This window comes from Mercurialis annua, linkage group LG4 (genome assembly GCF_937616625.2).
Source record: "Mercurialis annua linkage group LG4, ddMerAnnu1.2, whole genome shotgun sequence".
Lineage (NCBI taxonomy): Eukaryota > Viridiplantae > Streptophyta > Magnoliopsida > Malpighiales > Euphorbiaceae > Mercurialis > Mercurialis annua.
The window spans coordinates 27,478,341-27,611,470 of record NC_065573.1 but is presented as its reverse complement, the minus strand read 5'-3'; the positions used below and the strand labels follow the sequence as shown (position 1 = coordinate 27,611,470).

General features: G+C 32.6%; 10 protein-coding genes, 1 long non-coding RNA gene and 1 other non-coding gene across 14 annotated transcripts; 8 read left to right on the top strand and 4 right to left on the bottom strand.

Annotated features, from left to right (window-relative positions):
• The first annotated feature begins 1,991 nt into the window (after positions 1 to 1,991).
• On the top strand, positions 1,992 to 2,187 carry LOC126679632 (U2 spliceosomal RNA). Its single transcript, XR_007640921.1, has one exon. It is a non-coding gene; the product is annotated as a U2 spliceosomal RNA (small nuclear RNA).
• Positions 2,188 to 3,085: 898 nt separating this feature from the next.
• LOC126676220 (zinc finger AN1 and C2H2 domain-containing stress-associated protein 16) lies at positions 3,086 to 5,425 on the top strand. Its single transcript, XM_050370379.2, has 2 exons — positions 3,086 to 3,448; positions 4,444 to 5,425. Exons 1-2 carry the CDS (start codon positions 3,350 to 3,352, stop codon positions 5,215 to 5,217), a joined length of 873 nt encoding a protein of 290 aa, XP_050226336.1. The 5' UTR covers positions 3,086 to 3,349; the 3' UTR covers positions 5,218 to 5,425.
• An 11,144-nt stretch (positions 5,426 to 16,569) lies between these two features.
• Positions 16,570 to 29,396, top strand: LOC126677169 (protein SEMI-ROLLED LEAF 2). The gene is made up of 20 exons (XM_050371658.2): positions 16,570 to 16,782; positions 16,972 to 17,302; positions 18,062 to 18,136; positions 19,302 to 19,417; positions 19,996 to 20,110; positions 20,230 to 20,358; positions 20,922 to 20,969; positions 21,601 to 21,809; positions 21,895 to 22,091; positions 22,238 to 22,530; positions 22,695 to 22,844; positions 22,941 to 23,360; positions 24,082 to 24,231; positions 24,839 to 24,914; positions 26,828 to 26,955; positions 27,143 to 27,340; positions 27,440 to 27,544; positions 27,653 to 27,778; positions 28,320 to 28,514; positions 28,670 to 29,396. Exons 2-20 carry the CDS (start codon positions 17,156 to 17,158, stop codon positions 28,832 to 28,834), a joined length of 3,042 nt encoding a protein of 1,013 aa, XP_050227615.1. The 5' UTR covers positions 16,570 to 16,782; positions 16,972 to 17,155; the 3' UTR covers positions 28,835 to 29,396.
• Positions 29,397 to 30,094: 698 nt separating this feature from the next.
• Positions 30,095 to 31,834, top strand: LOC126679344 (uncharacterized). Its single transcript, XM_050374359.2, has 3 exons — positions 30,095 to 30,241; positions 31,121 to 31,221; positions 31,458 to 31,834. The coding sequence occupies exons 2-3, from the start codon at positions 31,128 to 31,130 to the stop codon at positions 31,601 to 31,603; spliced, it is 240 nt and encodes a 79-aa protein (XP_050230316.1). The 5' UTR covers positions 30,095 to 30,241; positions 31,121 to 31,127; the 3' UTR covers positions 31,604 to 31,834.
• A 1,237-nt stretch (positions 31,835 to 33,071) lies between these two features.
• Positions 33,072 to 34,909, top strand: LOC126678523 (uncharacterized). Its single transcript, XM_050373417.1, has 4 exons — positions 33,072 to 33,190; positions 33,296 to 33,350; positions 33,434 to 33,535; positions 34,568 to 34,909. Exons 1-4 carry the CDS (start codon positions 33,072 to 33,074, stop codon positions 34,907 to 34,909), a joined length of 618 nt encoding a protein of 205 aa, XP_050229374.1.
• Positions 34,910 to 35,615: 706 nt separating this feature from the next.
• LOC126679057 (remorin 4.2) lies at positions 35,616 to 37,674 on the bottom strand. Its single transcript, XM_050373994.1, has 2 exons — positions 36,797 to 37,674; positions 35,616 to 36,141 (listed from the first exon to the last, which is right to left on the bottom strand). The coding sequence occupies exons 1-2, from the start codon at positions 37,448 to 37,450 to the stop codon at positions 35,950 to 35,952; spliced, it is 846 nt and encodes a 281-aa protein (XP_050229951.1). The 5' UTR covers positions 37,451 to 37,674; the 3' UTR covers positions 35,616 to 35,949.
• A 4,034-nt stretch (positions 37,675 to 41,708) lies between these two features.
• Positions 41,709 to 43,757, bottom strand: LOC126676337 (pentatricopeptide repeat-containing protein At1g33350). The gene has a single exon (XM_050370518.2). The coding sequence runs from the start codon at positions 43,587 to 43,589 to the stop codon at positions 42,039 to 42,041; it is 1,551 nt and encodes a 516-aa protein (XP_050226475.1). The 5' UTR covers positions 43,590 to 43,757; the 3' UTR covers positions 41,709 to 42,038.
• A 324-nt stretch (positions 43,758 to 44,081) lies between these two features.
• On the top strand, positions 44,082 to 45,703 carry LOC126676338 (tRNA (guanine-N(7)-)-methyltransferase). 2 transcript variants are annotated; one of them, XM_056105563.1, is made up of 2 exons: positions 44,082 to 44,214; positions 44,683 to 45,703. In XM_056105563.1, the coding sequence occupies exon 2, from the start codon at positions 44,691 to 44,693 to the stop codon at positions 45,447 to 45,449; it is 759 nt and encodes a 252-aa protein (XP_055961538.1). In that variant the 5' UTR covers positions 44,082 to 44,214; positions 44,683 to 44,690; the 3' UTR covers positions 45,450 to 45,703. The 2 variants fall into 2 exon arrangements, with proteins under 2 accessions (XP_055961538.1, XP_050226476.1); XM_050370519.2 differs by lacking the exon at positions 44,082 to 44,214 and adding an exon at positions 44,281 to 44,445.
• Positions 45,445 to 49,530, top strand: LOC126676336 (putative disease resistance protein RGA3). 2 transcript variants are annotated; one of them, XM_050370516.2, is made up of 3 exons: positions 45,445 to 45,535; positions 45,786 to 48,963; positions 49,230 to 49,530. In XM_050370516.2, exons 2-3 carry the CDS (start codon positions 46,406 to 46,408, stop codon positions 49,252 to 49,254), a joined length of 2,583 nt encoding a protein of 860 aa, XP_050226473.1. In that variant the 5' UTR covers positions 45,445 to 45,535; positions 45,786 to 46,405; the 3' UTR covers positions 49,255 to 49,530. The 2 variants fall into 2 exon arrangements, with proteins under 2 accessions (XP_050226473.1, XP_050226474.1); XM_050370517.2 differs by lacking the exon at positions 45,445 to 45,535 and having other exon boundaries at positions 46,463 to 46,574; positions 46,745 to 48,963.
• An 11,482-nt stretch (positions 49,531 to 61,012) lies between these two features.
• Positions 61,013 to 64,497, top strand: LOC126678133 (guanylate kinase 2-like). Its single transcript, XM_050373014.2, has 11 exons — positions 61,013 to 61,297; positions 61,660 to 61,695; positions 61,851 to 61,958; positions 62,048 to 62,124; positions 62,225 to 62,354; positions 62,564 to 62,926; positions 63,342 to 63,463; positions 63,544 to 63,679; positions 63,759 to 63,804; positions 63,901 to 64,003; positions 64,087 to 64,497. The coding sequence occupies exons 2-11, from the start codon at positions 61,693 to 61,695 to the stop codon at positions 64,202 to 64,204; spliced, it is 1,206 nt and encodes a 401-aa protein (XP_050228971.1). The 5' UTR covers positions 61,013 to 61,297; positions 61,660 to 61,692; the 3' UTR covers positions 64,205 to 64,497.
• Positions 64,498 to 72,685: 8,188 nt separating this feature from the next.
• Positions 72,686 to 73,813, bottom strand: LOC130015389 (uncharacterized). Its single transcript, XR_008790554.1, has 3 exons — positions 73,738 to 73,813; positions 72,997 to 73,088; positions 72,686 to 72,911 (listed from the first exon to the last, which is right to left on the bottom strand). It is a non-coding gene; the product is annotated as an uncharacterized LOC130015389 (long non-coding RNA).
• A 42,519-nt stretch (positions 73,814 to 116,332) lies between these two features.
• On the bottom strand, positions 116,333 to 119,511 carry LOC126678076 (G-type lectin S-receptor-like serine/threonine-protein kinase SD3-1). Its single transcript, XM_050372946.2, has one exon. It carries the CDS (start codon positions 118,793 to 118,795, stop codon positions 116,525 to 116,527), a length of 2,271 nt encoding a protein of 756 aa, XP_050228903.1. The 5' UTR covers positions 118,796 to 119,511; the 3' UTR covers positions 116,333 to 116,524.
• Between the last annotated feature and the right edge of the window lie 13,619 nt (positions 119,512 to 133,130).

Sequence of the window (133,130 nt, the reverse complement as noted above, 5' to 3'; positions counted from 1 at the left end):
ATGGAAATGTGAGAATTTTAGGTTTTTTGTGTGTTGCACTTTACGACCAGTCGGCTCTTTTGTCAACTTGTGAAAGCCATTGTTGATGGGTGTGGCAAAATTAACTGGTTCGCCTAGTTCGACGGGTTCACCCATGAGATTAATTCGATTCGATCTTTTAAAAAGTTTAAAATGCGGTTTTAATGGTTTAAATTTAAATTTAAAAAAAATTATTGTACGAACGAGTGGATTATATTGAACGCACGAGCCAGTTAGAATAAAAATGATTGAACCGTAAACTAATGACTACATTAACTCGGCCATCGGTTTGAATTTTAAAGCACAAGTAAAAAGTCACTTAACTCGAATGTCCTTCCACTGTTAGTGACCATTCAAACTGACCTGCCTGCACACACACCATGTGGTAGAATACAGGCTGATGAAAATAGATGTGCCTCTTTGATTTTCAGGTTCTATTAACAGAAATTTAAGCTATATATGACGGCGATTTTTTATTTTTTGAGAAATATATGACCGCGATTTAAAATTATTTAATTCTATCTTTTTAAGTTGCTTTTCAGTTAAATATGATGTATCAAAGTTTGGTAAAGATAGTACTAGTTTGTTCCACTTCAATTCACTTTTTGAATGTTGAAAGCAACTCATTTAAGTAACTTGGTATTTTTATGTTTGCTTTATAGAATTAGGTTGGGACTTACCAAGTTACCAGATAAAGAATTTTGCTAGTTTAGAATTGAACAAAAGATCAATTCAGCCCCTCAACTTGGCACAAAAGATCATAATATGTAGATACATTTTTCTATTTTATGATTTATAAATATTATTCAATAGCATGGTTGTCAAATCCGATCCGATCATTGAATCAATGAGGTTAGAAGGTGAAGGGATAGAGATTCGACCGGAATTTATCCGATTTAAAAATATACATCAATAGTTGTATATGTAATTCTACGAGAAAGAAAAACTTTATATGATAAAACATATCTAAATATATAATTATGTATTACATAAATTATAACAAGTTATTATAATATCAAATAAAAAGTATATTTTAGCAGAAGAGTTCAGATTATTTTGTTTGGCTTGATTTTCAGCCAAAAAATTACGAGTAACATTATTTATATATACAATTTTGTTTTTGTATTTTTTCAATAATTCAAAATGTTTTACAAATTTTTATAGGATTTAGATATCATGTTGTCTCTTATTATGTTATATAATGAGCAGTTAATATCAATTTTTTTTAACATTTTTATGATATTTTTGATAAATATTGATACAATTTTATCTTATTATTTGATTGATCAAAATATCCAATCGGACTAGAGAATATTTTGGTTCAGTTATAATATAGTTCGTATATATTTCATATAGTTCGACTACAAAACTTAAAAAAGTAATTTCAGTCAATTTAATTCAGTTCAGTTTTATTCTATATACATCCTACATGCAACATATATATTTTTAGGTTGGCAGATCAAATGAGTTCCAGAATTCAAATTCTATACAGCTAAAATGACTACTAAAGTATAAAATTTAATACGTGAGCTACGGAGGCATATTATCTCAAAAGTGAAAAAATTTATATTATACAAATAACCTATAGCTTAAATGATAGTAGTTGCGTTAGATAGCAATCTATTAAGGTTAAGGTAGTGAGATCAATCCTCCCACAAACGCTATATGTATTAACTATTAAGAATTTTATGTCAAAAAAAACTATTAAGAATTTCTAAACAAAAAAATTAATTTAATTTATTTTGGAATTTTTTTATTTTTTTTCCCTTGATACTAAAATTGATCAGGATGTATATGATGGGCAAGTTTGAACCGGTTAAGCCCAAGTAATTTAAGGCCCGCCCACTCGATGCGCAAGAGAAAAAGAACAGATGAATGTGTTGGTTGGTTCCATATTATCCCACATCGGCTAATTACAAACGTAACAGAGTAGAGTAGGTGTATAAGAAAGGATTTGAAAGTTAGGAGAAGGCATACCTTTCTCGGCCTTTTGGCTAAGATCAAGTGTAGTATCTGTTCTTATCAGTTTAATATCTGATATGTGAGTCAATGACTCACACGATATTAAATTTATTTTTTAAGGGGGAGGACTCGCTACAATAGCTTGCTATTGGAGTTCTCAGGCGTTGCCCATGCGTTGCACTATTGCACGGGCCAGGCGCACCCCTCCAATAATAGTTTCAATTATTGATTGATTTCCTGTCATATGTGTTTCTTAGAGTCTGAAGCATTATAAATTTATAATTGATATATTTTTGCAACTAAAAGATTACATTTAGAAAATTGAAATTGTTTTCGCTTCAATTCGTCATATAGTTAATTAGCAAATTGAAACGAAATAATTTTAATTTTATGTTCACTTAGGAATTTGATAAAATGATGGAGCAACCCATTTTCAGTCCCTAAATTATTGTTTATTTGGTTTTTAAACTATTTTTTTATCCTTATCTAGTCCTTCAAATAAACGAAAAATCCTAAATAATAGGACGTTGTTTCTTTATTTTTAAAAATGCAAATTGATATTCTAAACAGCGTCGTTTTTGGCAATTAGAGACTAGAAAATGTTTTTTTTTAAGTTGAAGGACTATATAAGAACAAAAAAATAGTTTAAGTACCAAGTAAATAAAACAGGTATAGTTTAAAGACCTGAAAATAAATTTTTCCTAAAATAATTGATTTGACTGAAAACCAAGCTTCCATGTGACCATACTTAAATATTATTATAAAATTAAAATTTAGTGTAAAAAAAAATATATTGATTAAACTATATGTAATTATAAAAATTTAAATTTTATTGATCACGAGGTTGACCTATGCCGGAATTATCGTATGAGAATACGAAATAAAGGTCGGAGGATAAATTTGTTTAAAATTTGAGAGATGCAATCGTAGACAAAAAATAAAAGTAGAAGACGAAATCGTTTTTCAATTTCTTTTTTTTGATTTAGTATGAGATGAGTTATAATTATTTTTTGCCTACAATAATATTGGCAAAATAAATAAAAATAAAGTAGTTCTAGAATAAGCCTCCAAATTAAAGAAGTAAAATGGAGACTTGTAGAAAGACTGATTTTCGTAGAAGTTTCAATTTGTCATATTCCTATATACGCGGACTTCTTCAAACAAATAAAAACCTTTCGCCTTTCGGACATTCAAATCCAGATTCCCGCAGCAAAATTCGGGAACTCAAAAATTCATTTTTTATTCCTTGTGCCCAAAACATTAGAGAATTGTTAATTTTTATCCAAATTTTAATTCTGCATAGTTTGTTAATCTCCCATATTTGACCGCTATCTTGAAGTAAAATCATTTTGGGATTTATCTTATCAAAATGGGAACACCCCAATTTCCAGATCTTGGTAAGCATTGTACAAAAGAAGATTGCAAACAGATCGATTTCTTGCCTTTTACTTGCGATCGTTGCAGCCAGGTATGGGTATCTTGTTTTATTATTTTTTTGGAAGAATTTTTTATTAGAAGCTTGATAAGTTTTTAGATCATTAGTTGACAATTCTACTAGACCCAACTCAGGATTTTAGATTTTGATAATTTCAGCTCAGATGATGATCAATTTAGTATAATCAAAACCTGATTTTGATTGGGCCATTGAATTTGGTATTCTTATTGTTTTAGTTTTTGGTTTCAATTATTTTGCTTACATCTAGCATTGTTTAGCTTAGCAGAATTCGACTAATGGAGTAATTCTCTAAGCATGATAGTATCAGAATGTACAAGAAAATTAAAAGTTTTGCTATTATATGTTTGTGCTTGCCTCGTTCTTTTGTTTTTTTTTTTTTCAATGCTGCACGAGGTTCTGGTCTTTTTAGCTCAATTTATGCTTTAGAGTTGTTATGCATACAGTGAATGGTGATAGACCTTTTTAAGAGAACCCTTTAGTACGATTTTCTCGTATGTCAAAACTTTTGTCTATTTGGAAGTTGTAGGGTAGTTTAAGAATGGGTTATTGTCATAAAAATTCACGCCGTTTGGCATTGTACTTTCATGGCATCAAAGATTGTTCTCTATTGGAGTCCATTAGAAGCTGAAACATGGAAATTTGGTGCATAGGGAAATTGCATCACAATCCAAAACTGAAGGAATGACTTTAGTTTGGAAAAAAATAATCGTGGTAATGTTGTGTAAGGCCTCAATTTTTCCACCTCCCCTGGGATCAGTTTATTCTTTATAAATCCTAACCACCAAGACTTTACCGAGTTCTTTAGTATGAAAACTGGTGGCATGCGGCACCATTGCTCATAAGTCAGAACTCATAAGGTCATTGAAATTATGATGATAATGCTATTGCCACTGCAAATAAATGAGAAGCGAAATTGGTCATGTTTTTCTTCTGCCATTTGCCATGTTACACTTTTGTTTAAATCATTGATTTGCGTTAACCATCGTTTCCCTTGGACGTGTTTCTAGGTGTTCTGTTTGGAGCACCGAAGTTATGGTAAACACAACTGCCCAAAAGCTGACAGAAAGGATGTTACTGTTGTGATATGTCCATTATGTGCAAAAGGGGTTCGTCTAAATCCCGATGAAGACCCAAATATCTCTTGGGAATCTCATGTTGATATCGATTGTGACCCTTCAAATTATGAAAAAGTCACAAAGAAGAGAAAATGCCCTGTCCGTGGCTGTAGGGAGGTTCTTACATTCTCAAATACAATCAAGTGCAGGGATTGCACGATTGACCATTGCTTGAAGCATCGATTTGGAACTGATCATGAATGCCTTGGGCCAAAGAAACCCGAGTCGGGTTTTCAATTTTTGAGTCTTTTAAATAGGAGTAAGAAGGAAGAATCAAAGCCAAATCAAACTGCAGCTGCATCTTCAACTAACTGGGCATCAGCCTTCCGGAATGCAGCTTCAACTGTTCGAGCCTCAGCTGAAGCAGGCATGACAAAACTGAGTAGTGAGATGACCCAAGTTTGGCAGACTGCAACTAATGTTGCCGGTCCAAGCAGCAGCAGCAGCAACGGGCTAAAGGAGGAGTGTCCACAATGTAGCGCAAGGTTTTCGTCAGTTACAACTCTAGTGGAGCATGTGCAGAAGGTGCATGAAAAGAGCAGGAATCAGTCGCGTGTCATGAACTTGCCTGTAGAAGTATGCCCTAAGTGTAGCAAAGGCTTTCGTGATCCTGTGGCACTGGTGGAGCATGTCGAGAGGGATCATCGGGGTACCTCGAAAGCTTAGATAGTTTTGACGATCGTAGTGACAGCTCATTTTCAGATTGAAATTTTTTCATTTTCCCTTATGGATTGCTCTAATTTATTTGAGGCTGCAGTAACCTTGAGCATTAAATCAGCTTTACTGGTTCAACCTATAACTTCCAATTCATAATGTCGATCTAAAAAGTGTAAATTGGTTACAGTAAAATTAAAATTGCATTTTATTGGATGAATAGATGTGTATTTATTTTCATTTGATTATTGAGAAACATAGGCAGTTGTGGCATTGCTGCAATATTAGGCTTTCCAAACTGGAGATCATAATAATATATTACAATTTTCTTTCCTTGTATTGTCTCTAATCTGCAACTGTCATAGATAATAAAACGATAGTTGGAATCTCACTTAATAGATCTTATTTTGGGTTAATTGATTATTCAAAATGGTATTCGAGTAAGTCTGGTTTCATTTTTTAATTTCTCGGTTTCCTGCTTGGATGTTCGGTCCTAATGACATAGTCGATGTTATCGTTGCAGCGCTGCCTATTAGTATTAAATTTCAGTTTGATGGAAATTGTTAAGAATATTTGACATTGATAAAATTAAGGGAACATAACATAATGAGTTTACGATGGTGATGGATTAATCATACAAATGGCTGATTTTAGTCGTTTTGGATATAGTTGGATCAAATTTTATTCATTTAAATGTGTGCAAGTTTTTGAGTTTAATCCCACATGGATGAAGTTGATCATATGCTTTTTTATTAATTAATGAAGGCTTAGTTATGAAGGGACACTTGAGTACTTACATTTATCAAAAGTCCCTACAAAAGCTCTTCTTCTTTTATTCATTGCTTTAATGCCTTAATGGCCTATTTATGGAGTTTGCTTTAAGGTATGGGAATGTAATATTAAATTATTAATACTGTCACTCATCCCTTCGTTTCCCATTTCTTTAATCTTTGTGGCATGCATTACTTATCTTTATTTAATCTTTAAGTTTATTCTTCAACTTTTATTTATCCAAAATGGCCCCTATCTAGCTATTTTTTTTAATTATAAAAGGAATAGAAGATGAATTTAAAATCAAATAACATATGCCGATTACTAGATTGTACATGCGTAAAATTATTTTATAGCTACTTTTAATTGATAGGGGTGTGGAGACCAAACCAAACCAATCTCTAACTTTTCTTAACTAAACTATAACCAAAATATATACAAACCGAATCGTGATTGAATTAAAATAAATGTTTAGTTTGGATGATTAATTCGATTAACCAAATAACCAAATTTCATAAACATTAATTACTAAAAATTAAAATTTAACAAATTAATTTAATGTTAATTACCCATTTTATACATAATTAAGAGACAAATTAATATTTAAGTCCTACAGAAAATTACAAAAATTACATTGTATATATAATTTGCTTAATTTGTCGAGAAATTTCAGATTAAAAACCAAACTAACCAAAAATAATTCAAAAAATTTAATCATAACCAAACCAAAATATTTTATATCAAACCAAATCCGAACACTGCACACTCCGACTAAGGAGGCAAATAGGCCGCCTCCGACAACCAATTATCAATACTTTTCATTTGTTAATCTCTATTCATATTATTTAATTTTCTAATCGTTTTATTTGATTTCTCCTTTTCAGCAATCAATCATTTTTTTTTCTTTTATCCCTCATTTTCTGGTGGCATTATAATATGTAGGAAACTTATGGTTACCCTCTAAGGTTGTTGAGTTGAGTTGCAGGAGATCTACTCTCAGGTGACACCGGACTCCCCCTGAAGACCGAAAAGGTATGAAGGAGATGCCGAATCTCTAAGATTCGGTAACACGCTAATAAAGACCGAATCCCACATGATCCGCCAAGAGCGCGTCAGGCCCGGGATTCGGGTAAACGACTAAATATGGAAATCTTGTCCTATTTGGACACAAACACTACATATGGAAGGATAAACTCTACTTTAGGAAGATAAGACTATTTAGGAAGACGTTCCTAAATAGGACTCTTATCAGATTAAGGTAGATCCCGACAAATCAGGAGAATCTCTACGATACGGCCGAATCCCTACAAAGTAGGATTCACCTGCCTAATACAACTCTGCTAGGTATATTCGACTACTATAAAAAGAGCACGAGGTATGCCTAGAATCACAATTACATTCATATACTCAAAACGCTGCTAAAAGTTCTAGACTGACTTTAGCATCGGAGAGTTAATCGGACAACCACCGTCCGGTTAGCTTCTACCCTGTTTTGCAGGTTCACTCACCGGTTCAGAAGGCAGACTCCATCAATTGGCGCCGTCTGTGGGAAAAGCTTAACTAAACTTCAAAAGAAGGAGCTTTTCTGAACTCAAAAACAAATCTCATTGAAGAAGATGACTTCTGAAAGAGTAAACCTGAAGGATCAAACGTCACAGAGAAAACGAAAAGCAACAGAACTCTCAACTCCTCCTCCAGTAACTTTTGACGGGAAGGACTTCGGGAGAATAGCTGAAGAGCACAACAAAGCTCTGGTAGTGGCCATGATCATCGAACACTGGAACGTTGAGAGAATCCTGATCGATGAAGGAAGCGCAATAAACCTAATAACAAGAAAGGCCTACGAAAGCCTAGGAGGAGACCTAGCGGAACTAAAAAGAAATGCCACGCCTGTGGTAGGATTTGGGGGCTTGCCAATTAAGCCCAACGGAACAATTACCCTCGACGTCAAGCTAGGAAGGACAAGGAAAAGCGAGGAATTACCTACACGGTTTAGCGTCGTAGAAATCGACCTGCCATACAACGCAATACTGGGGAGACCATTCCTCCACGACTCAGCTGCCGTGACAAGCATAAAGGCACTAACCATGAAGATACCGACGAAACAAGTAATTATCACGATACAAGGAAACCGAGCCGAGGCGAAAAAGTGCTACGAGCAAGCAATAAAAGAATCAGGCGAAGCAATGGCAATAGAAGAAATCCTTAATCACGACATCGAAGAAAAAGAAACAGCACCAGAAGGCGAAACAAAGAAACTCCAACTCGACGAGGAGAAAAGAGTAAATCTCGGCGCAAACATGAACCCGAAGACCGAAAGCGAAATCACGGCCATGCTGAAAAACAACGTCAAAACCTTCGCTGCTAACGCATCAGAAATAGTCGGAATAGACCCCCAAGTCATTACTCATGATCTAAATGTAGCAGAAGCGGCGAACCCAGTGAAGCAAAAGAAAAGGAAGTTCTCGGAAGAAAAACAGAAAATAATCGCTGAAGAAGTAGAAAAACTGGAGAAAGCAGGATTCATACGAGAAGTCCACTACCCCGAATGGGTAGCTAACGTAGTGATCGTAAAGAAAGCCAACGGAAAAAATAGAATGTGTGTGGATTACACCGATCTAAACAAAGCGTGTCCTAAAGATAGCTACCCTCTCCCGGATATCGATCAACTCGTGGACTCTACTGCTGGACACGCGATGTATACCCTAGCCGACGCAGCTCAAGGCTACCACCAAATTCAGATGAAGGAGCAAGACCAAGAAAAGACTTCATTCATCACAGAGGGAGGAACTTACTGCTACACGGCAATGCCTTTCGGCCTGAAAAATGCTGGAGCAACATACCAAAGACTTATGAATTTCATGTTCAAAGACGAGATAGGAAAACGAGTCCAGGTGTATGTAGACGACCTAATCATCAAGAGCGAGAAGGAAGAAACCCATGCAAAAGATCTTGAAGAAACATTCAACATACTAAATAAGTTCGGAATGAAGCTGAACCCTGACAAATGCACGTTCGGCGTACAAGGCGGGAAATTCCTGGGATTTATGATATCTCAAAGAGGAATAGAGGCGAACCCCGAAAAGATCAAGGCAATTATGGATATGAAGGCACCAAGAAGCATAAATGAAGTTCAAAAACTCAACGGGCGAATCACAGCACTCGGTAGATTCATGTCTTGCTCAGCAAAAAGATGCTTGCCTTTCTTCAAAGCCCTCAAAGGAACACAAAAATTTGAATGGAATGAAGACTGCGAGAACGCTTTTGAAGAAATAAAGAAGTTCCTCGTCACCCCTCCATTGCTAAGCAGACCGCTGAAAGGGGAGACACTATACCTATACATCAGCACCACGCACGAGACCATCGGGACAGTGCTGGTAAGGGAGGAAGATAACGAGATGAAGCCAATCTACTACATTAGTCGAGTCCTGAAGGGTGCGGAGACACGATACCCCGAGATCGAAAAAATGGCACTTGCCGTATCGACCACAGCTAAAAAGCTGAGATACTACTTCCAAAGTCACAACGTTGTGGTAAGAACAAATCAACCATTGCGAAAGGCGATCCAACGACCAGAAACCTCCGGAAGATTAGTCCACTGGTCCATCCAACTCAGCGAACACGACATAAGATACGAACCTCGCCCGACTCTGAAAGCACAAGCTTTGGCGGACTTCGTAGCAGAAATAACTCCAACCGAGACTGGCCAACCCAAACCAGCCTTGGTATGGGAACTCCACGTAGATGGAGCGTCGAATGAAAAAGGAGCTGGAGCAGGAGCCATCCTCAAAGGACCCGAAAAAATCAGGATCGAATATGGAGTAAACATCCAATTCGCCGCCAGCAACAATGTAGCTGAGTATGAAGCCCTAATCGCAGGCCTCGGCCTCGCATTAGAAATAAGAACGGAAATCCTAAAGATCTATAGCGACTCCCAGCTGGTGGTAAATCAGGTCAAGGGAGAATATCAAGCCAAAGAAACAGGGATGATCGAATACCTGAGTCAAGTCAAAACACAGCTCCAACAGCTGGAAGCACAAGGAGGACAATGGGAAATCATTCAAATCCCGAGAGAGGAAAACACCGAAGCCGACGCCATCGCCAAATCAGCGTCAGAACTTGGAGATCTATTCACTAAAATGCAGCTAAAGGAAATTCTCGAATCACCAAGCACCAGAAAAACAGAAGTCATGGCAATCGAGGAGGCCGACTCCTGGATGACTCCACTGATCAAATATCTAGACCGCGGCGAGTTACCAACAGACAAAGTCGAAGCCATTCGCACCATCAGAAAATCTGCCAACTACTCTTTTCACAATGGAGTTCTTTACCGAACCTCATTAACTCATCCATGGTCTAGGTGTGTCTCGCCTCAGACAGGAGAATCCATCTTAAAGGAAATCCACGAAGGAATATGCGGCGCGCACGAAGGAGCAGTCACCATAGCAAGAAAAACAATACTCCAGGGATACTACTGGCCGACCATCAAAGAAGACGCAAAAGCATTAGTCAAGAAATGTGATAAATGCCAAAGACACGACAACATCAGTCGTGTACCGGCAGTGCCTCAAGGATCAATGGAAAGCCCATGGCCGTTCGCCACTTGGGGGATTGGCATAGTTGGACCGTTCGAAACGGGAAAACATCAAGTGAAATTCCTAATCGTCGCAATAGAGCACTTCACAAAATGGGTAGAGGTAGCACCTGTCGCAACCATCACCGCAGCCAAAGTAGAGGAATTCTTCAAGAACGAAGTAATATGCCGATTCGGCATACCCCACACTGTAATAGCAGACAACGGCAAACAATTCAATTGCAAGCGGTTCAAGGCATTTTGCAAAGGACTAATGATCAATTTGAAATTTACTTCGGTGGCGCACCCTCAGACAAACGGAATGACAGAAGTCACCAACCGAACCATAGCACAAGGAATAAAAAAGAGACTTTCTCAGTATAAGGAGAACTGGGCAGAAGAATTATACAGCGTTCTATGGGCATACAGAACAACTCCTAGAAAAGGAACCGGCGAAACACCTTTCAGGCTCGCCTACGGCACTGAAGCAGTAATTCCAGTAGAAATCGGTATACCCAGTATCAGAGTAAACTATCTAGAAGAAGAAACCAATGAGGCTAGAACAAGACTATGTCTAGACCTACTAGAGGAGAGAAGGGATGAAGCGGCAGCCCGAGCCGCTACATACAAGAAGCAAGCCGCAAAATACCATAACAAAAGAATGAATTTTAGAGAATTTCAAAGAGGCGATCTGGTCTTACGAAACGCGGAAGTTGGCAGAGGAAACGCAGGAGTAAAGAAAATGCAAGCTAATTGGGAAGGCCCCTTCATCATAGAAGAAGCTACTGGCAAAGGCGCATATAGACTAAAGACAATAACTGGGTCCATGGTACCCAGATATTGGAATGTAGAACACCTGAGAAAGTATTATCAATAAATTCATGGCTGGTACTTATTTCCATTTTTGAAATAAAAGGCGATTTGGCGAAACAAATCTTATAGGCTCGCTCGAGACCTAATACATACAATTTAACAAGAGTCGTTTGAATCTTAGTTAAAAAAAATAATTTAGACTCGTCCGAGTCAAATAAATAAAAGGATCCATTCGGACCTACAAATAAATTACACCAGCAGAAGTTTAGATTAACTTCTCAAAATAACAAACGAGTTTAGATTAACTCTACAACTAAAGAAAAGCAATGGTCAAAAGATCATTATATTAACAGAAGCAAAATTACAAAGGATCCGCCTACGATCCAATACAAAAATAAGGCAAAAGCAAAAAAATACAAAAAAGAAGAAAACAAAAATTAAGCCTTCTTCAGAGCATCTTGCTTCTGCTTATCAAGCTTCGCCTTCACCTCCTTCGCCAAAGAAGCAGGATCCAACTGATTGACTCCAGAAAGATCGACGCCTGGATTCTGCTCCCGCAGCTTTGCCCCGATCGCCAACCGGTACTGAGTCATGACTTGGGAATAAAAGCTCCCAGAGTCACCCAATCGCCGGCGGAGACGCTCCTCTTCTTTCTTCAGATCATCCCTCTCCTTAGTGAGAGCACCTGAAGAAGACTGTAGAGACTCGACTTCCTCGGACAAAGTTCGAACCCGAGCCTCTAAAGCGGAAATCTCCCGAGTCTTGGCAGATACGGAAGACCTCAGCTGCTGGATCAGACCAGTCGCCTCGCCAGCCTCCTCCTCCATCTTCTGTCTCTCGGAGAGCCAGGATTCGGAATCCTTCTGAAGCTTCTTCAGTTGATCCACCGCATCCCTTCGGCGGCGCTCCAAAACAGCGATGGACTGGACCACCTGAGAAAGAAAGCAACAAATAAGAAAAAAAAAAGAGAAGCAAATCATAATATAAAACAAAAAAAAAAGCATACCGAAAAACCGCCGAGACAGGCGAACTCAGCCAAATTATCGCCATGTTCGCGATCAATGGACTCAATGTCCTCTTTTATCATAACATTCTCCATGCAAGCATGAAGAATGGCGACGTTTGAAAGTCGAGGCGGATCCTGCGCGTCCGCCCAAGCCACAAACCGAGGTGCCTCCTCGAAAGACACCCCAGAAGATTTCTTCTTCTTGGGACGCTTGGCAGAAGCTCCAGCCTGGTCCTCAGCAGGACGCTTCTGACCGCCGGTAGGCAACCCCTTCAGAGAAGGAGCTGATTCCTTCGAAGGAAGCAAAGGCGACTCAGAAGTCGCAGCAGGAACTTGATCGCCGAAAGCAAGACCAAGATCCACCGGATTAGGCGTTGGATCCGGTACGGCGACCGAAGACGGATTAGGAACGCCACTGGTGACCTCGCCCATATCTACAGTCATATCGACATGAAAATTGTCAAGCAAATGTTCAAGAGAAGTCGACATCCTACAAAACAAAAACATAACAACAAAAGATTAGAAAAATACCTTCTAAAGGAAGACCCGCCAAAAGTATTTCACGGCGACTCAAATACTGTTCTAAAAGAACGCTGTACTTGGGCTTGTCAAAACGACAATCCGACAGCAAAGACAGGGCGAAGTCCTTCTCCCCATCATCCAGATCAGGTACATTAGTAAGTGAAACCTTACTAGAAGTAAAACTCCACGAAAAAGAGGAGAAAGAAGAGTGCTGAACCAAGAAAAACTTAGGGGTCCAACCCTTCAAAGAAGAAGGAAGACTAAAAAGAGATCGATTCGGTCGACCACCAGCAAAAATAAATTCCTCACCCTTTCGGCGGGAGAAAACATAAAAATAATTAAAAAGAGCAAGCGAAGGCTCCTGCATCCGAACCCTACACGATTCCATAAAAGAACAAAGAAGGCGAATCGCGTTCGGATGCAGTTGACCCAAAGGAACACCTAAATTATGACAGACCTCTACGATTAAAGACTCTAAGGGAAACCTAAGACCCGCTAAAAGTTGCTCATGAAAAATTACTATCTTGGAAGGCGAATCGGTGCTATGATTCGCCCGACACGATTTTGCTGGTCTCAGAATAACATACGACTCAGGAAAGTCAAATTCCTCGGCATACCCAAGTATCTGTTCTCTTGACAAGGAGCTCCGGGTATATTCTAGCTCGTCACGAGCACCCTTCGCCCCCTCAGTTACTTCTGACATTTTAAAATTTTTAAAATGGGGGGAAACACGGAATGATGATGAAATTAAAACTCTAAAAGATCAAAAGAAAGGAAAAGACGAAGAACAAGACGAAGAACAAGAAGAACAGAAGGAATAAAATCAAAATTGAAGAACTACCAGGAAATTAAATTAGAGAAAAGGTAAAATACCTCGCAAGCAAATACGCAGGATCAAAAGAAAGGTAAGGAGCAACTTGAAAACGAGGAATCTTGACAGCAGAAGAAGGAAACCCACAAAAAACTTGAAGAAATCGAAGGTTAGCAGTTGCAGAGAAAGCAAAGGTTGAAAAAAGAAAGAAAATGAAAGAAAATGAGCAATTATATAGCCTGAATCAAAGAAACTGAAAAGACGAGATCCCATAATTACAAATACTAATAGCGCACGAAGACACTTGTCATTCATCCAGTCATAACCCTCTACTGACAGACGACACGTGGCAACACAGAATCTTACTAAAGAAGAAACGTCACCCACAAACATATGAAACGACTCGCCCGGAATACAAAACGACTCGCCCTTATAAGAGAACTCAGCTCCAAAAGAGCCAAAATCCACTAAGGCATAAATGCCAAACTACTTCAGCTCACTTGCGGGGGGGGGGGGGGCTAATGATGGATACCGAATCCTACTGTAAGTATAATGGAGCCGAGTTGCAGGAGATCTACTCTCAGGTGACACCGGACTCCCCCTGAAGACCGAAAAGGTATGAAGGAGATGCCGAATCTCTAAGATTCGGTAACACGCTAATAAAGACCGAATCCCACATGATCCGCCAAGAGCGCGTCAGGCCCGGGATTCGGGTAAACGACTAAATATGGAAATCTTGTCCTATTTGGACACAAACACTACATATGGAAGGATAAACTCTACTTTAGGAAGATAAGACTATTTAGGAAGACGTTCCTAAATAGGACTCTTATCAGATTAAGGTAGATCCCGACAAATCAGGAGAATCTCTACGATACGGCCGAATCCCTACAAAGTAGGATTCACCTGCCTAATACAACTCTGCTAGGTATATTCGACTACTATAAAAAGAGCACGAGGTATGCCTAGAATCACAATTACATTCATATACTCAAAACGCTGCTAAAAGCTCTAGACTGACTTTAGCATCGGAGAGTTAATCGGACAACCACCGTCCGGTTAGCTTCTACCCTGTTTTGCAGGTTCACTCACCGGTTCAGAAGGCAGACTCCATCAGTTACCCTCTAAGGTTGTTGAGTTGAGTTAGTAGCTTATCCGATTTATATAGAGATTATTAATTTAAATATAGAAGCTCGTGATTTAGGAATTTTAACTATATTCATCTCCACTTGTGATTTTTTGTTAAAAAAAATACATAATAAATATCGAATATGTTTAGTTGAAAAGTTATATCCTTTTAATATTTATAAATTATTCCATTAACATCGATATAGTATCTAAATTAATTCTATTTTTAATTTATTTCAATTCTAACTAAATTCTAAAAAGATGAAATCTTTTAAATTAATTCTACCAAACTTAAATCATTTAAGAAATTGATAATAGTTTACAAAAGACAAAACTATCATTCAAAATCTAGACCAAACTAGAATAAAAGATGATCACTATATTTCCTGATTTTCGACAAATTATATTAGTAAATCCCTTACATTAAAGTACATACATTAAAAAATTAATAAAATTATATGTAAATTATAAAATAGTCTGACATAAATACACTAAAAGTCAATATATTAATAAATATATTTTTATTCCACTAATAAAAATAAAGGGCAAGAATTTTTATAAAAATTTATCATTGAAATTTGAAATGGGCTACTATTTTAATAAAAAAAACTAAAGAAATATACATACGAAAAAGAACAAAGGGAATACACTAAAAGGTAAAAAATTTGTTAAATGATTTTTGTTTTTATGATTTTATAGTAAAATAACTACAGTATATTCCTTAAAGTTTAATTTGGAAACTTAAACGAATCAATTCTCACTTGACCTATTATTCTGACTGCTCTATACTAATTGATTCAAAAATATATTTTAATAAAATATTGTGTATAAAATATTTATATCCACGATAAATAATTTTTGTCTACATTCTCTTTTATTAATATATATTTTAGTTTTTCCTATATTTATCAAAATTTAAACTCTTCTTTTCCTATTTTATATATTTTTTTCTATTTATATATTTTTTTATAAAAAAATGTAAATAAACTAATATTATTAAGGTTTAATTGATTTAAAAATTACGAATTGTAGCGTATTTTGCATTTTTCATACAAATTTTCAATTTTGGCAATTTAAACTATTACTACTATATTTTTACAATTCGAAACACCAAATAATTTTACGTTAAAAAAAAACTAATATGACCAACATAATATACATTGTTATGACGTTCATATTAGCAATTTTTAACGAAAAATTGCACGATGTTTCAAATTGCAAAAAATTTAATAGTTGGTGTCCGACATTGTAAAATTAAAAATTCATGTTAAATTTGAAAAAGACACTAAAATTTAATTTTTAAAACGATTAAGCCTATTATTAATGTACAGTCATCATATTCATATTTATTTTATATATTTAATAAACTATAACATAACATATTAACTAGTATTGAAATTTAAAAGTAAATGAGAAAAAAAAGAAGAGAAAATATCTTTTATCTACAATTCATTTTGTTATACCATATATGTATACAGATAATAAAATATGTAATATAATAAAACAAAACTATGGATTAGTAAAATATATTAAATTATAAAAAATAATATTGTACAAAACCATCGTTAGGAACGTGAAATCTCAATTAGAAAGCACGTCCATGGAGCAATACAAAGCACGTTATCAATTTTTATAAAATAAAAATGTTTGTAATTTAATTTAATTATATGTGGGGCCCCACTTGCCGTTATGTAACGATTTGGAAACTGTCTCCTGCATTTTAACTATACAATAAATTCTGGTATGGCGCCGGCACTTCCATTTGCAATTTTTAGACAGAAACACCAAAATTTAGATTTATATTGTTAATTTTATTTTTCTCTTGAAATTGTTAAAAAAAACCGCATTATATTTAGCGGTGCTAAATTTGCTTGAAATTCGGTGGGTTTCTTGCATGGGATAGAGCAATTTCCAGCCTCTGGTCAGCTAGCTCTTCTTGATTCTGATCAAGAGGTATTTTTCAATTTTTTTCTTTCATTTCCTTCTATTTTTTTTTAATTTCAATTCTCAATTTTAGCATTTTAAATTCATGTTAATTTTGTTCTGGTTTTGATTTTATGATTTGTTTATTTGATAAAAAAAATGATGAATTAACATTGTTTAGCGATTGATTATTGCTGATGTTGACGTTGATTATGACAGGCTTGTAGTTGAAATTTGAAGGCTGCTGCGGAGGTTTTGAGATTGAAATCTTTCTTTCCCTTCTTAATGCTAGAACCTGACTTTTTGTTAGGTTTTTTCAGAAGGGAAAGAAAGAAATTTTGTTCTTAAAGGAAATTATCTCTTTCAATTCACCTAGGTTTTCAAGAATAATCATATTCTGGAAATGAGTGTAGTTTCCGGCGTAATTTCGAGGCAATTATTGCCTGCATGTGGCAGCCTTTGTATTTTTTGCCCTGCTATGCGGGCGAGGTCTAGGCAGCCAATTAAACGATACAAGAAGCTCATTGCGAACATTTTTCCTCGGAATTTGGTTAGCATTCTGTCTTCTACTGGCTCCTTATTACATCTCATAATGCTATCTTGAGCAATTTGCATGTGACCACTTGCTAAGTATGCTCTTATACTATACAGAGAAGATTCGAATGTCTTTGGTTCTAGTATGCAGTATTAGCGTGTGTAGTGATAGAATTTAATGATTGTTTGTTCTTATGCGGGTTAACTAACTGTTGGCCGTCCAATTTGAAATGTATTATATGTATAGTTTCCATAATATGTTATTTGAAATATGTCACTTGTACAAGAAATTGTGGTATGTGAGTGAAGGACTACTACTGCAACTTTGGGATATAGATTGGTTATGTGTTAGATTGGAGATAGCTGAGCATTCAGAAAGCAAATTAATGATGAATTTGGTTTAGTCCATTTGGCAGTAGAGAGAGCCAGGAAAATATTGTGATTGAGAAGATAATAAATTCCTCCTTATGGTCCGAGTCTCATTTGAAAATGTTTATTTTTTCCTAAAAAGAAAATATCCTTTTTGAGAGCATTGCTCCTTTTGATGAATGTTGGCCTGCTTGTTACTTGCAACTTAATTATTGGCTGGACCACCTCTATTACAATGTGAATCCTGAAATCTATTCGTATGCAATACTAAGCCTTTCCAGTTCTACCTGAGACAGCATGAAAAGCAAAAATTCATCTGGAACTTTCATTTTGTTCAGCAGTGATGTGAGTCCATTTTAAACTTCTCGTCTTATGAATTCTTTGTTTCTTGGTCATTGAATGGCAGGATGACGGGCCAAATGATCGGATGATTGCCAAACTATGTGAATATGCTGCTAAAAATCCTTTGCGCATCCCGAAGGTATTATTATTGTCATTACTATTTTGTTTAAAGCTCAAAATATTCCTTCTTGTAAGACAATATTAATTGAGAAATTCACTTCCAATCATAAGATAAACTCTCTTCTGTACTCATGTATGTACGTGAGTAATTTTTTGTTTGTTTGAATATGTTGTGGTTGATGCAGTTGGCCTTAATGTTAAACATGCTAGCAGCTAAATTGTTATCTTATACTATAGCTTTCATAGGTCAATGTCATGAAGTCATATCATTTTTATTGAACTTTTTAATCTTTTACTTATGATAGTAATGCTTTTTACATATTATGCCTGCTTGATAAAGGCTTCCCAATTTTGCATGACAAAAAGATTCTGAAGCACAAAGCAGTGAGCATTATTTGTGAAGTCAAGAGACAGCAACTTACAAAGCTGAGTTGATCACAGCTAAAAATCACTGGGAGCATAATTCCCTCGGAAAATTAGTTTATGTTTTATTAATCTACATCCCGTGTGTAATAATTCAAACTTTAAATGAGTTACTGCCACGTGGATAGGAAATATGGAAATTACTGGTTTCTTTACACTTTTTTATATTTTAGCTACAGGGTAGATCGTAATTGAACAAACTAAAAAGTGGAGTGTTTTTTTTTGTGTGTAACAGAAAGTCAAAAGATGCTGATAAGTTGAACGACAATGTTGTAAATTCTAGTTTGCTTTATTAACTAATATTACTTATTTAGAGACATTGTTGCCACAACAAGCAATCACTGATTGGAGAGAGTTTCTTACTCTTATATTGTTCCAAACCTTTATTCTTTCTTTCTTTCTGGTGTGTTCTCTGCAAAATTTGTGTTGTCTGCTATATTTTGTTATTTGTTTTGTCTTAGATTTTCTAATCAGCTATGTTCTTGACCCCCTTATCGGATATAAGTCTCTCCTGCATCAGGAATGATGTTTAAAGCTAAATTTAGAAGAAATACAGTGCTCTAGTTTGCTGTTTTAAATTTGCTGTTTATATTTTGCTGTTACTAATATCTACAAAACTATCTCACATTTTCCTTTGATGTTTTACATAGAACACTACACACAAGAATAAATGATTAAGAAGTTATTATAAATAGAACATTACCCAAACATAAGTAAATGATTAAGCAGCTGTTCTGAATGATGTGGATTTTGGTTATCAGATCACAAATACTCTTGAACAAAGGTGTTACAAGGAGCTGAGAAATGAAAATTTTAGAGCTGCAAAAATTGTGATGTGCATTTATGGGAAATTGCTGATCTCTTGTAAGGAGCAAATGTGAGTTTTTCCCCCATCTTTTCGTATAATTTAGACATTTTAATTTGTAACATGCCATTTATCCAGTTGTTCAGAGACTAATTACTTATGAGTTCATTTGTATTTGTATCGTTTCTATGTTGTTAGCTACTTATGGTGTCCAAATTCGTTAGATTATCCTCTCACAGTATATTGAGAGTATGGAGTTCATTGTTAAGCACACTATTTTCTGCTTAGCTACTTATGGTGTGTTGAAATTTGTTAGGTTATCTTCCTGCTGTCGCATGTTGAGTATGTGGGTTTCCATAGTTAGGCACATTACTTTCTGCTTGAGTCTGGGTAGATTTGATGTAGTGAACGTCCATGGAATTTACTAGTGTTGGGACAATACTAGCTAAGATTGACTCAATGCATGCAAAAAAGTTGAGTGTGGGGCTTATTGTTAGGAAAATTTTAAAAACTATAGGCTCGACAAATTTGGATTTTTAAACACGCATCAGTTAATTGTGAAGGATCCATCATTGTTGTTCTTTGCACCTCCCTCCTCGAGTCCTTTTTTCCATATGTGGCAGATTTTAATACTGGGGACTATTTCATAGGCCGCTTTTTGCAAGTAGCTTATTGAGTATTATGCATACTCTGCTGGATCAATCACGACAGGATGAACTACAAATTGCAGGATGTGAGACTCTGTTTGATTTTGTCAATAATCAGGTTAGTGCTATTAGTGCTAATTCTAAACTTTTACTAGCTTCAGGTTTATTTTTGATTTACTTTTCTAGTTTTTCCTTATAATAAACCTCAAGCTTATCTCATCTAAATCGATTCTGCAGAAGGACGGATGTTACATGTTTAATCTAGAAGGTTTTATTCCTAAACTCTGTCAGTTAGCTCAAGAAGTGGGAAATGATGAAAGGGCAAAAAATCTGCGTGCAGCAGGACTGCGGTCTCTTTCTTCAATGGTATCTTATTTTTCTTACTTAACTGCTTTTCTGAAGCTGTAACAGAGATCATTTTAAAATTTGTGATTCTTACATGACCCCATACTTGATAGCAATCAAATGACCTTTTTAATAAGGTAAACTTTTGTTTTCTGCTTCTGGGAGCACCTTATCCATCTCGTGACTTGTAGTTTATCAAAAGAATTTGCCAAGTGCTATGTTTGGTTCTACCAAAAGGTTTTGCTTTCTTCTTTTTTCTTTTGTGGTCTGGCACATTTAAACTCAGCTCTATCTATTTCTTCATTGTCATTCATTTACAGAATGTCTACAATCATATAAAAGTCAGATTGCTTTCTTTTGAGAAGTTCCTAGTAAATACAATGAGATAGTAATTCATATATGTCGCTTATGGTGCATGGACAATCATAAGTGGAAAGCATCATAAGATTTAATTGTGTTTGGTTTTTGAGTCGGAATAGTTATAGCAACATCTTGTTTTCTGCTTACACAAGACATTACATTGGGTTGTCATTGTTACATTGGGTTGTCATTCTTATACTGATAGGGTAATTTTGCTGTCGCAGATATGGTTAATGGGTGAACATTCTCATATATCAGTGGAGTTTGACAATGTAAGCAACTATGACTTTGCTGAATGAAATTTGCTTATTGTTGCGTCAATTTCATTTGCCTCTAAGCTTTACAAATTTCTGCCAAAGTCTTGACCTGAAATATGTCGCAAATATATTTCACTTATTGTCTTTTTCACAATATTTCAAGTATTGCGATTTTAGCATATAGAACAGGGTTTTCCATTTAAGAACAGAAAATTTGGATTAATGCTGTATTTGTTCAATATGATCCCAAACCCTTACAAAGGATAGAAGTGTTAATAACTTGGTAAATAAAGGCTGATAAAAGGTAAAAGCCTTTGCTGTACTTTTGGAGAAGAAAAAGAAATTTGCTGGTTCGGGTGGGACAGGGGGAAGGAAACAACAACTGGAGATGGAGACAAAAAAAAGTAGGCCGGCTTTAGTTGTTTTAACAGTTTGTACAAGTGCATCTTAATGAAAATTGAATTTTTTATTTCTTCAAGACATGCATAAAAAGAAGTGGATAAAAAATAAATAAAATAATTCTTTTTTTTTCTTCTTAGTTACAGACATGATATTTAATATATATTGTTGCCAATAAAATATGTGCGAAAAGAAGAAAAATCATTGTCAAATGTATAGCTGATATACGTTTTATACCACTGAACAGATTGTCTCTACTGTCTTGGAAAACTATGGAGGCTGTAAGAAAAATTCAGGAAACCTTGATACTGACAAGCAAGGTCCTCAGAATAGGTGGGTAGAAGAAGTGCTCAAAAATGAGGGTCATGTGATTCATGTCAGTCCACCAGAGTTCATTACAAGAGTTCCTTCTTGGAGGACAATTGTAAATGAAAAAGGAGAAGTAAATGTGACAGCGTAATTTCTTGCCACAATATTCTCCAGATGAATATATGATGTCAGTAATTTTGCTTGAAGATCTGATCATTCTTTTATTTGGCAGCGAGAATGCTCGGAATCCCTGCTTTTGGTCCAGGCTTTGCTTGCATAATATGGCCCAGCTAGGGAAAGAGGCTACAAACATTCGCCGTGTCCTGGAATCATTCTTCCGTTACTTTGATAATTCAAATTTATGGTCGCTTCAATATGGTCTGGCCTTCACCGTGTTAAAGGATATGCAGCGTTTAATGGATGAATCTGGTAATTCTGGAATCTATTTCTTTTCTACTTCACGTTTTATGCTCTCCTTCTCAAATATAAAGCATTTAAATTTTTGTCTTTTTTGTCTCGATAATTGACTAATCTTGTCTTCCTATTTCTTTTTCTTTTCTTTTTATGCTTTTAAGGGCAAAATACACATGTTCTGCTGTCTACTTTGATTAAGCATCTTGATCACAAAAATGTCCTCAAACAACCCAACATGCAGCTTGACATTGTTGAGGTTACCACCTGTCTTGCTCAACATGCAGAGGCTGCTTCTTCGGTGGCAATAATTGCTGCTGTGAGCGATGTCATGAGACATTGGCGGAAATGCATACATAACTCAGTTAATGATGCAAAATTAGGAGCTGACGTAAAAAATTGGAACAAAAACTTTAGAGAAGCATTAGACAAATGCCTTGTGGAATTATCATACAAGGTAGCACTTATCACCAATAGTATAAAGCACTAAAAAAATTTATTTGCTTTAAGAATAGGCTCTGAGAGTGTTTTAGATTGTTTTCCTATTTTAATTCTCTTGCGCGTTCTTGCAATTTTTCCGGTGGAACTATTCATGACTAACTGGTTGTTTTTGGCGAGCAGGTTGGGGATGCAGGCCCAATTCTTGATGTTATGGCAGTGATGTTGGAGAACATCTCTAATACTTCAGGTATAGGCGGCACAACAATTTCTTCTGTCTATCGTACTGCTCAAATTGCAGCTTCCGTACCAAATTTGTCATATCAAAACAAGGTAAACTTGGAAAACCTGGTTTATGTTATTATTGAAAAGTACATTGCTTACATTTTTATGTAGCTTATTAAAAAACACGCTCTTTGATTGTTAAAGGCATTCCCCGAGGCCTTATTTCATCAGTTACTCCCAGCTATGATGCATCCTGACCATGAAATTCGACTTGGAGCTCATCGCATCTTTTCTGTTGTTCTAGTGCCATCATCTGTTTCCCCATGTCCATCCTCGGCTTATATTGGGCCAAAAAGAGGTTTAGATCTTCGAACGCTGTCTAGAACTGTCTCTGTCTTTTCTTCATCTGCTGCTTTATTTGAGAAGCTAAGGAAGGAGAAACCTTCCATTATGGAAAATTCTTCTCAAGACAAGAATGAAAATGTTGTTCTCGAGGGTGAGCAAATAAGGAACGGGATGCATGACAATCTAAAGCTCTCAAATAGTCAAGGCTACAACGCGAAGAATTCTCTTGCATCTCTAGCAGCAGATGGAAATTCTCGGAGCCTTTCAGATAAGGGAATAGTAAGTTATGGAAATTTTCGTTGAAATTAAGTTTCTTAATCTGTCTCACACTTTTACATTATGATGTGTAACGCAGGTTACATCACACTGTGAACCGCAACCCAAAAGAAAATACCTACAAAGGCTAAAACTTAATATAGAGATTTAAAAAAAAAATGGCCGAATGTAATATGAAAATATTCAATTTCCTAATAGAATTATTTATTTAAGTTTCCTCCAATTGAAAGAAGAAAAATATTTGTCAAAAGCTCTTTAAAAAATTAGGCACAGGTCTGGGTTAGGATTAATCAGAAAATCCAACCCTTGATTTAGGATTGGTTTAATAAATAGCTACAATAGAACTTATTATCTTTTTATTAGAAGAAAGATTATATTGAGATAAACATTGAAGTACATCATAAATCAACTCTTATAAAATATTAAAGAAACAAAATAACCAAACAATTGATAATCAACTTCTTTAGCAAATAAGCTAAGTAGTATGTTAAATTTTAATTTATATCAGTGTAGCTTGAACGTACCAAAAGTTGGATTGACTCTACCGAGTTGCGGCCTTTTGGGCTTCAATTGCAAGAAACAAATTGGGCCATAGTGGGTCCCATCTTCATAATTTATGCTATCTGGATGCCAGAGATAGTTTTTCCTGCTGCACTTTATTATAAGTCATAAATGGTTCTAGCTTTCTCAGTCATAGATTTATTACTTGAATTTTGGATTTCAGGAGATTGGTTCTTTAAGGCTGAGCAGCCATCAGATTAGTCTTTTGCTGTCATCAATCTGGGCAGAGTCTATTTCTTCTGCCAATACACCTGAAAACTATGAAGCAATTGCTCATACATATAGCCTGGTTTTGCTGTTCTCTCGAGCCAAGGTAACAATATAATTGATATCACATGATAGTCATCTTTTGACACTAAGTCGGCGGTTATTGCCTTCAAAAGAATTGCTTATGATGAAGTTCACTGTTTTTTTTTTATCTATAAACAAGACATCTCTCTAGTATGTATAGAAAAAATTGTGGAAAATGGATTATCACTATTTGGCTACTTTCTGCAATATAACCTGTACTTATTACAATGCATCATTCGGTTAAATTGTAGTTTAGTTTAAAAGAATTAATTACCAATCTCAAACTGTTAAATCTTGGATAACTCTAGTTTGAAATGTTGTAAATTCAAGTTTTTAAAGTTGACCATATATGCTAATAATTCCAAAATGGTTTCCATGAAGTTTCAGTTGGCTGATTAAGTAGTATCTTCTGCTGCTAGGTTATAGCATAATGTAGTTTAAAAGATTCAAATACCGACTTCAAACTATACTTACTTTTAGTTAGAAATGCTACAAAAATTCAGGTTCTTTAATTGACACAATATGCCATTTTCCTGAAATGATTTCTCATAAAATTTCAAATGGTGGAATGAGCATTCTCTCTTTTTTGGGTTGCTTTTTGACTTTGTTATATCTATGTTTTGTCACAGAATTCCAGCCATGAGTCCTTAGTTCGAAGTTTTCAGCTTGCATTTTCTTTGAGAAACATCGCTCTTTATCAAATAAGTAAGTTCCCATAGTTTGTTTCCAGCAATCTTTTGGATTATTATGTACACATTTTGGAACAAAAATGTAGTATGACTTTTACGGGCCATGATTTGTTTGCATGATTGAAAATTTATCTGCACTGTATCTAATGTGGTGCTAAAAAAACAACAACAAGGTTATGCGTCCCTATGAAAGGAGAGAATAATATACCATAGTTTTTTATCTTAATAAAATTGGCAAGTTAGGTGATGTTGTGGTAGATGCTATCTTTGTAGTTAATTACTAATATATTTGAATTTTGAAATTATTACCAAAAAATCTTGAGGTTGGACTTAACTAACTGGTTGTTCCCTAACTTTAATAGTGAATTGTTTTCCTTCTGATTTTAATTTCATTAATTCTTTCCGCCTTTGCTAAATTGTGGTGTTAATCAATATATGTCAAAGTACTCGATTGATAGAAATAAACTTAATTTTAGTAAAAGTTCGTCCAAAATAATATAAAAACTTACAAAATTATACTAACTAATTATATTAATTACTTCAATAATAAAACGAATAAAAAATATAAAATTTAGTATAATGTCTTTAAAACAGTCAATTTCATTTTCATTGATTATCAGCCAAATATGTTAATTGAATAAATGTAAAAACTAATAAATGACTTAAAAATTCATCAACCATGTTATCTTGCGGTATGAAAAAATCATAAATATTAATTTAGAATATTTTACAACCAAATTATTTATAAACATTTAAAATGAATTAAGTAATTAATTTGAAGACGTAATATCAAAATTTCGTAGAAACATTATCAGAGTATCTTATTGATATAGATCTAGAGAACTTTTTTGAATCAAATAACTTTCTTATTGCTGATAAATGTGGCATGCTGCCAAATTATAGAATATTTTGGAATTGGAAGCTCATGTGAACCACACGCCGGCACTGATGAAGGGGCATGACAACCATTTGTGTAGGAGCATTAGCCCCTCCAAATATTCGTAGCTTTTTCCTTCTTAAGAAATTTTTTCTTTTAGCTTGTTTGACCCTTCAATTTTTTTAACTTTTATACTCCTCCAACTATAAAAGTTAAAAGGCAAAATGATTTTTATATCTTTAACTTTGACAATTTTGTCAAATATATCCCTAAAAGATAATTTGGACATTTTGGCCCGTCAATTTTTACAAATATAATTTGGACATTTTGGTTCGTCAATTTTGCGAATCGGGAAAATTATATCAAGCTCCAAAATTGACAGGCCAGAATGTCCAAATAATTTTTAGGGATAAATTTGATAAAATGATGTTGTGGATATAAAAATCATTTTGCCTTTAAAATATTGTATATGTATTTTTGAAAAACTCTCTTAAATTAAGTCAATACGGTGTTTTGATATAAAAAATTATGAATTTTTAAAATCAAGTTTTTAAATTAACTAAATTATTCGTTATATAATTTTTAATTAATATATAAATTAGTATTTTCATTTTGTTAGGTTGTCAATAATTTAGTAATTGATTTTTAAAATTTTAAATCTATTTAGCTATTATTCAATAAATATATTTAGTTGATAATCAATGAAAATTTTACAGTTCATTATGTCCATTCCCTATAGCTTTTGAAAAACGGCATGCTGCTTATTCAACTCATCCTTTAGTTCAAACATGAGTCCTGAAGACTTCGATGCCTTCATAATGTTGGGTCTTTAAAAGTCTAATGTTGTAACCAACGTTTTTATTTGACTGAAAGATAATGATGGTAGCTGCAACAGTCTAGGGAAATATATGTATAAAATACATGCATGAGTTAGTCTGGGTCCTTTGAAGTTATTTTCCATATCCTTTGCATCATAATGAGGAGATGACAAATAATTTTTTGTAATCTGGTGGATGCCAGTTCTGAATTTCACAACATTACCCTTTTCGCAGAGACACTCCCACCGTCACGTCGTAGATCTCTATTTACCTTGGCAACTTCAATGATTCTGTTTTCATCAAAAGCCTATGATATTGTTTCACTTGCTCATTGTGCGGAGGTGGTACTTAAAGAAAAATTGGTATGTAAATCTTTGCTGATAAAATTGCAGCCACATGAGTTTACATTGTAAGCATACGCTAGACAGATGCTTTGAGGTTACGTCTAGGACTTTATATTCTTAGCAAGCTAAGGGCTAAATCTTGCTTCCATTTATCTTGGGTTAGATGTATCTTACTCACTTGAATTGGATTTTCTCTTTGAATCAGGTTGATCCTTTTCTGCAATTGGTAGAGGACAGGAAGTTAAAGGCCGTTGATACAAGACCTGACCACCCTACAACTATTTATGGATCCAAGGAGGATGATGTCTCGGCACTGAAATTTCTTTCAAAAATAGATGTTACAGGGAAACAAAGCCAGGAATTTTTTGTTGCCGAGATTGTGAAGAGCTTTGAGTTGCCAGATGTAAAGCCTTTATTTGAGTTTTTGTATTATGTGATTTTCTTTATTAATTTTACTCATCGAAGCATGTATAGTTGGTAATGATTAATGACTCCTTTGCAGTCTGAATTATCTTCTGTGCAAGAGCAGCTTCTCTGCGAATTTGTACCTGATGAAGTTTGTCCATTAGGAGGCCATTTTATGGATGCTATTCATCAAGCAGATCAGGTTGGTTGAAAATTTAATTATATTGCAGAGCTCGCTGCCCTCCTTTATATCTCCTTTTCTATTTCGATCAATGCTTGGACTAAAATGGTTCTGTTGATCACTGTGCAGGGTGCTCCAATTGTAACAACCGAGGAAGATGCTTTTCTAGATTCCTTTGAAGGTCAAGCCAAAATTAACAAAGAGTTGGTTGTTCAAAGGCACGAACTACTGAGCGTCAGTCAGCTTATGGAATCAGTATGTTGTCCGTCCATATCATGTAACTATTTAGTTTTAGTTATCCAAAGCGTCTCTGTGAGTCGTGCCAGGAACATTCATATTTAGAATTGGTTTCTCACTATGAAGTAGATGATAGCATAAACCTGCTAGATAATAAAATTATAGTTAAGAGTCTCACTTAATAGATTGAGTTTTTGAGTTGATTGATTATTGAAATGGTATCATAGCCTCAATGATTGAAAGTTCTACTGTTTAGATCTTTGACAACCTCCATTTGATTAATTAAATATTTGAGCACAATGTTAGATGGGTATGTGTTTATTCACGCTTCAAGCCCAATGAGCATTTGGGCGCCCTGTGCGTATTCACGCTTGAAGCCCAGTAGGACTTTGTATGTTGGGTGTGCATTAGAGGCAATAAAATAACCTAACAGATTGAGCTTTTGGTTGATTGGTTATTTGACAGTATCTACTGTGTTTCTTTTATTCTAGGGCTGTTAAAGCTCGCCTTTAAATAAAACTGAGAAAATCTGATTTCTGATAGCATTATATTTATTCAGGTCTTGGACGCTGCGCATCAAGTTGACAGAATGTCAATAACTGCACCTGATGCGTCTTACAAGGAAATGGCCCTTCACTGTGAGAAGCTTCTAAAGGGAAAGCAAAGTAAGATGTCTAATGTGATAAGCTCACAAACGAAGCAGGATATCTTGTTTAGTATCTCTCAACAGAATCATAGCGAAGAGGAGAAGAAGGTGAAATTCCTTGTTCTCATGTTGTTTTTCAAATGTGTTATTTTTTTGTATTCAACCAAATTTCAAGATATGCTACTTGCACACATCGTGTATATATATAGCTTTGAATGTGTAGTCGACTTCTCATTACGAAATGCCTTTTAACTGTATTGCAGGCTGGACATCCTTTCATTGACCAGAACTTCATGGCAAGCCAGCAAAAACTATCGGTTGGGAGTTTCCCAATGCAATGTGCAACAGAATATCAACACCATCCCACCTTCTTCAGGCTACCAGCGTCGAGTCCGTATGATCACTTTCTAAAAGCTGCTGGTTGCTGATCCTAATGAGAAATGGAAACTCTAGTCGTCTTCTTTAGAGCGGAAAAGAAACTTTCCTTACTCAAGTCAAAAGCAGCTCAATCGCATACAGGCCTCACAGCTAGAAGTATCTGCTGTTTCCCAGAAACAGTTTCAGTGTATTTAAGAAGTGAAAAATGCGAACAAGGTTGGTTGAGTTTGATTTCCCGTTAGATTCTTGAACCTTTCTTGTCTGGCTGTGGAAGTTTCTTTTTGCAGTTTTTGGCGGATTGCTACTTTGGCAGCGATCCTCAGTCCTTTTTGATGTGTATAGAACAATAATATGCTTATATGTTATTCATTTCAGTCCGTGATTGTGATGGGATGGATAGATTGTGTAAATTTCCAAAATGTGATCATCATAATACAGGATTTGGGACAATTGAAGAGATTAAACTCTATTCTTTTACATGCTATAGAGATTTTTCTTTTTCTTTTTCTTTTTTATTTCAGAAAATAGATCAGAATGTAGTAGAGAAAACGTTGTTGTCAACTATGAAAAACGCCTATGTATGGTTACGTAAGATAAAGATTTGTGTTTTCAGTTTTGGCTTTCGTTTAGTCAATTTTGGCTTTCAAAAGGCAATCAAATATGTTGAAAAAAAGATAGCACTCGAGGTAAATTTATGTCCGAACATATGTTATAATTTACGTTTTGATTTTTCTTATTTGAAAGTCAAACAATATGCTCCTCCACTTTTGTTTTTATCATCAGTTTAATTTTTTTGTTTATTTTTGATGTTAGTCAACCGAATTAAAAGTTTTAATAAAAAAATTAATTTAATTTAGTTCTTAAACTTATCTTTTGATAAAATATAGATAAAAATTATAAATTTATGAAATTCAATGGTTTAATAAATTTAATTTATTTAATTTTTCTTTCTCACTTTTTTTTAGTTTTTAAAGTAAAAAAATTTAAAAATAAAAAAAATTGTTTTTTAGAAAAGTTAAAATATTAAAAATTAAATTGAAGCCGTTAACACACTAATTTTATAATAATATAATTTTTATTTAAACATATCAAAAGAACTAAAGTAAAATTTAGTTTTTTTTTTGAATTTGATTATTTGTTTCAGTTAATTAATACTAAAAATGGATGGAGGAATTAAATCGTTAATAGAAATAAAAATAAGGGATCATATTGTTTAATTTTTTCAAATAAAAAAAATCAAAATCATGATAGATATGGAGTAGTTTCAGAGTAATTTGTTTTAAAAATCTAATCGAATATTAAAAATTGAACAAAAAAAGGACTAAAAATCCTTGGCAAAGATAAAAGACAGAAGAATACGACGTCGGGTAGAGTGATTTATAAGATTGAAAGAACAGAAGAAGCAAACGGTAAACAATCTTCGCCTCCGTTCAGATCCATTACTCTCTCTTATATCGGTCAGTACTTTCTCTTCATCATTTTAAGTTTTCATATCTTATTACATCATTATTTTATTTCATTTCACTCACCGGCTAGCACGGCTTATCATTTTTTTAGGGTTTGTGTTGGTCATCTAATTTTTGTATGTTTCTGTCAAAATTTAATCTGATAACGAGAAAATATTGAAATTATTTCTATTGTTTCAGTGGTTTGTTAGTGGATTGAGTTTTAGGGTTATTGTTAAAGAAATTTAATAATTCATCTTTAGATTTGATTATTTAGGAATCGGCAAGGGTTTTATAGGGAACGTGTGATTTAGGTTTGAAATTTGATGGTTTGTATTCTTTTAACAAGTTGAATTGTATTTAGCTGTGTGCTTGAAAAGCTTATGGCTGGGATGTTTATTTTTAATGTTTCTTGATGGAATTGTTATAAAGGGAAAACTTGTAATTTGGTATTGGTTGGTTAAAGTTATGAGAGGCTTATCTTTCCCATTAATAGTATGAAGTAATTTTGTTCTTTTAATGCTTCAAGTGCCGGCTACTGCCGGGTGGTGTATCTTCTCTTCTTAATTGAACTTAAGGATATGTTAACTAGAATATGCATTCATGCTTGTTGTACTTCATCTAATAATATGATCTTATTGCTTGCTTATTTCGTTTCCATGCTGCTCTCGTAGCAAACTCTTTATTAGGTCATAAATTAGAATTTTCTTGAACCTATAGACAAGTATAGATAAGTTTGAACTTTTGGATTCTTGGTGAAGGTCCACACCATGTAGATTACTTTATTCTGGGTTATCCTGTTGATAGATATGAATCTTATAGTTGAGTCAATGAGTCGGAGCGTTTTAAGAAATTGGACGTACAATCACATTTTGGTTTTTTTGTGTGCAGTTTGAGCATGGCAGGTAAATATATAACCGGTGCTTTAGCTGGGTCCTTTGTCATCGCATATGTATGTGACCAAATCATTTCAGACAAGAAGATATTTGGAGGTATTTTTTATTTCTGGTCTATTGGTAATAAGAAACTTATGGAGTTTAGGAAATTTTTGACTAATTTTGTCCAATAAGTTCAATTTCTTTTAACTTGAAGTTTAAACTGCAAAGAATTCGAAGAATCTTTAAAGTTTTATAGGTTTTTTTTTGTTAACCAATTGCTATTCTTGGATTATTTCACGCTTGTTTCAGCTCATAGAGTTCGACTTGCTGTATTTTCTTTTGTTATCCAGGCACTACCCCTCATACGGTTGCAAACAAGGAATGGTGGGAGGAAACTGAGAAGAAATTCCAAGCATGGCCTCGTACTGCAGGACCACCTGTGGTGATGAATCCAATCAGTCGTCAGAACTTTATTGTGAAGGCGCGTGAATCTTAATCGTGTAATTAACGATTTGCTGGTTTATGTTTTTGTCTGGTTTTGGTTGTTGGGACATGGCTGCAATTAGCTGATTTGGGGCCTTTGTTTTTTTTTTTTTATATTTGTTTACTCTTCCTAGATATATGCCATTGGCATGCAAATACAGTTCTTTGCTCAAGAAAAATAAATAGCAGTAAAGAGTTCAGTATGGTGTCTTTTGCATTCATATTTGGTCTCTGGTTTCTGGAATTGATTGGATTTACTTGTGCTGGTTTATAAATTTAATAGCTTTATGTTACATTTTCTGATATTGTTGGCAGTGACAACCAGGCTGCATCATTTTGTTGCTCCAACTATTTGGGGTGTGCATTCGGTTCAAATGGAATTGTAATTGTATTTTCTAAAAACTGGATTAAGCTGATTTTATAACGATTTGAAAAGATTCAAATCAAATTGAACCAGTTTGGATCGGCTGATTTTTTATATGGTTTAAGTTTTTTGGTAATTTTTATTAAATTTTATTGGATTTTGGTTCGGTTTTTTTCACCCCTACTCCCTGTGGATGTTGGCTTTTAGCAAGCAGTCTTAATGCAGTTAAAATTTTGCTGATGCAATTGCTCCTGAACTTTTCATGTTGTGATTCTGATAGTTTTACGAGGCATTGCAGTTCTTGTGTAAGTGTTACCAAGTTGTACCTATTTATAAAGCAAGTTTTTGTTTAATGTAAAATAAGAGAAAATACATGATAAATAGTAAAATGCAGTAAAATGTTACAAGATTTAGCTGGCGTACGAACCATTGCACCTTTTGGTTTGTCAGACGTCATTAGCCAATTGTTCACCCAGATGTTATATTTGCCAAGATTTCAATTTTTGCGGTACTTGGATTTGAGATGTTTTGAAATTGAGACACTGCCGGAAGGTATTGGTATGCTAAAGCATTTGAGATTTCTCAATTTATTTTATTCCAAAATAAAAAGACTGCCTAATTCTGTTTGCAAGTTACAGAGCTTACAAACTCTATGGCTTTTTGGCTGTTTTGGAATTGAAGAGTTACCCAGTGACATGAGGTTGTTCATAAGCCTTAGATCTTTGACAATAACCACAAAACAGAAGTGCTTGCCAAATAATGGAATAGGCTGTTTAAAATCTCTTCGATATTTGGGAATTTTTTCATGTGAAAAAATAGAATTCTTGTTTGAAGACATGCAGGGTCTCATCAGCCTATGAAAACTGGTTATCGGGAAGTGTTCAAGCTTAAAAAGTTTGCCGCCGAGTATAAGGTACCTGACTTCATTAGAGTTTCTCTATATCGTAAATTGCGAGAACCTTGATTTGGCAGTGGAGGAGAAAGAGAGCGATAATCAAAGATTCTGCCGCCTTGAAACATTCTTAATGGTCTGCCGAAATTGGTGGAATTGCCACGGTGGCTTCTCAATAGTTCGACCAGCAGTCTTCAATTCGTAGGTCTTGGACGCTTACCCAACATGAAAGAGTTGGCTGCTTGCCTCACTGGTATTCAAGGAATACGTATTTTGACCCTTATAGATTTGTCCAAGATTCCTCATGATGTCCCGCAAATTCTTATTGATGAAAAGGAGTTCAGGTATTTTGACCCTTTTCTTCATCTAACCTTGTTTGTTTAAATTGTATTATCTTTTAATCTAATTGTTCTGATAATCTTTGCTTCTAACTTCAATGCACCTTGAAGTATCATTGGCCTTGATCATAAAATATTGGCATTTTTGAAAACTACAAATTTAGAGGTTTGTTTCCATGGGGATTTTAATTCATTCCCTGTTCTGTGGATCAACATTTTAGTTGTACGGTTTCTATTCTGTCTAATTAGAGAGATGCTGGACAATTTGGTAATCATGCCTGTCTTTATTATGTAAAATTACATCATCAGCTTTTCATTGTTTTGCAAATATTTCTCTGCAAATTGCATAATGTATCCATCAATAAAGGACTTCTATTCAAGCTCGCATAAAAGAGCTGCATAGCCAATAATCTCTAACTTCTGTGCATTATTAATCACTGGTAATAAGATTTCAATTTGGTTAATGTTGATTATAGAAAATCTTAGATGGCCCTTTTCTTTCGTATTGGATACAAATCGAGCTCATTAGTTCCTCATTACATGTCTTGCATTATTTATATCTTTATGGGTTTTTATTCTTTAAGACTTGAAGGTGACAAATGTATGTAGACTTGGAAAGTGCTTTCAGATTTGTAAAGTGTTTTCAGGTAGGGCCAGGCATTCTGTTCAAACCGAACCATCAAATTGAACGGATTTGAAAGAATTTTAAATATATCAGATTATTTTATCTCGGTTTGATTCAAAAGTAAACTGGAATGTTTTTACTTTTAAAATCGAGTTGACTTTCAGTTCGGTAATTCGGTTTGATTCATTTTCTCTTTTTCAATTTTAGGTGTATTGTTTATGCAGATATCCAACTCTTTAACTATTCCTATACTCTTGCCAAGGACCAAGAGGCTCATTTAAGAGAACATGTGTAAGACTCTTGCTCGTGGAGATGGATGAAGCACTGTATTTTTCCTTGGGATTTTTAGACAAATACCTACCAAACACATACTTATTCTCAAAAATACCTTTTGACCACAACTAGTTGAAATATACAGTTTGACCAATTTTTTTTATAAAAATATTTTTTTTATTTGCAATAATACGATTTCGGTTTCTAACAGTTTACTAACGGTTCACTAAATATTGTTTTAACTAGCAGTTTACTAACCGTTTACTAATAGTTTACTAAAGGGTAAGTTAATTTACTAATTGTTTACTAACAGTTTCCTAACGTTTTACTAAAAAATAAATCAGACTCCTAAATTTATAAATAGAAAATAATGTAAAAAATTAAGTACATAATAAACAGAAAGTCATTTTGTCTTAAGATTTCAAATTGAAACATACACAAAGTTTTGGTACAACTCAAATTTTTAATTAACAATTCTGTTCCAGCTAGCTTTAATCATAATCTCAGCCGGATCCAACCTCATTATTGTGGTTGTCGCTCCTCTTGTTGCCAGATTTCTCACCGCTCTCAGCACCTCCACCAGAAAATCCAACAATCGGCAACCCATTGCCGGCCCAGCAATCGACAACCCATCGCTGCCGTCGTTGAACCCATCGCCACCACCGTCGAACCCATCAATCGACAACCCATCGCCGCCGCCGTCGAACCCATCAATCGACAACCCATCGCCGCCGCCGTCGAACCCATCAATCGACAACCCATCGTTGCCGCTGTCGAACCCATCAATCGACAACCCATCGTCGCCGCCATCGCCAGCAAACCCATAGATCCACAACTCGTCACCGTTTTAGCGGCAGCTTTACGATATAAAATACCTTTGTTATTGTTGGTTATGAGATTTCTGTACTTTTCAATATTTTGAGCGTAAAAAAATCAAGAAAAAACGTAAAGAAGAAGGGAGGAAGAAGACTGGTGTATTTTGGCAAGAGGATAAGCGCGTCTGTATTACTGAGATTAAATATGGATTTGGTCGTGGCTGATCTAATTTCCTCTTTCTCCTTCTGTTTTTTCATATTAAATGTGATCTTACATAATACTACATATTAATTTAACTGACCTGTCATTTCCAAATGATAATTTAATATTAAATAGATTGAAATTATTTTATATGGATTACTTTTATGCTAAGTGCTGATATTTAAGTTAAATATCTTTGTGGTTATCCAACTATGCTACTTTTTAAGAAACAGACTGCCAATGTGTTACTTAACCGACAAATTGTCACATAAATAAAATTTGGCTTGAATTGATTTGGTAACTTATCGATTTTAAATGCCGGTAAGCATTGTATAAAAACTAGTTAGTCTATTATTTAAGTTCGGTTTGCATCAAACTTCAACGATTTCTTTTTGTCCAAAAATGAAACCGAATTAAATTTTTTAATTCGATTTGATTGTTCGATTTAGTTCGGTATCCCTACTCTCGAGTGGTAAAAGCACCAAAATAATCGTTTAACTCATCTTTGAACATGTATAATAAGCAATAAGCTCAAATATCCTATTAATAAAAAAGAGTATGACTGTACAAAAACAAAAAAGTTTGTTCCACCACCAACAAGCAACAAGCACTTACCAAATTACACACTTGAAATGTTCAAAACACCCAAACTTGACACTCCATGTAGTTTCTGAGTGCAACTCCTCACTACCCCTCATTTCATGCATGTAAGGTACCCTATAGTTCAAAAGATGTAGGGAACCCTAATAGTTTGGGGAAATTATTATTTTGTCCCATCACAATATTTCTTTCTTTTGAGAGACATGTATATAGGGTATACTACTACTACTACAACTAATATAATTAAGGGTTAAAAGAAAGAACGTTTGGCAGGAGGTCTGCCAAGAGCTCTCATAAGATTAGCAATTTCAAGAACTCTAGCCACTTTAGTTCCTCTTTTAGCTTCAGCTGATGCTCTTCTTTCCTCTGTTTTTCTATGTGCTTTTGCCACTTCATTTTGCATCTTCTCAACTGCTCTTGCTCTTTTTTCCTCCAACTTCCTCTGCACAAACATGTTAGTACCAAAAATAGTTACACCAACTTTATCAAATTTAGACGTGGTCGACAGAGTTTATATAAAAATTTCTTGCTAGTTAAATCCAAGTTTAATTGGAAAATTATCATATATAAGCTAGCTAGTAGTGAGAATATCATATTAAAACTAGTTGAGAGTCTAAAATTTGGATCATTACCTACTTATTATAATTAAAAATAAATGCTTCTCATATAAGCTAATGTGAAAATAAATGTATCTATCCTAAAGTGGTTGAAGCTTCAATATTAGTACATTTTTACTGTCGGAAAGTTAGTTATTGTTGTTTGATGGAATCAATAATTACAAAATTTAGAAAAATTTAAACCAGATATATATCCTCATCAATTACCTCAGAACTAGTTAAAATTCAACTTCAATGATAACCCACTTACTTATTTACTTATATTTGACCCATCCATATTGAAAACAAGTATAGTATTAATCATGAAAATTTTGGCAAAGTGAAAAAAGGCACTTCAATAACAAGATCATCATCACCATACTAAACTAATTTAATCATAACTTTCTAATTTAAGAATTCACTAACATATATAAAATATTTAGTGAAATAATTACTTGATCACCATGCAAAATCAGATGAGAAATAAAAATACATACATACCTCAACTTTCTTCATATAAGAAGTAGCTTTTTGAACTTGTTCACTTTCCCAGCCATTGAGAATAGCATCTTCTCTCTTAAACCTATTATTAATCTTCGCTATCTTTGCATTTTGCCATGCACATATCTTACTCTCTACCTCTTCTTTCTTCACTCTCTGCACTGACACCTCACCGCCACCGCCTCCGCCGCCGCCCCCCAACCCAACAACCCTTCTCGAACTCGAACTCGAACTCGGGTCTAGTTGGTTATAATCAGCTACAATAGCTAGAGGATTGGTCTCTTCAGGCACATCATCACGATCACGATCACGATCATGATCATCTTCTCTGATCCTAGCCAATAAGGTGTTTCCATTAATTACGTCATCGTTAACATGATGGTGATGATGATCGGAGGTGATATTATTGTTATTACCGGTTTCTATAGTAGAACCGGCAATAACCAAAGCGTTGAACTCTCTGCTCATGGTGGTGAAGTTTTCACTTGAACCTCCCTCACTATTCATGGATATAGAAGATGACCGGTTATGATTTGCTTCCCATCGCCGCCTCGGCGGTGGCTGCGGTGGCGTTAGAGCATGGATGTCACGGATATGTTCACTGTCATGGTCATGATCGGTTTCTTCATTGGTAAGTCGTTGAACAGTTAACATAGAGAGAGAGAGAGATTAAGAGGTATTTTTGTGTAGTAATTAGTGAGTGTTTAGTGTTTTAGTTAGAAGATAATGATGATGGATTATGAAGTAGCAGTAGTAGTGGAGTGGGATAAATTATAGTAAAATCAAAAGAGTTTTTGTAGTTTGTGCTTTTTTTTGTTTTAGTTTTATGTTAATTAAGAATTTTTTTGGAAAGGTTTGTGTAGTGCTCCAAAATTTGGGCGGGTGCAAAAGCTTATAGGATTGGATTTTTTTCTCTTTTGAACTTAATGGCTTTTCACAATTTACATTCGTTTTAGTCCTCATAGTTTTGGTTTATTGTCGTTCGGCCCCTATTGCACCTCAACCTTATTTAAGGATGAAAAAGTGGAATTCAAATGATATTTTTGGGGCAGTTTTAGGGCAAAAGTGTCATTATTAAGAGAAATTTAGAGGATTTAGCGGGCCAAAATTTAATTCATGAGTTTTAATTAGCGGAGTGTCTAAGTTGGAGTGTCATATATAGATGATTATAAACCCTTTATTTTACATAATCCACGAAAGTATATGAGTTAAGATTATCATAAATTTACGTGGTTTTTCCACATTTTGAAAAAAAAAAGCATAATTGCTAAAATTTTGGTTGAGCTATTAATCTAACACAAACTGATTCCTTAAAAAATTTGTATGTGGAGGGGGAAAAGGCGAAAATTAGATTGTTTTTGGGTCAAAGGTGAAAATAAATAAACTTATAAGGAGTGGCATGCAAAAGAGGATATTTAAATGTACCCCTTTTCCAATTTTTAGTGTCGGCAAAAAAGATAACCTACAGATAGACCCCACAGAAATTAGGTAGGGTGGAGAACCAGTCCCACAATGTACACGCGTCATACTGTTGATGAAGGCCACGTGGCAATATGACACTTCGATAATGCTCCATCACCTACGTATGTTACTTCCATGCAGATGCTGACATAACACCACCAGATTGTTGCCACGTGTATATCACCATTCTTTGGATTTTTTCTTGTTTGCAAGATGCCCACGTCTCACGTGATAATTAGATGTTATTTCTTGGAAGATGTCACTAATCAAACTTATTATCACGGGATTAGTTATTGCTTATTAAGATTAGTACAAGTAATCAAGTTATGCAAATTAAACTAGCACAAATAATCAAGTTTTGTGTAGCCAATTAAGATTAGTCCATCAAATTCAAACATGATGGGTAGAAAAGGCCAAATAAAAGAAATGTTAAATTCTTACTAAAGAATACGTTTCAAAATTTGATATCTGGCACATACTAAAATTTCGATATTTTTTTATTGTGTTTTAAATTTATGTGAAAGTGTTGCTTATCCAATGAGAAATATGCAGATGAGGACTTGGCCTAATGGTCAGATCCTTAGACTTACATGAGGTCGGGGCTCTATTTTCCGATCGTTTCCCAGGCTGTAGTTTGTCTGCCTAAAAAATGATAATGATACTATTTAATTTTTACTAATTTCCGCTGACAATTGATATAAAATAGTTTTATTTTTTTAAAAAAGAAAAATATAAAATGTAGAATATTATTGAAATAGTGGAAGAACATCAAATGATGTAATTGGAGTGTGGAATAGAATAGTGGAATGTAACATGTGTCCATTATTAAGCATAGGTGTTATTAAGACTTAGGTGTATTGAGAAGGACCTAATGATTTAAAATGGCAATGGCTTCACAAAAAAGGTTTCATGATAATTGAATAAAAATATAAGATTTGATGGTAACATCTCAATCTGAAACCCTAATAGATAGGGTTTTAAACTAACCACATAAGCTTCACCAATGATTTTAATTTCTGTTGGAACAGTTGCTGGAAATTCGACGACGCTGAGTCGCGGATTAGGTCGTTCTCTTTTAGACATTTCGCGGCAATACCTTGAAGGTGCAAAGCTGACAAGCAACCACCCCGCCCCTAAAATAAAACAGTCGATATACTATTGGCACTGCACTGCAATCAATAGCTCTGATAACACTTTTCTGTTTTGTATATTGCTCTATTTTCTTGTGTTTTTCAAATGAAAATGGAATCGGTATTTATAAAAAAATATAGATAGATGTTAGACATAACTTAATGATAAAAAACGTTCAAAACTTAAATATAAAATGTTTTGCAATTTTAAATCAGTCAAAAACATTTTAAACAAAAGGAGAAGATCATGTGATGTGTTTAAATTCAAAAACAAAAAATAAAGTGTTCGAACCGAACAACTCAGACCGGACGGACAGCGTGCATACTAAATCGAGAAGGATACAACTCTGTTTTAAAACTAAATATTTTTTGGGGTCCAAACATATATGAGAAAGTCCAACTATATAAACTCAAGTGGAAAAATTTTCTTAAACAATTTGGGAATCCACAATTGCTCTCTATCTCCCCATCTCTTAAATGCATTTTTTTTAGGCTTATCTCCTTAAAAACCCCTCACCTTTTACCCCCAATTCGTTTGCACCCTCACGTTGCAAAACCACCAAATATACCCAAATTACGACCTTTCACTTTCAATTGCACCCTCAAGCATTAAATTGATATCTTTTCACTTCAAAAAATAGGTTTATTTTTATTTTAAATAAAATATTAAGTCCTATTTTAAAATATATGTTAAAATTTAAAGTATTGATTTGAACATTTTTCAAGTGAAAAGAGGTCAATTTAATGCTTGAGGGTACAATTGAAAGTGAAAGGTCGTAATTTGGGTATATTTGGTGGTTTTACAACGTGAGGGTGCAAACGAATTGGGGGTAAAAGGTGGGGGGATTTTAAAGGGATAAGCCTTTTTTTTATTTTATAAATTCAATATATATTTCAACAATTTCATAGGATGGTAGGTGGTTTTAACTTTTAACATTGTGAATCTTGGGCAACTTATACCTCAACCACATACAAATTTGCCAAAATTAAGCAAACAACATGCTAATATTGAAAAACAATTATAAAAGATGCTCTATTTCTAACTTTATTTAGAAATATTATTCTAAATTTTAGATTTTTTACGTTCTTATTTTAATTTTTGCTTACTCAAAATTAATAAAAACATTATGTTTAAATTTATTTTTAGACACCATTTGAAACTGTTATAAACTTTTTCTAAAAACTTTTTAAATACCGTTTTCTTTAGAAAAATTGTTTATTAAAAATGGTTTCTAGCTCTGTTTATATAGGCCATTTTTCGATACGCTGAAACGAGAATTAGAGCAGAAAAGAAAAATACAAGAGCTAAAAAGTAAAATCTAATGTGTGTTGGTATAGAATTTTCAAATTTTGGGATTGAATTTATAAGTATTTTCCATTTATATTGATAGTATATTTATGTGAGTTTCCAGAACAATAGTGGAGGTGTAATTCCAACAATGAGACACAATCAATGTAAATCATATTAAGAACGAGTGTGTTTTATTTTGAGAACGGCATGTTTGATTGTTGTCTTACACCTCTGTATAAAGCCGTGAAACGTGAAACGTTTTAAAGAGAGCAACCTACTGCGACTCACCTAAATTATCATTCGGTCATTCGTTTTAATTTTTTCATAAACAGTTTCGACAAATAAACTAATTATTATTCTAACATCATTTGCTGGCTCATCAGGTCATTATTTAAGGTCTCAAAAGTTTCATTGTGTCTGAGTCAGGACAAACCCGTCTTAGGTAATACTTCGCAGAATCAAGTAGAGAACAAATTAATTAACTTTAGTTCTTTTTATTTTATTAGCATAATGAATTTAAAATTGTAACATTAATGGTTTTACAAAGTAAAATACCTAATTAATAAGTCTATTTATTTTTCAATTGTTCTTTAAAATACAAAAAAATTATATATCCTTTATTTTCTCAATTGAGAAAATAATTTATAAATATATCCTTAAAAAAATTGAGAAAATATAATCCTTCAATTTTATAATTTTTGACAATTATGTCTAACCTCAATATATTTTGATTTTTAGAATTGATGATTTATTTTTAATTCAATGAATAATAATTTTATATAATTGATCTTATTTCAATTTACAAAAGGTTATGTGAATTTAAAATGAGATTTTTATGTCAAGAAGTAAATTAAAATTGAAAGTTTGATGTATTTATCATAAATCACAAAATGGAAATTACAAGAGAATAAATTGATTGTAGGTGGATATGCAAATTAGATAACGATTATCTTTGCGTAAAATGTTTGTCTACATCAAGTTATCGAATTTAGTTTTAGATTTTTTACAAGTATAATTGTTCCAGATTCGATTTAATGAAAGTTGATAAATTTAAAAAATAATGCAACTGTTCTACGACAATTAGACTCCATATCACCTCTTAAATTTCATTTAATGAAGTGACTTCCGATCAACCAATGCCAACCTTCCATTGAAGTATTTCTAGCACCAAAACAAGGAAAGAAGAAGATGGCTCAGTTTGTTTGCATCTACATTGTGCATAATTTGGGATTAACATTGTTTTGCTACCATCTTGCTGCAACCAAATGGTGTGCCGAGTCTTTCAAGTTGAGGGTAGTGAAGCAACAAGCAAGAGTTGAGTTTCTGATGAATAATTCACAATTTGGAGTTAATCAAATCCTTAAATCACTACGAGCATTAAATTTTCCAGCATTTTGTATATCTCTTCTGATTTCGGATGTGTTTTGTCAACAGAATAGAATTGACAAACTTCACTGTCAACCTCTATCCAACTACAACCTGGTGTCTTATAAGCATTATCGTCTTTCAACATTTTTCTCACCTTCCCAGCCTCATCCCACTTCCCTAATCCGCCGTATAAATTTGCCAACATTATTCCATACCCTCCATTTCTGGGGTCAATTTCGATTAGCTTTTTTATCACATATTCTGCCAAATCCGCATTGCCATATACTTTACATCCATTAAGTAAAGAACCCCATACAACTTCATCTGGCTCAATCTTCATTTCCCTCACTACCTCCATCGCTTCTTTGAACTTTCCAGCACGACCAAGAGTGTCTATCAAGCATCCGTAATGCTCAATCTGAGGTTCAATCCCGTAAACCCGAGTCATCATATCAAAATAGAAACGACCTTTTTCAACGAGTCCTCCATGAGTGCAAGCATTTAATAAGCCCACAAAGGTAACCTCATCCGGCCTTACCGCATCTCCATGTTTAGTCATCTCCTCAAAAATGTATATGGCTCTCTCGCTATGTCCATGGAGGGCGAAACAATTTATCATAGAATTCCAAGACGTCAAACTTTTCGTGGAAGTCATATCGAAAACCATTTGAGCCTCTCTTAAACTCCCACATTTCCCATACATATCCACCAAAGAGTTAGACAAAAATGAATCATAACCAAGATAGTTTCTATACATATAACCATGTATCCATTTACCAAGCTGAAGCATGCCAGTATGACCACAAGCAGTTAAAGCACACACTACAGTAACCTGATTAGGCTTAGTTTGAGCAACAAGTACCATATGTCTAAATAGTGAAATAGCTTCTTTAAACAACCCATTTTGTGTACAACCAGCAATAACAGCATTCCAGGAAGGAACATCTCTCTCAGGCATTTTATCAAACAGGGCAATCGCATTACCAACCTCGCCAACTTTCGCATACCCATTGATCATAGCAGTCCAAGACACGACATTTCTCTCAGACATTTCATCAAACACCTGTCTGGCACAACTGATATCCGATAAACACCGCGAGTAAGAGTCAACAAGAGCAGTTTGAACAACTGGGTAGTGACTAAAACCCGATTTAACTATCTGGGTATGGACTAATTTAGTATTGTGACAGTTCTTGAGCACATGGGGAAAGATAAAATGGTTAGGTTTAGGGCATTCTTGACGAACCATGTGGCGATATAGTTCAAAAGCGGAAAAATGGTGACCGGGGTCATAGGAATAGGCGGAAACCATGGCGGTGAAAAGGTAGATATTGCGATGGTGGAGATGGTTGAAAATGTAACGAGCATAGCTGAGATTGAAGAGGTTAAGGATGCAAAAACGGACAAGTTTGAAAGCGTAGAATTGGGTCTGGGAGTGGCCGATAACTGTGAGAAAAGATTGGAGTTGTTTGAGATTGTTTAGATTATTGCATTTTGAAAGTGTTGTTAAGACAAGTTGGTTTAGATGTGTAAAATTGTTCATTGCTTAGGTTCGGTTCCATTGCATGGCTTTCATGTCCAAGAAATTTTCATTCTTTCAGCAGTCAGTCAATGTAATTTTGTTGAGAGAGAAAATAGAGAGAGAAAGTACGAAAAGACAATTATGCCCTTTAATTTGTGTTAAATTTGCAAGAATATTGATGGGTAATTTTAAATTGAACAAAAGGTCAACGCACCCCTGAAACTGTCACACGGGATCATCTAACCCATTTTATATTTTTTTGACCAATTAATTTTAAAAAATTTCATTTTTGAATTAAATAACCCCATTAATTATATTTTTATTTTAAAAAATAAATTTAAAATTATTATATCACATTAATTAGGGAAGTATCTAATTACGTTTTTGCATCTCTCATCTCCGATTTATATTTTACGCGTTTTAAAAATACAATTATGAGATTCTTTTACCTAAAAATGAAGAATTATGGGGTCAGTTGCTCAAAAAAGTATAAATTGGATTAGATGATCCCGTATCACAAATTTAAGGGGCGTGTTAATCCTTTGTTGATTTTAAATTAGTCTCGGCCGCTCTAGGGCAAAACCTAAACCCCTAATTCTTCAAAAAAAAATTGTCCCAATTCAGTTCATCAGTTCTGGAGTTTAAGGTATGGTTTAAATTATTCCGTTGATTATATATATGTTTCGAATTTGGTTTCTTTTTCTTTTGAGTTATGGTGGCGTGTCAATGAAGGAAAATTAGCTTATTATTTATGTTGTAAATGATAGTTTTGCAGCCAGTGAAGTTATTCTATGCCATTTATTTGTTTCAATTTAGTAGAGGATAGAATTGAAATCTGTTTGAAGATAGTTCATATGCCATTAGCTGAGTGAACTCAGTAAGAATTCTGTGTTCGTTTATAGATCGCTAAATATTGAAATTTTGTTTCAGATTTTTCTTGAAATTATGGATTCATGCCAATTTGTTTAGATTATCAGATGGGTTGTATTCCTATTGATTTGCTCAGATTCTTAATTTTCTATTTCTATTTCTTTTGTTCATCTTTGTATACTAACTTCATTGGCCATTACAGATGCTCATTGTTATTTGTTACTTGTTTTAACATGTATTACAGAGAAGAAGATGTTAGAAAGTGAGACAAACCCGACTTTCAATAAGTCAACTGGGCTACCTCGGAAACGTTTCTACCGAGCACGGGCGCATAGCAACCCGCTAAGTGACTCGCACTTTCCGATTCCGATATCTCCTTATCAGGTTGACTATTCCCTTCATTACCCTCAAATCTTTACTTCATCTGATAATGTGGATAGTTCCAAAAAGATCCAGTTTGCAGATATCGGTTGTGGTTTTGGAGGGCTGCTCATTAGTCTTGCAACCCTTTTTCCTGAAACCCTAATGATTGGGATGGAACTCAGGGATAAGGTGACAGAGTATGTCAAGGAACGGATATTAGCACTAAGGGTGACCAATCCGGGTCGATACCAAAATATCTCTGTAGTTCGGACCAATTCTATGAAATACATCCCAAATTACTTCGAGAAAGGGCAACTTTCGAAGATGTTTTTTCTATTTCCGGATCCCCATTTTAAGGAGAAGAATCATCGTAGACGGGTTATTAGTCCGCATTTGCTAGATGAGTATGCTTATGTTCTTGAAGTGGGTGGGATTATTTACACAATTACAGATGTGGAGGAACTTGGTGAGTGGATGAAGGCTTGTTTAGCGGGTCACCCAATGTTTGAACCCCTCACAAAGGAGGAGCTCGGAGCAGATCCTGTCGTAAAGCTTCTAACCGCAGCAACTGAAGAAGGGCAAAAGGTGGCTAGGAATGGCGGACAGACATTTCAAGCAATCTATAGACGTATTGCTCCATCTGTTTGATAGATAGGAAATTCAGCCTGCTTAAGTAGCTTCGCTAAGACGATCGATGGATAAACTCTGACACTTCGTGCTGCACTACTTAGTTAGTGAGTTTCTTTTTTCTTATCTTTTGCTTTTCTTGAAAGATGCACTCGTTGTCTATTTCCTAGCTTGCATCTTTGCGTTTATGTAATGGATGTCGGATGTCGGATGTCGAATCATATTCTGTTCTGCCTAACAGATTTGATATGATAATACAGTATTCTTTTATCTAAGCCATTTTCTGTTCTGCCTAGCAGATTTGATACGATAATAGAATGTTCTTTCATCCAAATCATTTTTTGTTCTGCCTAGCAGGTTACGTAAGCAGGATCAAGAGAATTAGAAGGAGAGAAGTGAGACGATTAAAGAGAACAAATTACATTGAAAAGGATAAAAGACAATTAAAAATAATCGATAACTGGCGATCAACGAGATAGTTGTCCATCTCGTCACCTTAGTTCCTCCTCTCTAGAAAATATCCAATGGGAGGCTCATATGAAATTGGAATCAAAAATAAATTTGCTCTATAAATTTACAATTTATAATCAATTAGCTCTAAATTAACTTTCTTAAACATAACTGAATTTGTTAATTTTGATCAATTACTCAAGCCTCTTAAATTTATTTTTAAATTGATAAATTTGAACTGATCGATCTAAATTGATAATTTGAAGGATTGATTTACACTAAAGTCAAATTATTAAACTAATTCACATATTCTAACAGTTTAGGGGACAAATGATAATTCTATAAAATTTGGTCAAGTTGGGGCTTGTCTCTAGGTAGGTTCCAATTTATCTTAGTGGCTGCAAACTTGTTCGACGCTTTGCAAGTCAATAGTCAATGCTCGAGCAAATTATTGTCTGAAGACTGTTCAAAACACACTCACCTCATCGTCTCTAAATCTTGAGTTCTTGCTCCAGGAAACCAAAAAAATGGCAGAATCTTTTGTGTTTAACATAGCACAATCTGTTCTTGAAAAACTAACATCTATAACTCTCCAAGAACTTAATTTAGCATGGAATGTCAAAGAAGATCTCGAAAAGCTTCAAGACACATTATCAACAATCAAAGCTGTGCTATTAGATGCAGAGGAGAAGCAAGGTAAGAACGTTGAACTAACTCTTTGGTTATCCAAACTTAAAGAATCATTTTACGATGCAGAGGATATTATTGATGAGTTTGGATGCGAAATTTTGCATAAACAGTCTACTAATAGCAGGGTACGTAGATTCTTTTCCAAGTCCGATAACCCGCTTGTTTTTCGTTTCAAGATGGGGAATAAATTGAAGGAAATTAGTGAGAGATTTGATGAGATTGCGGGCCAGAAGAGTAAGTTTCATCTTACTGAGAGATGGGTGGATGAGAGAGTTGTGTTTAGGAGAAGAGAGATGACTCACTCTTTTGTTCAGGCTTCTGATGTTATTGGTAGAGATGATGATAGAGATAAGATTATTGATTATTTGTTGAATTATGGTGAGGAGGAAAATGTGTCGGTTGTTCCTATTGTTGGAATTGGTGGCTTGGGGAAGACTACATTGGCTAAGATGGTGTATAATGATGAAAGGGTGGATAGAAATTTTCAGTTGAAAATGTGGATTTGCGTTTCGGAGGATTTCGATGTTACTAGGTTGGCTAAGGAGATAACTAGTTCTGCTACTGGGAGAAATTATGGTGACTTGAGTATTGATCAATTGCAGGCACGTTTACGTCGGAGTTTAGGTGGTAGGAGATTTTTGTTAGTTTTGGATGATATTTGGAATGAGAATCGTGTGAAATGGGTTGAGTTACGAGGTTTATTGGAGGGTGGTGCACTTGGAAGTAAAATTATTGTTACGACGAGGAGTTCGAAAGTTACTACTATAGTAGGCAGTGAACTTGCTTACAATCTGCCCGGTCTTTCTCATAATGATTGTTTGTCTTTGTTTCTAAAATGGGCGTTTAGTGCAGGTCAAGAGAAGCAATATCCGAACCTTGTACACCTTGCTAATGAGATTGTGAGGAAATGTGGAGGGGTTCCGTTGGCTGTGAGGACGTTAGGGAGTCTACTTTACGCGTCCACTGACGAAAAACAGTGGTTGTCTATAAGAGATAATGAGATATGGAAGTTGCAGCATAAGGAAAATGATATCTTACCCGTGCTAAAGTTGAGCTTTGATCACATGCCATCTTACTTGAAACGATGTTTTGCTTATTGTTCTCTATTTCCAAAAGATTATGTGTTTTATAGTTTTGAATTGGTTCAATTTTGGATGGCGCATGGGCTTCTTGATTCGTCGGGTGAAGATCAAGAGTTGGAAGGTTGTGGGTTGCAGTATATGAAAGAATTATGGTCTAGATCTTTTTTTCAAGATGTTGAAGATCATGGTTTCTTTTTTACCTGCAAAATGCACGATCTTGTACACGACCTAGCTATATCAGTTGCGCAGAGTGAGTGCTCGACTGTAAACTTTCTCACTGAAAGTGTCGATGAAAAAATCCGCCATTTGTCATTTTCAGGCACTGATTTTCCAGGCCAAGAAGTTCCCAAATTCTTGAACAAGCTAGACAGGGTAAGAACAATATGCTTTCCGGTTAGAGGAATGGGACCGACTAATGAAACTTTTATGGAAACCTCCATGTTGAGATTCAAACACTTGCGACTGCTGAATCTAAGTGATTCATGCTTTGAGGTTTTGCCCAACTCAATTGGTACTTTGAAGCATTTGAGATATCTTGACCTGTATAGAAATCGTAAGCTTAGAAAACTCCCCCGAACTATTTGCAAGCTGCAGAACTTGCAGACTTTACGGCTCGAAGAATGCGAGAAGCTTGAAGAAATTCCAAGAGATATCAAGAACATGTTCAGCCTTAGGTTTCTAGAAATTACTACGAAACAAGCAGTTTTTCCAGTAAACGGGATTGGGTCTCTCGGTTCTCTCCGATACTTGTCCTTTTTCGAGTGCAGCAATTTAGAACATTTGTTTGAAGATATGCGATCTCTCACTTGTCTTCGGACATTGGTGGTAGCATCTTGTGGAAGCTTAACTAGTTTGCCTCGCAATTTAAAGTATCTAACTGCCTTAGAGACATTGGTGATAGGTGACTGTGGAAAGCTTAATTTGATGGAAATGGAAAACGGTCAAGATTTCAATCTGAGTCTTACTTCCTTGGTCCTTGGAGAACTGCCACAACTTGTGACTTTGCCTCAATGGCTTCAAGGATGCGCAAGCAGCTTGCAGTACTTGTACATTGACGATTGTCCAAATCTTACTGCATTACCAGACTGGTTTCAGAATTTGACATCGCTTCAAAGACTAGAAATTATAAGATGCCCCGAATTATTTTCTCTTCCGGAGGAGATGCTTTGCCTTACTTCATTAAGAGAATTGAAGATCGGATTTTGTCCTGAATTGCGCGAAAGATGTGATCCAGAGACAGGAGAGGATTGGTTTAAAATAGCTCATGTTCCTGATATTTATCTCAATGGTATCAAGGTCAAAGTCAATGCTAGGTATGTAGTTTGCTAACTTTTATCCAATGTTAGTTTTCATTTTCAGTAGGTCATTGTGCCTAAGCAAAACTAAGTCAAACATTCTAGTTCGTTTAAAATGCTTCAAAAAACATTAGTTTGGATGTGCAAGCTGTAATCTGAAGCATGGTCATCAGATTGTTAAAAACTGAACTTTTAAAACGTTTTGGCTAATACGGACTTATATGTAAACATATGCAGAAATTGTTTTCTTATTTAGCTCATCTATTCCCTGTCATGTATGGCAGCTACTATGGAGATGCAACGAGTTGAGTTGAGTTGGTGACAATATCTGTCATGTTTATGTTTCTTGTACTGAGTTTGAAGTTGTGTTACAAGCTGGAATCTGAAGCATGGTCATCAGCAAGTTGCATCTGCAGGAATCAACTAGGTCATTAGAAAATGTTCCTATCGCTGAAATTGTTGGACACTGAAATAGCAGTGAATTTAGCAAAAGGGTGTTTGATTTTTATTTCTAGCAGAAATGCTTTTGAAACTTCGAACTCTAAATTTAGATCATACACCAGTAAAAAATATATTGTTTTACTACTTGTCGTTTGGATTTATCTGTTGTTTGCCAAGTATAGCTTGGAGTATACTTGCCAAGTTGCTAGAAAACTTCACCGTCCATCTTAGAATTTCATATGCAGCAGCCATCAGTACAAGCATTTTTCTAGCAGCTTCATAGTAAAGATATAAAAACAATGCCCATTGGTTCTTGATTTTATTAATTTATTAGGTTATTTGTTTAGCAAATCAACTTAATAATGATATTCTCAACAAGACTTAATAAAGATGATTACTTAAAAAAAACTTAATGAAGATGATTACTTAAAAAAAAAAACTTAATAAAGACTATCACATTAAAATAGCATAGTCAAATGAATTTGGCACAAATAGAAGGTATTGGCAGCATAATTAATGGCTTTCCTTGATCAAGAAACATAGTAGAGCATCAAAGTTGTCAATTTCCAATTTTCACAATTTAGTATGTACTAAGCAAGTTGGCATAGCTAGCTAGACTGTCTTGATTCTACCAAGTTATACTCATAAATGATGCTCCCTCTATCTCAGCCTAGGGGTGAACACGGTTGGTTCGGTTTGCTTTGGCGTGCAAACTTTCATAACCAAACCAAATCAATCTTAATATCTTAGAAACCAAATTCTACTAGTTTGGTTTATGGAAATTTCGGTTAAATTTGGCTGGTTCGGTCGGTTCATAAATTAAAATATTATTATAAAATAAATTGAATTTAAATATTTCACTTGCATTAATGGCCAAGTATATCAAAAAAAAAAATTAGGTCAACTTTACCAAGTTTTTTTAACCCAACCCCCCCCCCCCCCCATTACAGTCTATGTTCTGTATTTATATACCAATACAACAATTTAATATTATAAATTTGAATAGGCTATACAAAAAAGCAACATTAAATTTATGTTGCACAATTAATGGTTAAGATTTTTTAGACTTCAAATGGTATAAATTTCATCATTGTCTCAACTCAAACATAATGATAGATAGCATAAGACAGAAATCAGAAACATAACAGTGCTTGGTAGGCCAACAGCCAGTGAACCGGGCGGGGCACTCGATGAAAGGGGGTACACAGAGCAAGTACAAGAAACTGGCCTCGATCCACTTTATTAAAAGCAGGGATCACTACGGGAGGTCAAACCAAGGACCTATAGAAGTCGGGTCTACCACGTCCCCTGTCGATATTGAATCAAACTATAGGGGGCCGCATGTTTTCCATCTCTTCTCGAAAAAGAAGTGGGCTATTTTTTTTGTAAAATTCAATTTCATATGTGGCAATTCCGCCAAGAAAACAAATATTTTTGATCCAATATTGTCATAAAAAATCCATGGAAATATTATTATTTTCAACATTGTCAAAAGCAATAGGAAAAAATATTTTTTATCCCCTACTTTTGCAGACAATTTTTTCAAAGACTTAGATAAATACTAATTCTTATGTCTAAAACAAAGACAATAGAGAGAATCTTTTTATGCAGCTTTCAATCTTTATCAATAAAATGGGCAGTAATATATATATAGTTCAATCTTTGATTAAATGCTTAAGAATCACTTGTAAAACTAACTTTTTAAGTGTTTGTTTTAAAGAATTGTTTCAATTTTAACCTCCCCTCAACAAATATGCTGTAACAATTTCTATTCATAGTCCATTTAGAAGAAATTTTAAATATAGGACAAAAAAACTTATTAATCTTCTAAACTCTTGTTTCTCAATAAACTTAAATGACAAATCATCAATAATTATCATGCATGTTACTGTTTGGGTGGACACACAGACCACCCACAAGTGGCTCCACCGGTGAATACAGCCCAGGTGGCAAGTCCGGCGAGTAAACAAGTGTAAAAAGGTGGTGCCCATGAAAGAAAGCCACATTATTTTGACTAGAATTTGAATGTATTTGAGGTAGTTTAGTTCCCCTAATTGACCAACTTCTTTTGATCTTGTTTGTTATTGTTATCCTTTCAGTTTCAAATTTGTCAAGGAAGAAAGTGATGCTTCATTTTTATCCTTTATTCAGTCTTCATTTTGACCAACTGCCCCACACAGTCTAAGTTCATTGTATTATTAATCAAATTTAAGATTGAGTTAATACAAATATGTGTGATATGTTTATAATTTTACCGACTTCGTTTTCATAAATAATCTGAGATTTGGTGGATTATGAAGATTGGTATCTATCTTAAAAGAGTAAGAAATACGTCACAAGGAAACTCCAAAAAGATTTCCTTCAATAAATTGCTTCTTCGAAATTTATTTATTTTTGGGGAAAAGGTTCAATTTTTCCCTTAATATTTATTTAGGGTGGACACAAAAAAATCCGATCAAACCGATTATTTACATATTAAAATCAAAAGACCAAATCGAAAAATATAATTGATCGGTCGAAAAGCATGGGTTTAAGTTTTTTTTCCGACCTAATAGCAAAATAAATCCAAACATTTGTTAGTTGTTGCAATTTTATCCAAAAAAATTAATTTTTGTAATAATATCCGATTTCATAATTTTGTTGTAATTATAGCCAACTTTTTTAATTGATTGAATTATTCAAATCTTTAATTGAATTTATAGATTAATTATATAATTAGAAAAATTCATTTTTTGGAATTTTAAAATTTAACTTTTAATAGTTAAAAAATAATATTGAAATTTAATTCTAAATTCTCTAATATTTTCGATGGCTAAAAAAACGAGTTTGAAGCTAAAAATAAAGAAAATCTAATAGATATTATATTGATGTAAAAAAATTAAATTGATTAAAAAATTTAATGATATTAGTAGCTGGATTTAGAGAGGAATTCTCAATGTTAAACCTGAGCTTAAAGAGATTATGGAGTACATCTATACTATATATAAAAACACGGATGGAGAGGGGGGACAAACACATTTACCGAATAGCCCTTTCTAATTTATTATTAAATAAAGATTTTATGGTATTCAATTAATTAATTGTTTAGTTAATTATTAGATATATACTATAAATAGAGTTCTAAATAGAATATAATTGTATTGTATGTAATTTATCTATTCAGTTTTTCCTAATTCGTAGAGATTTAGGATGAAAGAGAGAGTAATTGATACCGTGGATATTACTCCATAGAGCATTTAATAAATATAATGTTACAGTGACTAATCTATTCAATTCTTCCTAATTCTCACCTTCTGACACATGAAGCAAAAAAAAGCCCTTGTTAAATTTGACGAAGATTATTAAGTTTTTTTTTTTTGAAATATTAGCTTTAGGCAGATTTTATTAGCCACTTATTGATATATTAGTTCAAAATATATGAACCTGTCATGCATCACGGAAGGAGTTAATGGCAATACATATTCAAAAGAACTATTCGGAGAAAAAAACGCAGAATATTTCACTTATTAATCTATCCAATTCTTCCTAATTTGTAGAAGATGTAGGATAAAAAAAGAGTAATTAATACCATTATCATTACTCCACTAAATTATAAATTGTTATTTTATAAGAATAATTAGACATATGTAAATTATGTAAAAATTTAATAAATATAATATTACACTATTACTATTTTAATTATCATTATATTTAGTCAATTTTATTAATAGACTTGATCCAACTTATAAAAATAATTACTAATCCAACAATAACTCTAAATAATTTTTTTAGATAAAATCTCACTAAATTTAACATTGATTAAAATTTTAAATTGTATTAATATCGTTATAACAAATTTAATTAATAATATTATATTGCACTTGCTACTATTCAATTATTAGTATAAACAAACCAATTAACTAATTTATTATTTATTATATATATAATATATTGATATAGTTATAATAAATTATAAATAAATGTTACCGTTGTCAATTAATTTTAAAAATTAATGAAGTGAAGTGTTATATTTATTTTAAATAAAAATTATAATTAATTAATATTAATTATAAATAAAATAAATTAATATAATTATAATAAATTTAATTAATATATACGAGTCACGTTACTAGGCACGTAATGTAAAACTAGTAATGACAAATGGTACTAACGCTAGTTTCTGGAATAACCCGTAGCTGCAGGACTGTTCTATGTTTGAGAAATTTCCTAGGGTGAAAATGAGAGAGTCTGACATTTCTAGAAACACCATTGTTGCATATTTACGGAAGAATGGGTGGACTGTTCTTTTTTTTGTTTGCCCTTACTGTGCTTAGTTGTTTGCCATCTTGTTTTTTATGTTGTAATGGCTTTTGTCTAAGTACTATTCTTTATTTCTGCAAGAAAATAAACAATATAAATCTACTTTCAAGTGTTGAACTTCTAATTTTGTTTAGTTATAATATATAGTCTCTATTATATAAAGGTAGATAGCAATAAAAATATAATAACATTTTTTTATTAAAATTAATTTGCTTTAATTATAAATAGTAATTTATAACAGAAAATAATGTGAAATAAATTAAAATTAAAATTACTTAAGTAGTAATTTGCTCCTTCAAGTTTAATTTATAAATAATAGACAATTATCATAATTAATTTTGAGAGTAAATTAGTTATGAAATTGATGGTTATAGTCAATTAGCTCTATTTTGATAAAATAGTTTATAAGTTGAGGGGGTTAATTGCCAATTGAAAGAACAATTAGATTATAAGTTGAGAAGAAAAATTGTAAAATTAAAATCAGTTTTATACTTAATTTATCCAAAATTAATTTATTTACTGATTGTCTATTGTTTATAAATTGAAAGGCAAAATAATATTTAGGTGGCATGTATTATGTTGCTTAAAGAAGTGAACGGCATGGTACAGTATATTAATTAACCATGTGCTCTGTATTGCTTTTCTCCGTTTCAAGCAAAACTAATTTGTTTTTAATGCCTTAAAATGAGAGTCATTTAATTTCTAAGCAATTTTAAAGTAAAGTGCCGTTAAATTAATCATCTTTGGAGCTAATTACATCTTTGAAGTAAACTGTCATTTTTCTTCTCAATCATGAGTTTTAGGGGGTGTTTGGTTCAGTTTTTCGGTGGAATTTTTAATTTTTGCTTTTCAAAAAATTCCACGGAAGTGTTTGGTGAGATTTTTTTTAAATGTTTTTTTGAGTTTTTTGAACCTCCAACAGTTGCTGTTGGAAAAGCTCTATTTTGGAGCCTTTTGCCAACAGTTAATAGCTGTTTCAATATTTTTAATTATTTAGACAAAATTACCCCTGTTAGAATATATTGTTTTTTAATATATAAAATTATTTAAATTATTTTTAAATACTCTTATCATTTTTAAATTATATAAAATTATTTTATTTATATTAGAACAACCATAGTAAAATAATTTTTTTTAAAATAAATCATAAATTTATTAGAAAAATATTTAAATAAGTTTTAGCTAAATATTGCTTCTTATAAAAAAATAGTTATTAATATATTTATTAAATACTATATTATATAATATACTTATAATTTAATACATAAAAATACAAATTAGGTGCAACAGGTAATCAAATCTCACCAAACACGTATGGTCTATCAGCTAACAGCTACCGGCCAACAACTAACAACTATCAGCAACAGTTAACAGCTACCAGCTACGAAAAACAGCTGAACCAAACAGATTATCAAAATATTTCATTAATAGGTAAATAAAAGTACAACTTGATCTAAATTTAAGCTAAATAATGCATTCAATAAGTATATAGAGAGTAGGACATCAGTAGAATAACAGAAATTTATATCTAAATTCTTCAAACGCGTTGACGGAGCTCTTTGGATGTGCAACTCGGCGATCCGCTCGCTCCACTCGGTGATTATTAAATTTTATACCACAAATCGATTTTTTGGTCTTTGTATGAGTCCGATTGATAGAATACTAGAAATAAAAATTTTCTTGATAATACTTTAGATCTACACCTCAAGATAATTTCCATAAAGGAAATAAAAAAAATTCACAAAGGATAAAAACAACTCTACAAAGAGAGTCAAAAACTCCATAAAAGAAGAGAAGGCACAAAATAAAACTAAGATCTAAAATTATTGAAAGCAAATACTATAATAGAAGAGATTCGAGAATTAGGGAGGTGATTTTAGATCAAAAAATGGCCAAAACCACCTCCCTTGAAGAAATACGGTTAGGGTTTTTAAGTTGAGAGAGTTTGAGAGACGAGAGAAAATTTTTTATTTATCACTAATACCCTCAATCACGAGTCTCATATGACTGAATTTGAAGCTAAATGGTTGTATTTCCTTAAAATTAAAAAAACAATTAGAATGAAGATGATATTCAAATCAAGCTTTAAAGCAATACATAAATGATAATAATCAGTTTCAAAAAAAAAAAAAAGAATCGGCTGCTCTTGCTAATCGATGTGTAACAATATTTGTTGATCTCCTTGTATTAGAAATATAAATTTTTCATTTAAAAATAAAAAAATCAATACAATGTATTCTAGAATAAAAACAGCCAGAAAAATAAAATTCCTTCATATTAGATTTAGATATGCTAGTTATTCGATGAGTAACATTTATTTTGTGAGGAATTCAGAAAAGTGACAGAATCATTTTTGATAACCTGAAATGTAACTGCTTTGGATTATTAATATAAGCCCGTTTTGATTGTAAAAAAACACTTATTTTGTATATTTTATTTACTTAATGAAAATTAAATATATATCCATCACCTTTTCTCAAAGGTTTATATTTCAATATTAACATACATATATTAAGAGAAGCCAATTTTGAGGACGTAAATGTAAAATAAATGCAAATTTAGTACCTTTAACTAGTGTAAGACTAAAATTTATATCACGAGTTCATATCGTGGAAGTAATATATTGGAAGAAATTTTAAAAACACTAAATATTTTGACAGATATTTCAATCTTAAGATATGAAATGATTTTAAAATTAACCATTAAATAATATGAATGAAATCTCTTTTAAAATGAACCGAATATCTTATGGCTATAACTGCTTCGCCTATTTTTTTAATGAAATTTCCGATTATCAAAAGGAAAACCATTGTCTCAGTGCTAATAATTTTAAGGGTTAATTACATATAAAATCACCACCTTTACACGAAATTGCAAAAATAACACGACCTTTAAAACGTGGCAATTCAGGGCACCACCTTTCATTTCTTTTCAAAAATAACACGGGCACATTTTTAGTGGGATTTTTGCTGATGTGGCGTGACACGTGGCACTTTCATCGGGTGTCCAAGTCAGCAAAATTTTATTAAAAAACGTGCTCATGTTGTTTTTGAAAAGAAATGAAAGGTGATGCCCTGAATTGACACGTTTTAAAGGTCGTGTTATTTTTGAAAATTCATGTAAAGGTGGTGATTTTATATGTAATTAACCCTAATTTTAATATTTGTGAATTTCAAATAAATTTAAATACAAGAGAATTATCTGTATATATTTTTTAAAATTATCCTAACAAGTATTAACTCCTACCACTTTACAAAATTTGAAATCCTTATAAACAGCCGATTGTAATTTAGTTTTAAAAAATTATAAGGAGACAGTTCAAATTTTGGGCAAATCACATATACATTAGATCACAAAAAGTACTACATTATTTAAATAATTAACATTAACATTGGATCATAAAAAGTACTACATTGCATTTAAATAATTAACATTAACATTGGATCATAAAAAGTACTACATTGCATTTAAATAAAAAAATTACTTATTTATATTTTATTGCAAACAAATATATATTGTAATTCTCTAAAAAAATAGAAAAAAAATAAAAAACAAAAAATGCAAATATATACATATTTTTTAAAATGAAAATATGTACTACTCCACGTGTTAATTTGTCATTAATTGTCTACTTTCACTATAACACACAGTTAAGGGTAGGCATGGACCGGTTAACCGGTCCGCGAGAGTAATATGTAAACTAGTACATAGTAGTTCAGTTTTTAAAATTAAAAACCTAAATCTAAAATTTTAAACGGTTAACCATTAAATCGGTTAACCATTTAAAACGGTTCGGTTTTTTGATTTTGCGGTTTTTAACCATGTAATCATTAAAAAAAGTAAATATAAAAAGCTAAAGTTTGAAATATAGTCTAATAATTAAAATTTTATTTTCATTCTATTTAATTATTAAAATATAAATTTTATTTATTCCTATTTCAAATAAAGTTCTTTCAATATCAATATATATATATATATATACTCCTAAAATAAAAATATATTGATAAATAAAATATTTTTTTAAATATTTTTTTGTTTAGAATTTTTATATGCGTAGATTATAAAATATATTTTATTTGAATAATTATATATATATATATATATATATATATATATATATATATATATATATATATATATAAAAATATAAATATATTATTTATAATTCGGTTAACCAGTTAACCGCGGTTTTAAAATTACAAAACCTAAACCTAAACCATTAATCATAAAAATAAAAAATCTAAATCTAAACCTAAACTCTTAGATCAGTTAACTATATTTTTCGGTTCGATTTTACGGTTTTGATTTTTTTGCCCACCCCTACACACAGTGGCCCTCTTGTAGTGGAGGATCCATAGGTTAGAGAGGGGAAGTTCTTACCTAGATCCGGTGTATAAAAAATTCATGGACCCATTCAATAAGGTGTTAGAGAAATAAGAAAAAAGAGAAAATAATAAGAAAAGAGAGAAAATTGTATTTAATTTTCTAACATCTCATTGGATAGGTGCATGGAAAATTTATGGACCGGGTCTAGGTAAGAATTTTCCGATTAGAGAGTGGGGTCCATAGATACTAATACCTATATAAATTACACTTATTATTTTTAGGCTTAATGCCTTAAAAAATCTCTGACCTTTCGTCCCTTTTTCAATCCTACCCTGACGTTGTAAATTTGTCAATTTTACCATAATTTGCATTTTTTCATTTCAATTGTATCCTAAAGCATAAAATTGTCTTTTCTTTATTTAACAAAAGTACAAAAACATTCTTTAAAAATGATCAATTTAATATAAAAAGTTAATCTAATGAAAAAAATGTCAATTTAGAATTTTTTTATGAACTTTTGTCAAATAAAAAAAGTCAAATTTTATGCTTCGGGGTACAATTAGAATGAAAAAATACAAAATAGGGTAAAATTGACTGATTTGCAACGTCAGGGTAGGATTGAAAAGGGGGTGAAAGGTCGGATTTTTTTAAGACATTGGGCCTTTTTTTATAACAATAATAAAACTTGAATTGCAAATGTTACAACAAAAATGAATTGGTTAGTAGTCAAATTCAAAATTAGTGTTTTATATAATCAGTATTTGCTTATAAATACAGTACATATTTTTTATATCAATAACGAATATTTAATTTAAATTTATCTTTATTTTACTTTTATTTGATAATGTACAATTTAATATATATATATATATTATATATTATATATATATATATTATATATATTATATATATATATATAATTAATTAATTAATTTATTCAGCGAATTATATTGAAATATTATAAAAAAACGATAAAAATTATGTAATTTTATTTTTATTAAATAATTTATAATTCTCTCTCTCTTTCTCTCTCTCTCTCCTTATATATATAAACAAAATCATATGCATATGAATTTAAAAATTTATCGGTTTTTCAATTATTTGACTTTATACAAATATAACAAAATGGATAGTAATTGATTAAATAATTGTTTAATAATATATATTAAAATTAATAAATTTAATAGTGCGACTAATGATGTAATTATTAAATACTAAGATATGAAAATTTGTTGACAATAATTATAAAATAATTATTTTAATATTATTTGATTAAAAAAATTATGAACTCCACTATATATGTTTTCTACTACCCCCTATGAATTAAAAAGACCACCTTAATTTTTTTTATCAAATGTTTAATTTTTATATTTTTTTTATGGACATAGTTTCATGTCAATATTTTTTTGTAACAAAAAATTATTGCCTTTAACATAGAAAAAGATTTAGTTAATTTGCAACAATTTATTATTCATATATATAATTAAAAATTATTTAGTAATTGATAAGTTATAAGTTTAATTTCTTCCATAAGCGCTTTCCCCTCCTTAATTATATATATAAAAAATATTATTTAGTAATTAAAATTGTATGATAAATTAAAATAAATAAATATTTTCAAAGAAAATATAAATATTTTGAAGAAAATGAATAATTGTTTTTGAAAAGAATATAAATAAATTTTTAAAACAAAAAAATATTTAATCATAATAAATTTTAATTTGATAAAATAAAAGAAAATTAATAAAAAGAAAACTATTCAAAAAAAGTAAATGATAATTGTATTTTAAAACCAAAATTGGGTAATGTATTGATTAGATGTGTGTTTTTGTAAATATATTTTTCAATGATAAATATATATAATTTATTAATTTTTATTTTCTAAAATTAATTTTATTTATGCCAATTTATTTTTATAAATAAAATGAAAGCTAAATTATAACTTAAGTAAATATAGAAGAATTTTTGTTTCAATTGATTACAGTAATTGACCTACAGCTCAAATATATTTAAAAATATATTATTAAAAATCAATAAATATATAAAATAAAAAAATAATACCAGTTATTTTGAGACAAAATGAGAATTATCTAATAAAATTAATGAGGTTTTGATCTATTTCTCTATTTTGTTTTTATTAAATTTTACATTCTTTCCATTGTATAAAAATAAAAAAATGCTTTAATAATAATTAAAATAATTGTTAATTATTGATGGATACCGAATCGTGAGTCATAGGAGCTCCGCTCTCGAGTGATACCGGACTCCCCACGAAGGCCTGAAGGAGATACTGAATCCCCTGATATTCGGTAATACGCCAACAAAGACCGAATCCCATAGGATCCGCCTAAAGCGCGTTAAGTCCGGGATTCGGGTACACTGCCAAGAATGGAAGTATTCTCCTATTCGGACGCAAACACCGAATATGAAAGGATAAACTCTACCTTAAGATAAGACTATTTAGGAAGACGTTCCTAAATAGGGCTCTTATCAGATCTCGACAAATCAGGAGAATCCTTACTATATTACCGAATCCCTACAAAGTAGGATTCACTTACCTATTATGACTCTACAAGGTATATTCGACTACTATAAAAGGAGTATGAGGTATGCCTAGAATCACAATTACATTCATATACACAAAATACTGCCCAAAACTCTAAATTGACTTTAGCATCGGACAACCACCGTCCGGTTAGCTTCTACTCTGTTTTGCAGGTCTTACTCACCGGCTCGGAAGGCAGACTCCATCAATTATAATTGATATATTAAAATATTTTTATAATATCCTTTAAAGAAAAATTTAGTTAGATCCTCTTAATAAAGTTTAAAGCATTACTTGATATTCAAAAAAAAAAATTGTTAGTTAAAGCTCAACTGAATATTCAATGAAAATTTAATATAAGTCAATTTAATTAAGAAAAAAAGAAAAAGAAATGAAAAAGAATGTAGAAAATTGAGCGCCGGTCTTGGTGTTTGATGAAGTAAATGCAACCTAGCCAGCCAGCCAGCCAGACTCCATCGTCACCCTCCCACACTTTTTCTCTCTCTAAATCCCCATTTTTTTCTTTCTCTCTCTAAAAAATACTACCCTCCTCCTCCTCCGCCTACATATACCTGAGACAAACCTTCACATATCATTCTTCTCACACAAGTTTCCATTTTACCCTTTACTTTCAAATAAAGATATTCAATTTTTGATTCTTCTCTCCCTATAAATACCGATCACCGCCTCAAATCTTTCTCACAAACCAATTCCTCGTTAATTTTCTGCCTCTTCACACAGGTATACACACGGGTCTTGATTTCTACATTCTTAAGCTTGCTTTTTTGCTGCCCATTCTTTCACCACTAAGCTCTCTGTAATTCTTTGGTGGGTGTTTTTTTTATTTGATCTAGATTCAAGGTTTTGAATTATTTTTAGTTCAATTTCTTGGTAAGCCCAAATTGGGCATGTGGGTTTTGTTGGAGTTTATTTAGCAATGTTATTCTTACATTTTGCTGATTTTTCTGTTTTTATAATGGTGTATATTTATGTGGGGTCTTTTTTTTATTTTCTTTTTCAAGCTTCATAGTGTTTTAACCTTTAATGGTAGATCAACAACAAAATATGGATCTTTTAATTTGATTTGTCTCTGTTTCCATCAGGCTTGACTCTTGTATTGGAGGCATAGTTTCTCCATGGTGAGCTTCTTAGTTTTTTGTTTCTTTTTTCTTTGTTCTTTATTAGTTTCAAATCTGTCAAAATAATTGTTTCATTGTAAGTTTTAGCATGGGAATGTGGATGAGTAAGATAGTTCCATTATAATTTTATTAATTACGTTTAATATGTTCATTAGGGAGAGGCTCCAGCTTTTGTGGTTGATGAGTTGCAGAATGGAAATGAGAATGGATTTAGTTTAAAGGTTAAAGATTGCGAAACTGCTATCACTGTTCGAGATAAAACCGTAAGATATACGATGGACTTGATTCACTAATGTTGTTAGCTTGTAATTGCCTTTGCTTATTGGGAAATTGTAATTTTTGGTTTTGTTAGTATGTGATTGGTGGTAGTGATGAAGAATCCACATTATCTATCCGAGTTCGCATATTTGATGAAGCTACTGAGCATTGGTGAGCTAATGAAATCTTCCTGTGCAATTGTTGTTTTACTTTGTTCAAGTGTGTTTAGTGCTGGGATTCCTAATTTGTGTCGAGATATAATTTTTTTCAGGGTAATTCCAACTGTGCTGGGAACAAAGCCCAAGGTATGTAAAGGTTACTCAGCTGTATTATTGGACGATGATCGGATTTTGATAATTAATAAGGGATCTGCACCTGACGACTGCATCTGGTTTCTCGAGGTTTGTATTCCATGCCTTGTACTTCTTTAGATTTAATTAGGGAGATTGAGGGTTCAAGTTCCTTTCCACGGTCGATTCTGTTATCAAAATTGTGAAACAAAGTTGTGCCCAACGATATGGAGAACAAGACAATAGATTTGATCTGTATTTTATGCGAACTAGAGCAGAATAGTCATTAGCTTAAAGCATCTAGATTTTCATATTTGCAGGTGGACACTAATTTTGTTAGGGAGAACAGAAAAAAATTGGGTACGGAGGTTGTTGCCTGGAGTAAGGGTGTGACAGGAAATGCTGAGAAGCCAATTGTGATTAGTGGTCCTTCTGGAGTAGGAAAGGGGACATTAATTGCAATGCTCATGAAGGAGTTCCCATCCATGTTTGGGTTCTCAGTAAGCCACACAACCCGTGCTCCAAGGGCCATGGAGAAAGATGGGGTGCACTACCATTTTACTGAGAGAAGTGTTATGGAGGAAGAGATAAAAGACGTGAAGTTCCTCGAGTTTGCTTCTGTTCATGGAAACCTTTATGGGACCAGCATTGAAGCTGTTGAGGTGGTGGCAGATGCAGGGAAGGTAAAAACACTTTCCTTTCATTTTAACATGTATTTACATAACAATACTATGTTTTGAGTATCTTAAAATCGTGTCTTAATTGTTTTTAAGACCACGTATTGTATTAACCGTTTTAAAGTTTACATCTTTTATTTTATGTTAGAAATTTATCCTAAACACTTTAGCAACATAAACAAAATGTTAGTTTCTTAAAAAAGTATTTGTGCTTAATTTGTAGTTGAGCAGCAATTAGTAGACATGACCAAGAAGTAATATTGAGTTTGAATTTGATGTTCGCCTGCAGGATCTGTAAAAGGGCCTTTCTTTCATTAGAAAGGCCTCCTGAACTTAAATTAATTTCTACAAACTTGAAACGTCTTTATGCTGTTTCAAGAAGCTTATACTTTTGATTGATGCCATTTCATTTCGGCTGTAGAGATGTATTCTTGACATTGATGTTCAGGGAGCTAGATCTGTGAAGGCTAGCTCTCTGGAAGCAATTTTCATCTTTATTTGTCCACCCTCAATGGACGAGCTTGAGAAGCGACTTCGTGCAAGGTCTGTTGAAATTATCCATAGGGAACTTCAATATTTTCTATATCTTCCAATGTCAAAACTGATCTAAGTTCTGTCAACAGGGGAACTGAAGTGGAAGAGCAGATTCTAAAGCGACTTCGAAATGCAAAGGCAGAAATTGAACAAGGACAATCATCGGGCATCTTTGAGCACATTTTGTATAATGATAACCTTGACAAGTGTTACGAGAACCTCAAGGTATTCAGTTTTCGCATTGTGTGATATAATGCTAAGCTAACTCTTGAACTAATCCGATAATGCTTCTTATCTGATTTAGAAACTCCTGGGATTAGATGGAACAACTGTTGCCTCCCAGAAATCAAGTAAGATTGTTACCAACGTTCCATGATCCTGTGTGTATATAATCCTTGCGTTCCCTTTGATAATGTGGTTAATGACTTGCCATTGTGTTCCAACAGTCCAAGAGATTAATCTGCCTGAAGACCATTCAATATCGAAAGCGGACAATAAAATCATTATAAAATGCGGAACACCAGAGCCACAGCAAGCAGCAAAGAGCTTGTACGTTTTTCTTTTTTGTTGTTTTTCTTTTATATGAATTTATTGTTTCTTGACCGTAAACAATGACTGCGCGGATTGTTCAGGATTGTATTGGATGTATCTGCACTCAAAGGAGGGGCACCGGCACGGACAAGGGGACTCAATGTGTATGCGATCGACTCATTCTCTGATAGTTTGAATGGGATCAACGAGCTGAGCTAACGATTGGAGCACCCGTCGTGACTAACTTGATTTCTCAAGTTCATAATTTCTTCAATCTTTGCTATATTAACTAAAGAAAGGAAACGGCGACGAAGCTCGATATTTGAATGAATGTGCTAGTAATTGCATAATTCTCCATTTATTTTCCAATCATTCTTTGTTTGTTTTAGATAAAGAGTTGGTTTGGATTAGCGTTTGAACATTTGCTATTTCTCTTGATGGGCAGTGAGGGATGATTTATGATTCATGCGGGAAATCTATTGTCAACTTCTTCAATGCATGCAGTTATCTTACATTTTGTTTCTTTCTAATTTTTTATTTTTTAACATTTGATTGGTTGGCTCTATGTGTTTTTTATGGACCCCATTTAGGTAAGAATCTTTCCTCATGAGATGTAAAAATTAATCCACAAGTGATAAATCACATAACATAATGTTCATATTTATTACTCAGATTTGTATCCACAAGTGATAAATTACATAACATAATGTTCATGTTTATTACTCAGGTTTGTATTTATAAAATTACTGATACTTTTTAATAAATGTTCATTTGTCCCCTGTAGTTTGGAATAAAAGATCAAGCTAAGCTTGTGGTTTTGAACAAAACCAATTATAAAATAGGCATTTTAACCTTTCACTCCAAGTGATCTAATAATTTATCGATACCTCAACTTTAATTGTTGTAATTATTTTTTGCCATCCCAATAAATAAAGTAAAATAAGCCAAATTAACAATTACTATAATGTTTTTGTTCAAAATCGTGAGCTTATCTTTAATATATTTTGTGTCAAACTAAAGTGGCAAAGTGAACCTTTGTTGAATATCTTTTTGAGAAAATTACATCAAATCACCCAAAAATTCAAATCTTTATGTTAGTGACCCAGCTTTTTATTGTTTGCAAAAATCCCTCTTTTTTCCCAATAAGTTTCTATCTCTACCTTTTAATAGGTGATTTTCCTATTTTATCCATGTAGTGTATTTTAACTACCGTACTTCTATTACACAAAGTTACTTGCTTCTTTATTTGTTTAGGCGTGCCACCTACTCATGCATTAATAACGTGTCCCTACACTCTTATATAATCACCACTGCTTATTCAACTTTATTCCATATTCATCCAAATCTTATTATTCAAACAAGCTTACTAACCTAATTAATCACCAATTTATAATATCAGGTCTATTATTTTTCACTCTTATGAAACATTTTCATAATAGATAAAATATATAATAATTATGTGTAATTGAATTTATATTAAATATAAATAGATTTGTCATAAGAAATTGCTAATTAATTTACAGTAATTAATTTTAATAGTAATTAGTCTCCCATGCACTACTTACTCATTCATTAATTGTAATTTTTTATTCTTTTTTTTAATATTATTTTTTGTTTTTAAAAATGGTATAAATTATAAGTATGAGTCACATGCAAATTATTTTCCATTTAATTTTTTTCTATTAATATTTTTCAATTAAAATAAATTTATTTTTATATTATATATGATTATAATAATATTTATTTTAATATATAATAATAATTTCATAAATTTTGTATTGAATAAATTTATACACTATTTATGAATATATATGTGGTGGTCTGATCCGCTATGGTCAGTGTAAATTCAGTATAAACTTCATATCAACTTAAAATAAATAATTTAAATTAATTTCTTTATTAAATTAATTATAAATTTAAATTTGATTTAGTGTAATAAAATTAATGTTAATATAGATTAAATAAAAAACTCAATATAAACTAATCATCAGCTTAAAGTAAATTAAAGTAAATTTTATTAAATTTATTATAAATTTAATAGTAACTTAATCTAGTTAAACTAATTTATTAAAAATTTATATTATTGAGAATCAATATATAAAATGATATATGAAATATTAAGAAATTAAAAATAAACTATCTAAATTTTCTTGTGGTGGTCTCTTTAAACTTAATGTATTGAAAACACATCAACTTAATATCAACTCAATGTAAACTCAAAATAAACTATATGAGATAATTATTAATAAAGTAATTATAATTTTGAAATTAACTTACTATAATTCAATTAATTTATTAATTGTTACTAAAGTGAAAAATAAACTACTAGAAAATTGAAAGTAAACTTTTTAAAGTTTTTTTATAGTGGTCGGTGTAAATTTAATATAACCTCAATATGAACCTAATGTAAACTTAATATCAACTCAATATGAATTTAATATCAACTCAATGTAAACTTAATATCAACTCAATATAAATTAATCTAAAATAAATTTTTAGTAAACTGATAATAAATTTAAAATTAAATGAATATAATCAAATTAATTTATTAAAATATTATACTATTAAAAATAAATTTATAAATGACGAATAAACAAATAGCAAATTGAAAGTAACTTTTTAAAAAATATTCTACGGTGGTCGGTATAAACGTAATGTAAACCCAATGTCAACTCAATATGTTTTTTTATAAATTGTTATAAATTTAAAATTAATTTATTCTACTCGAATTAATTTATTAATAATTCAAAAATATATTTCTAAAATGACAAATAAACTAATTGTAAATTGAAAATAAATTTTTAAAGTTTTTCCCAGTGGTCGGTGTAAATTTAATAAAAACTCAATATGAACCTAATGTAAACTTAATATCAACTCAATATGAACTTAATATCAACTCAATGTAAACTTATTATCAACTCAATATAAATTAATCTAAAATAAATTTTAGTAAACTGATAATAAATCTAAAATTAACTAACTATAATCAAATTACTTTATTAAAAAATTATACTATTAAAAATAAATTTATAAAATGACAAATAAACTAATAGCAAATTGAAAGTAATTTTATTTTTAAAAATATACCGTGATCAGTATGGACATAATGTAAACCTAATGTCAACTCAATTTTTTTTTATAAATTGTTATAAATTTAAAATTAATTTATTTTAATCAAATTAATTTATTAATAATTCAAAAATAAATTTCTAAAATGACAAATAAACTAATTATAAATTGAAAGTAAACTTTTAATTTTTTTCCCACTGATTAGTGTAAATTTAATATAAACTCAATATGAACCTAATGTAAACTCAATGTGAACTTGATATCAACTTAATGTGAACTCAATAGCAACTCCGTGTAAACTAATTTAAAATAGTTTATTAGTAAAATAATTATAAATTTAAAATTTACTTACTCTAATTAAATTAATTCATAAAAAATTACACTATTAAAAATAAATTCATAAGGTGATAAATAAACTAATAGTAAATTGAAAGTAACATATATTTAAAAAAATCTACGGTGGTCGGTATGAACTTTATATAAACTCAATGTAAACTTAATAAACTAATTTTTTTATAAAAACTAAATAATATTTTAACTTAATATTTTAAATTAAAATAGCAAATTTCTCTATATATTAGAACATCAAAATTAATGTCTCCATTTAATTATTATTTTTTTAATGTAAATTTTGTATAAATTCAGTATGATTTCAATGTCTAAAAGAGTCACTCTCTTTGAATTAAAAAGTGTGATAAGAAAATGCAAATTCAATGGACTAGCTATTATGTATATTTAGAAAAAAGATTGAGTTTGGCTCTTACATGTGAAGAGCCAATTTTCACTCTTTATTTTATATTTACATATATTTTGTTAATCTAATACTCCCTCCGTCTCAAATTGATAGGCACTATTTCAATTTTTTTTGTCCCAAATTATAGGCACTAGATATTTATCTTATTAAGTAATTGTCCAACATACCCTCATTAATTATAGAGAATATCTCGAAAAGATAACAAAAATCACTAAAAAAACAAAAATTGCTACTATATTAAATAAGGGCATGTATGGTACTTTTTTTTATATATTAACTCATTTTATCTAGAGAATCTAAATTTTTTAATAGCCGTATTTGTCCTAAACTTCCTATCAATTTGAAGCGGAGGGAGTATAAAAATAAAAATAAAAAATTATTTAATTAATATTTATTAAGTAAAATAAAGAGTTGAAAATTAGAGAGTCTATTGGAGTAAAATTAAAAAAAATAATTTTTAAATTTGAAATGCTCTTTATTTAAGAGAAGATGATATTTATTATAAAAAAAATTGTTGGGAATGCTCTAACTCAATATAAGTGTAGCATAAAACACTAATTTAAATTGAAAAAATTTACGTTTAGTGGCTGCTACGTAAATAAAAGGGCAATCTATAGAATCTTTTTTACTCTCTAGATTTAATTTGAACAATTAAAGAGTGAAAAATTTGAATAACTAAAGAATAAAGAGTAAAAAATATTTGATTTGCACGCAATTAAAATTGAAACAGATGAAGTTTCCTTTAAAAATAGGTATAAGAAAACAATAAAATCATGATCAGATCATATAATAAAAGGGAAATTGGGTGATGTGGCGTGTAATAAGACGTGGTGATGAGAGTACATGTGAGCTTTATAGTTTTGATGGTCATATGGCGTGTAATAAGATCTGGTGATGAAGGGATAAAGTTGTCTTAATATATTATAAAGATGGCTTATTTTGAGTTATGAGGGAATTTTGAAAACTTTTCAATTTTATTGAGAGATTACTGCAAAATAAAAAAAGCTGAGGTAAAAATATAAGATAAGAGCACTTTTAAGGGATTTGTGTAAATTACCCTATCTTTTTATGTGAAGATATTAACTAAAATTAGTATTGAGATGAAGGCACTCAGGCAGCCCTCAATTTGACTCTTCCATTAGTGCAAACACATTCATTTTTCAAATAGCATAAATTATTGGAATTTGATTTGCTTGTAGGCATAAAAATTTGACAAGGAATACTTAGATGCTAAAATTTTGCTGATATCTATGATAATATCAGAATTAATTTATATTTTCAAACCTTTGTACCACTTATATTCTAAAAAAAATGAATTATAAATGATAATTAATACTAATTCTCAAAAATAAGAATAAAAAACATACCATTTAAAGTTTGATACCTTGCACAACTAAAACATTCCCAAAGAACACAAGAATATAAATGATACTAATTCTCAAAACAAGAATCAAGAACAACCGACAACGTAAGCAGAAATAACAACAAACTTTTCAAAGGCATATAATTATAATTCGACTTGAAAGTTTCAAATTTGATTGATCCCTTTTTATCGTAATAAAATATAACATACGGAGTTCATTACATGTTTTCTATAGAGTAATTAATAACGTGATAAAATTAATGAATTGTCTTTAATTTGATTTTAGGCTAATTATGTAGGAACCCAAAATATTCATAAAAAAAGTCGGAAATTAAACTTAATGATCTATTAATAGGAACGTATTATTCAAATATGAGAGTTTGAAATTTGAACTTTTTCTCCAAGTTTAATAAAAACAATATAATATTTTTAGGAGAAAATTAGGATAAATACTTCATTTTTAAAAATAATTTGATTTCCTACCTCAACAAGAAAAAGATAAAAAAAATACCTCATTTTTTTATTGTTTTTATTTTTTTACTCTAACACATGTTTATATTATAATTATGCCTAATTTTTATTATTATTTTACTCTAACCATTTTTCTTTACTCTAAGTGACAACTGTCATTTTTTTCTTTTTTCTCTCTCTTTCTTTCTTCTTCTTCTTCTTCTCTGTTTGTTTTTTCCCACCATTTTTTCTTCTTCTTCTTCTTTTCTTCTTCTATTCTTTTCCATTTTTATTCTCTTTTTCTTCGCTGCTCCGCCGTCAATCCGTCGCCGCTCTGCCATCGTTCTACTGCCGTTCTCCGTTCGTTTCATATTTGATTTTAATTTTTTTTTCTTAATTCGTGGTGACTAATACGATTTATGTTAACTTTCAGATTTAAATAAATTACTCTTTGATTTTTTTAATTTTAGATCTAAAAATCTGCATGAAAAGGATTTTATGATGAAATAAACGATTTTCTGCACAAAAAACGATTTTCTGCAAACAAAACAGCATCTGATTATCATATGAGTATCACTACATTATCATCACCTTATCATAGCACTGCAGAAAAGATAATTTTTATATAGAAAAACATCCTCTGATTATCATATGAGTATCATTATATTATCATGTAATTATCATAACATTGCAGGAAAAAAATTCTGCAGAAAATAATGTTTGATTATCATATTTTTATCATAATATTATCATATATTGTTATCATAACATTATCATATGATACTTACATGGAAAAAAAATTACAGAAATAGTGTCATATGATAATTTTTTATTATATGATAACGAGATGATAATATTTATGGTACATATATGATAACATCTATGATAATGTAAGATAAAATAGTGTTTGATTATCATGTCGTTATCATAACACTGGAGTATGATAATTAGATGATAATGAATTATGATAAGGTTATGATAACTAGATGATAACGTACATGAAAATAGAATAACAAAAAGATTCATGACACCGGTATGATAACCAGATGATAATAAAAGAATAAAGTTATGATAATAGTATGATAATATGATACATATATGTAAACAAATTACAGAAAAAATTATGATAATGAGATGATAATGTAAACATAATAGTATGATAATATGATACCTGAACGACAAAAAAAATATAAAAAATTATGATAACGAGATGATAATGTGAAGATAATAGTATGATACATGTATGAAAAAAACAATTACAAAAAAATTATGATAATAAGATGATAAGGTGAAGATAATAATATGATAATATGACCTTATTATACTTCATTATCATACTATTTTCTTCACATTATCATTTCGTTATCATAATTTTTATGTAATTTTTTTTATATAGCTTTCATATTATCATACTGTTATCATAATTTTATTATTATGTCGTTGTCATAACATTATCATTTAGGTACAATAATACATTATCATCTCGGTATCATATGATTATATTATGATAACGAGATGATAATACACCATGATAATCAATTTTTTTTTGTAGAAAATCATTCTTAATGCAGTGTTATGATAACAACATGATAATACAGTGATACTTATATGATAATCAGAGACTGTTTTCTTTATAAAAAATCTTTTTTTCTGCAGTGTTATGATAATCATATGATAATCAGATGCTGTTTTTTTGCAGAAAATCGTTTTTTGTGCAGAAAATCGTTTTTTCATCATAATATCGTTTTTTCATGCAGATTTTTAGGTCTAAAATTGAAAAAAAATTCAAGAGCAATTTAATTATATCTGAATGTTAACAATAATCACCATGAATTAAAGAAAAAATAAAATATGATTGAATAATGCAGTGACGGTGGAGCAATGAAGAAACGGCGGCGAAGCGATGAAGGTATAAAGAAAAATGGAGAAGAAATCAAGAAGAAGAAGAAAATTGACGTAGAAAAAAACAAACACAGAAGAAGAAGAAGAAGAAGAAGAAGAAGAAGAAGAAGAAGAAGAAGAAGAAGAAGAAGAAGAAGAGAGAGGAGAGAGAAAGAAAAAAAGAGAGATATGTAAAAATATGACAACTGTCATATAAGGTACTTAGAGTAAAAAATTAATAGAAAATAGGTATAATTACAATATAAACATGCTTTAGAGTAAAAAAATAAAAGCATTAAAATTATGAGGTATTTTCTCTATCTTTTCCTTCTTGAGGTAGGAAATCAAATTATTTTAGAAAATAGAGTATTATCCTAATCTTTCCTATTTTTAGTTGTCATAGCCCAACCTTAACAATTTGCCAACTTGATTTACCACTATTATTTCATTATTAAAAAGTTGTAAAGAACATATCCTGCACTATTGTATAGTTTCAATGAATCTATTTTGTTTTTCGTATAAATTCTTCAATGTTGCACGTAAAATGTGAGACTTCTCCATCTAGCTGGTAAATTAGAAGAATCAAGCAGCTTGCTTTAAAAGGCTCCATAAAAAATTTTCTTTATAAGAGTAACATAACTCAAAATAGTAAAATCTTAATTCTGTGCGTAAAATGATAGTATGTTTCTAATTCATATATGTATAGTTTGTAAAAATAATACAAAAGATAAAATTTTGTAAAATAAAATTTCCTAAAAAACCGGTAGTCTATTATAGTTTTCTATTGTAACAGTTTTATAATGCATTTTAGGCAACATTTATTTTTTTAAGGCAACGATTAGTATAGTTCTTTAGGCAACATTTATTTTTATAAGGCAACGATTGTATAGTACTTTGGGCAACATTTATTTTTATAAGGCAACAATTTAGATGGTACTTTAGGCAACACTTATATATACTGATGCAATGGTTTGGCTAAAAATTTAAATAACGGTTTATATAGAATACGCAACAGTTTATATTTAAAGAACAAGAATTAAAAGCAGAAACTAAAATTATACGCTAAATTTAGAAACGGAAAATATTAACTAAATTGCAATAACAGAATATTCACCAAAATTAAAAAATGGAAAATATCCATAAAATTCAAAATCGGAAAATATTTCATCCATCCATCCATTACATTACAAACATAAAATGTTCACCAAAATATTTATCAAAAATAACGATTATACTTCTAAACATTGAGCGCCTTTTCTGCTACGGAATCATTTTCCACAAATATCTTCCTGAAATCCTGCAAAACCATAAACAATGATACTCAATATATACAAACATAATACATAATAAGATAAATGTGCATAAGAACGAGTACTTAACTAGAGTGTCGCTCAAAATTTAGCCAACGTCTGCAAATGAAAACAATATTATTCAATTTCAGCTCAATGCTTAATAGACTGCATTAGCACTTTAACTAAACTGAAGGTGTCGTACCTCTTCCTGCGAGTTGAAGTACATGAAACTCCTTGGAAGTCTTTCACTCACCCGAATGGGCTTGTTTTGATGGACAGCAGTTCAACATCTATCTGCAAATTCAAAAGGAATAACAGTCACATTAAACTGGATGAGTCTAGAAGGAAAAATGGCAGTCATTTAATATGTAGACAGTGTAGAAAGCCTATTTTTTTCTACTTTGTTTTACATATAATCTCCTATAGCCAACACTCTAACTGAAGTATTCTATGTGCTTCTGAAGAAATGTAACTTAGCAAAGTCAAAGCCGCTTTCCGTAATCCATCTTGAGATCAATTTATGAAGATTGATATTGAAGAATTTATGACATTGGGAAAAAGAGGAACTGTGACTTTATCAAATTGACTAGTTCATCCCACACCTCAGATTTAAGCAAATATTGCCTCGTATGTTCTTTTAAGAAGAAATCAAATTCTCATTTTTCTCTTACCAATCAAGCATTGAGCTACTAATTTAGGAAGATAGCATGAAAGCAAATTCTTTTGAAAAAAAATGGAAGGATAAGCTCAGTAATGATCTTGGATCATTTAACTATTCATATGAATTTTCTTATGATATATGGTTTGCTATTCCAGAATTAAAGGATCGATGGGTGATCAATTCGCTTTCAGATGCGTAAAAGATTTTAAATATCCTTTATATGTTCCAAACAAAACTAAAATGAATGTTTTTATAAATCAAAAGAGATGATAAACTTCGTACCTCTGTTGTCGCATTTGGGGGAATTTCTTGAACTCCCTTACTTCCATATGCTAGCTCAGGTGGAACAATTAACAAAGTCTGCAAAACATAATTTATAAACAGTATACAATTAATTCCAATTCAACCAATATTACAGTCATAATTAACAGCATACGTGCTAGAAAATCGTCTCGCCTGTCCTCCGACGCGTATACCTTCAACACCTTGGTCAAATCCTTTATGGAATGCTCTCCTCTCCGATTGTCCCACATCAAATCCATAAGGCTGCAGCAATCGAAGGAAGGGAAAGAAGTTAGACGAAAATTGTTGCAGACATAAGCAGAAAGCATATTTGATGAGTAAAGAGATGCTTAATTAACGCAGCCAGACTTTCATAAGCACAACTGTACAACCCATCATCAAATTATCTTCAACTTGCCAACTATAATCACATGTAAGATATATTTCCTCCTACATCCACTATATTTTTAGGCCATTGTAGAATCATCAAGAGATCGCATTAAATATTTGGGACAAAGAGCTCTGGTCAAAGGTTGTGGCAGCATTGCAGGAGCATGTGCACAAGGAATCTGGAATTCCTTAACCACTATATGACTGATAACTGTTTCTAATCCTGCTAACACATCTATACCCTGCAGCCAAGAAATGTCAAAAAAATCTCCATTACCATCCCTTGTCGATAATCATCAACATCGTCAATATCTTCATCAGGAAAACGTGCACAACAGCAATAGTATTCACTTGAACGGAATATCACATTTGTTATCTGCATCCATGAAAGAAATCAGACAGCTAGTATTCAAAATCTCATTTAACACCATATTAAATAAAACTAAAACATATAATTCTTTGATAAAGAAACTCACCCCTATAATGTTTTAGGCCTCCACTTTTAGCAATCAATAAGTAACGATCACCATGAGTTTTCACATCAGCAGCTATGATATAAATATCTTCATTAAACAAGTTTTCTAATATACTTATTCAAACAGCTATGCCTGCTATTTTCTTTTCTACAAAGCTCTATATAATCTCAGACTTAACAACTCTGAAAACATTTGCACAAGTAATAAAATAGAATAAACTTACCAGTAATAAACCTCAACAAGATTGGTGAACTTTGGATCCCTGTTAACAGCTAATCCAAGAACCTGAATAAGAATATGGAAAACAAATTCACGCACAAAAACCGGTTCTAAAACAATAAGCATGTAAATCAAATTGAAAATGAATTAAAAATGAGATTACCTTCAATCGATGGAAATTATGCACTGTAAATCAATTGAAATTGAAAAAGAGAGCAACGAAAATGAGAGCTTACCTTTCAATCGAAGAAATTGAAATTGCAAATAAAATTGAAATCGCAAATGAAATTGAAAATGAAAATGGAGATTACTTATTGATTGCAAAGAATAACATAAATCAAAAAAATCGTAAGCTTGTTTAGGTTTAACAAAACGAACATACACAATTCTCAATAAAATGAAAACAATTGCGTTCTAATATATTTTTTGGGGAAACAAACAAAGATCAGCGAGGAAGAGAAACTAAAACCTTGACTGAGAAAGTACACATATAGGGCTGAGATCGCAGACTTTGTTGATCTTCTCTTGCATAGATACGAGAACGAGACCTGAACTGCGAGGTTTTTTTTGAAATTTGAAATGGAAACCCTAGGTCAATTAAAAGGTTCTCGAACGAGTTTTATTTGGAATTGAGAGAGAAAATTGATTCCAAATTTAGACTGTGAAGTGAAGAAGCCACAGATTAATGTTTTTGTTCCAAGTGCTGGTTCAAATGCAAATTGTGCAGCTGCTAGTTATAATAATTTATCATCATATTTATGAAAACAATCGCGTTCTAATTCCAATGCAAAGAAATCAGAACTTTAGCAAAAAGCTACTGTCTAGAAGGAATGGACTGTTTAGTTTTAAAAAAAATACTTGAGAATGATAACTGCAATGTAATAGAATAAGAAAAATTAAATTATTAAAAAAAATTAAAAATAAAAAAATGAGATTTTGATTCAAAAATTAAAAATATGATTTTGATTTTTTTAAAATAAAAATATAATAAAAATTTCCCATTATAATTAGAAATTTTCAAATATTTTATATTTAAAATAAGATAACAGTTTAAAAGTGTTGCTAGATTTGGTAAAACTGTTGCATATTATAAAGCTAATGCAACAGTTTTCCATATATGCTGCCTTATGTTGTAAATTTCTGAATTTTGCTAATTTCTGTGCAACGGTTTTTAACCGTAACTTTTCTGTTGCCTTACATGTACTATTGCAACAATATCAATAGTGCTGCAATGTTAGTGTTGCTGAAAGTGACTTATGTGGTAGTGATTCTTATATGTTCTAGAGATAAAACTATAATTTATATTATAGTGTTATTATATTTTGGTAAAACTGAAAATTGATACAAATTGAATCGAAATATATGCTTTAAATTCAATTTGCTTTAATTATTTTTAAATGGATTTTAATAAATTTACTTTCCAACAGAACTGAAAACAAATTTGTACACCCTATTTATAAGGAAAACTAATAGGTTGTTACAACAAATCGATCTCTCTATGTATTGCAAAAGCAAAGCAGATATTTGGGTCTCTGATTTATTCTTTATTTAGCTTTGAACTCCTATTTTTTTATTTGTTAACATTAAGTCGCAATGTTTTTAATTGTATAAACATTAGGTCCATTCATCTCAGAAATGGAATGTGTGTACTTCACGTGCCGTTAGTGCGACTGAAATAAATTTTTATTTAATTGTTTTTACTGTTTTTGTTGATATAAGACCTCTAGATTAATGATATCAAAACTTTTTATGATGTAGAGATCCAAGTCTATAAAATTAAAAAGACTTATTGTTAACAAATAAAAATGGAGGAATTCAATGTCAAAAACAGAACAAATATAAAAACCAAAAAGAATTATGCCAATTGCAAACTTGCAAGTATAGCCTAATTACCAAAGAGTTGTATCTCATATGTACGTTGGGCAGTAAATTGTTAAAATTATGGGTTCAAATCTTCGCACAAACACTTTCCTTTTTAATTATATAAAAAAAAAGTATAGCCTAATTTAAATTTATATAAATGTACAACTAGAAAACCCAAAAAGAAGGATGTTTTTGCAAATTTTTGAGGCTTGTATAGCTCCACATATGAGTTTGCATTGAGAAGCTTTTAACAGGAGTACTGAAAAGATACAAGTTGGTACCTTTACCAAACTTTTGCTCATCCAGGGTCCCAAACTGCAAGTTGGGTGATGGATTTGCATCGAATTTTGAGCCTCTTTTCCACATGATTTTTGCCTCTCAATTATTTTTACTATCAATTTATTTCTGTCATGACTGCCACTTGACAGCTTATTTTTAGCTAAATTTCATTTTGTTTTGATCTAATTGATATAAATTGCTTACATCTAATATTTTAATTAAATTTTGTTAATATTTGTTGTTCACTTGTTATTATTGATTATGAATTTTGATATGAATAGTAATAAATGTTAAATGTAACAAAAGGAGACAAAAATTAAATTATATGTTATTAGAATTTTTTAAATAACTTGTAGAATATTTTTTCTATTAAATTGAGATATATAATTGTTTACACCCACTTAAAAATATGTGGCGTGAGCTAAAAAACAAAAAAAAAACTAATGGGCTCGTTTCGATAATAAGGCCCAAATAGAGCTATTTTAGATAGTAGGTTTCTTTTGTTTTTATCTAATAAGAAGATTAGCTTTATTAGGATTTCTATTAAGGGTGTGCAAAATCGAACCAATATTGAAAAATCAAACCATAAATTTGGTTCGATTTAATTGAAAATTGTACATAAATTTTGGTCGGTCGGTTCGGTTTAATTTTGAGTGTAAAAAAAGTCATGACTGTTTTATATGAAAATCGAACCGAAATAACGACCGAATCGACCGGTTCAGTTTGATTTGAAATATTTTCTTTCTCTTAAATTTTGGTTTGGTTCGATTTTTAATACCCAAAAATTTAGTTCGGTTTGGTTCGGTTCAAACCGAAGGCACACCTCTAATTCCCATATCTGTTATGAGTAGGATTTTAATCGTATTAAAACTCAAGGTAGGTTATTATATACAGCCGGAATTTGTATTGTTACTTTTTATCTACCGAAACAATCGAATTAAAACCTAGCTCAAATTTTTATCCAGCAATTTCCAAATTATTTATTTATTTAGGAATAACTCTACTATTAATCTTGTGTGGATTTTTTAGTCTCTTGATTAATCCTTATAATTTGTAGTTTTTATTTTATTTTTTTGAAGCCCTATATTTTTCTTTAAACTAAACTAGTTATAGAATCTGATTCGAGCAATTCCCAATCATAAATTCAAAGGTTCGAGTTTGAAAATATTTTTTTGCGAACATTTTTTGGCGACTCCACCAAGGACGTTTTTATGGTCAGCATAAAAACCGATCTTTCCAAAGAAGATTACAGGCACACTCGGTCTCACATCCGAGCTCAATTAGGAAGGAAAAACATACTTACGGACGATCTTAATTCAGACATTGAAAACATCATGGTTAAAAGAGATAAAAGTGGATAACAACCGCCTAAAGTGACTTTGATACCCTCCACTGAAACGACATACAATGATTCTTTCGCGTAAAATTCAGATGTCGATGCCGCAAAAGAGGTTGCCGAATATTCGCGTGATATTCCTCCAACTCGCCAATCTTTATCACAAGCCGATTTTACCATCATGAAAGATGAAATAGCTCAAGAAAATCGACAAATATATGTTTGACAAATTTATACAGTAAATGTCTTCGGTGATGAGAACCATGATGATCGGTCATACCACTGTTCAGAAAGAAATCAAGGCGAATATGGGTAATTTCAGGGGCGGAACTAGCTTTTGTTAAATGGGGGGACGAAATCATACAAATTTTATTTTGAGGGGGCGAAATACATAAAAATTACTATATTTTTTCAAAAAAAAAAGTTCAAGGATGTTTTTGTTAAAAAAAAAATTGCAGGGGCGATCGCTACCTCAGCCATAAGTCTGGTTCCGCCCCTGGGTAATTTAACAACTGCCATAGATAATTTGGGGAAGCTTTTCTCAGGGAAATTTGTTGCCGACCAGAGCTATTGTTCCCCATACAACTAATAGATATGAAATTCAAGGGAATTCAGCTGATCCATGACAACAATCCAACAAGTTAGGTATGACGTACAAATTTGTGAAATTGCTGACTCACCCTGAAGGCGAAGGCCTTAACAAAAGGAGAGCCTGCGATACAAAAAGCAGGAAAAGAACATGCTAACGATTTGTTGATTAATTTGCAAGAGGACGCATTGGGTTGTAAGAGGACGCATAATTGGGTGTTAACAGTGCTCCTTTAGAAGATAAGAGGCCGAACGTGTACAACCGGGTCAATTGCTAGATGAATTAGAAAAACGCCGTGAAGGAACGACGAAAAAAAAGAAAAGAAAAAAAAGACGAAAAAAAAGAAAAAATTGAAAAAAGAAGAGAGAGAGAGAGAGAGAAAATAAAAACAGGGGATCATTCAGAGCAAAAGAAAAATATTTAGAATAAAAAAAATAGATATAATTATAATATAAAAAGGTTTTAGAATAAAAACATAAAAATATTAAAAAGGTGAGGTATTTTTTGTATTTTTTTTATTAAAATAGAAAATTATATTATTTTTTAAAATGGAATATTTAGTCTAATTTAAAAAAGATATATAAAATTTGAACCAAGTTTGAACTTATATAAAAATTAGTAAGTGCCACCGATGTAATTGAATTTTTGATAGCTCCGGCTATTTATATGCAGTTATGCATGCTTATGGAGACGGAGAGGCTTGGCCTTGACTTACTGGGTTTCTTTTTGAAACTCAAATAATCTCATTAGATTAAATCCGAAACGATTACATGTGTAAGAAATTTAGCAAAGATGGAAATCCAATCGTGATGACCTGACAAGAAACGAGCATATTGCGCTAGCAAATGTGCAGCCTGATTCTTAGATCATCTTACAAATAAAATGGAAAAAGTACTAAATTGTTTCGTCAACTTAGCACAATCTTCAACCAAAATGTCTGAATGCATGCGTGCATTATTTCGGATGTCCAGCACTACTTCGAGCGTGTCCGACTCAACTACGACATTATTCCACCTCTTTATCCAACTCAGCACATCTCGGATTGCAATAGCTTCCGCTGGCCGAGGTGAAACGACACTAGAATTGCAATAGCTTCTGCTAAACTTACTGGTTACATACAAGGGTTCCTTATTATAACTCATAAAGTTAGAAAAGAACTACCGTTGTTTTTATAAAATTTGAGAAATTACGTTTTAATTTTTTTACTAAATTTTTTTGGTTTAATTATTAAAAGGTGCCCTATTTTTTGATTTTTTTTTAATCTTCAATTTTAATTATTAGCTACTGGTTTAAATTGAAGTGGAAAAAAACTCAAATATATACCTTTTTCGTATTTGAATTTTTTATGATAAAAATACAAATTGAAATAAAATGGAAAAAAACTCATCAACTTTACACATTTTTTTTATTTTAATCACGTTGTTTAAAAATCGTCATATTTATACACCAACTACCAATTTTTTCGAAATTCATACACCGTTCAAAAATCCGACGAAAATTGATAACGTGTCACTATTTGATTCGTTATGGCATGTCACTACTCGGTGGCCAACTCAACAATTTTCACCGGATTTTTGAACAGCATATGGATTTGAGAAAAATTGATAGTTCGTGTATGAAAATGGCGATTTTTAAACGGCGTGATTAAAATGAAAAAAAATGTGAAGTTGCATGGATGTTTTTATTTATGAATAATATTTATATTAGGCCATAAGAAGTGGCAAAAGTCAGTCCAAACCTTTCGCACAAGAAGTGGCACACTCAAGGTGGCACACAGTGGCGGACCCAGGATAGCTGTGTGGTGGGGTCCGTATATCGTGTATCGCGTTAGATAATTAAAAAATTATTAAATTCAACCGACTGTTTATTTAAATATATCAATAGAATTTACTAAATAAAAAATATATACATAGACCAAATTATTAATTATTAGATTAAATTTACATTAATAGTTGAATAAAGAAATTCTTAAAATTTAATAAAAAAATTGTTATTAATAGGAAGGAGAAATTTTTACGCTCATGGAAGAATTTGATGCTAAAATTTAATTAGAAATTTACATATATTTTTTGAATTCTACTTTATTAGTAAATTTAATAAAAATCTATAAATAAAAATATATATACAATTTATTAAATTTTTAAATTGAATTGATTAAAACTTTAATTTATAAGTTTAAATTTTGAAATAAAAAAATGGTATTTTATTGATGTCTATTTTATTGCTATCAAATTTGTAATTTTTAGTTTAGAACAATTAGGTGCTGCCATTTTAGGTTAATTACGATTCATTTTATTTTCTTTATCTTATTTATATTATATATATTTATAGGAAATTTTTTATTTTAGGAAAAGGATGGGGTCCATGGACCCCATCATATAAAGCCTACATCCGCCTCTGGTGGCACACTGACGGAATTTTGTAAATACATTATTATCTTGAATATATTAACTATTTCTTTATAATTTTCCGATCGCCTGGAAGAGACAAAATAGAGGCTACAGGTAAGAGAAAGACAAAAAATTAAAATTCCGAGAAGAGAATTCACATCAAATTTCTATAGAAATCCAATCCTGAGTAAGCAAACTTCCTATTACAAAGTTTAGAAAAGAACACTGCTTTACAATAACAGTTGAAAATCACACTTTTTTTATCTTGCGTCTTTTTCTGAAATGCTCTTTCGTTTTTACATTTTTATATTTTTCATACCACCAGAAACCACAAAATCCTCCAAAAATGAGAATACGGACCTCTTGGAATTAAGTTGAAAAAGATAACAATTAACTCTAAAAACAATTAAAAGAAAACAAATGAGGCGACAATAGTGATGTTATTTGAATTATTCGAAAAATGAAAATGAGTAAATTGGAGTGTTAAAGTAGGCGATGGAATGAGAAATAGAACAGAACCGCACGAGCTCTTTTCTTGGATGCCTAAACTCAGAACTGACACTATAATTTAACCCACTCTTCACTCTAATTAATTACGTACTCTTTTCTTTAATTCTCCTTTTTGCTTTCTGTTTTTGTTTAATCCTTCTTTTTTTGGAGATTATATATAATTCCATGGGATTCTCACCTAAAGCCGCACCACATCATTGTCATTTTTAGTATTTTTTTAAGTTAATAGGCTTGGTGGATTTTAAATCTGCTTATTGGATTATCTTTTTAGCACAATGTTGACTTAAAATGGGTAAAGAGTATGTTGATAAATTTTAAATTTTTCAAACACAATTTATCTACCATTATGACTCATTAGATAGATATATTAGTTTGATCTATTATCTTTTCCGTCTTTACTAAATATTTCCACCACTCGTTTAGAGCATGATGTAATATAATATTACCGTACACAAAATTTATCACACTACAAGAAAACATGCTATTAGTGAAGAAAAAATGGTCGCTAAAAGTACGTACTAATCTATAATTGCGACTAGAAAATTTCCGTCACAAGCTGTTGTAATAGGCTTCGCCGTCAAAGTCACTATGACGAAATACAATTCTTCAATGTAATTTAGCGACCGAATTTCCGTATGCAAATGATCTTAGACTTTTTATTAATATTTCTATTCATTTGACAACATTATATATAGATAATTTAGGTCCGCATATTTCTTTTCTCGCTATACTATATATCCCGCTAATTTTACAGAGAAATAGCGACCCGAAATTATGTTAATATGTTATATTATATAGGTGCAGATAAAGATAGTCTCAAAAAAAAAGGTGCAGATAAACATATTACCCTCAAATAGTTCGAGACTTATTCTATTTTAAGGATTGGATAAACTTAATTATGGTCGTGTTTAGTATGCATATAACCACCGCTTTAAAGGCCTTCAAATATGTTGGTTGCAAACTTGCAAATGAACCAAATTTTTGTAGTGCCATTGATATATACAACACCACACCACATCGGGTACAAAATATGTACGTATAAATATATAATAGATATATAGACTAAATAAACAGCATTTTAAAGTTATGATATAATTGATAATCGAGCTAAATAGCTACGTGTAAATAAATATATTTTTACCTAAAGAAAATAATTATCATGTTAATTATTAAGGAATTATTAAGGAGATCCACTCTAAATAAAAGAAAAAGAACACTAATTACATTTGTGTTGGACATTTTAACTAGGAAGATAAAAATTACAAAAAAATATATTAGTGGTGTCTAAACTATTTTGAATAACATGAACTTTTATTTTCTTAAATTAGTATATTTTTTGAAAGGTATCATTTAAATAAATTTTAAATTTAAACGAGCTCAAAATTAAATTTCAAATTTACGAATATGACTTGTCATTTCGATTTCTTAGTCACTTATTGTTTGCATATATCATCATCATTTTTTTACTGATATGACAGCAAAATTGAATAAATATGAGACTTCTTTGATCTCTTAGCACACCGATGATAAAAAAAAATGACTGAAAAGCTTATTTAATATATTTTTAACAAATTAATAATACTAAATTAACATTAAAAAAAATGAGGTATGAAAATAGTAAATTTTAAAAAATTCAGACTCTATTGATGTAATTTTATATAAAAAAAATGATATCTTAATAGAATGGTCTATGATCCTTGATTGGGATAAAATTATCATCTCCATAGTAACTGGCTTACCAGAGTGCATGGTTAAAGATTGAATTTATGGAAGATAGGAACAAAGTTATTAAGATTAAGATCACTAATAATAATAATAAGTAAATTACAAATCACTTTCGATAATAAAAAAGCTAATTGAAGTGCAAAAGGACTAAAGAAGAATATTTCAATCATCCAAGATCATTTAAAAGTAGCTTTCTATAGTTAATTTCTACTTTCAATTACCCTTTTTCTTTCTCATATTGTTGACTCAATAAATTACAGTAACATAATAATTGCAGCATCAGAAAATAAAGAGATTATTCATTGTTCAAGACAAGAACACTCAAGAAATACAGAAAACCCTAACAAGAAAATACTAAAAACAAAAAACAAGATCAAGTTTCTTGTAATAATATTCAAAACCCTAATTTATTACACACATTAATTAAGCTGTGATATTGTTGAATGCAAAGAAGAAGAAAAGTTCGATATCAGGAGAAGCAAAAAAAGTAATGTTAGAATGATTATTAGAGAAATTTGAGGGTACCCTTCTCTTCATAGGAGCTTGAGGACATGACAAGATCTGTGGTATTTTGAATCTCTTAGCTTTTGGTGTAGAACATGAATTATTTTCTTCTTTGCATCTCCAAGATTGAGTATGATCCATTGATGTTTGTTGAGGTGTTGAGTGTTGATGCCTTGATTTTCTTGAAGGTGCCATTTTTGAGAGGTGTAAAAGGCGTAGCACATGCACTTTTCATGTGGGTATTAATTTAGATATAGAGATCATAAAGAGAGACCTCTTTTTCATTAAAGTTTTCAACAAAGTAGCTAGCTAATTACACTTTAAATCACTGTTTTACAATCCTAACCGGTTATCGAACCGGTGTGGCCAATGGTTCATGATTTAATATAGGCTTAATGGCAAAAATAATCCAAACCTTTACGACTTGTTACAATTTTATACAAACTTTTTAATTTTTGCAATAATATCCAGTTGCATTATTTTGTTGTAATAATAGCCAAATTGTACTTTTTATTTGAATTTTTTTTATTTTTTTTGTCATTTCTTGAAACTTTTACTATACTAGTTTCGCATTACGTGCTATGCACGTGGCTCGTAACGTATCTCCTCAATGAACATATTAGTAAATTTTTATAATTATATCAATTTTTTATTTATAATTAATATTAAATTAGTTAAGAATTTTTGTAAAAGTAAATATAATATATTCGGTTATTAAATTTTTTCCATACTGATTTTTTTTCTTTTGGTTTTATAATAACCATAATTAAATAATTAACTTAATTTTATTAATAATATCTTTAAAATAGTTCAATCAAACTAAAAGATAGGTATTCCTACTAATTTGGAGACAATTTAGTTATTGTTTACATATTAAAAATTAAATTGGAGATAATTTAGCTAACTATTCTAATTAGGATTTTAATTACAATAGTGATTAATTAAATAACTAATTAGTTAATGACTATAAAATCTTTATTTATTAGTAAACTGAAAAGGATTATTCAGTAAATTTTCCTGTCCTCCCCCCCATCCGTGCTTTTTATATATAGTATAGATATAGATTATTATACATCAAAAAATAATGATAGCCTAATATCTTAATTAAAACAACAAGTTTAGCCATCAATTTGGCTATTATTGCAATAAAAAAATGCAATTTGGATATTATTGTAAAAATTAAAAGGTTTAGATAAAATTGCAACAAGTCGTAAAGGTTTGACTTTTTTTTCCAATATTAGGCCTTTAATATATAGGTTCCGTCGGTTTAACCACAAAAATAAAAACAAATGAATTATAATTAAATTTAGGTAAAATGATCAACAATTATAATTATTTTGTAAAATATATTCCGACAAAATAATTTGAAAATTCTGATCCGTTAATTTTACAAGATTGAAAAAATTATAATCAAGCTAAATTTTTTTTTTGAGATTTATATTTTTATAACTTTGTAATTTCATGAATGATTATTTTATACAATTAATCTTTTATTTCAGTTTAGGAAGAGTTATGTGGATTTAAAATGAAGACTGTGTTTTTGAAAATAGATTTATATTGCAGGTTGAATATATTTATCTCAATTCATAAAATCGACGGATCATAATGTCCAAATTATTTTTTTAAATGATCAAATTTTTAGATGTTAATTTCCTTAAATCTATACAAATCGGAGTTCTTACCGTTCAAATGGTTCAATGACTAACAACAAGTATTTTTTTTATTCAAACCGATTGTCACATTTTTAATTTTTAAAAGAAATCGAACCAGACTAAACATCCTTCAATTTGTAATCAAACCAGTTGAACTGGCTAGTCTGGTTTTTAAACTAATGCTTTAAATATGAAAGGTGTTTTTTCATGGAAGAAAGCAATAGAAACATTCCAAGATACTATTAATATAGCATTTGAAATCTTGAAAAGTTTCTGCAATTTAATTAAGTATGAAGCAAATCCAAAATAGTATTACAACAGCAGCATCAACTGCTACCACTATAAGAGCAATTTTATTCAAAAGCTCTACCAAATCTTGATAAGCATTGGTCCCTCTTTGGGGGAAAAATATAAAATTGTGTAAACCTTTTCATAGATCTAATTTCTGTTAGTATAATTTCCAGCTGATAGACACTTAAAGAAAACCCATTTTTATCTAATCTTAAATTTGATAAGATAAAAAAACAAATGAATAATAAAAAAAAAGAATTTTTGTTTTGTTTTATATTATAGTTAATAGATAGTATTATAATTTACTTTTAATATAAAATAAATATAAATAATAGTAAGTATGAATTAATGATAGTAATATGTTTAATTTCTTCTTTTGTAAAATAAGGTAAATTAAAAAAAAAGCTACATTACAAATAACAAAAATGAAAAAGTTAAATTTTAATTAAAAAGCATGTCAAAAATATTTTTTTTATCTTTTTATGAATTAAAGTACACTAAAAATAAATTAATAATACTTATTACTGAGTTTATTTATTTTATATTAAAAATAAATTACAACAAGACGTAGTAATTATAAAAAAATTATTATTTATATATTTTTTATCTTATCAGATTTGAAGAATTAAACATGTTAAAAATATAAATAGAGGTAAAGTGTGTAATATTGAAAAATAAAATGGCTGATCATTGTAATATATTAAACTTCAAGAGGCATATAGTATATATTTTTTAATTAACGATTGTCTAACGGAAAATACAACGAACGAATGTTTTAGTATAATATTACAAAACTGAGGAGTGTCTTAGTATAATTTTTAAATATCAAGGTCTATTTAATGTAATATGTCAAATTTCAGGGGTTTAAAATAGTTATCTCTACAGAAAAAATATTAATAGGCCAATACATATTATAGACCACATTTTTAGAAAATATTAATTTACTTTTATTCGTCTTATTTATCTAAATCAATACTATAGTGTTCGATATCAAAACTCCTCTTGACAATTTTGTATACTACTTGACATTCAAAATTATATAGTATACCTCTAATATTCAGCATTGATTGCTCATGCGCTTTATTAATTATAAATTAATATTAAATCAATATATATTACTAATCACCAAATTTCAAAATATAAAATTGAATACGCGACAATAATCCCTTTTTAACGTGTATATAAAAGAATTAATTTGTTTGAAATTCTCAAAAGGATAATCATTATTTATTTTTATTTTTTTTAGCAATTACGACAAAATCTTTTAATTTTTATAATCATATCCAATCTGGATATTTTTTTGTAATTATGACCAAAACTTTAATTTTTATTTTTTAAAATCCAAGACTTTGGATTTTTTTTATTTAATTATGACCAAATATTCATATTAATTCTTTTTATAAGTTAGACAAAAATTTAAAATTTGGCCATAATTGATAAAAAAATATTAAAATTTGGATTTAACATATGAAATTTAAAATTTTAGTCACAATTGTAAGAAAAGCTTGCAAATTAGACATAATAATAAAAATTAAAGGTTTTGTCGTAATTGATAAAAGATAGAAAAGTTGGATTTAAAAAATGATTTGACTTTTCTAAATGATATTGATTACTTCTTAAATTAGAGATTGATTATTTTTTTATATTTTATAAATGACTCATTCACATGTAATTAATTTTAATATAAAATATTTTGTACTATGACATATCTAATTTTGACGCATAAATCTAGAAAATTCTACAAATATTAGCAAGAGATTAGAAAATAAATTTTATATAAATTATAGGCTAAACTTAATAAATTATTCTTTTGAAGTAATAATAGTATTTACGGGTTAAATAGTTTTCCAGTTATCGAACTATAATCTTTTTACACAATGATTACCAAATAAAAAAAAGTTTTAGAATGATTATTGTACTATAAATTTATAACAAAATGGTTATCGAATTATAAAAAAATTGCAAATTGAACTAGAGAATATCACAAAAATACCACAAAAATGGCTCAACATTTCATACATTGTCACCTAATTCCATTATTTATCATTCCTACCATAAAAACACAAAAGTTTACAACAAACACCATTCCATTAAAAAGGTGACACATGGCAAACATGACATTATCTTAATAAAAAAGAATAAAAACAGCTAGCACATGTGATTGGCGTGTCAGAGCGCGTCATAGCGCGTCATAGCGCGTCAGAGCGTCGGCCAATAGCACGCAAGCATCAACAAATTATAGACACAGTTTTGTAATATCATCTGATACATCTCTGATACATCTCCGATACATCTCCGAGATATCATTGATACATTCTCCAAAAAAATAAAATTGACAGTTTTTTATTTATCTTTTAAAATTTGATTATATATCGTATTTTATTATTCCTGTATATTTATAAATATAAAAAAATCCACAAACTTATTCAAAGTAATATTTACAAAAATTAGAAAGTTAGTTTAATTAACTACAATAAATAATTATGTATCAATGATGTATCAAACAAATATATATAAAAAATATATAGTGTGTTAAATTTAATAAAAATGTATTAATTTAGTAAAAATGTGTCTATCATATATCTATTTAAATACATTTAAAAATATATCTATCGTGTATAAATTATGTATCAGCGATGTATCTATTAAATACATTTAAAAAAATGTGTATATCATGTTTTTATATATATTTTTTACGATTTATTTGAATATATCAGATATGTATTCACGCTATAAATAATACTCCAACGATGGCAGTCCTTGAAAATAGAACTTGACAAATCAGAAATGTATCAGCGATGTATTAAATATGTATCATATATGTATCGACGATACAATAGTCTTTTTAAATATGTATAAATTATGTATCAGATATGTATCACATATGTATCCGATATGTACCAAATATTTATCGAAAATTTTGTATTTCTACTCATTTTTTTCCTTTCTTCCTGATAGGAGTGAAATACTCCTATCTTTAGGATGTCTTTTCGTATGCTTTTATGTGTTTTCACCCCGCTTTTATATGGAATTGATTAGCTTATAGAGGGTGTTTATGTTTCAGGGAATCAAGAGCATTACGAAGAGTTTTGAGGCCGAAATAGTGGAAAATGAGCGGAAGCGGAAGTCGAGCGCGAAAGAAGTTAAAGCCGGAAGCGAAAGAAGTCGACTCCCCCTTTTGAAGAGGTGTCTCGAATCGAGACATCCCACTTAAATGGGTGTCTCGAATCGAGACACAAAGAGTTGAGAAGCAGAATTATCTGCTTAGTGTGTCTCGAATCGAGACACACTCATAAGTTGAGTGTCTCGATTCGAGACAAGAGGAAAGGAAGGATTTCAGCTTTTCTCAGAACATTTCCTAATTGGGCCAAACATTCTAGATGGGTTGTATTTTGTTCCCTATTTTGGGCTGTACTATATAAGGGTACCTTATTTTCCCTTTTTAGGGTTATGCACTAGATTTAGATTTGTAGCCCCCATTTCTTATTACTATTCTCAGATTTTTAGATACAATTGTTCTTAGTATTATTTTCCAGATTCTTGTTCTTAACTTTGGTGATTAATGCAAGATTATTATTATTCAAGCTTCATTATTATAGTTATTGTTGAATGTTTTTCTTCTACTTATTAAAGGTAATCTTTCTACATCTTAATAGTATGTTTAATTCTTGTTTAGTTATTGCTTTAGTTTTGATAATGGCTAGCTAAACTCCTTGTTTGGGGGTTGTTGATGATTGCCATGATTAGTTGAATAGTTGATTAGGGTTGATTTGTGTTGGGAGTTTGTTGTGATTATTGGGGCTTAATGCTTAGATTAACTTGATCTATTAATCTATGTTTAGAGACTAGTTAATTAGGCGAGAGTCAATTAATTAGACGGACTTAGTTGATCACAAACCTAAAATCTAATCACGCTAGGGCGGTTTAGGGATTAGGTGGTTAGAAGTTAGCTTCGCGATTGGATTAGATTGTCATTGTTGAATTCTAATTACGCGAGAGCGATTTAGACGTCAACTTGATAATCTAATCTCAATTAGACCTAATTGCGGACTCGAGAGAGCGGATTAGGCAATCTAGGAAAACTTGACCCGAGCCGATAACACTACTATACCCAATTTTCTAGGATTCGTTAGTGGCATGATTTAACAACCTCTGAGCGCCTTTTCCTATTGTTTTATCCCGTTTATTAATTAATTGCTTTAGTTTTTGATTGCTTAAAGTGTTGATTTCACTAGTTTTAAATTCCGTAGTCATTACTAAAATTCCAATTGATCGTTGCTTTCCGAATTGAATTTCCATTTACATATTCGCTCACTTTAAACCTCTTGTCTTCGTGGGATCGATTCCGTATTTCCGGATTACTACAAGTTAGTATTTTTGCTAACAAGTTTTTGGCGCCGTTGCCGGGGACAAGGTTGCGTTTAATTGATTGAAAGTATTGTGAAATTCGGTCGAGTTAGCGTTATTTTCTGTTTTTGGTTTATTGTTATTAATTATCTTTCGTGGTTTACACTCGGTTTTCTTGTTGTTGTTTGTGTAGGGAATTTGATTTTTGTGTATGCACAATACGCGACGAGCAAATCTACCACTAGAACCGTTCAAGATAACCTCGGTAACTATGAAAGAGGTGTAAGAAGAAGAGCCCGTATACCCGAAGTTATGAATAACGAGGGAAACAATTATGATGAAGAGGGGAGGTTCAATCCTCTAATGGATGGAGGGGAACAACAATATCCACCCGCTCCTCCATTAGGGAATGTGAACCGACCAAGGCAACAAGACCACCCAAGGGATGATCGACCCCAAGCGCACGCACAAGTGCCAAACCAACAAAGACAAACTTTGGGTGAGTTTTTCTTGCCGGATGTGGACAATGCAACTTTTGGATGCTTCGCAATGCCGGTTCAAGCGGCAACTTTCGAGATCAAGCCGAGTACCATTCAACTTTTGGAAAATCGTTGTGCCTTCTTTGGGTTGAGTCATGAGGATCCTAATGAGCATATCGCCAAGTTTTTGGGTGTTCTAAACACATTCAAGCTTCATGGGATAACGGCGGACCAAATTAAGCTTCGGATGTTTCCTTTTTCCTTGAGGGACAAGGCTAGCATTTGGTTGCACTCTCTACCTAATGAGTCCATTCACAATTGGAGGGAGTTGGCTCAAGCCTTCCTTAACAAATATTTCCCTCATGGCAAGACTACAAAGTTGACTAAAGACATACTTGAGTTTGTCCAATTTGAAGGAGAGTCACTTCATGAGGCATGGGAGCGGTTCAAGGATTTACAACGAAGTGTACCCCATCATCGGCTCAATAGAGAGCATGTTATACAAATCTTCTATGATGGGACAAATGTCACTACCCGAGCTACTATCGATGCGGCTTTGGGGGGTTCACTTATGCAAAAGACCTATGAGGAAGCCCTTGAATTGGTGGAGAAATTGGCCGTGGTTAGTAGTACTTGGGGTCCTATGGAAAGAAGAGCGCCACCTACTCAAAAGTCACTCATGACTCTTGATCAAGTAAGGGAGATGGAGTCCATAAAAGCCGCAAATGCTTCGCTTCAAGCTCAAGTGGATGCTCTAAAGAAACAAGTCGCTCCTATGCAAAGAAACGCTCCGGTGGCTTATGTTCAAGTAGGTTGTGAATTTTGTGGTGATTTTGGCCATTCGGGAGGAGAATGCCTAGTTACGGGTCAAGCCTTGAGTGAGCAAGTCAACTACATAGGGGGACAAAGGCAAGCTAATGACCCCTACTCTAACACCTACAACCCCGGATGGAGGAATCATCCAAACTTCGGGTGGAGAAATCAAGAAGGGCAAGGCAATGCTCAAGGGCCTAATCAAGCGGGTCCAAGCTTCCAAGGTGGAAATAGACCTCCCCAACAACAAGGAAATTACCATCACAATCAAGGTCATGGCAATAATGCGGGTGCTAGACCTCAACATCCTCCCGGGTTTCAACCTCAAAGAAACATGGATGAAGGGAATATGCTTGCTAAGTTGATGGATGAGCTTAGAGAGATGAAGCAACTTCAAAAGAATCAAGCCGCCACTAATCAAATGCTTGAGACTCAAATCTCTCAACTTGCTATCAATCTTCAAGGTAGACCACAAGGGGGATTGCCATCTACTACGGAGAACAACCCTAGAGAACATGTTAAGGCGGTAGAGCTCCGAAGCGGGAGAACTCTTGAGAAAGCCAACGGAAAGAGGCAAGTTGTTGAGGAGGATGAGCCTCAAGTGGTAATTGACATAGCAAGTTCAAGTCAAGAGTTGCCAAAGGATTGTGAGGAAGTGGTTGTCGAGGTTGAAGAGCCCTATGTGAGGCCGCCACCACCTCCACCGTTTGTACCACCGGTTCCATTCCCAAGCCGGTTGAGGAAAGCTCAAGGGAACGAAAAATTTCACAAGTTCCTTGAGATTTTCAAGAAATTACAAATCAATCTAAGTTTGGCGGATGCACTTCGGGAGATGCCCCAATATGCAAAATTCTTGAAAGACATAATTATGAACAAGCGTAGTTGGGAGCAAGGTGGGACAATACCGCTCACGGAGCATTGTAGTTCAATAATCCAAAGCAATTTACCGACAAAGCTTAAAGATCCAGGGAGTTTTTCTATACCTTGCACCATAGGAAATATGAATGCTATAAATTGTTTGTGTGATCTTGGGGCAAGTATTAACTTGATGCCATTGTTTCTTTTTAGGCCTTTATTTGGTGATCAACCGGTAAAGCGCACCTCGATGGTATTGCAACTTGCCGATCACTCTCTCAAAAAGCCGTATGGGATAGTGGAAGACGTACTCGTTAAAGTGGATAAATTCATCTTTCCGGTGGATTTTGTGATCTTAGACTATGCGGTGGATAAAGAATGTCCTATGATTCTCGGCCGCCCTTTTATGAACACCGGGCGTGCTCTCATCGATGTTCACGCCGGCAAGCTCACCTTGAGAATTGATGAGGAAAGTGTGGAGTTTGATATGAAGAGAGTGATGCAGAATACCATCGAGGAGGAAGATTGCATGAGACTCGATTTGGTTGATGAACTTGTGAGGGATACTCTTGAAGCGAGTATGGAAGAGTTTAATCAAGACGGAGTGACGAAAAATCAACTTCTGGGTTCCCTACATGAGTGTCTCGATTCGAGACACCCAACTAAAGAGAGTGTCTCGAATCGAGACACTAAGAAAAAGGGAGCAGAAGCTCCCTATGGTTTTGTCTCGAATCGAGACAGTCCCATAAGTAGACTGTCTCGAATCGAGACAAGAGCAAAAGAAGGGGACCCAAATTTTTCTGAAATTTCGAAAGTCACCTTCCATTCCGATAATCCGAGTGATGAGTATTCCGAGGAGGATGAACCTAAGCCGGAGAATTTGAACAAGAGTAGTGGTGTGACTCCACCATCTTCCGAGGTGCCACCACAAGTTGAGTTGAAGCCACTCCCATCTCATCTCCGGTATACCTTTGTTGGGGAGAATGAGACTTTACCAATAATCATCTCGAACAAGCTTTCTAAGGAACAAGAGAGGAGGGTGGTACAAGTGGTGAAGGAGCATGTATTAGCAATAGGGTGGCAAATCTCCGACATTCGTGGAATAAGTCCTCAAATTGTGATGCATAAGATCAATCTCGAAGATGAGTCAAAGAAGTCGGCTCAAAGGCAACGAAGATTGAATCCGAATATGAAGGAGGTAGTGCACAAAGAAATTGTTAAGCTCCTCGACGCCGGAATAATCTACCCTATTTCGGATAGTGAGTGGGTAAGCCCAATTCAATGTGTCCCTAAGAAGGGCGGTATGACAATGGTGGAGAATGAAAAAGGAGAACAAATATCCACAAGGACGGTAACCGGTTGGCGAGTATGCATCGATTATCGGAAGCTCAACGAGGTAACCCGAAAGGATCACTTTCCGCTACCATTTATCGATCAAATGTTAGAAAGGGTAGCGGGACACAAATTTTACTGCTTCCTTGATGGGTACTCCGGTTACAATCAAATATTAATTCTCCCGGAAGATCAAGAGAAGACGACCTTCACATGCCCCTACGGTACCTTTGCATATCGGCGAATGCCCTTCGGACTATGCAACGCACCCGCCACATTTCAAAGATGTATGACCTCAATCTTTAACGACATGATTGAGGATATTATGGAGGTGTTCATGGACGATTTCTCCGTGTTTGGCGATTCATTCGATGGTTGTTTAGCGAACTTAAGGCGGGTTTTAGCAAGATGTGTTGAGACAAACTTGGTGCTAAATTGGGAAAAGTGCCACTTTATGGTGGATGAAGGCATTGTACTCGGGCATAGGATATCGGAAGCGGGAATTGAAGTGGATAGGGCAAAGACAGAGGTTATTGAAAAATTAGTCGCTCCGACTACGGTCAAAGGAGTTCGGGCATTTTTAGGCCATGCGGGCTTCTACCGGAGATTCATTAAGGACTTTTCATCTATTGCACGGCCCTTGACGAGATTGCTAGTTAAAGATGCGCCGTTTGAATTCACAGAGGAATGTCAAGGTGCTTTTGAGAGGCTTAAGGAAGCACTTGTGACCGCGCCAATTATATCGTCTCCGGATTGGAGCTTGCCCTTTGAGCTCATGTGTGATGCGAGTGACCAAGCTTTAGGGTGTGTTTTGGGTCAAAGGAAGGATAAGAAGGTCCACGTGATTTACTACGCGAGCCGGACCATGGCGGGAGCTCAGCTCAATTATACCACAACCGAAAAAGAGATGTTGGCGGTGGTATTTGCGTTAGACAAGTTTCGGCAATATTTGCTCGGATCAAAGGCCATCATTTATACCGATCATGCCGCCTTGAGATATCTTTTTGCTAAGCAAGATGCAAAACCAAGGCTTATTCGATGGATTCTTTTAATGCAAGAGTTTGATGTAGAAATCCGAGACAAAAGAGGAACGGAGAATGTTGTGGCGGATCACCTATCACGGTTAGAAACTCCGGAACCTATTCCAATTGGTGTTGATATTAATGAACGGTTCCCGGATGAAATGTTGATGGTAATCTCGGAAGTGGAGACACCTTGGTATGCGGATATAGCTAATTACTTGTCTTCCAATGTCATGCCATCGGATCTATCGCACCATCAAAAGAAGAAATTTCTGAGTGATGTGAAACGTTTTTTGTGGGATGAGCCGTATCTTTTCAAGATATGTGGTGATGGGATGATCCGGAGGTGTGTATCTTTGAAGGAAGTGATGCCAATTTTGAGCCATTGTCATGAGGCGGATTACGCCGGGCATTATGGGGCGTCAAGGACCGCGGCTAGAGTGCTGGAAAGTGGGTTCTTTTGGCCTACCCTATTTCGCGATGCCAAGGAGTTTGTGGGGCATTGTGATCGTTGTCAACGAGTAGGGAACATTTCCAAACGAGATGAGATGCCATTGACCTCAATCCAAGAGGTGGAGATCTTTGATGTGTGGGGCATAGATTTCATGGGGCCATTTCCGATGTCTCATGGAAATCTTTTTATCTTGGTTTGTGTGGATTATGTATCGAAATGGGTAGAAGCGGAGGCTTTACCTACAAACGATGCCAAGGTAGTGGTGAAGTTTCTCAAGCGTCTGATTAACCGATTTGGGACTCCAAGGGTTATCATTAGTGATGGGGGGTCGCATTTTTGCAACCGGCAATTTGAGGTTTTGATGAAAAAGTACAATGTGTACCACCGAGTTGCTACCCCCTATCACCCCCAAACGAGTGGCCAAGTGGAGGTTTCGAATCGTGAATTGAAGAGAATTTTAGAAAAGACAGTAAATGGGACAAGAAAGGATTGGTCCCTCAAGTTGGATGACGCCTTATGGGCCTACCGCACGGCATTTAAGACACCTCTCGGTATGTCGCCTTATCGAATTGTGTATGGAAAAGGGTGTCACTTGCCGGTTGAATTAGAACACAAAGCCTATTGGGCAATTAAAAAGTTGAACTATGACTTCAAGGCGGCCGGTGAGAAGCGGTTGTTGCAACTTAATGAGTTAGATGAATTCCGACTTGATGCTTATGAGAATGCCAAACTTTATAAAGAAAGAACAAAGAAATGGCATGATGCTCACATCTCACCCAAGTCATTTGAAGTTGGAGCTTTTGTGTTGCTTTATAATTCAAGGTTGCGGTTGTTTCCGGGAAAATTAAAGTCTCGGTGGAGTGGTCCGTATAAGATCCGGCACGTGGCGGTTCATGGAGCAATCGAATTAGAAAACCAAAAGGGAGAGACGTTCAAGGTCAACGGAAACCGTTGCAAGCCCTACTTGGGACCTTTGACGGGTCAAATAGATGACAAGGTCTATCTTGCTCCCCCTTCAACTTAAGTGCCACGGATTGACGGTCGAGCTTTCGACCTTAAACAAGCGCACTTGGGAGGCAATCCCAAGAGGTTTGAATTTTAATGCTTTTAGTTGTTTTCATTTTGCAATTGCCTTAAGTTTTAATTCTTTGTGTTGTTTATGATTTGGCGTATTTCATATGTTTGTTATGTTCGAGATAATGCGTGGTATGTTCGGTTTTTGGATGTGTAGGAGTTCGGTGGAGCGATTCTTGAAAAAAAAAAAAAAAAAAATCAAGGTTCCCTAAGAAAGGAAAAACAGAATAAACTGTTTTCCCTTGTCTCGAATCGAGACAAGCTTCTTAGGAAGTTGTCTCGATTCGAGACAAAAGAAGCAGATTATTCTGCTTCTCTTTTCTTGGTGTCTCGAATCGAGACACCTATTTAACAAGGGTGTCTCGATTCGAGACATTTGACTAAAAGGGGGAACTTTGAAATTTTCTCATTGGCTCTTATTTGCTTCACATGGATTGATGATGTGGCACGATCCTAACCCTTCAAGATTCAAATTTTTGACATGGATCACCAACTTCCAACACATCTTGACCCTTCAATCCATAGTTATGAATTTAGCCATAAAAAGGACTCCATCACTTCATCTTCTCCACCATTCCATACCTAAATTAGAAAACCTCCATATCCAAAAGCTTCTTTCTCTTTCATCAAGCCAAACCTTCAAGAAGCCCTAGCCATCATTCAATCTACCCAAATTCGATTCCAAACACATTTCCGAACACCCTTTACGCCACTCTAGCCATGTCACGAGTTACACGATCAAAGAAGACCGTCGCGCAAACTTCGAACCCACCACCACCGGAGGTTGAACCAACGCTAGGAACCTTCCGTTCCAATCGTAAGAAAAGTGCTTCCGGGTCCAACGTTTTCGGAGTTAACACTCCGGGGGCTCTTCGACACCGTTTTGATACGCCTTTTGATATCCGTACCGAGGCGGAAGGGAATAGGTTCAAGAGCCTTAAGAAGAAAGGTATTTCCGTTCCATACAAGATTTGTTGGGAGAGCATGACGAAGTTGAAAATCCATGGGATTGTAAGCCCTATTTCGATTGGTTGGATTTTACAAAAATGGAGGCTTCTCCACATGAGTATTGTGAGGAACTTACTTATGAGTTCTTCACCACACTCAAACCATCACCAACAAGCGAGACAACTCTCACTTTCCGGCTAGAAGGGAAAGAGCGGGAATACACGTTGGCCAATTTGATTGAAGATTTTTCGTTGTGGGATATGGGATTGAAGTTTATGCCGGAAGAATTTGATGACAATTTGGTTTGGAATGGGGCATCGGGTAAAGCGGTTTTTGATAGCCACAATGCGAAGCTCAATGAGGTGAGGGATATCGCTGCCATAATCTTGCTCAAATGGTATGCTCACTCTTATGTCGGGCGCCATGAGTCCAACAAGGTAACACGATCGGATTTGCTAATTCTCCGGGTACTCAAGGATGAAACCAACCCGGATGTGCAAGTTAATGTGGGCTATCGATTCATGAAGATTTTGTTAGAAGCTCCGGAGAAAAATAAGAAACTCGGCCATGGTTGGTTTGTGATGCACTTAGCAAGAAAAGACCCCGAGTTTGATGAAAGCAAATACAAGTTGTTACCTCCAAAGATGATCGATGTGGATCATCTCTCGCATGGGGGTTATGCAAGGAAACAACGGGTTGTTGGAAAATACGTACAAGAACATTGGGAAGACACCCATCCCGGCCAACCTTACCCTAGAGCGGGTTGGAGTGAGCCAAGAGAAGAGCCCATACCGAGGCGGCCAAAGGAGCAACCTAAAAGAAAAGATAAGCATATGGCCGGCACTAGTGCCGAAGGTGGGGAACAATTTGCTAGTGTTCCGGAGGGGGTCCAATGGGAGCAACCGCCCCCATACGATTTCCAAGCGGATCAACGTGCTTTTATGGCGGAACAAAGAAGGATGTGGAAGAAGATGGAGTATAGGCAAGAAAGGATGCAACATCGCATGAGGAGGCATGAACAAAAGATGCAAGAATTTTACAATGCCCAAGGCGGTCCGCGTTTCCCGTCTCCTACACCTTCGCCAGAGCCACCCGAGTTCGATTGAACTCGAAGATTTGCTTTCTTCAACTCTAACTCATGCAATTTTCCGTTTTATTTCATTGCCATGGGGACATAGCATAGAAATAGTGTGAGGAGGGGTTGTTGAAAATATGAATGCGTTAGAGTCTCGGTTTTTATTGTTTTGTTTTTAATGTTTGCGTGTAGGAGTCTAGTTTGTTTGTTTTATGTTGTTTATTTTGAGTCACCTCGCACTAAATCGTTGGCTTGTGTATGTTGAAGCATGATTAGTGACCTTGGTGTATTTGTGAAATGAAAGTTTGATTCCCGATCAATGAAGTTAGTGAGTGCATTTTTCTAGTGTGAATCAATCAATTGTGATGTGTTTAAATAAGATGCAAGTTGTATGACATGGTTTAATGAAATTCGAGTTAATTACATGATTAATTGGTGTTGTGTTTTGATAAGTTTGAAGTGCTTAATACGGATGCATGATGTGTGCTTGTAATGTGATAAGTTGTGCCATTGTTGAAAATTTGAGGATGTTGGCATGTTTTCATAGGAATTGAGCTTTTTGCATGACACCCTTTTATTGAGTGATTTTTGAGCCTAATTGTTGTTGTGAGTGTCAATTGCATGCTAGATTCCTAGAACTTGCTTGGTGTCCGTTCAAAACTATAGAGGTTGAGTGTCAATGACTAGATGAGTATGGCATTAGGAATACCCCAAATTTTTGAACAAAATCACTTAAAAGCCTACCCTCTACCTTTAGAATCACCATTTTGAGCCTAAGCCTTTCCTTGTCAAACACAAATCACACAACTCCTTTCAACAACTTACCTCTTAAAACACCCAATTTGATTTGAATGACTTAATGATGAGAAAAATGCGACACTAGCTTGATGACTAGAAAGAAATGTGAAAGTGTTTAAAGAATAGAAATTTGCCTCGAGAAAAAGAAAATCAAAAGAAAGAAAGAATAAAAACAATTTCAAGAAAAAAAAAATAATAATAATAAAAAAAAAAAAAAAAAAGAGGAAAATGAAGAAAAGAAAAGAAAGAAAGGATAAACAAAGGCAATAAATAAAAATAATTCAAAAGTTCACAAGTGTTGAAAATCCGAGCTAGGTCGAAAGTATATTAGAAAAGAGTCGTTCAAATCAAGTTTTAGCCAAGTATCCAAATCTACCTACCCCTAACCCATAACCAAGTTACAACCCTCACAAGTCCATATGATAGTTGTTGATTACCGAACCAAATAGTGGAGTTCGGGACTAAAGGCAAGCCTATGGTGAATAAGCACGATGTGAGTTTAATTGTTTACCCTAAACACTTGTGTGTTGGAGTGATATCTTGTGAGTTTCATTGTGCTTTGCTTGGTTCCTATGAGAATAATGCCATGATTTACCATTTCATTTTGGCCAATGTGTGCATGTCCCGTAGATGATTGTAACTCCGAATTTGCTTAACACAAATGCCTTACCAATAGTATTCTCAATGTTATTGGACTATGTCATTATAATTGCATTCATCGTTGGTTGCATCGCTTACAATTGATAACACTAGAAATTTGTCTTGTGCCTTCATTGGTTGGGAGTTCGTGTGTAGTCATGTGTTTACAATCTCCAAGGTTGTTAATTGTTGTGGTTGATAGTGAGATTCATTTCTTGCTTGGGGACAAGCAAGGTTTTAGTGTGAGGAGGTTTGATAGGAGTGAAATCATCCTATCTTTAGGATGTCTTTTCGTATGCTTTTATGTGTTTTCACCCCGCTTTTATATGGAATTGATTAGCTTATAGAGGGTGTTTATGTTTCAGGGAATCAAGAGCATTACGAAGAGTTTTGAGGCCGAAATAGTGGAAAATGAGCGGAAGCGGAAGTCGAGCGCGAAAGAAGTTAAAGCCGGAAGCGAAAGAAGTCGACTCCCCCTTCTGAAGAGGTGTCTCGAATCGAGACATCCCACTTAAATGGGTGTCTCGAATCGAGACACAAAGAGTTGAGAAGCAGAATTATCTGCTTAGTGTGTCTCGAATCGAGACACACTCATAAGTTGAGTGTCTCGATTCGAGACAAGAGGAAAGGAAGGATTTCAGCTTTTCTCAGAACATTTCCTAATTGGGCCAAACATTCTAGATGGGTTGTATTTTGTTCCCTATTTTGGGCTGTACTATATAAGGGTACCTTATTTTCCCTTTTTAGGGTTATGCACTAGATTTAGATTTGTAGCCCCCATTTCTTATTACTATTCTCAGATTTTTAGATACAATTGTTCTTAGTATTATTTTCCAGATTCTTGTTCTTAACTTTGGTGATTAATGCAAGATTATTATTATTCAAGCTTCATTATTATAGTTATTGTTGAATGTTTTTCTTCTACTTATTAAAGGTAATCTTTCTACATCTTAATAGTATGTTTAATTCTTGTTTAGTTATTGCTTTAGTTTTGATAATGGCTAGCTAAACTCCTTGTTTGGGGGTTGTTGATGATTGCCATGATTAGTTGAATAGTTGATTAGGGTTGATTTGTGTTGGGAGTTTGTTGTGATTATTGGGGCTTAATGCTTAGATTAACTTGATCTATTAATCTATGTTTAGAGACTAGTTAATTAGGCGAGAGTCAATTAATTAGACGGACTTAGTTGATCACAAACCTAAAATCTAATCACGCTAGGGCGGTTTAGGGATTAGGTGGTTAGAAGTTAGCTTCGCGATTGGATTAGATTGTCATTGTTGAATTCTAATTACGCGAGAGCGATTTAGACGTCAACTTGATAATCTAATCTCAATTAGACCTAATTGCGGACTCGAGAGAGCGGATTAGGCAATCTAGGAAAACTTGACCCGAGCCGATAACACTACTATACCCAATTTTCTAGGATTCGTTAGTGGCATGATTTAACAACCTCTGAGCGCCTTTTCCTATTGTTTTATCCCGTTTATTAATTAATTGCTTTAGTTTTTGATTGCTTAAAGTGTTGATTTCACTAGTTTTAAATTCCGTAGTCATTACTAAAATTCCAATTGATCGTTGCTTTCCGAATTGAATTTCCATTTACATATTCGCTCACTTTAAACCTCTTGTCTTCGTGGGATCGATTCCGTATTTCCGGATTACTACAAGTTAGTATTTTTGCTAACACTTCCACCTTAGGCTTCCGGTCAAACTATGAAATCAAACCGATCGAATATAAACAAAACAATAAATATAATAATACTAATTAAAATGAAATAATTATTTCATTTTAATTAGTATTATTACATATATGTTTATAAGCTTTTTAAAATATAAAAACGAACCAATCGAATTATGTATCATGTTTAATATTTTTTTATAAATATCACGTATTATTATATATCGAAAATGTATCACGTATGCATCCGAGATGCATTAAATATATATCGGAAATGTATCAAATATTTATCAAATATTTTGTACTTATACTCTTTTTTTCCTTTCTTCCACCTTGGGCTTCCAGTCAAATCATGAAAACAAACCGATCAAATATATATAAAAAACAATAAATATAATAATACTAATTATAAGCTTTCTTATATATAAAAACGAATCAATCGAATTAGTCAGTTAATTCAATTAATGTATCAAATATGTATCTATCATGTATAAATTGTGTATTAGAGATGTATTAATAATATATTCAAATTGCAATTAAATATAGTCGATTAGAAATCAATAAGCACTAGAAAAATTCATTTTAAATAGTATTATTACATATATATTTATAAGTTTTTCTCAATATAAAAACGAACCAATCGAATTAGTCAGTTCATTCGATCAATGTATCAAATATGTATCTATCATGTATAAATTGTGTATCGGAGATGTATTAAAAATATATTCGAATTACAATTAAATATAGTCGATTAGAATTCAATAAAATATGTATCAGAGATGTATCAGAGATGTATACATTTTTTAAAATATAATAACAAACCAATTGAATTACTCGGTAGATTTAATTAAATCGATAAAAAAATAAAAAAAATGTCTGAACGATCTAAATTATTGTCACGACCCAAATTATTGAGTCGAGACCGGCGCTAGGGAATGGGAGTGGTAGCTCCAAAACCCGTAGCAAGCCTAAAACCGTTATTAATTTTTCGCATTTAAAAACATATTATCATATATATAGAATATTTTCAGAAAACTCTTTTAGATAACATACTTATAGATATCAAAGTATTATATTAGAGTTTACATTCAAAATAAACTATTTGAAATTAAATCGCTATCCTTATACTGACACCTACTGACTACTGCAGCTCTAGGAACTCATATTTGTGCAAGTCCAATGACTTTTGGCACAATGGAGATGGCTTGTCTGATCCGACTTCTAATACCTGCAAACATCAGAGTGAGGGGTCAGTATTTGGGAAAATACTGAGTGAGTATGCAACTTATTATCGGTATTATCAAAATACACATCGCATACTCAAACATATATATATTTATCTCGATATAATATGAAAATAACATAATATTCATAAATAGCAGATCCGACCGAAACCCTAATCTTAAACTCTGAACTTATCTCATTCCGAATATTCGAATCAAACTGATCCAAGTGGTCCGACCCGGGAGTGTTCACACTCAACCACGTCAGCCGCGACCAATCTCTTAATCTCAAAGTGTGAGTCCAACTCACTGGTGGGTCCAACCCACTAGATACGGGGCTCAGGTTACACCGTAACCGAGTTCTCACTCGTATCACATTCATATCGTATGCGCATTTCGTAATCTCATAGACAATCTAGACACGCTAGACTGACTCAAATACTGGTGATCACACAGCCTATTGACACCCAATAGGTAGTTGGTTTCTTCGGATCGCATACTAGATACTCATATTCAAACAATGAATATAATGGCATTCATATAGTCTAATTCATCAAACATAATATCTCATACGAACAAATCATGTAAACGCGATGTATTAATGATAATATTCATAATATATGAAAATAACTTTTGTAATAATAATACGCGAAAGTAAATTGCCACTCACTGTGACCGCTATTCCTTATATCCGAACGTAAGCTCCAGGAGACTGGTCCGTCAATCCTCATCGAGCTTCTTGGTTCGTCATACTCGTAGCTCGATAGCCTGTCATATCTATCATAGGATTCTATTGTTAAAATATATACTTAGAGAATCCTATTCTTAAAAACTGCACTAGATACCTATCACGATAAAAGAACGAAACATAATTGTCGTTCTCTAAACGTATCTTTCTTTGAAGATCTCTATTCATTTCTTGATTACTCATCATGCTAATGTTCATTGCTATAATGTCTTATTAATATTCATTTTAAGACATTTATCAGAGTTCTACACCCGTATCACGCCATCGGAAGCCAGTTTTCGCTCCCGGAAGTCCCAGGGAGGTCTCAGTCGAAGTAGGGCACGTCGTGCCAGCTTGGCACATCGTGCCCTTCATTTTTCATGAAGGGCACGACGTGCCCTTCACTGGTGCACGTCGTGCACCCCTTGTGGTGCACGTCGTGCACCCTTGTGGTGCACGTCGTGCACTTCTGGTAGTGCACGTCGTGCCCACTTCGGGTACGATGTTTCCGACATGCTCTAGACCATTTTTGAGGCCCCAAATCATCCAAAACTCATACCAAGTCGCATCTAACTCATATAAACACTTAACTTATCATTTTACACCTCAAACGTATCAAGAGTAACTCGATTTATATCCGAACGATTCAAACGTAACTTTTTAAATGAAACAGCCACTAACTCAGCAAATTTCACCATCAAAACGAAACTCTTACCTTGATTTGAGGCTGTAAAATGATAGAGGATCCTTTCCTCGTTCCGTGGCCGCGAGAATCGCTCAATTCCGAGTCCGAACGAAGGAGTTATGCCAATCGCAAGTCCGCTCGCGTCGCGAGGTTATGTCGCACGTCGTGAGACCTTGTCGCACGTCGTGCGACACCATAGAACAGCCCCAAATATCATCTCGACATGCTCCCGACATCCCTAACTCATTCCGACATGTTTCTACATCAATATAACACAATATTCAACTCAATAATCATCAAAAACGTCAAAAATAACGTGACTACGGTTGATACGATTCGATCTCGACATGGCAGCCCTATATTCTTCAATTTCAGCAACTAAAACGTCAAGCTTACCTCGATTTGAAGCTCAAAGGTGATAGAGAATCGAATTCTGAACGAATCGATATAAAGAACTCGCGATTTGGACGAGAAACGGCGAAACGGCGGCGAAACGACGGTGATCGTCATTTTCTCTCTTCTCTGGATCATTTCTTCTGATCCTTTTCTCATTTCCTTATGCTTAAGGAAACATATAAATGAGTTGGAAAATTTGCCGTTTTAATCCTTCATTTCTTTAATCTAAACCATTTCTCTTTTAAACTTTCTAATTTAACCAAACGGTTAAATTATCCTTTTAACTCGAGTCGATACGTATTATTTATATTCATATAAATAATACTAACTTAAAAATTATTATTTTCCGTCAATAATCTTTCAATTGCTATTCTCGAGGCTTAATTGGCTAATTTACAATTAGGTCCTTGAACTTTACAAAATTGCAATTTAGCCCAAAACGCATCCGCGTCCAGATTTTAAAAGGTCTCTGATTGACTCGAGACTTTTACCACATATACTATAAAACATTTCGCGGACCTTGGCGAAATAATTTCCATTTTAAGTCGTAGTGGCTAAATTACCACTTTAGTCCCTGTACCTTATTTCGAGCTTTTCTTGACATTTTTCCTTCTAATTCCAATTCTAACTTTAGAATTGAAATAAAATATTAAGTTTCTCGAAAATTATTTCCAATATCGCCACCCTGGCGAAACAGGACTGGACACGTAGTCCAATTAAATGCTTCAATGTTTTGGGGTATTACATTCTTCCCCCCTTATAAAAATTCGTCCTCGAATTTTCATATTCTTTTCTTACCTTAATCTCTTTTACATCTAGAATTTAGTAGGGATACCGTGTTCATCTTACAACACTAGTAAGCATATGAAATCGTTATTTCAATTTCTGTACTTCCTACCCTTTGATGTCAGTTAACACTGTCAACCTTACTTTTGATTTCATCTCTTTGAATTTCTAGTTCCTTACTGCTATCCAATGGCAGTTCGTCTTAATGACGTTTTATTACTAAAGACGATAATCTTTGTCATTCAACATCTCCCTTTTATGACGACATTAGTCGTATTCATATGTATCTACGATTCGCCGTTCTTAATTCTTTACTCTTGTAGTTTCTTCCATATGGCCGTCATTACGGCCTGATTCTTATTTATCATTATGTTGGGATCTTTATCCCATTATCCACCATTCTCTTTTTGTCTCGTTACTTCACTTCTCATATGAAGATTCTTTCGCTATCGTCGTTAATCATGGTTATCCATGAGGTGAATCCTTAGGATATATCCTTATGAGGTCTTCACTTTTCTTGTAAAGCTTACTGAACCTTCTTCTTGCATCTTGATATCTCATATACCTCTTTATTCGTTTGCATATCCATTGATTTTTTTTTTTTTTTCTTAAGCATGACGTACTATTCTTTGAAATTCCTCGTCTCTTCTTACCTCACATCGATCTGTTTCATCAATCTGGTTTTCAGCCAGATAGGATTGTCATATTGGTCGCTGAATTCTTATTTTAATAAGACAGCGTGTGACCAATGTTCTGGTAAGCTTTCTTTGCTTATAATTCTTAAATGAGGATCTTAATCCTTTTCCAATCATATACTTGCATTAGAATGTCCTCTGATGACATCGTTACTTATTCCATGCTTGATCTTTTTATTCATCATAATCTAACTTTTTCTTATCTATTCCTTCCTTCCAATTCTCAATCTTAATCGGCTCTTAGCTTTCAAATCATTTCTCTTTACTATCACGTAGTACTAAACTTACTTCTCATTACTATTTATAATCTTTCCATTTCACTTGTTATTCCTACTTCTATCCATATCGTAGGTACACTTCTTCGTTACTTTCTTTGACTTCTTGTCCTTAGTTAACCAATAGGATTAATAGTCTAAATGCTATTATCCTATGGTACTCTTATTGCGTTCCTAATTCCCGCTTTTATCATATTTCTTGATTATCTTCTATTGCATTCTTTGCTTTCCTCTTCTACGCACCTTATACATCGTATACTATTTGTTTTTAATATCCACAACATCAATCATTAATAGAGAGTTGTGGCCTTTTTCGTCTGAATTTCTCGATGTAGTGCGTTCTCAATCGTATATATATTATCATGGCCGTCTGTAAAGCCGATCATATGCAGGTATCACCTCTATCGCATCTCGTATTCCTGATTTTTCTTGTTTCGGCACTCTGAACGTCGATTACTAATTTAAATAATGGGTCGCAATTCTTTTGCCTGAATTATCGACGTAGTGCATTCTCCATTACTTACATATCGCCCTATTGTACCCTTACTGACATCTTAACTGTCAGTGGATCCATTCATATGACTCTATCATCTTTATCCCTTTTAGTTTCTATGCGTTGACGACTACATAGAATTTAATCCATATGATCCTCTCGTCATCTTTCCACGTGACTTTCTCTTTTTCATTTCTCAATAACTCTTATCAAGTTCCTTGCGACATACGCAGGTTATCCGTACTTTCCTTAACTCTATTTACTTTAACTAACTTCTTATTATCCATAATCTACTTTTGCGTCTTTATACTTTATCATATACGTCATGTACCTTTAGCAATCCCTCGACCGTACGCAGGAAGTCAGTGGAATACAATCCCACTGGTAGCATTCCTTGTGAAAAGGAGCGCATTTGCCTCCTAACCTGGTTCAGAGCTATTCGTGCCTGACCGTTGGTTATCTCTGCATCATTCCTCAGATTGCGGTATTTTTGTACACTGGACCAGAAATGCTCGTTCTGGTACTCCTCGACATCGGAATCGTCTAATAACTTTTCTTTTCCGAAGTCCTCTTCCTGAGGATCTCCTTTTTGGGAATTTCTCAAACTAGTTTGATCGTGTCTAACACATCTTACTCCTTTAAGGATCTTAATCAATCCTCTATATCGATCATATTATACACTTTATTCTTTATTTGATCTCATTGAAGTTCAAAGTTTAACACCTTATAAGCATTCATTACCTTTACACCTTCCACGCTTTACTGATCCGTTTCGTAATCAAAATCTTGAGATGGAAGTTTTAACTCTCAGTCCACCTATTGCAGTTCTTGTTGTTTATCTCCTGATCTTTCTTATCATATACTTCAATTATTCATTTTCCTCATATCTTAATCGACAATACTATGTGTCCTTCCTCCACTCGATATGTACGAGCATCTTACCTTACTTTTCCTAGAGAATCTAGCATATCGCTTGATCCGTCAAACTCTTTCAGTCTTAGCTTATGTATACCATTATCAAACATCAAATTTCTATAGGTGTTCCTTTCTTCACGGTGATATTATCTTTATATCCATCGTCCATACATTGGCACACAATTCCTTATATCAGTTGCTTTTACGGCTAACTGATTTATAATGATGTTGGATTACTGCGGCACTCCCGATGCCTGTATGTTCCCACTTTACTTTACTAAGTTCCCATTGTCCTTTATCTCGTCTCTGGCCTTTGCTGGCCAATTGGACTGGGTTACATTCCCTTCTGTCACCTCGATCTTTTTCTCGTGCCTCGCATACTTGCTATGCGACAGCGCGCGTTCGCGCAGTTCTTTGTTCATAATATAGCAATTATATAAAGGAATACTGATAAATTCCTTAAAATACAATGCTTACTAATCATCACAACTATTCGCTGCCCACATACGTTGGACTTTAGGAACGTCTCCTTCCTTTTGATCTTCTACGATTACGTCTCTTATTGCTAGTCTTCTGAGGGTTCTGACTCATCGTAGACTTAGCAAATTATCAAAACATATACTCGCGTTGTATATGTTACACACATATTACTAGCGTAGCTATAAGCATCTATGTTGACCGGATTCAAGAAAATCAGTGTCCCCTAGATTTTCTTGGTTACGCATCGTAACTTAAGTCTTGTGAGCATTCCTCTCACATGGACTTAATCAAACATCAAAAGTATTAAAACATAACATACATGTCATACGTTGTTAATCGGATATGTTTTACTATCCGAACACATATCTACTATCCTAGGCGCATACTAGTCTGTCTAATCAAGGCTAAGTTCATTAGTTAGAGGCAAAAATCCTATGCTCTCACAACTATACGTATTCATTCATCTCATAGCCTAGATCACAGCTTGCTCGCGAGCACTTCACTTCCCTCACAGAGTTCTGGTCCAGGTATACTCACATTAAAAACAAAACTCTTTGAAAACTCTTTCAAATAAAACGACTCATTTAGAAATTTCATTTAAATCATAGCAAAATTGTGCACTAGGGTGATGACGTCTCTCATCCCCAAAGAGTTGCCACATCTCACCTCTTCGTCTGAACATAATGCATATGATGCATGTCCTATTAATGCATGTATTGATGTATGTAGTGATGCATTTCTATCAATGTCGTGGCAATCATGTATTTCTATATCGGGTCTAGGCACAATTATGCTTTCAGAATCGTTAAACAAATAACTCTTAAAAGTTATAAACTTAGAGTTTTGTAAGTTCTCTAGACCTTTAAACTCTGCTTCTGGAAAGTTCCTCAACTTCTACAACTTTGCATTCCTTCTTCGCACTCTTTCTAAACTTTCGATCGATCGAATCCTATAACATTTCTCACTTTATATGATGTTAAACACACATACATACATATCATCAACTTGCAATTATCTTAATATATTCTATTCATAGGAGGCAATACATCTCCTAGAAGCTTCATCTCAAATGCATATCATATATGCATGTCTCATCAAAACAATATATACGTATATATCTCGTATATACGTGTCACAAGAAACAAGTAAACATTTCACAAATCAACTTATCATACTTATCTCAAATCAAATCACACTAACGACTTGGATCAGACAGACTCAACTCTATAGCTGCAGTAGTTCCTAGGTCATTTAACCGACAAAACACATATCAGCAGAGGTAACTGGACCACCTGGCTCTGATACCACAATTGTCACGACCCAAATTATTGAGTCGAGACCGGCGCTAGGGAATGGGAGTGGTAGCTCCAAAACCCGTAGCAAGCCTAAAACCGTTATTAATTTTTCGCATTTAAAAACATATTATCATATATATAGAATATTTTCAGAAAACTCTTTTAGATAACATACTTATAGATATCAAAGTATTATATTAGAGTTTACATTCAAAATAAACTATTTGAAATTAAATCGCTATCCTTATACTGACACCTACTGACTACTGCAGCTCTAGGAACTCATATTTGTGCAAGTCCAATGACTTTTGGCACAATGGAGATGGCTTGTCTGATCCGACTTCTAATACCTGCAAACATCAGAGTGAGGGGTCAGTATTTGGGAAAATACTGAGTGAGTATGCAACTTATTATCGGTATTATCAAAATACACATCGCATACTCAAACATATATATATTTATCTCGATATAATATGAAAATAACATAATATTCATAAATAGCAGATCCGACCGAAACCCTAATCTTAAACTCTGAACTTATCTCATTCCGAATATTCGAATCAAACTGATCCAAGTGGTCCGACCCGGGAGTGTTCACACTCAACCACGTCAGCCGCGACCAATCTCTTAATCTCAAAGTGTGAGTCCAACTCACTGGTGGGTCCAACCCACTAGATACGGGGCTCAGGTTACACCGTAACCGAGTTCTCACTCGTATCACATTCATATCGTATGCGCATTTCGTAATCTCATAGACAATCTAGACACGCTAGACTGACTCAAATACTGGTGATCACACAGCCTATTGACACCCAATAGGTAGTTGGTTTCTTCGGATCGCATACTAGATACTCATATTCAAACAATGAATATAATGGCATTCATATAGTCTAATTCATCAAACATAATATCTCATACGAACAAATCATGTAAACGCGATGTATTAATGATAATATTCATAATATATGAAAATAACTTTTGTAATAATAATACGCGAAAGTAAATTGCCACTCACTGTGACCGCTATTCCTTATATCCGAACGTAAGCTCCAGGAGACTGGTCCGTCAATCCTCATCGAGCTTCTTGGTTCGTCATACTCGTAGCTCGATAGCCTGTCATATCTATCATAGGATTCTATTGTTAAAATATATACTTAGAGAATCCTATTCTTAAAAACTGCACTAGATACCTATCACGATAAAAGAACGAAACATAATTGTCGTTCTCTAAACGTATCTTTCTTTGAAGATCTCTATTCATTTCTTGATTACTCATCATGCTAATGTTCATTGCTATAATGTCTTATTAATATTCATTTTAAGACATTTGTCAGAGTTCTACACCCGTATCACGCCATCGGAAGCCAGTTTTCGCTCCCGGAAGTCCCAGGGAGGTCTCAGTCGAAGTAGGGCACGTCGTGCCAGCTTGGCACATCGTGCCCTTCATTTTTCATGAAGGGCACGACGTGCCCTTCACTGGTGCACGTCGTGCACCCCTTGTGGTGCACGTCGTGCACCCTTGTGGTGCACGTCGTGCACTTCTGGTAGTGCACGTCGTGCCCACTTCGGGTACGATGTTTCCGACATGCTCTAGACCATTTTTGAGGCCCCAAATCATCCAAAACTCATACCAAGTCGCATCTAACTCATATAAACACTTAACTTATCATTTTACACCTCAAACGTATCAAGAGTAACTCGATTTATATCCGAACGATTCAAACGTAACTTTTTAAATGAAACAGCCACTAACTCAGCAAATTTCACCATCAAAACGAAACTCTTACCTTGATTTGAGGCTGTAAAATGATAGAGGATCCTTTCCTCGTTCCGTGGCCGCGAGAATCGCTCAATTCCGAGTCCGAACGAAGGAGTTATGCCAATCGCAAGTCCGCTCGCGTCGCGAGGTTATGTCGCACGTCGTGAGACCTTGTCGCACGTCGTGCGACACCATAGAACAGCCCCAAATATCATCTCGACATGCTCCCGACATCCCTAACTCATTCCGACATGTTTCTACATCAATATAACACAATATTCAACTCAATAATCATCAAAAACGTCAAAAATAACGTGACTACGGTTGATACGATTCGATCTCGACATGGCAGCCCTATATTCTTCAATTTCAGCAACTAAAACGTCAAGCTTACCTCGATTTGAAGCTCAAAGGTGATAGAGAATCGAATTCTGAACGAATCGATATAAAGAACTCGCGATTTGGACGAGAAACGGCGAAACGGCGGCGAAACGACGGTGATCGTCATTTTCTCTCTTCTCTGGATCATTTCTTCTGATCCTTTTCTCATTTCCTTATGCTTAAGGAAACATATAAATGAGTTGGAAAATTTGCCGTTTTAATCCTTCATTTCTTTAATCTAAACCATTTCTCTTTTAAACTTTCTAATTTAACCAAACGGTTAAATTATCCTTTTAACTCGAGTCGATACGTATTATTTATATTCATATAAATAATACTAACTTAAAAATTATTATTTTCCGTCAATAATCTTTCAATTGCTATTCTCGAGGCTTAATTGGCTAATTTACAATTAGGTCCTTGAACTTTACAAAATTGCAATTTAGCCCAAAACGCATCCGCGTCCAGATTTTAAAAGGTCTCTGATTGACTCGAGACTTTTACCACATATACTATAAAACATTTCGCGGACCTTGGCGAAATAATTTCCATTTTAAGTCGTAGTGGCTAAATTACCACTTTAGTCCCTGTACCTTATTTCGAGCTTTTCTTGACATTTTTCCTTCTAATTCCAATTCTAACTTTAGAATTGAAATAAAATATTAAGTTTCTCGAAAATTATTTCCAATATCGCCACCCTGGCGAAACAGGACTGGACACGTAGTCCAATTAAATGCTTCAATGTTTTGGGGTATTACAATTATATATCAGAGATGTATCGGAGATGTATCGTATATGTATCCAAATATGTATCGAAACTACAATTTGTTTAGCATAGCTGCCTAAGAGATCAGACCTTCACTGTTTAATTTTTTGCTTGCTAAAAATCGAACACAAAGGAGTTTTTCTTGAAACTCAGAGAAAATAGAGCTGAAAATATGAAGTTTGTTCTATATTTTTGTTTCCGTACACTATTTTGTCTCTAAAATTTTATTAATTTTCAAATTTTGTTAATGGGTTCCACTAGAATCCATTAAATTGCAGTACTAACTTAGCTAAACTTGCGTGTCTTAGTCTTCACCGGCAACCACTTTTTCAACGGCAACAACCGGTTCATCCCTTCATCGGTAACAACGGCCAGACACATCGCCAGTGTCTTCTTCCCATAAAATCATCAGTAGATGATTCTTGATCTTTTTCTTACGGTCTTCATCATTAGATGAAATAATCCGAGTTAACAAAAGCCGATTTTTTTTAAAATGTTAACTATTTTTTTTTTGAATCTGTACAGTGTTGGTGCAGTAAAAATTTAGGAGAAATTATGAGGATTTAATTCTTTCTTTTCACTGCTAAGCATGATTTACTATATGGGTGTGGGTTTGGAAAGATGACGATGAAGAAAGAATTAACTATAGGTGTGGGTATCTAGAAAGATGGTGCTGGTGAAAAGTATTAGAGAAAAATTGTAAGGTTGTAATAAAATAGGTAAGGAAGTAAACTGTATAAGAAAAAAAGTATTGTGTGAAAATAGAAGCTCTTTTTATGGTTTTCTTGTTATTTTCTCATCGAACTATAGTTCTTTTACAAAACGGTTATCGACTTACTGATGTGGACGAGATAAAGATGTATAATCAGCCATCAAGTTGGTAAGAATTTTGTCACAAAAAAAAAATTGTTCGGTAACTATTTTATAAAAAAAGTGCAAGTTCCATAACCTTTTTTTTACTTTTTATAATTTGGCTATCAATTTATCAAAAATATATAGATCGAAGACCTTTTGATAACAAAAATAAAATCATTTATGAGTTATATTATTATTTTTTGAAAAGATTACGTATTTATCTAAAAAAATTGACAGATTTTATCTCAACACGGAAAATTAAAAAAAATACCTCACATTTTTCCAGATCTATGTTTTTACTCTCGGTATTTAAAATAATAATAATTTTACTCCGTTATCATATAGATATCAGAAATATTATCATACTGATATCATAATTTTTTTGTAAAATTATTTTACATAATTTATCATACTATTATCATTAACATATTTTTATAAAAACTATCATTGATATTTTCATAGCATAATTTATCATAACAATATCATAAATGCTACCATAATATTATCATATAGGTATCATATATATTATCATATCGATATCATAATCTTTTTGTAAAATTATTCTGCGTATTTACCATACTATTATCATAACTTATTTTCATAAAAATTATCATAATGTACTTTATCATAAATATTGTCATAACATTATCATAATGTGATTTATCATAATTTTTTATCATAACCTTATCGTACTATTATCATAACCGTGTTTATCTATTATCATTACCGTCTCATATTATTATCATAATTGTATAATGCAAAAATAATTTACATACTTTATCATAACCTTATTATAAAAAAAAATTATTATATGATAATACTATAATACTGATATGATAATATTATGATACCGATAAGATAATACTAATGATACCGATATTGATAATCAAGTATTGTTTTCTACAGAAAAAACTATCTGTTTTTAGTATTATGATACTAATATGATAATATTAGTGATACTGATATGATAATCAATCACTCTTTTCTGTAGAAAATTATTTTTTTACAGATTTTTAAGTCTGAAACTGAAAAAATTAAAAAAAAAATAGATTTGGAAGTTAAAGTAAATTGTAATAATCACCACGAGCTGTGAAAAAAATAGCTCGAGTAGTGTACTTTATTGAGGATTGATAATTTATTTTTCATCTTTATAAGTAGATCTACGATCAGACAATGCACATTAGCGTAAATTGTCTGTTCCGTATTAGATCATTTTAAAATTTTAATTTTTTTATAAATATAAATCTTTTTAATTCGATTTAATAAAATTTGATGATTAAAAAAATTAAATAATAATTACTGAATTAAAGTGCAGGAGCTGAATTATGAGTTAAAATATCACCTTACTCCCTTGAATTATTATTTTTTTGAGAAGAAGTCCCTTGAAATATTAAAATGGCCTTATTGTGTTCTAAATTCAATTTAGTCATGTTGAACATATAATTTTTGCATTTGAGCCATACCTATCATGCCACTTTAATTAAAAGGTCCAAAATTGTGCTCTACCTGCGGTTTTCATACTAAAAACAATGACCATGTCTTGAGGCATTGCATCTTCGCTAGGGAAGTTTGGCGCAAAACTCATCTTTATTATGGTACAACGGTTCGTACTGATTTTTTCACTTCTAACTTTGATGATTGGTTGTTTAAAAATCTGCAGGTTCACAAAGACGAAAGAAAAGGATCTTGGGATATCTTCTTTGGCCTGACGTGTTGGAGTATTTGGCAACACCGCAATAATTTTGTTTTCAAAAACGAGAGATGCAGCTCAGCTTCTGTAGTTCAGAAAATCATTCATCACGTTGAATACACCAACGTGGCCCATCGCTACGCCATTCTTTCAAATCCAGGGCTAAGTCATAAAAAGGAGCATCTGATAGGTTGGAGTCCTCCCCCTGCTCAAGTTCTAAAGATCAACACTGATGGAGCGGTTCGCTTTCCGGATTACAAAGCTACCTCAGGCGGCGTGGCTCGGGACGACACAGGAAGATGGCAGTTTGGTTTCAGCAGGAACATTGGTCACTGTTCTGTCCTTCAGGCAGAACTATGAGGTGCTCTTGACGGGCTTGATATCGCGTGGATTAGAGGTTACAAGAACGTCATTCTTGAGATGGATAGCAAGCTTGCTGTTGATGCCCTTAATATGGAGAATTATTCAACTAATGCCAATTCCAGCTTGCTAAACAATATCAGAAACTTTTTAATGCGAGATTGGCATGTTACAGTGGTTCATATCCACCGCGAAGGTAACCGTTGTGCAGATCATATGGCAAGCAATGGCTTTCACCACGATGTGGGTCTAGTGATCTATGATAGCATACCTACGGGAGTTGCGGACTGCATTTTGGATGATATTGCCGGAGTTTCTTTTCCCAGAATGTGTAGAATGCTTTAGCTTTCTTTTGGCCTTGGCCTCTCCTCTCTTTCAAAAAAAAAAAGGTCCAAAATTCATCAAAATTAAGTTTAAATTAAAAATACAGGTCCAATCAGACTACTCGATGGAAATGAAAATACATTGACCATAACCCCTAAACCTGATTATTGGCCCAATACCTAACACTATGCTATGGACTGCACATACAAACGCCTTAATACAAGTCCTTTCTCCCTTCACACAAATTCTTTTTAGTTCTGCCACTCGAATCTAACAATTTAATACAGCCATTCAATTAACAATCACAGAAAGAAAGTAGTACAGTTTTCAGATTCTACACCATGATTTTAAACCAATTTTAAATATATATGAAAGTTTTTTGCTCATTTGGTACTGTGGTAATATGTCAAGTATACTCCCCATGGGAGCCAATTCCGAAAAAAGAAATACATATTACTATCACAACCAAGTCGGGCCAACTCATGAGTATCTTGGTATTGACTTGATGTTAATCCATTCGAGTTTTCATTCGAACTACTTAAGTCAATTGCATAATCGAGTTCGAATGTTAAGATCCTCGGGTTGATCTTGCAAGTCTAATCTACTTGTAGTTTATTTATTTTCTTATCTTTTGTAATTATATTAAAAATAATATTTTTAATCAACAGTATTATTTCTAATTGCATACAAAAAAATTAAAGAATCCAAGAATATGCAAACAGTCAAATGCCATAGACTTTAGAACAAAAAATGAGAAGAAAACACTGCTTGCTATCACAAATTGTTCTCATGAGTCATATAATTAGTTCCGGGGATTCTCACTCAAAATTTGCTACATCAATCCCCCATTTGGGGAAAATAATTGCTGCATTTTGCAATGTTAGCCCTACTATACACAACCAAAATGGATAAACAACAGAGAAAATACGACGTAGGTCGTTGTCTAGCATTCCGAACCTGACTCTAATGGCGACTCTTCTTCAGTTGGTAACTTCCGGCTATCAAAAGGAGGAGGTGGCGGATCGACTGTCAATGTACCTTCCAACACCTTCACTACCTCGCTCATCGAAGGTCTCATTCGTTCATCGGTTTGAAGACACCAAAATGCAATTCTCAATGTTCTCTCCAGCTCATCCATGTCAACCCCATCGTCAATTCTTTTATCCACAACACTCTCCGGGTGCCCCTCGATCCATTCCTTATACGCCCATTCACAAACATCCTCGACTTCACGACACCCTGTTACCAATATCAATACCATCTTGCCGAAATCCTCCACGTCTTTCTCTCCGACATATGATGCAGCCTCATCATGAACTTTTCCTAACCCGAATTCGCTTACCTTGGCTTGGAAATTCTTATCCAATACAACATTTTCACACTTCAAATTCCCATGGCTTATAAACTCTCTACATTCTGTGTGCAAGTAAGCAATAGCTCTTGCCACACCCAACCATATCTCAACTCTCCTCCTCCAACTCAATCTCTTACACAACTCATCTTCTACTATGAATTTATCGACAGAGCCATTTTTGACGTACTCGTAAATTAAAAGTCTTTCACCTGAATCACAACAATAGCCATTAAGCTTCACCAAATTTTTGTGATGTATGCTTCCGATTTTTGAAACAGCAGCTCGAAACTTCCTTTCTTCTAAACTTGTTTCCAAGTCCTTGATTGCTACAGGCTGGTGATTCGGAAGCACACCTCTATACATCTTTGGCCCGATTTGATGCTTAAAATTTCCTGTGATGTCTTTGATTTCAGCATAGGATAACATCATTAGACCCTTTGAGTTACTTCCCATATGCAATAAGGCAGCTTTCTTCAACATCATATTTCTTCTTCTATAGATATAGCAGCCAACTGCAAACTGGATTACAGTTAATACAACAAATGTTACTGAGGAAGTACCAACAAGACAGGGAATGCACAACCTCATTGGTGCCTTTGTTGCAGATTTTGCTGAAGTTCTCGTACGGTGGGGATCAACAGCTATGGGGTCTGCACATGTCTTAATAGAGGATATTGAACTCAAAGAGGAGCTTGAATATCCAGAGAAGTACTTGGAGTTTTTGATCCGGCATTCAGCAGTTCCATCGTTTGTGAAAGTCACAGCAGTACAATCCGGGTCCTTGGAGCAGAAACTTTGGCATTCCTCTAAGCTAGTGTGGACAATTGTGTCACTTGGTGGATAAATCTGATAAAGAAAGGTATGCTCATATGTGACCATACTGGTAACAGAACCGCAATTCTGTTCAAAACACTTTGAGTTAAAATCTGATGTTGTCTTTAACGGACATTGGCATTCAGGAGAACCTGATGAATTATAGACACAGATTCCATGGTGGCCACAAGTTGCAAACACATTGCACTGATTATCAACAGCTTGCCAGACTGATCTCCACGACTGCGAAGCATTCACCCACGAGTACATCCGTAGATTACCATCAACATCTAGCCTTAACAATCGAAACAGCACAGTATCATTATGATCCTCACCAAAGACAGACCACATGGGATCCAAAGTTTGATTTACAATTTGCAAGACTCCATTAGAGGTTAGGACAGCACTAAGATTCGAAGCAGACGGATTTCCACTAGTCCAGAATTTGACATTACTCTCCCACCGTAGCTGTAAATCCCCGGAAGCATTCATGTAAAGACTATAGTAACTCGACACAGGACTTCTGCTTGCAGCTCGAAGCATTTTGTTAACTGATAAACTCTGCCCCGGAAGAAGTGTATCAGTTGGATTATCAAAGCTTTGCCAAGCAACAGCCCCAACTTTATCCAGCAGAACAAAATTACCATCATCGCGAAGAAAAGCCGAAACAACACCCAATTCGCTAGTTTTACTACTCCACACAGTTACTCCCTTCGACGAATCAACCAAAACCAGTTCCCCATTTTGGGAAAGCTGGAAAAAAGACCTGTTACCAACTGTAACATCAGCTCCAGCAATCCATACAACAGTTTGCTTACCAACAGGAATGGAATTTGAACTAAAATGAATACCAACACTGAACTGATTAAACTGATCAGAGCAGTTAAAGAATCTAACAGCAAAATCACCACTTGGAGATACCCATGAGTTATTTTCCTCGACAGTAAGTGTTGAGCCTAAGTGAATTTGTGAAAGAACACCATAAAATAGACAGAACCCAGTTGATAAAAACAACAGAACATTGAAGAACTTGTCCTGTGTAAGCATACTTAATGGGCTTAGAACAAAATAATCATAAGATGGTAAGGCTAATGAACTTCAAATTAAACATCTTACATACAAATTCAAGAAAATAGGCAAGTGGGGATTAATATTTGACCAAGCAAACAAGATTAAACAGTGGGGTTAAAACTAAAATGTAAAATTGTAAGACATCAATGAGCTGTAAAGAAGAAGGAGAAATGGGATTACATAAAAAAAAGTATATTTATTAATGATGGTGAAGATTAGTAATAGATGAGAGAAAGAAAAAATGGGTTGGTTGAAAAATTGAAACTTTATAATGGGACCCAAAAATAAGGCCAATGAGTTACAACTTACAAGTTGACGCAATCACTTTCTCAGCAAAAAAACATGAACAGACAATGATAGACTGCAAATGAAAAACTGAAATTTGAACACCAATTGTTCATAAATCAAGAAAAGATTGAACCAGACTCACAAGAAATGAAGTGGGCACCTTCAGATTTGGAGTAAGAACAAGAAAACTGAGATCTAAACGTAAAATTTTGTTTCTTTGGTTATGTATGAAAATGCTTTCAAGAAAATGAATGAGCTTCAAATGTCAAGTGTTTAAGAAGATAGAATTTTTGAGAAGATGGTTTGCAGAAAAGTGAGAGATTGGGAAAGTAAGTGAATTTGAGTGTGTGAGTGTGCGAAAGGGAACACTGTTTGCAAAGAGAGAGTGGATTTTTTATGGAATTTTTACTCTTTCCTTTTTTTAATTGTTTTTTAAATTTCCTTACATTTTAGATCATTCATTGTTTTCCTTTTATGGGCTAGCCAATAGCAATTCACTATTTAAAAATTTTAGTGTTGAAATGAAATTTTGGGAAAGAGTTTATCAATCATCAATGGATAATATTTTTTTTAAAGAATAAATATTTGTTTAAAATTAATGATAAACTTTAAAATATACTTTAAATAATAGTACTCAATCTATATACTACCTCCGGATTTTTTAGTTGTCCATTTAGATAAATAAATTTGTCTATATTTAGTTGTCCATTTAAAATTTCAAGATAACATTAGCTATTATCTTCCAAATTTAACCCTTCCTAATAAATGACACTATAACTCAATTTACAAAGCATTTATTATATAGTAGGGTTATATTAGTATTTATTTCTATTAGTTAAGATAAAAAATTTCACTATTTTAATATGTGCAATTTTGGCTAAATGGACAACTAAAAAAGAACGGAGGGAGTATTGATTATTTAACATATAAATTTTTAATAGGGTGTAAGTTTATTCTAAAATATAGGGTGTTATAAATCTATACTATATATAAAAGCACGGATGGGGGGGGGACAGGCAAATTTACCAAATAATCCTTTTCAATTTAATACTAAATAAAGGTTTTATTGTCATTAACTAATTGGTTATTTAATCAATCATTATTGTAATTAAAATCCTAATTATAATAGATAACTAAATTATCTCCAATTTAGTCTTTAGTATGTAAAATATAACTAAATTGTCTCCAAATTAGTAGGAATACCTATCTTTTAGTTTGATTGAATTACAAAATTTTTAATAACCGAATATATTATATTTACTTTTACAAAAATTCTTAATTAATTTAATATTAATTATAAATAAAAAATTAATATAATTATAATAAATTTACTAATATGTTCATTGACAAGTTACGTTACGAGCCACGTGCATAGCACGTAATGCGAAACTAGTAATAATTAAAAGACAAAAAGATATTTTTTATTGTTTTCCTTATTTTGTGTTACCTTAGAGCATAAGCAGGGGCAAATCCAGGGGTCGAGGAGGGTCGTCGAGAACAAAGTTTAAAAATATAAAAATTAAGGCATTTTTTTGTATAACCGCTCCTTATAAGTCCTAACATCGGTTTTTCTCATGTAGGGGCGGTTCCTCCAAGTGATTGTTAACACACTGGCACTATATTAAACAATTGTTTAATTTTTTTAAATAGCCGAATATAAAAAAATTTGACCCTTTTCGGTTGTAGTCCTAATTTTTCCCCGAGCATAATCATTAGATATGGATAGGACATTTTTTGAATTTAATGTTTTTTCAATTGATAAGGTAAAAAATGGAAAAAATATTGTTCGATAAAAGTAATTATTATTTATAAAAATGACAAATTTTCTATTTTCTATTTTAAAATATAATTTTAAATTAAAAAGACGACAAAGTTTTAAAATCTAAATATTATTATATTTTTTTTAGTTGTAAAATAATAGTAAATTTTATTGATTTTATAGAAAAAAAGATCATTTATGCTCTTAGGTTTTGACTCGAGGATCAAATAAATTATTGAATCTGGAAATATTTAAATATATCTCTAACGTTTTAAAAAATAAACAACCAGACTTCCCAATTTTAATAACCAGGCCTTAATGTTTTATTTATAATTTAAAATCGCGGTTTGATTCTTCATTTTTAAAATGTTAAAAACATATTTAAATCTTTTTAGATATTAAAATTTCACTTGAATATCATAAATGATTTTTTGTTTTCAAGATACCTTGATACAAACCGTGTTTAAATAATTTCTGTCGTGTGCAGGAAAGCCCTGGGAAGCCAAAGAAAAAAAATCGCCACGTGGTAAGGTTTTTGAAAGTGATAAAGTAAGGAATTCTATGCTAAAACTCGTCAGCTTTAAGCAGTCAGCCATTGACAATCTTTCACTACAAAATCCACCTCATCCTTCAAGAACGTTGGAATTAGAAAACATATGAGAAAAAAATTATACTCATATTAATATATTCTTTTTAATCAACGGGGTTGATTCAAGTGATAAACAGTTTTTGACAAAAAAAAATGATAAACGGCTTGATATCGCTTAAGGTCTCGAGTTCGAGTCTTATAAATGCAAAAAATCTCCTTTGGCAGACTCACCCACCATACCAAGTATGCGACGCGGGTCGGATTCGGATTAGTCAAGCTTAAGGCCTGAAAACTGGATGGACAATAAAAAAAATCAAAGATTACAAAGTACGGCACTAAGTAATCGGCATATATAGACAGCTACAACGACAGAATTTTGCTTTTTCCAATTGCACCAAACGGTGAGCTTCCTTATTATTTCCCGTTTTATCCATTTGAAAAGTGACAAGTCGAAGGAGGTTAAATTTAGTCATACGTCTTCATAGAGACGCCAACTTGCCGACTGAAGGCATACGCCTGAGTTGATGGAGTTGGAAACCTGAATGGCATCCACTTCAAAAATCACTTTCCGCCACCCTAATCTTTTTCCCAAAAAACCACCTCACAGCGCCAGAAATTCTAAAATTCCTGGATCTCAAATCCCCCGGAAAGAGTTCGCAATTTTTCCCAAGACGTCCCCTTGCGCATTCTTTGCTATCACAGCCACTGATCCCGCTTTTAAAGTAGCATTGACGCCACCATCATACCAGAATGTAATATTATCTTCTGGTATTGGGGTTCTCGCAATTGATCTCTGAATTGTTGAACGAAACATAGCTTCAATCACTTTAATTTTAAGGAAGGTAACTAACAGGGCGTCATTATACTCTTGCCATACTTGCAATGCGTGCGAGTGAGTCTCCTCTACAAACCAAGGAATTTGCTGAAATATTTTTGAATTTCTGGCCTTCCAAGACCATATGTAGAATGCTAATAAAGACATGAATTTGTCTTTCCCTGTCTATGAAATGTCACTAGCAAACAGAGTTTTTCAAATAACATCCATCGGCTCCTCCAGAATCACAGAAGAGTTAAGATGTAGTTCTGAGGCAAACCACACTCTTTGGCAAAATGACATTGGAAAAGAAGATGGTGTAGAGTTCCATATATTGGCATTGTAGACAGGAGAGGTCACTTTCTAGACGAAAGTTGAGAGTCTCTACTACTGGAATGCCTTTATGAAAGATTTTCCAAATGAAGATTCTGATCTTGTTGGGAATTTTGAGGAGCCAAAACTTTTTCCAATCCCCCTTGGTAAGTTGGAGGTTTGGGTTCATTGACTCTCCCATCTCCCGGTTGCTATTAATGCCAATATAATAACCTGATTTTCCAACATATTTTCCATCGGTTGTGAAGTGTCAAACCAATCTGTCTGCGGCATGATAAAATGGAAGAGGGATGAAAAGAATATCATCTGCGTCTTCTGGGATGAAGAAGTGTCTCAACAGACCCACTTTCCATTGATTAACTCCGATGTCATTCAGGTCACTAACCAAAGGGGGGAGCTCTCCTGACTGAATACCTTGCCTCCATCGAGGAATAAAGGGATGTTGGCTCGGCAAGCAATGATCAGTAGTAGGTCTAATAAGGCTCCCACTGTTACACTGCCATCTCAGTCCCTGTTTGAGGAGGGAGAGTCCTTTGAGAATGCTCTGTCATCCCCACGAATGGATATAACCTCTAGAGGCTTCCAGAAAAAAAAGTAGTTCGAAAATATCTGTCTTTCCAAAGCCGGAACCGAAGGTTGTCTTGACTATTCAGAATATGCCAGCATTGTTTTACACAGTTTTAGATCAGACCACTATCCAATTCTTGATTTAACCGGTTTAGCCGGCCGGTCCGATTAAATTGAGAGTTGAATATATTTATCACAAATTACAAATTTTGCAGATTAGATTGTCACTAACTTTTTCAAAATATATTTATCTTTAATAAAAAAATATAGAGTTAAGAAATTATTTTTTCATATCTATAATTAAAAATTAACTTGACATTACTAATTCATTTTGAAGAGTTTTAATATCTTAAGGCTTAAGCTAAAGTATCAAAGTATAAAAAGTCCTCATCACTTAATTAAATGGACGACTTCCAACATATCAAACTAATTTCATGATAGAACTTAGTATGAAGATTAGAGAAACCCTAGCTGGCACACTCCATTAAGGCCTTGCTTTACATGAATAACTTAAAAAAAAACATTTAATGTTAATGTCAATGTTGAAATAATAAGTAGATGACAGTCCCTTTTCAAATCATTTTGGCATTAAGAAAAGTGAAAGATTCTCCTTTGCGTTTTCTACTTTTGCCTCAAAATAACATAATATTCCAATGCTCATAATTAATTAGGTGCATGCAAAATAAAATATTACTTTAATAAAATTCGTATTAATGCTCATATTCATTCACCTATGCAGATATTTATATGTCTGCCAATACCATTTTTGATGGACCTGCACTTGTTAATTATAATATACATGTGCAATGCTCAAGTTAATTAAAGATTGGAATTATTGATTAAGTGCTATTTGGATGATCTCATGCAAGTTAAGTAAGGATCGCAATAATCTATAATGCTTATAAAAGTATATTCATCGAAACACTCTAGTATAATAATATTATTTTATGTGCTTAATTTATATGTGAGACCTTAATAGAAAAAGTCATATTATTGTCTGGATCTGAAAAATTAACCATTATCATACTATAATTTTTTTTCGCCAATACAACTTGATTGGTCTTTCGATTGTACAATTATGTGAATTGGGCTAGACAGGTAGCATGAGACAACTAGACAAAGATGCGGTCGATGATAACAAAAAAAATGTTGCGTTTTAATTATTATTAAATTAAAAATAAAAATAAATAATAATAATTTACTGGTAAACTAATTGTTATTTATAAAGTACTATATTAAAATAATTTTTCTAATTACATTATCAAATAATCACCGCATTAGTGATAACGTAATTTCTTTATTAATTAAATCAAATGAAATTATATTAATTAGTAGTAATTTAATTGTATGATAATTTTTTTAATTAATTGTTATATTGAGTAGTCAAGTTTATTTTAGTATTTGAACTGTATTCAATCTTAAATCTATAATCCAGTAAAGTTAGAAAATGTATGATTATAGCTCAAATTATAATTTATTTGATAACCATAATTTTCCGTGAGATAAAATCATATAAGACGGGCCGGTAAAATTAATTTTATTACTTGGCTCAAAGTCAAAAATCTAAAATTATGGATTAACTTATGTATTAATTTCTATAAATAAAACAATGTAAACATAAATTTTAAAACTAGCACAACAGTAGAAAAATTAATTTTACATTTTTTATGAATTAAATTTACATTAATTATAATATATTTTATTTCAGAAATCAATTAAAGAATTTTAACATTTTTTGATAAAATATATGTGAAAAACCATACGCTGGTAATATCATAAGAATTTCGGTGAACTCAATTAACTAGTCTTTAATTTCTTTAGAGATTTTAATTGATTAATCTACAATGTCTTTATTTTTTTCTTATAACGACTGGTTGCAGGTTTGAATGAGTAGTCTTTATTGTTTTTAAATTCCACTTAAATTCTTTTAATCGTTTCAAACATCCTTCAGTAATCTGACTTATCGAAGAAAATGATGTTTGCTGGGACTTTCACAAAAGTATCTAAATTTAAAAAAAACTTGCAACTAATGAGTTTTAACTCAAATGGTATAAATGTTGGCCTATTGGGTAGCAAACTATTAGATTGTGGGTTCACATCCTCCCACAAGCGCTCCTCCTTTCCAATTATAAAAAAAATGATTTGCAAAAATGTGTTGATATGGAGATCATTAGTATAGATATTGTTTGTTAGATTTAGATATATTTTTAATAAAATTTTAGTATAGTTTTAATCTACACATTTTCATAAGTTTGTTATAATTTTAGCGTGTATTGATATTTAATATTCTATGTTTATTTTTTTTATTTTATGAGTTTTATTTATCAAAGGATATTTTACTATATAAATTTAATTAATAAACATATAATCTATTAAAGTTTAAAATTTAGGAACCGAATACATATCAAGTAACATTTAGATGATCAAATTGGATTTTTGCCATTTGCAAGTTGTTGCCTTGTCAGAGTGGACTATTTAACTTTTAGCCCTTATATTCCATCATCATCTTCTTTTTAATCCCGTGAACGGTGACAAAAGCTTCCTTTATCCTTTAAAACTCAATCAAAACAATACCATTGAAAATTAAAAGTTTCAAAAACTTTGCTCTCCACCTCGCGAACACAATACTAAACTTAGTTCTATACATTATATCTGTGAATTAGTGGATTTACAATTCAATTCTGAGTTAAAATGGAGAACAAAATCCGATTGTTTTCATGTATTTTGTTTTGTCAAAATAACTTCATAATGAAACTTGAAGCTACTAAACTTAGTTTTATACATTATATCTGTGAATTAGTGGATTTACGATTCAATTTTGAGTTAAAAATGGAGAACAAATTCGATTATTTTCATGTATTTTTTTGTCAAAATAACTTCATAATGAAACTTGAAGCCCCCAAAAACTTGAAAGAAATCTTTTACCATTAAAAGTTGTTGGAAAGTGGTGGTTAGACTTGAAAAGTAGCAACAGTTTTTTAAAATTTGGCAACGAGAGACAGCGTTGAGCGGTACCAAAATATCCAGTAAAATGAGATACACTTCTCTATAAAGTTTGGTGACTCCGACATTGATAAGTATTGGTGTTGTATTGAATTTCAAAAAGAAAAGTGCATTGTTTTTTTTTAGGAATTTCAACGTAGGTTATGGGAGAGTTTTTGTTTATAAACCACTATAATAAAGGTTTATAAGAAAAACTCTCCCATAAAATTTTGGACCCTAAATGGTATCCAGTTTTATGAGTGGATGAGGAGATAAATTTATTATGAATTATCGCGCGCTGTTTGACCGAACAGTCAACTGACATGGTTTGGTTAGTTTAGTTCGAACACTTATTATATTTTTTTATTTTTTTACGTTATCATATACTTAACGTAATTATTTGTCAAACACAATCCCTTAATTTGATCAACTATTTTGTGTATGGAAAATGTATTTGATTACATTTTTATTTTTCAAAAAGGAATAATTGTTTTATTACATTATTTCATTATTATCTTTCTATTATTATTATTCTTATGTATACTTTGTCTTCCTTATTTTTCTAAATACCCTTCAAACTGCAAACAGCAACAACTGTATTTTTCTTAATAAAATACTCCCTCCGTCCTAAAATAATAGTCCACTTTTCTCTCTTTTTTTGTCCCAAATAGTTGTCCACATTCTTTGTAAATCACAACTTAAAGTGTTGATTTTTCCATTTTACCCTTATTTAATGTATATTATTTATTGCCATTAGCCTAAAATATAAATTAGACATAACATTTAATGAGGGTATGATAGGAAAAATGAGAATAAAGTTGTTAAAAGTTAGAGCATTGATTGTGTTTCTTAAACTGTGTGAAAATGAGAAAGTGGACTATTGTTTTGGGACGGAGGGAGTAAGAAACAGGGTTTTTGAGCAATATGAAAGAGTGTGACAGAACGATTATCAGTGAAAGCAATTTTAATCGCATAGTGATAATTTAATTCTGGAGACGACATGTTTGATATATTGCTTGCACCACAGAGGTGGAGACGACGTGGTTAATAACTCACACCAAATAGTCGAAGCCGCAAAACAATTTTTTTTAAGAAAAACTACTTAGTCTATAACTCAACCGATAACATCAACTGAAAAATTTGTCATTTTATATTATGTTTCAACAATAGCAAAATTAAAATATTTCTTTGAAAAGATATTTGAACATTAAACAATATTTCTTCAAAAAGTCAATTGGTATTTTTACTAAAACAAATTTTTACTTAATTATGTAAATATTATGTGTTTTTATAGTAAAAACCATGTAATTTCCTCTCTTTTTGTAACTCTAGTATAAACACATGCGTACTGTCCATTCCTTAAAAAAATAAATAAAATTACTGTCAGATCTCAACATATATAAGTGTAATTCACAAGTTTGTTTTTCTTATTTAAAAATTAAACGATATAACTTTCTACTTTTATTTTTATTGACGATTTAGTCCTTCTATTCAATTTAATGTTTGTCAACTAAGTTAAAGGATTTAAATTAAAAAAAAAATTAATCCTTATACTTATTTTGGATACAAAATAAATAGAAATTATATTTTAATGAGATTTACTGCTTAATAGAAAATTCTAGCATTGTCAAAATTACAAATTTATGTTAGAATTGCAGAAGACGCTCTAATTTGTGATTTTTGAAACAATCAAATGAATTAGAAGTAGTACATATTCTTTTTATTCTACTAAAAAAACAATTCAAGAACTAGAAAATTTATTAATTTCGTTGCAGAAAACGGCTAGGCCCATAATGATCTAGATGGGCACTAACCCAGTAAATTTTACAAACAACCCAGCCCAAACACAAATGATGTTGCACATTTTTCTTTTTAGGAAATTATTCCATTATTCCTAAAAAATATATTACTCCATTTAATTTTTTTAAGCAAAGTCAATTTTCAGGTCCCTGTAGGTTTACTTTCTTAAATTGGAGTCCGTAAATCTTTATCCATAATATCGAATTTCTTATATTTTTATTTTCGCTAACTTTAAGTCCTTTTAATGCGTATTGTAAGATTGAGTTTTTATATATTTTAATTTGTAGAGTTTGGGTTCGTATATATTTTTATATATTTTAAGTTTAATAATTATTTAAGTTTAAAATATTAAATAATAAGTAAACTAATAGCTCATTACGAATAGTTTACTTTATTTATAGAGAATATAAATTAAATAAATTAAATAATAATTTGATTAGAAGTAGTTTATTTTGGTTAGAATTTTAAATGATCGGATAACAATTAAAAATATAATAATTAAATATTTAAAATAGTTTATTTTAGTTAGTACTCTATACAATTATTTTAACATAGTATCATACATTATTCATCTTTTAAAATAAAACTAAAAGAACCGAAGACACAATATAGATTAAGTATTGATGTGAATAAGAGGGAAAAAAAGATGGTGTGATGTCGAAATATAAGCTAATCCTAATTCTTTTGGGTTACTTCTTGTATAGAGTTGAGCACTATATGAGTTTTTCTTTTAATAGCATATTTACTAGAGACGTTCTTTATTAGACGAACTCCAATTTTATACTTGTTGGATCAAGTCATTTTGATCTTTTTAATTTTAATTTTTCCAATCAACTTAAAGGTTCTAAAAATGTTTATTAGTGTATAGGAACATATTAAAACCATTATGAATCAATTTAGAGTCTTCTGACGAGAATCGAAAATTTGAAAATCCTTGAGAAGCAGAGGGTTTCCGCAACTACGGCCTTTGGTAATTCATGGGCGCAAAACATGCCTCAAGAGCGCGATGGATTGAAGTCACGAGTGCGACTCAGGGTTTTTAAATATCCTTTGGTTCTGGACAAGGTTCACAGGCGCGTCCTGGGAGGTTTACGGGCACGACCAAGAGTACTATTAGAGAGACCAATTATTATATTTGAACACCGCTTTGAAAGAATTTCATGTGTCTAGTGACTGTTGAAGTTTTGAGAGAAACGGCAGAGCCAAGGGCGCGACATATTCGCAGGCGCGACCTAAGCTTTTCCTGAACAAAATTTTGTTATTTTTTGATGACATGGATGAGAGTTGTTGGTTATTATAAAAACTCTTCAACCATCACATTTATGTGATTAGACATCTTACAAAAACTTTGGTCTCAAGCAATCAATTTTTTGCCTCTTTCATTAATTGTGCATCATTTATTGATTTCTTTTTGTTGTTGTTGATTATCATCATTAATCATTTAGTGTTTGTGAGTTTGTGATTAGCCTTGTAGAATATCTTTGTGAGTTTGTGTTTAACTCTACAAAAAACACTCATTGTAATAATTTGTGTTGAGCTTTAAAACACACCCCAATAGTGGGTTATTGAAAATCTCAATCTTTGATTGATAGTGGAGTAGAATCGATTTGTTATTCGAAACACTCTAATTCTTATGTTGTTTTCTCTAAACTCTTAATCTCGTAATCTCTTATCTAATCTTTTAAAATTAAATATTAATTCTAATTCACTCACCCCCCCCCCCTCTTAGGGATTTCAATTGGTATCATAGCTAAATTGTTCAATTCTTTGCTTAATGCGACTTAATCGATCGTATTGGTTACTGAAAACTTCTCTCGCACTCTTAGACCTTTATTTGATGGTTCGGATTTTGCACATTGTTCAAGTGCTCATGTCATGTGAAAGATTCTTGAGAACTACCATGCGGGTGTGGTTCAAGTCAAGAACAAAAAGGTAGAGTTTCTCATTGGTGAATATGAATCCTTCAAGCACAAGCCCAATGAGAACACTACCGATATCACAAATAGACTTCTTTTCATCACCTCCAATCTCGAGAAGTTTCATAAGCATTACACTTTTGGAGAAATCATTGAGAAAATTCTTTGTTCATTGTCTCTTTTAGATTGGCAGGCGATGGTAACCATTATTGAGGAATCCCATAACTTGAAGTTCTTGAAAACTGATGAGATTATCAAAAACTTCTCCATGAGATGACCTACATGAAGAGTGTTTAAGAAGCCGAGCATCTTCAAGATGCAAAGACCAAGAAAATTGTCTTGAAATCTTCAGAGGCAAATGAGACTAAGGTTTAAAATGAAGATTTCTTGAGTGATTATGAGGATGATGAGGATATGATAATAATGACAAAGCAGATTATAGATTGGAAGTTAAAAAAAAGGGGCAAGTTTAATTGAGAACAACAAAGGAGAAGCCTCTAACTTCAAAAGGACTTCCACTTTTAGAAAGGATACCCCCACTCCTAAAAGGGATGTGACTAGCCATGCTTAATGGCCTTTGAGAATTAATCAACATCCAAAGTAAGTACTACATCTTTTCTTTCTTGGGATGGTATGAGTATAAAATTACACACTATCTTTAGCAACAATATTGATATGCATGATGTTACTATTATTGATTATGCTTTGGTTGATGACGTTGTTTATAATATTTATGATGAATGTCATGATATGATAAACAAGTTGACAACTAAATGTAGTGATTATTTTGCTAAATGAAAGTTTTAAAAAACAAGCCTTTATGCTAAAATTGAGATGCTCAATTTGAAGGAAAAAATTCCAAGACTTAAGTCTTTTTTATAATCTATTTCTAAACAAGATGTCAATGTTTTGTTTAAAGAAAAGAGAAAGTAAAGAGTGAAATTCTTTCTCTAAATAGCTCTATCTCAAGATTTTATAAAGGAAATGAATCTTTGGACAATCTTCTTGATTTCTAAAAAAAATTAACCATAAAATTTATGTTTGTCTATAAATTAAATCAGATAGTTAAAATAGAACATGAAATCGTAAGTTCCCAAGTAGTGGGAGAAGTCTAAGACGTTGATAGTGTGCTGATAAAAAATAAAAATAATACAAATATAATAGATTGTTTTATAAAAAAAATAGAACTACAAAAAAATTATTCTCTCCGTTCCGTTTAAAAAAAAGACAAATATTTTTTTATATAAATTAAAAAAACAATAAATATTAATATTCTTTCATTTTTTACCCTTATTAATAGTGGTAATATAATTTTTGTATAGAGTAATAGTCATTGATTGTAGAAAGAGAATATATAAAAATTATGATTTGGTCTTCTTATATGAAACGTCAAAAAATATGATATGTTCATCCTTAAATAAGACACAAGAAGTATATTATCACCATTAAAAACTACAATTAGAATAATTAATTATTAACATATTAAATAAATAATATTAATTTTATAATATATTTAATATTTTTGTTTTATGATATTATACTGTATTTAAATTAAATTTAAAATAATATTTATTTTTATCAAAATTACTTATATTAATATTTAGTTATTTATGAAATGAAATTAGTATTAAAATTACTACTCCATCCAGTTTATAAGATTTGTCGTATTTGACTTTGGCACAAAAACTAAAGAAATAATTAATATATTTTAATTTATAAACATTTTTATCAAGCTATTCCTATCTTGAAATTTGTTTACATTTATAATTACTATTTTTATTGGGTAGCGATATTTCCAGAGCAAGTTTTGATACGGACAGAGCAGTTTTTAAAATTGAGACATTACTGCCCTTCTATAATAGTTAACTATTTCTTTCTTTTGTTTATTATTTTTATTCCTAAATTAGCTTTATTGTTTTTGGGAAGTAATCAATGCAATAAATTTTTCTTTACATGAATTGTTCCGTTTTCTTCTTCTTTGAGTTTTAATACGAATAAAGGATCACTTTCACCCCCGAACTTGCGTCAAAGTATCAAAAAAGTCCAAAGCTGGAAAACCGGATCACTTATACCCTGAACTTGTGTAAACCGGCTCAAAAAGACCCCTTTGCTGACGTGGCACCTTAATTGGAGAGTGAGATTTAAATTAATCATATCTTACACTAATTAATTATAATCAACACTAATTAATCAAATTTTATCACTAATTAATTATAATATACCATTAAATAAATGAGGGACTTTTTTGACTTTTATCCAAAAAATATTTTTAATTTTTTTTTGGGAGCTGTTGCTCCTCGTTTTTCCGAGGAGCAGCAGCTCCTCAATTTTCTGACTGCTCCTCATCGGAGGAGCAGTGCTCCTCCAATGAGGAGCAGAGCCTCCTCATGAAAGAGGAGGCTCTGCTCCTCAGATGAGGAGCAGAGCCTCCTCGTTAGGAGCTCTGCTCCTCATCTGAGGAGCAGAAGCTCCTCGGAAAAACGAGGAGCTGCTCCTCAGTTGAGGAGCAAGCTCCTCGGTTCCGGCGAGGAGGAGCTCCTCCTCGCCGGAAAACATTTTTTTAAATATAAAAATAAATAAAAATGTAAAATATACAATAAAGTCCTTTTATTTTTAAATATTATTAGTAATATAAATAAAGTTTTAAATTAAATTATTAATTTGAAAGTCTTATATGTTAATTATAAAGTTTTATATGTTAATTTAAAAAAATTGAAAATTTTAAGCACCATTTTAACCTTTTTTTTGGATAAAACCACTTTGAAATGAAAACCACTATCTAAAACCGGAGAGTGTAACTCACTCTCTGAGGTGAGAGTCGGGAGGGGTGTTTTTGAGCCGAAATACGCAAGTTCAGGGTATAAGTGATCCTATTTTCCAGCTTTGGACTTTTTTGATACTTTGACGCAAGTTCAGAGGTGAAAGTGATCCTTTGTTCGTTTTAATACTCATGGCCATCTTATGACTGATCCTAGAACTGAGTTGGGTTTAGTTAAAATAGCTATCTTTTTGAAGAATTTTTGAATTGTTGGATGATTGAGATTGAATTTTGACGGATTTGTTTGATATAGTTTGTAGTGTTATGTGTAGATTACTTAAATTATCAGTTATTTTAGTTGAATTTTGTAATGGGTCTCGCATTTTAACAGTTGTGATGTTTAGATTTTTTAGTAGAAAAGCTGTAAAAGTTGCAGGTTTTATTCAATTTTCTCCCTTTTTCACAAGAATTATGAGCTGAGATTTGCTACCGAATTTGAATATAG

What these genes read in the sequence shown, in the direction of transcription:
- LOC126676220 (XM_050370379.2), top strand. Translation starts at nt 3,350, where the DNA reads ATGGGAACACCCCAATTTCCAGATCTTGGTAAGCATTGTACAAAAGAA. An exon ending in CTTGCGATCGTTGCAGCCAG is followed by an intron (nt 3,449 to 4,443) that starts GTATGGGTATCT and finishes ACGTGTTTCTAG; the next exon opens with GTGTTCTGTTTGGAGCACCG.
- LOC126677169 (XM_050371658.2), top strand. Translation starts at nt 17,156, where the DNA reads ATGAGTGTAGTTTCCGGCGTAATTTCGAGGCAATTATTGCCTGCATGT. An exon ending in ATTTGTCATATCAAAACAAG is followed by an intron (nt 22,845 to 22,940) that starts GTAAACTTGGAA and finishes TGATTGTTAAAG; the next exon opens with GCATTCCCCGAGGCCTTATT. An exon ending in GCCTTTCAGATAAGGGAATA is followed by an intron (nt 23,361 to 24,081) that starts GTAAGTTATGGA and finishes TTTGGATTTCAG; the next exon opens with GAGATTGGTTCTTTAAGGCT.
- LOC126679344 (XM_050374359.2), top strand. Translation starts at nt 31,128, where the DNA reads ATGGCAGGTAAATATATAACCGGTGCTTTAGCTGGGTCCTTTGTCATC. An exon ending in AGACAAGAAGATATTTGGAG is followed by an intron (nt 31,222 to 31,457) that starts GTATTTTTTATT and finishes TTTGTTATCCAG; the next exon opens with GCACTACCCCTCATACGGTT.
- LOC126678523 (XM_050373417.1), top strand. Translation starts at nt 33,072, where the DNA reads ATGAAAGAGTTGGCTGCTTGCCTCACTGGTATTCAAGGAATACGTATT. An exon ending in TGAAAACTACAAATTTAGAG is followed by an intron (nt 33,351 to 33,433) that starts GTTTGTTTCCAT and finishes CTGTCTAATTAG; the next exon opens with AGAGATGCTGGACAATTTGG. An exon ending in TTCTCTGCAAATTGCATAAT is followed by an intron (nt 33,536 to 34,567) that starts GTATCCATCAAT and finishes ATTCTGTTCCAG; the next exon opens with CTAGCTTTAATCATAATCTC.
- LOC126679057 (XM_050373994.1), bottom strand. Translation starts at nt 37,450, where the DNA reads ATGTTAACTGTTCAACGACTTACCAATGAAGAAACCGATCATGACCAT. An exon ending in CTTATATGAAGAAAGTTGAG is followed by an intron (nt 36,142 to 36,796) that starts GTATGTATGTAT and finishes ATGTTTGTGCAG; the next exon opens with AGGAAGTTGGAGGAAAAAAG.
- LOC126676337 (XM_050370518.2), bottom strand. Translation starts at nt 43,589, where the DNA reads ATGAACAATTTTACACATCTAAACCAACTTGTCTTAACAACACTTTCA.
- LOC126676338 (XM_056105563.1), top strand. Translation starts at nt 44,691, where the DNA reads ATGTTAGAAAGTGAGACAAACCCGACTTTCAATAAGTCAACTGGGCTA.
- LOC126676336 (XM_050370516.2), top strand. Translation starts at nt 46,406, where the DNA reads ATGGCAGAATCTTTTGTGTTTAACATAGCACAATCTGTTCTTGAAAAA. An exon ending in AAGGTCAAAGTCAATGCTAG is followed by an intron (nt 48,964 to 49,229) that starts GTATGTAGTTTG and finishes CATGTATGGCAG; the next exon opens with CTACTATGGAGATGCAACGA.
- LOC126678133 (XM_050373014.2), top strand. An exon ending in AGTGTTACGAGAACCTCAAG is followed by an intron (nt 63,680 to 63,758) that starts GTATTCAGTTTT and finishes TATCTGATTTAG; the next exon opens with AAACTCCTGGGATTAGATGG. An exon ending in TGTTGCCTCCCAGAAATCAA is followed by an intron (nt 63,805 to 63,900) that starts GTAAGATTGTTA and finishes GTGTTCCAACAG; the next exon opens with TCCAAGAGATTAATCTGCCT.
- LOC126678076 (XM_050372946.2), bottom strand. Translation starts at nt 118,795, where the DNA reads ATGCTTACACAGGACAAGTTCTTCAATGTTCTGTTGTTTTTATCAACT.